General features: G+C 43.3%; 3 protein-coding genes across 15 annotated transcripts in view; all 3 read right to left on the bottom strand.

Moving 5' to 3' along the window:
• Positions 1-9919, bottom strand: part of Gpnmb (glycoprotein nmb) — a 29670-nt gene extending 19751 nt beyond the window's left edge. The window contains exons 1-3 of the mRNA XM_042273310.2: positions 9747-9919; positions 1645-1797; positions 879-1022 (exon numbers count right to left, since the gene is read on the bottom strand). Of these exons, the coding sequence (XP_042129244.2) occupies positions 879-1022; positions 1645-1797; positions 9747-9816 (367 nt within the window). The 5' untranslated portion in view covers positions 9817-9919. The remainder of the gene's footprint in view (positions 1-878; positions 1023-1644; positions 1798-9746) is intronic.
• Positions 9920-44302: 34383 nt separating this feature from the next.
• Nup42 (nucleoporin 42) lies at positions 44303-67829 on the bottom strand. Of its 4 annotated transcripts, none has more exons than XR_006070316.2 (8): positions 67583-67813; positions 65259-65481; positions 63499-63593; positions 57659-57735; positions 56923-57009; positions 53736-53820; positions 52174-52851; positions 44303-46231 (listed from the first exon to the last, which is right to left on the bottom strand). XR_006070316.2 is itself a non-coding variant. In XM_006995947.4 (7 exons), the coding sequence occupies exons 1-7, from the start codon at positions 67710-67712 to the stop codon at positions 52286-52288; spliced, it is 1263 nt and encodes a 420-aa protein (XP_006996009.3). In that variant the 5' UTR covers positions 67713-67829; the 3' UTR covers positions 51982-52285. The 4 variants fall into 4 exon arrangements, 2 of the variants coding, with proteins under 2 accessions (XP_006996009.3, XP_076422869.1); XR_013049823.1 differs by lacking the exon at positions 44303-46231 and adding an exon at positions 51266-51590; XM_006995947.4 differs by lacking the exon at positions 44303-46231 and having other exon boundaries at positions 51982-52851; positions 67583-67829.
• Positions 67830-70766: 2937 nt separating this feature from the next.
• Klhl7 (kelch like family member 7) lies at positions 70767-125733 on the bottom strand. 10 transcript variants are annotated; one of them, XM_076566750.1, is made up of 12 exons: positions 122530-123334; positions 118772-118840; positions 105443-105545; positions 104521-104614; positions 104181-104305; positions 96756-96931; positions 93039-93213; positions 91051-91193; positions 80342-80582; positions 77433-77634; positions 72854-72951; positions 70767-72075 (listed from the first exon to the last, which is right to left on the bottom strand). In XM_076566750.1, the coding sequence occupies exons 2-12, from the start codon at positions 118817-118819 to the stop codon at positions 71792-71794; spliced, it is 1689 nt and encodes a 562-aa protein (XP_076422865.1). In that variant the 5' UTR covers positions 118820-118840; positions 122530-123334; the 3' UTR covers positions 70767-71791. The 10 variants fall into 10 exon arrangements, with proteins under 10 accessions (XP_076422865.1, XP_076422861.1, XP_076422862.1 ...); XM_076566746.1 differs by having other exon boundaries at positions 123049-123334; XM_076566747.1 differs by having other exon boundaries at positions 122886-123278.
• Positions 125734-144179: the final 18446 nt, after the last annotated feature.

Genomic DNA, 144179 nt, shown 5'->3' with positions numbered 1-144179 from the left:
TTACAAAAGCCTTAAATGAGACAGTCAGCTCACAGCGCAGGAGCATCTTCACTGTTTGAACAATCTCAGTGGTTATCTGAGTTCTCGAGAGGGAACAATCCTCACGAGATAATTTTCCTTGATGCAGTTATGCTGTTTCAACGTGGGCAATGAACTTCTTTAAGAGTGAAACAAAACCAGAGCACGCACATTTAGCATCTGTACCAGCAGAACATCATTTGCTTAAAAAATATTAGTCAATAGAAATAAACCTGTTAAGTGGGGCCCTGGGTGGTGTTTTTTTTTTTGTTTTTGTTTTTTGTTTTTTTTTTTGGTCGAAATCAGGTAATAAAATAAGACTCTGAGCACAGACAAGGTGTTCTCTGTCCAGTGGACAGGAAGGACAAGCCGAGTGTGATAATGGAGGAAATATACATCTAGAGTTTTGAATGTGTGTGTAGTCCTGGGGATGGAACCCAGGGCCCTGCACTTTCCAGGCAGGTGTTAATTCTCTGAGTTCCTCCCATCTCGATGGTAGAGCCTAAAGGGGAGTATTTGAGAAGAGCTAGAACCAGTGAGGGCAAGAGGGACAAGACAGGAGAATTGGAGGTGGACACGATCAAAGTCCATGGTGTACATACAGGACAAATATTTTGTACAGTGAACACAGGCTAATTGAAAAGGAAGTGAAACACCCCACCACCACCACCACAAAAGCAGGTTCCAAGGGGCAGAGAGCCACCAGTTTGCTACGGAGGGTTGGCTAAGGTTGGCGTTGATGAAGTAACCAGACAGCCTGAGGAGGAGGTGGCAAGGGGGTGGTGACAGCGCCTACGAGCATTAGGATCACAGAGGAGCATCCTGGGTGGGGCTGCGGGGAGGAGAGCTCGTCTTCTTACCATTCCTGCAGTTCTTCTCATAGACGATGTTGCCGTTCGCATCTTCTTTCTGGCATCTGGGGAACACCAGGTTTACCACAAATGTGATATTGGAACCCACCAGAGCTGGTGAGTCACTGGTCAGGACCGCTTGCACACGACCCCCTAGGGCAACAGAGAAGGGAGCTCATTCCCCCAGAAGGCCTTCCCCCAGGTGTTTAAAACAAAGTAATATCTATTGGTAAGGACCATGTTGTCCATATGCCTTTTGACAGTGGGTTAAATTTATTTCCTGGACACTAACTTTAGCTTTCATAGTACAATATTATAGAAAAAAAATAAGTCAGAGTAGTTACAGGATTTTCTAATCATGGAAAAAAGTCACTGAAGGTGAGAACAAACGGGGCTGGAGAGATGGTTCCGTGGTTAGGAGTACTGGCTGTTTTTACAGAGGACCCTGGTCTAACCCCCGAACCCCCAGGGCAGCTCACAAGCATCTGTAACTCCAGTTCCAAGGGACCCGATGCCCTTTAATGGCTTCCTTGGGCACCAGGCACACATGTGGTGCCCAGATATACATACAGACAAAACACCAATACACACACACACACACACACACACACACACACACACACACTAGCAAAAAAAAAAAAGTCTGTGTTTTGGATTGAGGAGGCACATGTTAAAGATTGTAGATGTTCATCTTAAAACCAAATGACTATCACTCACAGAAGCCTGAGCCCTGGCGTCCAAGGCTGTGGCTTCGGGAGTGGGGTTTCCGACTTACCTTCCCAGGAGTTCTTCCACTTGCCATCTCCCCTCTTCCACACTGGGTACAAGTTCTCATTCCACTCATTTTCATCAGAAGACCAGCCACGTAATTGGCTGTGCACCCTCATGTGACCTGGATACTGCTCATGGCCCAGCACATCACGAAATCCTATGTTAGTGTTTGGAAAACAAAAGATTTTGTCTATTGCATCCATTTCTCTTTTAGCACTTCTATGAGAATGATCAACGAAGCTTTTCATTTTAGAACATTGGGAAGCCTGTGTATAGTACTGCCAATATATCAAGTAAATAAAGGTGCTTAAAAGGTGTCTGGCTGGGTGCAGTGGAACACACTAATCCTAGCACTCAGGCTGCAGAGGAAGGCAGACCTTTGGGAAGTTGAGGCTAGCCTGGTGTACACAGTGATTTCCAGGCCAGTCAGAACTACATAATGAAAGAAAAAGTGTCTGGTGAGATGTCTTAGTAGGTGAGGTCACTGGCCACCAAGACTGACAACCAGAGTTCTCTCGTGGTCGAAGCAGGGATTCCGAGGCTTGTCCACTGACCTCCACACAGGCCCCGCCCCAGCACAAATAAACAAGTAAATGTAAAAATAATAAGTCTGCTGACGCTGTTTTTAGAGAACTAAAGAAAAAATATTATTTGTTGAGATAGCATCTCATTACATGGTCCTGGATGTTCCGAAACTCACTCTGTAGACCAATCAGGCTTCAGTCTCACACAGATCCACCTGCCTCTGCTTCCTGGGTGGCTGGGATTAAAGGCATTGGGCACAAAGCCCAGCTTTTAAGAAAAAATTTTGAGAGCCAGTTTTTCTTAGCTTCACTTAGTTTCCCAATATATTCTCCAAATATTTAAATGTGGAAATAGTATTTAAAGGGAAACTTGGATGCCATTTTCTTCATGCAGATTTGCACCTTCCCCCAGTGTTTTTACCCTCTTTTACCATTTTGTCTAAAGGAATGCCAAGCTTGGAGATGCTCTCAGAATGCCAACAGACATATATATATGTCTTTACAGCACGGGAGAGTTCATAGTAAAACTCTATGTATACATCTTGGTGAATATTCCATGTAAATTTGTAGAGTGAGGCATTTGCATCATACCTATACCCAGGAAGCTGAGACAGGAGGATTGCCATGAACTCAAGGTTAGTTTGGGCTACAGAAAGAGATTTTGTCTCAAAAACAAACATCCCCCATTCAAAGCATATGCATTTTATAGTCTATATTTGCTAAATAGAGTGAATTTTTAAAAAATGTTATCTGGGTTAGGGTTGTACCTTATTTCTTTTTCCAGTTCTGTCTATTTTTAAATGTACCTTGAAGCTCAGTTGTTAGGTATACATGCATTTAGAATTATTACTTTCGTGATTGAATTGGCTATTTCCTTATTAGTAATTAACCCTCTGATTCTTGGAAATATTTCTTCCTCTGAAGACTACTTTGCTAGCGTTTATCTTTTTCCATTGTTTTACTTTTTCAAAAAAGATTGATTTATTTTTATTTTATGTGTGTAGGTGTTTTGCCTGCATATGTTTGTGATCCATGTTCATGGAGTGCCCATTTGATTCCAGAAGAGGTCATTGGAGCCCCTGGGACTGGAGCTACAGATGGTTGTGAGCTGCCATGTGGGTTTGGGGGAATTGAACTCAGGACTTCTGGAAGAGCAGTCAGTGCTCTTGACCTCTGAGCCATCTCTCCAGCCTCTATTCTTTTACTTCTAACCTGCACGTATTCTTATTTAATTCTTATTCTTATTTGAACCTACCATCTTGTTTTCTATCTATCCCATCTTTCTTTACTTTTTTTCTTATTTATTTATTTTGATTTTTTTCAACAGTCTTATGTGGTCCAGGTTGCCCTCATCTTACTATGCAGCCTAGGATAACCTTGAACTTCTGACCTTTGTGCCTCTATCTCTCAAGGGCTGAGACCATAGGCATGCACCAAGTCTACCTCTTCTTGTAGTATGGGAGATTATAACTGGATTCCATTTTATCTCCACCATTGAATATTAATTGTATCTCTTTTTTTTGAATGGTTTCTCTGAAATTTATTGTAATTCTTTGAAAAATTCTTTATAATCTTAAATTGATAGATTTTTGGTGGTTGTTGGTTTTTGTCTTGCCTGAAAACTTTGCTGGTCATGTGGTCTCTATGCATGTGGTCTATATTGTAGCAGATTGGTTGATTCTTACCCAGCAGCCATTGCCTGCCTACTCTCCTCTTTGAATCCCCTTGGTAATAGATCCTCATCTGTAGAAGATCATAATTCCAAAGGCTCATTTCCCCAGCTTTCCTTGCAGTTTGAGTTGGGGAAGATGATTATATCCTGGCTTAGGGAAGCTGAGAAGAAGTCTGCTAGAGTTTCTGGGATGTGTTCCTCCTTTACAGAAGACACATGAGAAATAGCCTCAGCCTTCTCTCTTCAGAACTGACTTCAGAGGTGTATAACTGGCATGATTCTTGGACATCACAGCCATGTTTAACCATGAAGATGCAGATATGAAGAAACAGCCAGCACATCGGTGGTGTCAGATTAGAATGCTGAAAGAAAGAACCACCGCCTAGATGACACTATTGAGTCGTTGCTCTGGTCCTGACTATCTTTGGTGGTTTGAATAAAAATGGCCACCATAGGCTCACGGGGAGTGGCACTATTAGGAGGTGTGGCCTTCTTGGAGGAAGTGTATCACTAGGAGTGGGCTTTGAAGTTTCAGAAGCCCAAGCCAGGCCCAGTGTCTCTTTTTTCCTGTTGTCTGCAGATCCAGATGCAGAACTCTTAGGGACCTCTCCAGCACCATGTCTGCCCACATGCTGCCATGCTTCCTGCCATGATGATAATGGACTAAACCTCTGAACTGTAAGCCAGTCCCAGTCAAATGCTTTCCTTTATAAGAATTGTTGTGGTCATGGTGTCTCTTCACAGCAATAAAACCCTAAGACACTACTTCTGGGCTGAATGTATGACATAATAAGAAACTTAACCTTTTATATTCCAGCCCAAAGCTTAACTGTGACCAAAGGCAGCCTCTAACCACACACTGTCTGCAACTGTTCTCTCATCAATTTATATGATCCTACATCTTGGCCATGAACTCTTGTGGACCAGAAACTGTCTTCATGTCTTAGATGCTGGAAGAAATCCCATGAGGTGTGGTATTTAGTAGATACTCAGAGAAACCATTTTGAAAGCATGCACGAATATTTTCTATTCAAGATATTACCTCTTACGTGGAGAGTAGAGTGATGGGACAGGATACTTAGAACTCTGGGCCCCTCACATTTAAGGCAAATGCTCACATGTTAGGGAAACTGGGCTACATCCCCTGCCCAGTTTATTTTTAGTGTGTGTGTGTGTGTGTGTGCGCGCGCGCGCGCGCGCGCGCGCGCGCAATTTCAAGTGCCTTATTCAGAAGTGCCGTCTTCCTCCTTTTGAGACGTGGTCTCTCATTGGTCTAGAGCTCACCAATTAGGATAGACTGGCTGGCCACAGCCCCATGGATCCGCCTGTCTCTGTCTTCTTTGTACTAACTGGTGGGTGTAGGTCCTGTTTTTGTGCATGCCCTGATTTTTTTTTGTAGGTGCTGCATATGAAGTTCCGGCTTGTGCCTTGAGGCAGGCAATGTACCCACTGAGGCATCCCTTAACCTCCTGTTCCTTTCACAAGAGAGAGGCAGAGGCAGTGGGAAGTAGCATTGAACTAGGAGTCATGGTGCATGGTCTGGGTCATAAATAGACTGTGTGACCTCAGCCTTCAAACCAGACAAACCCCAAATAAGTCTCAGGACCCTTCCCACCCGACCGTTCCCATTAAGTGAAGAATAGATCGTCTATCAACCAATGTTTACAACTGGAGGTTCACTTTGGAGTCATGTGGAAAGGATTAAGCTGCTTCCATTCAAACTCACTGTAGAGATGAAGACATCTAGGTCTAGAGCGATAGGATCCAGCAAGGTCATCTTCAATCCAGTGGGAAAGGAGAGCCAGCCACCCCTTTCACGCCCACAAGCCCTCTTTGCCCTCAGATTCTGAGGAAGTGTCTTTGCCCTCAGATTCTGAGGAAGTGTTTCCAGAGACGCAGTCAATCGACAGCTCAGGTTAGGGTGTGGCCCTGTGGCACAGTGCTTGGCAGGCATGCAAGGGCCCTGGCTTTGAACCTCAGCACCACCAGAAAACAAACAAACAAACAAACAACGCTGACAAAACACACAGAGTGGTCCTCCGCTTGTGCATTTCAGAAGTCAAAGAAAAACAGCCAGTGTGCTGGCGCATGCCTTTCAGGCGATCCCTGTGAGTTGGAGGGCAGCCTGGTCTACAGAGCGAGTTCCAGGACAGTCAGGCTACACAGAGAAATTGTCTCAAAAAAAGAAAAAAGAAAAGAAAAATACAGGGAACAGTGGAGGAACAGGGAAGCCAGGCGCAAGCCTGTCCGATCTGCCCTTCCAGAGCTCAGACCAGACATAGGTTCATTAGAGGAGCTGAAGAGACGATTCCTGGTTAAGGGTGCCCGCAGCACTTGGCCAGGACTGGAGCTCTGATCTTAGCAGCCATGTCAGGGAACTCACAGACGCTCCGGCTCCAGGAGCTCTGGCGCCCTCTAGTGGACACTGCAGGCACCACCCCCTCACAAGAAAATACACCCTTTTAAAGGTTTTTGTTTTGTTTTGGTTTTTTTGGTTTTTTTTTTTTTTTTTTTGGTTTTTCGAGACAGGGTTTCTCTGTGTAGCTTTGCGCCTTTCCTGGAACTCACTTGGTAGCCCAGGCTGGCCTCGAACTCACAGAGATCCGCCTGGCTCTGCCTCCCGAGTGCTGGGATTAAAGGCGTGCGCCACCACCGCCCGGCACCCTTTTAAAGGTTTTAACAAGAAAAATAACCCAATAGAGAAAAGACACATTTTAAAAAGCAGTAAGCAGAGATGAAAACATCAGGATTTAGAACTAGACAATAATTCTTAGATTAACACCCAAAGCATAATACATAAAAGAAAAAACTGATGTAAGAGCCCGTATTCAAGTTAGAAACCTCTGCTCCGTGACATCCTGTGGGAAGAAGCAGAGGAGAGCTACAGGCTAGGAGCACACCACACTTTTGCCACATTAAAAAGCAATTCAGTTTGAAAATGGGAAAAGACTCGAGAGCACACTACAGAGGATGTGTAGACATCAAACACTAGAGGGTCACTGATGAGTCACTACCTCACAAGTAAAAAGGAGTGCCCGTGCCTACCAAGTGACAGCAAGGACCTAGGAAAATTGAGTCACTACACACTGCTGGTGAGAACGTGAAAAGGTGAAGCCATCCTGCTAAATTCTAATAAAAGTCAACATGCAGTTAACCACTGTCTCACTTGTCTGTGTGTGTGTGTGTGTGTGTGTGTGTGTGTGTGTGTGTGTGTGTGTGTGTTGTCTTGAGACAGGGTCTCTCTATGTAGCTCTGGTTGTCCTAGAACTCACTCTGTAGACCAGGCTGGCCTCGAACTCACAGAGCTCCACCTGCCTCTGTCCCCCGAGTGTTGGGATTAAAGGCATGCACCACTATGCCTGGCATAACTTGTCTTAACTGTACTCTTTGGTATGAATCCCAGAAAAATGAAACTTGTAACCACACAAAAATCCACACGTGAGAATTCATACCATCTTTACTCAGAAAAGCACAAATGGAATAATTCTGATGCCCTTCAGCAGGTGAGGGGTTAAAATGGTCCGTCCTTACCATGGACTACTTACTACTCAGAAAGAAAAAGGAACAGCCTATTAGTACAGCAATGTCAATAAACCCCCAGGAAACTGTACTAAGGAGAAACCCCAGGCCAGCATCTAAAGTTACATACTGTACAAAATTCCATTGTGTGGCATTCTGGAAATAAGAGTAATAAGTAAGATTGTTTAAAGGACAGATTGCTAGTGGCCAGGAACTGGAGCTGGGCAGAGGAAGGTATTGGTTATAAAAGGTCATGGGACTGTTGGGGTGGCAATGGGCATGTCCTGTATTTTGACTGTCCTGCCTCCCCCATCCCCACCCCGTTAGGATCTTGGCTGTGTTACTTGATTGTGTTTTGTCTAATTTTGCCCTTGGGCAAACTGAGTAAAGGTTATATTGGGACTTGTCTGAATTATTTCTTTCAATTTCGCATGCGTGCACAATTGTCCTAAAATAATGAAGTTCAACTGAAAACCAGAGAAGCCCAAGAGCAGGCAAACTTTAGCCCCGGGGGTGGGGCAGGGGCAGAGTGAAAGTTAAGGAGTTCTGCTCTTCGCTCTGGCTCCCCGTACCTGGGCTGCACTTCTGACTCCTCATCCATCATACCAGAGTCAGGACTGCTAACTCCACAGGTATTGCTTTGTGTCTGGAATGTTTAGTCCAGACACAAGTATAAGCCCGAGAATGGCTGGGGCTTTGAGACATCGGCTGACAGCCCTATTACTCAATTTCTGGCTACTGTTTGGTTGGTTGGTTTTTTTTCAAGGCGGCGTTTCCCTATGTAGCTCAGGCGGTCTTTGAACTCACTATCTACACTAGACTGTCTCACGGAGGTCTACCTGCCTCTCCCGATTAAAGGCGTGAGCCATGCAGCCCGCACAGCCGCGGGTTTTAGTGAGAGGACTTGGACAACTAACAGCCATTTCCTATTCTTCCTATTCCTCCAGGCTCTTATCAGTCTGTCCGTGGGAGGCACGGTGCGGGGTGGGGGTGGGGGGCGGGGTGGGGCGCAGATGGGTCCGTAAGAACTGCCACTGAATGTGTGTTCTGGCCAAGCGCCTTTGCTAGCTGATCTCCCAAGACTCTAGAACCCACTTTTGCAAATGGGGAAAAAAAAAACCTTAGCGAACCTAACTTAGAGCCTAGCAGCTGGCACGAGCCAACTGTCCTACCCTAAACCCTGGCAGGAAGGACAGCGGGTGAGATGGCATGCTTCCCTTCCAGCTGCTCTCGGTGTGACCCAGGGTGAATTCCTGGCCCTCTCTGTGGCGGGGTTCCTTATCTGGGGAAACCGGACAACCACAACGTCAGATTCTCCTCGCTCTGTGAAGGCGTAACACCTAGACACAAAGTGGGACATTCCACCTGGGACTCTGTGTTTGAAGTCCAAACCCACAGTTTGAAATCCAAACCTCAGGGGACAGAGGTGGAGTCTCGGGCGGGCGGGGCGCCCCAAGTCTGTAGCATCTGGGGCTTTGAGCACTCAGGGCGGGGGTGTGGTGGGACTGGGCGGCTTCCCGGTTCCAGGTCAATCTCCTGGTGCAGGGTCCCCAGCGGTTCCACTCTGCCTGGCCTGGGATCCACCCCAGCCAGGACCACCTAAGAGAGGGACTGGCTTGCACTAAAGGAGGCAGGGAGATGAGGTGGCCCGCTCCTTTGGAACTGTCCCAAGCCAAGGTGGCGTTGGGGTACCCGGGTTAGCTGAGATTACCAGGCAGACGGCCACACTCAGGCTCAGGGAAGATGCCGGTCCTGGCCTGGCCCCTGGAAGGGAGGTGGAGTGGCTCTTCTTTCCCCCTTGCTCACTAGCTCTGCCGGGAACGGGACAGCCACACCCCGGCGGCGGGGACAAGTGGGCGTGCTGGGGCATTGCTCCACCCGCGCTGCACACCAAGGATGCTGGACCAGGACGCCCAACTCCAGAAGACGCCGCTGCCACTGACCGGGAATCAGCGTTGTTAGTAGGGCCCTTGTGGTAGAGCCCACCCAGGGTGGAGCCAGCTCGTCCCTCAGTATCCTCACTGGAGCCGCAGCGCGCCCTGCGTGCCCCCCTGTGTGCAGAGGTGGGGTGGGGTGGGGAGTTCTGCCAAGTTAGCCAGAGCCTCATCTAAGAGCTCCGCCCTGTGAGCAGGAAGCAGATGAGGGTGGTTTGGGACACTTGCTTTATTCTGGGGGTACAGGCTCTCCTCCCACTTCCAGCCACAATATGGCCAGGGTGGAAAAGGCTCCCAGTGGCTGCATGCCTTTTGCTCTACATGAACCCCAAGCAAAGAACGCAGTCCCAGCACTGGGAACAGATCCCGCTTCCTGCAGACCCCTAAACTCCTCTCGAGAGCCCGGGTCCATTGCTTGGACTAGCGAATGCAATCGCCCAGAGAGGATGAGACTCACGTTTGGCTGCCTGGAGCGGCAGTCCTGAAGCCAGCAGCAGAAATCCCAGGACCCCGAAGAGACTCTCCATGATGAGTCCGAGCGCCCGCAATCAGTCAGGGCTTCACTCTCACTCCCCAGTCCCATCCACCGGGAGTCACCGAGTCAGCCTCCTGTTTTATGAAATACCGGGCTTGGGAAAGATCATGTGATGTTTTAAGCAGTGTGGCTTGATCTCTCAAATTCCATCTCTTAAGAACTCGTGCTCATGACTCACTCGCCCCTGGCGTTTATTTATTGACTTCGGATGCACGGTATTTTCATTTTGTGATCCCACATTTGCTCTTCTCTTTTCTCTCCCTCCGCCCCCTTTCCTAGCTTAAAGGGAATTTCCTAACATCCTGTTCCGACCTTCTTCCTTGCTGGTGAACTGTCTTCGCTGATGCTCACACAGTGCATCTTTCCAGAATTTGGACAGCAGCATCTAGTTAGCATTCCCTCCCCGCCCAGGGCAGACAGATGCCAAGGTGTCATTCCAATCAGGTGCCATTGTGCTATACAGATATGGGTACAAACACTACATGCTGGGTCAGATATTATGAGCTCGGGATAGCCCACAGGCTTCAAGCCGTGGAGAAATGTAGCCCAAAGCCGTTTATGACATATCTACTTGACTCCATAGTATGACTGCTCAGAACAAACTTCGTATTTGGTAACTGCATTAAGTGTAGAAACAGCCTTGTCTGGAACATAAATTTCATACACTCAAGTCATTTCTGGTTATAGACACTTGGAAATGTGGCGATGTGAACCTCTCACTGGTGTGGTAGTCTCTAAGGTGTGTATCACTATGGCTGCTTTCTGGGCATGAGAAGTCCTGGTTATGGAACACACTGACTTATGGTCCATTGTAACACAGGGACTTGGAGCTAGTGTGTAGAAACACATGGATTGGAAATGAAGGGACGATTCTACATAGTCACAAGAAAGCAAAATCTCCAATACAGAGAAGCAAGTGAAAAATGGAAAAACTGGTTTTGTATAATGTAAATAATATATAGAGAGAGTTCTATTTGCTTTTTACAACACATAAAACTTTTCAATTAAAAACAAACACCAAGCATTGTGGTGAACTCCTTTAATCCCAGCACTCATGAGGCAGAGGTACCTGGACTTCTGTGAGTTCAAGGCCAGCCTGATCTATGTAGCAAGTTCTAGATCAGCTAAGGCTACACAGTGAGTCCCTGACTCAAAAACAAAAACAGAAGAAAGCAAGCTTTTGAGCTGGTGAGATGGTTTAGTAAGTAAAGGCAGCCACTGTCAATTGAAGACCCGAGTTCAATCCCTAGAACCTACAGGGCAGAGGACAGAAGTGACTTCCTTAGGTTGTCCTCTGATCTTCATATCAGAGCTGTGGCATGTGCCAATCTCTCTACCCCCAAATACATGTAAACAACAACAACAACAACCAACAACAACAAGTTTTCAACTTTTTGCAAGCATCTTATTACCACCTCAGGTGTTAATGCCTTTGTGGCTGACATAGTTTTGGCTTGCATTTTTTTTTTTTTTTTTTTTTTTTTGTGAGATGAGCGATCTGTCTTTAAGTAAACTGGAGTTGTCAAACTTTTCTGTAGCAAATCTTAGTTTTGTTTAGATAGCAGTAACAGTCGAATTATCTTTTACTTTTTGTCTTCACTGCTCTATCAGGAGAGGTGGCAGCCACTAGGGCAGGTATCCTCCTCCTCCTCCTCCTCCTCCACCTCCTCCTCTTCTCCTTTCCCTCCTCCACCTCCCCTCCTCCTCTATTCGTCCTTCCTTCTCCTTCCTCTTTATCTTTCTCCTCCTCTGGAGGTACGGGTTCAATTCCCAGCACCAACATGGTGGCTCACAAACATTTGTGAGCCCAGTTCAAGGGCTGTCCCGGCTTCTTCTGAGCTTCTCAGGCACCCAGCATGCTTGTGGTGCACAGACATTCATGAAGGTAAATCACTCATACATGTCACAATTTTAAAGGAGGTCTGTGATTCCAAAGAGCTGTAAATGGAAGAACCTGCTTTTGACAATCAGACAATGGCAACTCGAGGTACCCAAGGTCAGAGCTGTCGGGGAGAAGGATTATTCACATCTTGTTTATTCAAAGAAAATCATCCTGTAAAAAGTTAGGAATAATTCACTGAAAGAAAGGAGCAGCTGGACTCTGGAGTTACAATTACTCTGCCTAGAAATGGTGTTGAGGGAGGTGAGCTGTAGTCATCTTCAGAGAAATCGCCCCAAGAGTGTCTCAGTACCTTGAATGCCCACCCTCCTTCTGGTGGCCACTGTCTTGGCTTTCAGAGCTGTGCCTAGGATGTGATGCCTGAAGCAGCCACCCAAAGGGGCACACAGAGTGTCAGGCTGAAGCCGAGCCCAGGAGTCACTGCTGGACCCCAGTTCTGGCCTCTAACTTGTAAGATGGTCCTGTACTTCTGATCTTGCTTCCACCCCCTAAATGCCGAGCTAACAGGTGTGTGCTACCACACCTGTAGGCTCTGGGGAGCTGACCCAGGGCATTATGTGCTCTAGGCAAGCACCCCACCGCCTCCGCTTCATCCCCAATGCTCCCTCAATTAACATCCTTTAATTTTAGAAATTGTTCAGTTCAAACTGGAGTTTCTAAATGAGATTTAAAAAAAAAAAAACCCAACTAGTTAACATCTAGTCCACTAGCCCTTAAAAATGTTCTTTTTATGTATATGGGTGTTTTCACTACTTATATGTTTTTACACCACATGTGTGCCTGGTGCCTGTGGAGGCCGGAAGAGGGTGTCAGATTCCCTGGACCTGGAGTTACAAATGCTCGTAAGCCACCATGTGGCAAGTACTCTTAACTGCTGAATCATCTCTTTATCCCATAGACCCCTGACTCATAAATAGCTACTCTAGAGTTCCTGTGGTGGTATTGTATTCCCCAAATATTGTGTACCCTAATAAACTTATCTGGGGTCAGAGAACAGAAAAGCCACTAGATACTTAGCATAGGCAGTGGTAGCACACGCCTTTAATCCTAGCATTCCAGAGGCAGAAATCCATCTGTTCAAGGAAACAGCCAAGCATGGTGACTCATGCCTTTAATCCCAGAAAGCCAGCCTTTAATCCCAGGGAGTGATGGTAGAAAACAGAAAGGTATATAAGGTGTGAGGACCAGAAACTAGAAGCATTTGGCTGGTTAAGCATTTAGCAGACTAAGCTTTTAGGCTTTGAGCAGCAGTTCAGCTGAGAGCCATTGGGATGAGGACACAGAAGTTTCCAGTCTGAGGAAACAAGACCAGCTGAGAAGTTGACCAGGTGGGGTTAGCTGTGGCTTGTTCTGTCTCTCTGATCTTCTCTGATCAGTGTTCACTCCTTACTTGGATTTGTTTTAATTAATAAGACCTTCTAACAATTCATACTACAAGTTCCCTTTGACAAAATGCCAAAACTCAGAGGCTTAACACAACTAAAATTTATTAACTCACTGTCAGTGGGCAGCCACTTTTGATGTAAAGGTGTTCCCCACCTTTTGGTCTTTGCCATGTCACATAGTCATAGGTCCTGTGGGTTAGGAGTAGACATCTCTGGGGGCATTATCCTTCCTCACAGTTATCCAGAAGGTAGCTTGCAAAACAAAACAAAACAGAAAACAAAAACAAAACCATAAAGGTGGGTGATGGGAATGGTATTGGACAGTAACCCCCAAATCACATACCTGTTGAAACTTGTGGTAGAGTAGAAAGGTAAGAATAAACTCCAAATAAGGGATCAGCTCCAAGAGAGGGGCAGCCCACGTGACTGCCGGGTCCCAGTGTGGGCTTTTGCACGTGTTATGAGCAGAGTCACGGTTTTCGGATTTAAGCATTAGCAAATGACTCAGAGGCTTCTGCTGTGCCCAGTTCTTGGATCTGTCCATCTCAGTGGCTCTCTGCGTGAATGCCTAATTAAAGCCCTTGATTCTAAGGTTCACTGAGCTTCGAGTCTACTCTTCCCCCAACATATCTTTTCTGTATCTTCAGGAAGGAGGAGAAAAGGAACACACAGGTCACCACGTCCTTTCAAGAGGTTCCCTCCACTCCTAGCTTGCCTTCTATTATTACATTTTATGTAGTGTACATGTGTGTGTGTGTGTGTGTGTGTGTGTGTGTGTGTGTGCATCTGTGTGCCACAGTGCATGTGTGGAGGTTGATTCTTCTACCTTGTGAGTCCCAGGGACTGACTCAGGTTGTCAGGTTTGGTGGCAAGCATCTTTATCTGCTGGGCAATCTGGAACCTGTGTCTTTAGTTGAGACCATTATTCCATTTGTATCAATACCCACGCTAGACAAATCCACAGAAACAGAAGGAAGGTTGGTGATTGCCAGGGACTGTGGGGAGGAGGGAGACGGAGGGACCACGGGACGGCACCGTTGGGAATAGACAGAGGTGCTGGCTGCACCACATTGTGAATGTACGAGAAGCCACCGGCTTGCTCAGTTAGTCCCTTAATATCTTGTTCTGGGAGAAGGCCTCATGTAGCCCAGGGTAGTATTGAACATAGTATTCAGTCTATGTAGCTGGTAGATGAGGCTAGCCCTGAAATCTCCCCTTCTCCATTTCCCAAGTGTTAGGATTACAGGCTTGCCTTACCATGTCTGGGCTTGACTTGTTTACTTCAAAATGGGTAATTAAGGGGGCTGCAGAGATGGTTCGGTAGATGAGAGAGCTTGTAGACACAAGGACCTGAGTTCAAGCCAGAGCACCTACATAAGAAGCTGGGTGTGACCACACACCTATAACTTGAGAGCGGCGGCGGCGGCGGTGGTGGGGGTGGAGACAGATGGAGCCCCTTGCTAGCCAGCCAGTCTAGTCAAAATGGCCAACCCTAGGTTCAGTGAGAGACTTTGATTCAAGGGATTAAGGGAGTAATACAGTTGGACACTAGTATCCTCCTCTGGAGCAAGTGCATGTGCGCACACGCGCGCGCGCGCGCGCGCGCGCGCGCGCGCGCGCACACACACACACACACACACACACACACACACACATGCTTAAAATAGTTATTATTGTCGTGGGAATCTCACATTGGTAAAAATAATGGATTTTTATAGGCTGAAGAGACGTTTCAGTCAGTGAAGTACTTGCCTCATCAACATGAGGACCTGAGTTTGATCCGCAGACCTGTGTTAATAAGGCAGGGAGTGATGGCGTCTTGGAATCCTAGCATTGGGGAGTCAGAGACAGGACAACCAACCTACATAGCAAACCCCAGGTCAGTGAGAGACCCTGTCTCAAAACAGAGGTGGATGCCAGCTGAGGAATGGTATCCAAGAGGGTCCTCTGGCCTCCATGCATGTGTGCACGAACACATGCAACATGCACCCCCACACACATGCACATATGCACACACATGTACATCAAAGAGTGAACATGAATTATTACTTCAGTAACAGCCTGGACCAGCAAGGGTTTTGCTAAACCTGAGGGAACACAGGAGAGTCAGGCTCCTGGCCAGCGGGAAGCATCCATCAGCCAGGTGAAGAAGTGTGCCGGATGCTCTGACTGAACATGTGAGGGTTCGAGAGGAAGCATGGCGGGACGGGCTACAGGCCCATCTGCTTAACACAAATGAAGTGAAAGCCACAGAAATTAAAACTCCCCTAGCTACATTTTTAAAACGAAGCTGTTGGGGCTGGGGAGAGGGCTCAGCAGTAGGAGCACTGGCTGCTCTTCCAGAGGACCCGGGTTCAATTCCCAGCACCTGCAGGGCAGCTCACAGTTGTCTGTAACTCTAGTTCCAGGGGATCTGACACCCTTATACAGACATATGTGCAGGCAAAACATCAGTGCACATAAAAATAAATTGAAACAAACAAACGAACACAAAGCTGTTGCAATGGTTTCATTAATAAGATATTCTTTTAGTCCATGCAAAGCCTTTGCCAACCAGTGTGTGTTTTACAGCATGCATCAGTATAGACCTGCACACTGTGAGAATTCAAAAACCATGTGTTTCGGGGACCATTCTCTTGGACAGCAGTTCTGGAGGGACACAGGGGGCTTTCTGAGGTGTGGTGGCCTGAGATTCTCAGAGAAAGTTATGGGAAGCTGAGCCCAGAGGTGTGTTAAGGACAGAGGGAGTGCAGTTGAGTGTGGCCTGTGGAAAGAGTGTCCCCAATGGATGTTTTCCTGCACATCTGGCACTTTCCCCCTGCTCTGATTTCTCAGGAGTGGATATTTAAAAAGTGGTAACAGAGGCCAAGTTCCCATCACACATAATTGACTTAATGACCACTCCCACACTCGACCGACCGCCTGTCTCCAGCACTCTTCAAAGTGGAAATGAATCTTGCAAAACTCAGTTGTAAAGCTTTTGATCTTAACTAGTCATTAGTGTCTTGCTCAAGATAATGTTTCAGTGTCAGCTGGGAGGTAACAGTCTCTCAGGCAAGGGGCTTTGGGGGTGCAGAGCCCCTGCCTACAACTTTGTTCTGAAACAACCTCAAACACACACGAGAGTTACAAAGCTAACACAAGAACACATGTACCCTTTGCTCAGACTTACCAATTTTAATACTTCATCATATTTGCGTACCTAATTACACATACACACACACACACACACACACACACACACACACACACACACACACTTACACACTTTTTAATGAACTGTAAGTTGTAGACATTATTCTCCTTTGCCCTCATCTTCAGCTGGTGTTTCTGAGGTGGAGGATGTTCTTGATGTTAGCACAGTTCAATTGGCAAAATTGGGAATGTAACATCAATACAGTAATCTAATATTTCTAATCATCTTAATAACATACTGAGCAATTTTGCCCTACCCCTATCTCAGTCGAGATCATATCCAGGGTCACGGATCAGATTTAGTTAAGTCATGTTTATCCCTTGAATCTGGAATATTGACAGCGCAGTCCTCTGCTTCATGACGTCACCACTGGTAAGGACTAGCGTTTGCAGCGTGGCTCCTCACCTTGGAGTGGCCTGATGCTGTTATCAGGTACACTGGGGACAGGGACACCACATATGTGACTTTGGTCCCTTTGTGGTGCACTGCACATCTCAGTAGCCTTTGTATTGTTTTTGTTCAGTAAATTAAAGATGATGGGATTTATTTATTCATTTAACTCAGGGTCTCATGTATCTCACGCTGGTCTTGAACTCACTATGTAGCTAGTAGTGAAGTGTTTGCTCCCTTTGCCAGGTTTTATTCAGTGCTGGAGATCACACCCAGGGCTTCCTGTAAGCGAGGTACACACTCTGCCAACTGAAAAACTACACATGGTGCAGGGCAAGACACAGAACCTGGGACATTCCTGTTATTGTTGACTGATAAAATCTGGGAGACTAACTGTCAATAAGGAGGGACATTCTAATTCTTGTTCATACAATATATTCACGCGTTGTGACAATGAAAGCTAGCAAGCTTGTTCTGATTTCAGTAGATATAGGGGACTCTGAAAAATGTTTAAAGCGTGATTTTACAGGGGGATGCTTACAAAGTGCAATGAAACATACTTTAGTTCACTTAGAGAATAGCACACCCTTCCTTGTTATAGCAGGTCGGTTTCTAGAAAAGGCTACCACCTGGAAGTGTTCCACCCTACCCTCTGCTTTCCACACTTTTTAGTGCACTAGGTTGGGACAATAACTGACTTGTATACGTATTTACTTCCCTTTCTATAGTCTTGTGCACATGAAGATGACAAACCTTTAGAGCTAATGGGCGTTTCCCCAGCGATCCTTTACGGGATGGCAGCAGGATGGGAGTTCGCTCAAGGCTCTTTAGGTTTCGGCTGTATGTGGACACGGAGGTAAAGAAATCCGCTTGGCTGGAGTGTGCTCAGCTGGGTGGACTGAACCCAGGTGGGGCTCCAGAGCGAAGGCTTCAGGGCAGAGTGGGAACCTGGGGGTAGCATCACCTCTGCACCTCGGATCCTGCCAGAAATTGCCTGGAACCCATCCGTGCCGCCTCACTTCTCTGCCTCTCCACCCCTTCTCCACAGATGGAAAGTCCAGTCAGATCCCTGTGCGAGGCCACGGGTGTGCTAGTACATGTGAGCACGAGAGCATGAGAATGAGTGTGTGTGTGTGTGTGTGTGTGTGTGTGTGCATAGCTTCCTTTCCCCCTGACAGGTTCACCAACAGTCTAAGAAATGGCCTCTGGAGTGAATTCTGAGAGTGATCACAAACTTCCCGACTGAAGGAGACAGGACTGTCCACAGCAGAACCCCTGGCCTCCAGAGAGCCTCGTTGGTTCTCTCAGGCTGTTAACTCTCTCCGGGAACTACTAAGTGAGTGTGATCACCACTTCCACATGGCTTCGTTCTTAAAGGTAGAGGCACTGGTTCTTGGAGAGAAAAAACAAACAGAAAAACCCCTTTCACATCCCATAGCTCTAGAAGGGCTTCCTATGACAGCACTTATACTTAATGATGATGATGATGATTATTATTATTATTATTATTATTATTTTGGCTTTTTGAGACAGGGTTTCTCTGTGTAGCTTTGGAGCCTGTACTGGAACTCACTCTGCAGCCCTGGCTGGCCTTGAACTCACAGAGATCTACCTGGCTCTGCCTCCCAAGTGCTGGGATTAAAGGCATGCGCCACCACTTCCCAGCTCTTTTTAATGTTTAAAGGTTTGATCAGGGTCTACTATGATGCAAATAGGGTTTATAACAAAATAAGGGATTTATAAATTAAAAAAAAATACTCCAGTGTGAAAGGGAAGATTTTGAAAGCCAAGCAAAGGGTTTTAAGATTGCACTGAGGCCAGAATTAGCACAGAAGCCTGTGTAGCCTGCACAGTATTGGCTCAAAATCCACTTAACTTTTAGATTGAGACTCTTAGAAAAAGACACTGTAGTTGGCTGGTTGATACAGGGGTGGACTATGATCGGCACAGCACTGGACAGCTAGCACACATGCCTGCCTGCCTGGCTATTAACCCTTTGGTTTTAAACCTGTAAGATTCCTTCCTAAAATACTATGGTGTTTTCCAAGCCTGTTTTTATGCTCATAGCCAGACCATATCTTACGATGTCTGTAACTCAGATCCTTCTGCACAGTCAGCATGGACTTTGCTCGCTTGGCAGAAATCGGTCCCTTCATCATCAGCCAGGTGTGGTCGAAAACACAGATTTATGAGCTTTCTGGAGCTTATCTTCCTATTTGCTGTTCATTTTAAAATGCAGCCAGGCCATTGAACAAGATTTACATCCTATCCCCATGTGGATGGTAAGTGCTCCTCTGAAGGATTTAGATCCTTCCAGGAAGGTACAACTATTGAGGGTTCTCCTCCCACCCATCCTGGTGGAGCTCAGTGAGGGCTTGAGAGACAGAGTGCACAGTGATAACAGCACACTCTGTAAGAGGACAACTTCGGCCCACAGCCTGCTTCTGCCTCACACTGACACTGTGATATTGGGCAAGGTAGACACTTCTGGGCCTCACTTTTCTCGATGGGGAGATGGGGAGAACATGCATACATAGACACCAATATTGTGTTAGTTTGAATGTAATTGACCCCCATAATCTCATAGGGAGTGGCACTATTAGGAGGTGTGGCTTTGCTGGAGTGGGTGTGGCCTTGTTGGAGGAAGTGTGTCACTGTGGGCGTGGGCTTTGAGGTTTACTATGTTCAGGATACTGCCAAGAGTCTTAGTCAACTTCCTGCTGCCTGCCTATCAAGATGTAAGGACTCTCAAGTTTCAGTACCATGTCTGCCTGCACGCTGCCATGCTCCTCACCATGATGATAATGGACTGAACCTCTGAGACTGTAATCGAGTTCCCTCAATTAAATGTTTTCTTTGTAAGAGTTGCCATGGTCATGGTGTCTCTTCACAGCAACAAAAACCCTAACTAAGACAGAAATTGGTACCAGGGACTGGGATATTGTTGTGATAGGTCTGACCATGTGTTTGCTTGAAGGAATTTGGACTTTAGTGCCTTAGGTTTGGAAAGCAATGGAATGCTTTAAGCACTGCTGAATGGGCCATCCTAGTAAGAGCATTGAAGACAGTGGTGTTAAGAGTTATTTGAGGCTCTGGAGAGATAACTCAGAGGTTAAGAGCAGTGGCTTCTCTTCCAGAGGTCCTGAGTTCAATTCCCAGCAACTACATGGTGACTCACAACTGTCTAAAATGAGATCTGGTACCCTCTTCTGGCATGCAGATATACATGCAGACAGAACACTGTGTACACAATAAATAAATAAATCTTTAAAAAAAAAGTTATTTGAACTATGGGAGGCTCACTCAAGAGGTTTCAGATGAGAAGAATTTTAGTATGTTGCCTAGAGATCATTCCTGTGATATTTTGGTGAAGAAAGTGCCTTTTGCCCTTGCCTGAAGAGTCTGCCTGAAGCTAAAATGAAGAGATTTGGATTAATTCTGTTGGCAGAGGAAATCTCAAAACAGCCTAATATAGACTGTGTCATGTGGTTTTCAGTGGTAACTCTAATGAAGATTTATAATGAAAAGGAGCAAGCTGAGCAGGGTAAATTACAAAATGAAAATTTGAGGAGAAAAAGAGCATCAGGAAGTGGGACGGATTTAAGTCCTATGTTCAAGGAGATGAACAGATTAAGAAATGGAATAAAGGGAATCGTGACTTCAGGGCACCACCCAGCTAAATTTCTAACTTGTGGAAAGAAACTGAAGAAAAGCTTAGAGCCAGGTGTGGTGGGGCACACCTTTAATCCTAGCAGTGGGACGGCAGAGCCTAGCAGATCTCTGAGTTTGAGGCCAGCCTGGTTTACAGAGCGAGTTCCAGAACAGCCAAGCTTAGGCAGTGGAGGAACCCATCAAAAACAGAAAGTTGGTGAAGATGTAAGAGAACAAGGAGGCCATGTGCCAGCCCCAGTGAGCAGAAGAACTTGGCAGTTTCGGCCAAGTAGTTCTGGGTTTAGAGTTAAGGATAGAAGAAAGAAGAGCTACTAACAGGGAGTGGAACCAGCCCAAGAGAAAGAAGTCACAGTTGCAGTCACAAAGCTGAAGAGTGTTTCAACATCAGACATGGAGATGCAGAGTTTGCAGAGTGCCCAGCTGGTTTTCAGTCTTGCTCTGGTCCAGTGTTTCCTCACTCTGCTCCCTTCCCTGTGTTTTGGAATGGTAATGTGTATCTTGTGCCAGTGTATGTTGGAAGGATGTGATCTGCTTTTTGATTTTGATTTTTATAGGGGATTACAGTTAAGATATTGCATGAATCTCAGAAGAGACTTTGGACTTTTAAACATTGTTGAGACTGTGATAGACTATGGAGACTTTTGAAGTCGGACTATATGCATTTTCAATCATGATATTGTTACAAGCTTATGGGGGGCAGGGAGCCGAATGTGGTAGTTTGAATGTAATTGGCCCCCATAATCTCATAGGGAGTGGCACTATTAGGAGGTGTGGCTTTGCTAGAGTGGGTGTGGCCTTGTTGGAGGAAGTGTGTCACTGTGGGGGTGGGCCTCGAGGTTTGCTATGCTCAGGATACTGCCAAGTGTCTCAGTCAACTTCCTGCTGCCTGTCCATCAAGATGTAAGGACTCTCAGCTCCAGCACTGTGTCTGCCTGCACGCTGCCATGCTCCTCACCATGATGATAATGGACTGAACCTCTGAGACTGTAAGCAAGCCCCCTCAATGAAATGTTTCCCTTGAAAGGGTTGACATGGTCATGGTGTCTCTTCACAGCAATAAAAACCCTAACTAAGACAAATATGTTCTAGTGTTGTCCTGATAACTACATGAGTTCGACTGTGAAAAAAGAACATCCAGGCAGTCTTTAATCAGAAAGGCCACATTCTCAAATCTGCTACTATAAGCATTTTCAAAGCTATTCCTATTGGCCCTGTGGTTTTGTGTAGTGGATTTTGGAAACTGGCTCTTGATGAAGAGTTCAATACATGTGAACTGTGTAGCTGCCGAATTGGTGGGGCATATTTCCCTTCTTTACCATTTACCAGATATGAGATTTAGCACACTGCTCTCAGGCATGTCTCCAGCAATTGTTTTATTTGTTTGAAGAGAAGCCTTTGTGAATGGCCTGGTGGAATCAGCTGGAGAGAACACAGGCCTGGGACGGCATTGTGCTAACCACATCATGTGACTGTTTTTGTGCAGTTTACTCATACTTTTCTATAATAAATGTTATCTATGTCACTAGCAAAAAGTTTATCGTCTGACTGAAGCAGAGCATGCCCATTCCAATATCTGAATTTCTGGGAGAAGTTTGTATAAACTAAGAGTTAATGGCAGAAACCAACGCTTAAAGGTCAACAAATTGGACACATTTTGGTCACCCTTTCCTGATCAGGGAGCATGTGCAAAGCCAGGGCTATATATTTGACTGGTCAAGACAATTTGCCTTTTTGAAAACTAATGTTCTGTTTGCTCTCTGAATGAGCATCACTGCTCATGATGGCCCCCATTGCATCCAGGTTCATGTACAGGGGCGACTGTATGGGTTGAGTATTCACATCTGGTTCTGAAAAGTGGTGGAGGTGGGAGTGGGGTGTTGGGATGTCGTCCACCAAAGTCATGGGTAGAAGTGTACTTAGCTAGAGTCCCAGCAATACAAATTTTGAGGGGCGTATGAACCATATCAAATCAAAACTCTATCCTCATGAAGTAGGGATTCCGGGATTTCTAATGTTCGCCGTCACACTGCTTGCCTTGCTAGCCTGTATTTGAGTGTGCCTTCCTGGGCTCATCTGCCGAGCCTGGCCTCCACGGGTTCATACATAGGCCATGGAGCATGTGAGCGAGGAGCATCAAAGGAGCTGTGTGTTGGTGCATCTCGTGGGCTCTGACTCACCAGGGCCAGGGTCACATGCCCAGTTCTGGCTCTGGGACTCGCTGGAACCTGTGTGTTCACGCCCCAGCTTTTTCTTTTAGGTTCTCTGTGTACCTTGGCTATAAATCATTATGATACTTCAATTTGATTGCTTCTGTAATTCTGACGGTCCTGACAAGCCTATGTCTGTAGGAGCTTTGACCATGCAAGGCCCATGCGATGCTGTCCAACTCTGACCTTGCATCACCCGAGTCTGTCCATCTGGAGTCCAGACCATGGAACACGAGGAGTCACCAGCAAAGGCCAAGCAGGGTTAACAGAAGTCCACCCCCCCACCCCCCACCCCCCACCCCCCGAGCTGACTTGTGTGCTTCCGGGTTTGAAGTCACCTGAAATTATTTGGAAAAGTTGTTTTATTCTCTTTTAAAATGAAGTACTTATCTTAGGAAAAGCTGAATTAATCTGTAGATTCCTTCTATCTACAAGGCAATACAAATTGCTGGATTGTCTTTTTTTTTTTTTTAATTATTTGTTTTGTGTTTTTAAAGGCAAGATCTTGCTGTGTGCCTGGAACTTATTATGAGGTCCAGGCAGGACCTGAACTCATGGCAATCCACTTGCCTCAACCTCTTGGTATTGGACTTACACACCAGGTCCAGCTTGAGGTTGCTTTTTCTTTTTCTTTCTTTCTTTCTTTCTTTCTTTCTTTCTTTCTTTCTTTCTTTCTTTCTTTCTTTCTTTCTTTCTTTCTTTCCTTCTTTCTTTCTTTCTTTCTTTCTTTCCTTCCTTCCTTCCTTCCTTCCTTCCTTCCTTCTTTCCTTCTTTCTTTCTTTCTTTCTTTCTTTCTTTCTTTCTTTCTTTCTTTCTTTCTTTCTTTCTCTCTCTTTCTTCTCTCCTCTCCTCTCCTCTCCTCTCCTCTCCTCTTCTCTTCTCTCTCTCTCTCTCTCTCTCTCTCTCTCTCTCTCTCTCTCTCTCTCTCTCTCTCTTTCTTTGAGACAGGGTCTTGAGGGCTGGAGAGATGGCTCAATGGTTAAGAGCACTGACTGCTCTTCCATAGGTCCTGAGTTCAATTCACAACAACCACATGGTGACTCAACCATCAGGAATGAGATTTGGTGCCCTCTTCTGGTCTGTAGTTTACATGCAGACAGAACACTGGATACATAATAAATAAATCTTAAGAGAGAGAGGGAGAAGGAGAGGGAGAGGAAGAGAGAGAGAGTCTTACCCCATAGCGCAGCCTGGCCTTGAACTCATAGCAATCAATATGCCTTAGCTTTCTGAGTGTTAGGATTATAGGCATGAGGCCTGACTCAAAGGTTCTTTTCTAAGATGAAGACTTGGTCTGCATGCTGAGTTCCAGGTCAGCCAGGGCTAATGTGAGACTGCTTCAAATCAACAACAAAAACGTGGGGAGCCAATGAAGTTCTGAGTGAATGTGTATTGTTGACATGGGTACAGCCATGCCGAGGACCCCAGGGCCTCAGCCATGAGAGGAGCCTAACTCTGCCTGGGGGAGGCCCAGGTAGATGGGAAAGCCTTCCTCTGGGCTAAGTACAAATACTGAGGATGGATGGACCTTTAGCTAACACCAGTGTATGCAGAAACTATCAACCACAGCGTCCTCCACTTTTCTGAGAGTAGCCAACCCCTTCTCCTTGTTCTGGACATCACGTGCTGAATTTCCCGGTGTTCTCCATCAGAGTGGGTACAGCCCACCCAACCCCAGCTTTTCTGTATATGTGTCTGTAATTCCTTCTGTGTCCATCATTCTTCATTCCTGCACTGCTCCGATCAGGTGTCCAGGACCCAGCCCTGCAGGACATGACAAGCAGTCCACCATATGCCACTGTAAGTGTGTGAGCTGGTAAGCAGTCACCTATTATCAATTATCATGTACTGTATGCAACTGACGGTGCAGTTGGCATGTCCATGCCAGAATCAGAGTGACATGCTGCACTGTGATGTCATGAGAGCTATCGGATCATCTTGAGCTCCGTTATAATATGTTCTTAAATTATGCCTTGTACGTGCTAGCTCTACGACTTGGCTGTATCCTCAGCTCAGCTCCATCGTAACCTAACGGGGTTACCTTCTGTGTGTGTCCTTGACCCCAACGTCACTACGTAGCGTGTGCCTGCATACCATGTCAAGTTCTTTTCCCATGTTGCCGACAGCTTTCTGTCTTTGAAGGTACTCACAGGAGGGAATGATTGAAGGAGCTGTGGCCGCCATCTTGAAGCCATGAGGGCACAGGTAGTGCCAGGGTTGCAGTCAGTGGCAGAACACTTGCCTGGAATGCATGTGGCCCTGGGTTCAACCACCTGTACTGAAAAAAGAGAAGAAGAAAAAGAGGTAACGACTGTGGTGAGGGGGCTTGTCTGACATTACTGACTAAAATCAATGCGCAGACTTTCTTGTGAAAATTCAAAATTCTTGCCATAGGCATCCTATTTCTCGAGACCCCAAAATAGAAATAATATGAACAGCAGTGATAACATGAAAGAGAGGTAACTACGCTCCATGGACATGCAGTTGAGTTCAAAGGTTGCAGGGGACCTTCTTCCATACAATAGTGAAGTTGGTGAATACTTTGGCCTTGTGGACAGTGCGGCCTCCATCCTGGCCACCCCAGTGCACAGCCACCAGGAGCATGGACATGAGTCCAGGAGAACTGTATGTACAGACACTGAAGTTGTACTTTATGAAATGTTCCTGTGTCACTAAGTATTTTTAATTGTTTGGGGTTGCTCAATCAATTAATTAAGGAAAAGCTGTGCTAAAATATGCAGCAGGCTGGATTTAGCTCATGGCCATAGTCTGCTGACTTGTCCTGTGCAAAGGAGAAGCCTAGAAAACAAAACAAAACGAAACGAAACTCCCTCTCGCACACACAGGAAGGGGAGACTAGGGAACGGGCAGGTTTTAAAGTTTTTTCTCTCATTTGTGTCCTTCTGAAAGACGAGCCTGAGGCAATTGAAGAGGGCTGACCCGGAGAGGAGAGAGGCCTGGGAAACTGATTTGAATGGAAGGAACGTGAGTGGTGGAAGGTTTTCGCTTCTTAAGTTCCGCCTAAGAACTTCTTCCCAGGTCACTCAGTAGCTGAGGCTGGCCTTGAACCCCTGATTCCCTGCCTCCACTTCCAAAGTGCTGGGATGACAGGAAGGCAGGACTAAGCATGGCTCACAGTTTGGCCTTTAACTGACCTAGACTTCACTTTGTCTGTAGCGCTAGGTGGGTTTTTCATTTTATGAGCGGGCGTGTCCATTACCGGGGTCCGGGGGTAATGGGACCTAAGACTGCACACCACAGGGCTCCAGGCAGAAGGTAAAGGATAGATGTCCTCGGAAAAACCAGGCTGGAATTGAACCGGAAGAGTCTTCCATATTGGCTAACCAAAAGGAGCTATGCAGGTCCCTGGGGGAGAAAAGTCATCAAGGGTTTCCAGCTCTGCGCATCCGGTAAGACGGACCCGCTGGCGAAAGTGTTTGCGGGTTACCATGGCACCGCGGTTGAATTTGAGGTCCACCTCACAGGAGGGAATGTATCCTGATGCTGTAAACCTGACCGGGGAGGTCACAGGGCCTCGGGGAGCAGGTACTACTGATGTTTTGCTCAATGAATAGATAGGCAAGCACTCAGTACCGGGACTGGGGGTTTGAACCTCTGCTGTCTGCGTCCAGAACTTGCTTTTGAACCCTGCTGCCATGCAGAGGGTTTGGGGAGGTGGTAGCTGTACCTGCTGAAGCTATGGCACCGCCTGTACTTCACGCCATTTGTATTTCAAATAGGAACCAAAGTCCAGTCTTCTTGTTGTTAAATATTCAGTTCTACTGGGGGACAGTACAGGGGTTTGGGCCTTAAATTCTTGGATTCCAGTGTGGTCTCATGCAAGGCAAGGCTAGCTCCAACTCGAGACCTTAAGTCTTTTTAAGGGAAACTGTCCTTGCGGTTCAACCACACCAGTGGCTATTTTTAGTCAAAAGGAGGAGGCCGCGCCCCTTGCTGGCGGCACTGAATGAGCTGTGAGCGGTTCCACAAACAAACAGCGAGAGCAACAGGAACAGACCCCCAAACACAGTGACAGGGGTCCATTCGGACAAAGGAGCAGGCACAAGTTAGAGGTCCCCGCAACTTTTCATCTAATTACACAATTTGTAGTTCAGTCAGCGGAAACGAAGCTGGCATGTCTTTCCCAGTCTTGAAAAGACTTGCACCAAGCTGATCCAACGGCGCCAGAGAGCGGACCGAAAGGAAGAGGAAGGAGAATGAGACACGCCGGTGGACTGTTTCAAAAGCAAAGTTAAAGGTTTCCCCGTTCAGCCTCTCCAGTGTTAAACTGATCTTTCGGGCCAGCATTTTGGAGTCCGTTCAAGTTAAGGAGAAAGGGCCACATTCTTTATTAGCTAGTGGCAACAAGCACATTCTTAGTAGGTCTGATGCTGGCTGGAGACCACAGCAAGCATCGGAATCGTGAACAGGGCTGCACTCATTCAACTGATTGGTGCTGTTTACTGATGTTCAAAAAGAAAGACCCCATTGATCCAAGTTCTCAGCCCCCGCGTCCTTTCATCAAGTGTGTACCATTGGCATGGTACACAAGGCCTCAGAAAGGGAGGCCCTTTAAAAAGATCGTCAAGGAAGTGGACTTGGCTGTCAGGAACACACCGGAGCCTGTGAAAGGAACACTGGGTGTCTGTGGGGTCGGGCTGGGGCCCCAGCTGTCAGATGGGGCCTGGCTGAACACGTGGTGTGTGGCAGAAGAGCAGAGTTTCTGGGAAGGAATTCAGGGCTGACCGACATGGCAAAGGAGAGCTGAAATGGTGGCGAGCCAGCTGGGCCTGGCACCAGGAGGGTGCAGCAGGCACCTGAAAGGCATTCCTGCTCGAATGAGGGCCATTGTGCCACAACATATCACCCCCACAACCCCTGAGGCCTCAGCCAGACCTGCTGCTCTGTTAGCTCATGCCCATTGCTCAACACACAGACGGCTGTTCAAAGGCTTACTCCAACTTTTAAGAGATTATAAAACTATGCTTAACAGGCATGTATTTCAGAAAGATGGCTGCCAGAAGAGATACTTGTAGACAAGATGAAGCAACAATCAGGAAGCGGCACAGAGGAAGTGAAGGAGACAGGTTTAAAGACTTGAGTCCTCTCTTCCTGCCGTGGAACAATCCTTTTTCTACACTATGAATACATATTACTCCCCTTGGTTAATTAAAAGCTGACAGGCCGGTAGCTAGGCAGGAAGTTAGGTGGGAGAGCCAAATGGAGAATGATGGGAAAGAGGGTGGAGTCAGGAGAGATGCCAGCCAGCTGCTGGAGGAAGCAAGACATGCTAGAGGACAGGTAAAGCCATGAGCCACATGGCAATACATAGATTAATAGAAATGGATTAATTTAAATGTAAGAGCTAGTTAGGTACAAGCCTGAGCTATTGGCTAAGCATTTATAACTCATATGTAGCCTTTGAATCGGTTATTTGGGCCAGGAGGGACAGGAAACATCTGTCTATATCTTCCCAGCTGCTACTACACAGACACAGAGACACCTCACACACACACATGCACACACACAGACACACACTGATACACACACAATTTAATAATCACTACATCTTTTCTCTGCTTCTTCCCATTCAACTGATACTGCATGTCCTCACAGCGTGCCAGATGAGCTGATGATGGTGAAGAGTCAGAGAGAATGAGTGTGGCCATATTGGGCAATTTGTCACCAATGCTACTTTCAATTCTGACAGAGTAGACAGATGTTTTTTGGCATCAGTGACCCCTTGAATTGTAACTGGTATTACATTTCAATGAAGATATTCTAAAGAGACCCTTGCATCTCTCAATCTACCAGACTACTAAAATAGACTTCAGAAGAAAGGAGAACTTCCTTAAGAATCTCATGCTGGGAGGACAGGACACCAGCCAGCAGGTGTGTGTGTGTGTGTTGTGTGTGTGTGTGTGTGTGTGTGTGTGTGTGTGTGTGCGCGCGCGTGCGCGTGCGCGCGCACATGCGCGCACTTATCTTCCAGAAAGAGATTTCACACAGTTCTAACAACCTTACAGGATACGACTGAAGCCCAGACAATGGTGGGTGTGTGACCTCACTGTGACCATGACAGCTCGGCTGTGGACTTCTTAGACTTTCTAGTTAAACTTCAGTCTCACTTCAGGACCCAAGCTAGACTTGAGGGGCTCGCTGGATCTCTGTCCTGCTTCCCAATGGGGCCATATTGAATAAATGTCTGCATTATTTTTCTGCTTTCCACATTTACTTAGACTCTTTTTATTGGCTCATTGAAGATGGTTGGCTGGACCTGACTTGGGCACTGGTTGTGATAACACACTGACCTCTGTTTGAGTTCAGTCCACTGTGTCTGTTGTGGGTCTGACCTACTACCTGGAGAAAGCTGCTGATTATGATGACATGAAGAAGGTAGTGAGGCGGGCACCAGAGGACCCATAAAAGATCATCCCGGTCTTCACTGAGAACCAGACTGTCTCCCATGACTTCAGTAGTGACCTTGGGCTGCCAATGACCTCAACAACTACTTTGTCAAGCTCAGTTCCTGATATGACAGTGAATCTGGCTATAGAAGCAGGGTGGGGGTGGGGCAGCTCACGGTCCACAAGGGCCCAGGGAACAAGAAGCCCTGGACTATTCTGCCCAAAAAGAGATTAGAGGAAGACATGCCCTTGACTGCTGGAAGCTCCTTGCCCAACTCAGCCCAAACTAAAATATATATATATATATATATATATATATATATATATATATATATATATATATAATAATTTCTTCACTATTATTTAAAACAAACTCCTGATGCTTCTTGAATGCTTTAGTGTGAGTCACTAAGGAACACACTTATAACTCTAAATTGGACGTTAAAAGTTAATACTTAGTGTGTTTCATACTCAGCCCACAGATCACTATCATAATCTCCATGATTGTATTCATTAATCTTGTATAGCTGTCCCCGAAATACCTGATAGAAACAACTCAGCAGAGGAATGGCTTATTTTGCTCACAGCTCCAGAGATGTCAGCCCACAGGCCTTGGCCTCATTGATTTTGGGTGCATCACAGCTGGGGGGGGGGAGCATGTGGAGGAGGCTGTTGACTTCATGGCAGACAGGAAGCAAAGAAGTAGGTAGGGGCCAGATATAGACTTCAAAATAGCATCTCCCATGACCCCCTTCCTCCCAGGAAGGCCTCATCGGAGGTTTCCAGCATCTCCTAAGATAACACCATCAGTTGGAAACCAACCATTCACCATGTGAGCCCATGTTCAAACCATAACAGCGAGTGTGTGGTTAGCACAGCTTGAATTAACATAGGCTGTGGTAGGATGTCAGCTGGGTAGCATTTCTTTCTAGATCCCAGGCTTGTCTTCCAAGCTCATGTGGTTGTTAGCAGAACTCAGTTTCTGGCAGTCATGTGACAGGTTCCTCATTTCTTGGTGGCCAGCCACTTTGCAACTCCAGGCCTAGAGTATGCGTGCTGGACAGACCCTCTTCCCCATCTGCCTGTGAGAGCATTTTAATGAGGGTTTCCATCTCACCACTCCGTGTGACACCTCTTGTCAAGGCCACCATGACCTCACAGACCAGTCTCAGCTTTTGCATGTTTCATGTGACAGGTGATAACAATAGAGATGTGTTACCTATCATCTTACGGCAGTCTTGGAGGCCAGAAGTCTGAGACCATGGCTCTGGCACAGCCATGTTCCCAACTTCTTTCTCTTCCAGCTCCCAGTGGCTACTGGCATTCCTCAGTGTTTCTCGATCTGGAGCCCTCTGATCTCTGCCTTTGTCTTCACAGGGCCACCCTTCCTGTGTGTCTGTGGCCAAATTTCCATATTCTTATAACGAATGACCCCTGTTCTGCACGGAGAATGATCTATGATAGCTGTACTTTTGATTTCAAATGAGTGAGTTGTTAGGCATATAGCAAGCAAAAAGTACAAGAAGAAATAGTGAGCAACAGAGAGGGAATCACAGAATCAGGCCCTTAACTGAATAAGAAAAAGAAGTAAGAAGGAAAGGAAGGGGCAGGACATGTCTGTTCCTAGGAGAAGAAAGATTATTGTAGATATGTGGGAGAGCATGGCCAGAGACAGGGACCTCTGGGAGAGTCCAGAGTGGACAGGACCAGACTGAGCTGGGCCATGTGAGGTGGGGGGAGGGGAAGGGAGAGCAGAGAGCAGGGGAACCAAAGGTATGAAAGGGGCAGGTAACCAAAATGTCTGGGGTATATAGGGAAGGGCCTCTGGGGGAAGGGCAGCCCAGCCCCTGGGCTGGAGAACTCAGGGTAGAGGGCGGGTATTCCAGTCTACCTGGTAACAGGTAGGCACTGAGGGATGCTGGGAGAACCTGTGGCCAGGCCCACTTTGACACGTTAAATAGGCACCTCAGCCTGTGTCCCAGGTTTGAATTTTAACAACCACAACTGCAGGAACAGCTGGAGTGGCCTGACTGAGAGAATAAGCAAAAGCCAAGTGCCGAGTAGCAAGCAGCAGACGGAGGGCATCCTCAGGTCGGCATTGACATACATCGCAGAGAGGATGGTGGGGTGGGGTGGGATCCTACGGACACAGTCACAAAGCTGCTGGAGTTCTTGATGGAGAGAATTCAGGACAGAGCATCCTCCCTGGAAGAGTTCCTGTCTTCTCACCCTCACCACACGCTTTTATACCACGGCATGAAAAGTTACCTCCGCTGGACATGGTTCACCTTCTAGCTGTTCCAAGGGCATAGTGGTTTTGGGATGCCCTTAGCTGTCTACTGTTTCTCCTTTTCTCTTACAGAGCCAGGGGGTCAGCCTACACCAGGACAAGGAGTCTTGGGTGAACACTTGAAATACACATTTTAGAGTCTGAGACAAGAAGACTTTACTGGGTTTCAGAATCCATTCTGAATAAGCACAAATAGCACATGACAATTTACCAATATAATTTGTATTACAACCCCAGTTATTAGATTCAGAGGCCACACTAGTCCAACGTGACCTCTCTTCTTCTCCTTATTCTTCTTCCTTTTGAGATAAGGTCTTACTTTATAGCCCGAACTAGCCTGAAATTTTCTATGTGCCTGTAACTTGAGGCAATCCCACCTGAGCATCCTGAGTTCTGAGCTGACTCTTGACTCACTTACTTCTGTACGGACCACATTACCAAAAAAGCCAAAGCTGCAGACTTCTGGTAAGCACGCGTTTCTTGGGTCACCATCAAATCCAGTAGAGCTAGAGTCTTAATCACATTTATGTCTCAGTGACAAAATCCATATAAAAACAGGTTTTATTTTGGCTCATAGTTTAAAACGTTTTAGTTGCTGGTCATCTGGCTCCTTGCCTTAAGGTGTGTGGCAAAAACATCGTCGTGGAAGAACACAACAGACAAAGATTGCCCACCTCACAGAGACAGACAGACTGACTGACAGACTGACAGACAGACCATGGCAAGATAAATCCTTCAAAGATCAATTTACTCCTACCTGGCCCCCGATCCAAGTCTCCGCCACTTCTCAATAACGCCATCAAGTTATGATTCCACTGATGGAGAAAGAGATGATCTCTACATGACCAAATCTACAAGCTAGGGGGAAAGCCTTTTGAAGAATACTTGATATTCAAACTATTAATAACATCTGGTATCACCTAGAAAAGGCGATACCACCACACTTGCGTCTGCCAGTCTTGCTGGGCTTGGGAACACCAGCACAGCAGTGATGTTTCCCACCTCCCCGGACTCTACAACCTCTTTCCAAGCTACAGACACCAAACTCTACCCTCTCCTCTGGCTGACACGTGCTTCTCTCCCTCTCAGCCCAAGGGGTCACAGGGAAGAATCTCAGACTGGTCAAAAGTCCTTCCCAAGAATCAGCCACCGCCACAGACCAAACAGCATGTGTTTGAAACCAGTGACAAAGGGGCCCAAGTCTGCTTATGTGGGCTGCCGAGGCACCCTTCCCGGGGTGAGGGGCTGGGAAGCTCATGCTCCTTGGGTATTTTTGACAGAGGAGATGAGAAGGTGCTATTTACTCCCCCCCCCCCCAACAAATTATTTCAAAGGCCAGCATTTCCTAAGGGCCCCAGAAGCCCTGCAGCAAAAAGCAAACCCTGGACCTACTTGGGAGTTGTGGCATGCTTTGAGAGAGCATCTCTGGGACTCACTCCCTCTCCTTCCCTGACTCACGGCTCCTGCTCCTCTTGCTTCCCTGGGACTGTTCATCTTGATAAGACTAGAATGTGTAAGCTTTTGCCTCAAGCCCTTGCTAGACAGGATGCATCTCCTCAGGTAGTGTATCAGAATGTGTGTGGATGTACTGATATGAGAAAGCAAAAACCACCCTGTATCGGGCTACTTGAGAACGACTGCCCAGCTTAAAACAACCCTTTGGACTCCAAAGCAATACTGTTACCTGTGGGCCATTTGCCTACAGAAAAAGGAGGGTTCCTGAGCTATACAGACAAGCTTTCCCTTCCACAGAAAGCTTGTCTGGGTAGCTCAGGAACTGATCCTTGTTTCTCTCGCCAATTTCACTGAAGACTATTTTACATACAATAAATATGATATATGTTAAATCCATCTGAAGTACACAAGTGGATGCATTCTGATGATTGTATATACTCATCAAACTACAATCACAACAAAGAGTGCTTCCATCCTCTGAAAAATTCCCATGTCCCTTTGCAGGTCTCCTTCCCTGACACTGAGCCCCAGGACCACTGATCCCTTCCTGTCTTTAGATTAGTTTGCATCTATACAAATGATCTCAAGGCATGTGAACACAGCTGCATCTGTGCAAAGAACTCATAGTGTGTGAACATGCTTGTGCCTGGCTTCTTGCATCCATCCTCTTGTCGTGTGTATTACCAGTTTGTTCTTCCATGTTGAGGGCATCAATAGAATTTTTATTTGCATGCTGATCTCCCAACTTTGGCTATTATAGTTAAATCTGTAGCAAACATTTGCAGATAGCCTCTGAAGGGATATGCATGCTCTTTTTTTTTCTTTTTTTCTTAATACCCAGGAGTGGATGGGTTGGATCTTATATTAAGTGTACATGCCACTTTGGAAGGAAGCAGGAAATTGTTTTACAAAGCATTTGCATTTTGGAAAGCCATGCAGAGACTTCCAGTTACTTCCCATCTCTGTGGACACTCAGTTGTCAAGTTAAAATTTTAACCATTCTTATGGGTATAGGAATGATACAGCACTGTGGCTTTAAATTTCATTTCCTGATAGGCAAGTGATACTGGAATATTTTCCTGTTCTTACTGGGCATTTTTATATATCCTTTTGTGTCTGTTTAGAATATTTGGTCTTACACAGTTTATTGTGAGAAGTTAATAATGAGCTATGTTGAAAGTTTTCAACTAAAGTATTAGAATCCTTTATAGTTATGAATTATTAACAACAATGATTTTTTCCCTTGAGACAGTGTCTTATGTATCCCAGACTGATCTTGAACTCTGTGTAGCTGAGGATGACCTTGAACTTTGAATATTTCTGCCTTGATTGTTGGGATCGCAGTTGTATACCACCAACTCTGTATTTGGTGCTGAGGACTGAACTCAGAACTTCCTGCATGCTGGGCAGACCCTCTAAAACTGAGTTATACCCCAAGCCTTGGCCTATTTTAAAAACTGGGTTGTCTGGGGGCTCCTGAGATGGCTCTGAGGGTAAAGGTGCTTGCCTTGAAAGCCTGGAGACCTGACTTGATCCTGGAAGCCACGTACAGATGGAAGGGGAACCAGCTCTGAAAAACTGTCTCCAGCTCCTGGTTTGTGCCATGACATGGCACATGTGAGTGCTCACACAAGCATGCACACACCCACAAACATGCACACACACACAAACATGCACACACAAGCACAAACATGCACACACACACAAACATGCACACACAAGCACACACATACACACAAATTTAATCTTTTAAAAATTAGGTTATTTGGCCTTTTATTAATTTACAAGGGTATTTTATGTGTTGTGATTATTTTCTCTGACTTGACTTTTTATTTTTTAAAAAATATATTTCAAAGGATAAATATTAAAATGTTGATAAAGTAAAAAGTATCACTTTACCACACCAAAAAACAAAAAACAAAACAAAACAAAAAAACCCCATGCTTTCTGGCTATTACTTACTGTTCTACCTTGGAAATCTTTACCACCATCAAGTCAAAAGATTTTCACCTATATTTTCTCCTAGGAATTTTAACAGCAATTTTATCTTTCTATTTGGGTCTGTGCAGGTCTATGGTTCATTTAGAGGCAACTTCTAGGTAAGGTATAAGGAAATGATTAACTACTCTTTACATCTGGATGAACAATCCCATTATAACAAGTGTCTCAAACACAAAATGTCCCAAATGACAGTCATTCCAATTATCTGGACTTTAATAAGCTATATAATCCCTTGCTGAGTCCTATCCCATTTACCATTACCATTTCCAGAATGGTGTGTGCTACAGCATGGATGAGCTTTGAAACTATCGTGGCTACATATTCCATGACCCAACACACGTGAAGTGTCCAGAATACACAGAGCCACATAGACAGAAGTAGGGTCATGGCTGGGGAGGTTGGGCCGATTGCTAATAGTTGTAGGATTTCTCTTGAGGTTAACAATTGTATTCTAAAATTGATTATAGCAGTGGTTGCATAATTGTGAATGTAATTTTAAATAAACAAAATTGAACAAGTCAGTGATTATACTTTATAGAAATTCTATACCAATGAAACTATTACAAAATCCAGCCAGTTCTTAGTACCACACCCTCCTATCACTCAGAGGCCAGTGGAGGAGTCCAGCTTTCTTCAACATACTCTGTTAGGTTGTGGGGTCATGTGCCCCTTTTCCTGCAGGAAATTTCTGTGGGAATTCACCCTGAAAAACTCAAATAATCAAACTGTCTATCTCCAGTCCTCAGGAAGGACCACACTTGAAGGTCATTTCAGAGATCTGGCTTGTTTGTCATTATAACAATAAGAACTAGATATAACAATAAGATATAGATAGGACTGGAATAAAAAAGTAACTTGGGAAAAGACAACAGCATCTTGTTTGTTCAACACGCACGTCCTCTATAGAGAGCGGGCATTCTCTCGGTTTCCAACTCTGGGGTCAGCATGAGCAGGTAGAAACGGCTTTTTCCGCCTGGGTCCCCCAGACCCTTAGTTTTCATTTGTTGTTTTCATGACGTGTCAATTCTATCAAGGGTGAGAGCGTCTTTTGAAATGAGTGACTCGTGGGGCCCCACTCTTTGAAAGGATCAATGGTTGGCTTAATGTTTGGATGTACGCAGCTCAGAATCCTCGGGTTTTGAACAAGGGAGTTTCATTTTACATTGAACCTGACAAGTGAAGCAGCCAGTCCTGATCATGACTGCAGCTCAGCACCTTAAACCAAGGGGCTGTGGGCAGGAAGTACCTGTTTCCCTGACCCCTTGCTGCTGAGGAGGGCAGAGCAGCTGACTGGTTACACCTATGGTGGTGTGGCTAACAGAGAGATCCACCTGAATCCACCTGGAGTTAAGATAAACAGATGAGATGCATCCCTGATGGTCCGAATCTTAGTTTCCTACAGAGTGATTGCTGATGTACACTGTGGCCTGAAGTCTCCACCTCTGCTAGAGGAGATTGTATGATGCAGGTCGGGGAAGGCACTGCCACACCCCAGGGAAATCACTGAGGACTTCCTTGACGGTATTACAGGTCCAAGAGAAACCTCTCAGCCGGACATGGTGGCATATGCCTGTAATCACAGCACTTAGGGGGCTGGAGGATTGTGTGTTCAATCCTCCAAGGTGTGGGCTACACCTTGTCTCTGCCACCACCAGCAGCAAACAAAAAGCCTGTGCAGAACATGTTTTGGGTTCTCAGCCTCAGTTTCCTGTCATATTTCTTGTTTCTCCTTCCATCCTCTGCCCTAAATCCTCTAAATCTGTATCTTACTGTAATGCTTTTTTTTTTTTTTTTTTTTTTTTTTTTTTTTTTTTTTTTTTTTTTTTTTTTTTTTTAAGTAGAGTCTCGCTATGTAGCTCTGGCTTTCTTGGAACTTGCTCTGTAGACCAGGCTCTGTAGACCAGGCTGGCCTCAACTCACAGAGATCCACCTGCCTCTGAGATTAACACTGAGATTAAAGGTGTGTGCTGCTACACCCAACCATACTGCAGTTTTGTAAGTCATTGTACAGCCCTTTTAGAAAATAATCATGTTAATAAATTGTAATGACTGAATAAAGCCCTGCAAGACTGAGCACGGTCTTCTAATAAAACAGAAAGCTGGTTCAGAATCGACTCCCTTAATCAGTATTGCTGACATGAGAGTGGCGGGGAAACTCTGTGGAGTCCTGGGACTTCTTTGTGCACAAGGCTGGTGTGGCAACGCCTCCAGGCCAGACAGCCCTGTGATGCTGCGTCAGCTTCCCAGGGCTCTGCACGGGAAACACTGCCACGCTCTTCCCCTTCTCAAGAGCATCTCAAATCCAAATCAGTTCACTAGCCACGGGGCAGACGAATTCCAGTGACCTTTTCTGATACCCAAATGTGGCACTGTGAGGTTCTCAGGTAAGTTCCTCCTGTTGCCTCAGCCTGGCCTCAGCTCAGCAAGAAACGGAGCGCAGAAAGCCTGCCACTGAGTTACCTCGTTGTGCCACCGGCTCATGCTCTAACACGGAGCAGGAGAGAGGATGGGCGAGGAACAGGAGCGCGGAGCTTCCTGTGGATGAAGACACGGTGTCGAGGCAGCATGAGAGAGAGCAGAGCCTCTTCAAGTTCGGTTACCACTGTGTAGTTCCACCACATCTGAACAATTTACCATAGTTTCTTACTCAATATTTATCTTTGTATCTACTAGCCACACTTAAAAAAATCCATTTACTCATTTGTGTGTGTGTGTGTGTGTGTGTGTGTGTGTAGGTCAGAGGACAACTTTCGGGAGCCAGTTCATTCTTCCCACCAGGTGGGTCTTGGGGATCAAGCTCAGATTGTGGGGCTAGGCATCAGGGTCTTTACTTACTGAAGCATCCCATCAACCCCATTAGTTATATATATTTACATTTTTATTACTATTTTATGTATGTGGATGTTTTGCCTGATGTACATTTGTGTACCATGTATGTGCTCACTGCCCGAGGAGGCCAGAAAAGGGAATCAGATCCCTTGGGACTGGACTTATAGATGACTGTGAGCTGCCATGTGGGTGCTGAGACTTGAACCCAGGTCCTCTGAAAGAGCAGCCTGTGCCTTTAACTGCTGAGCCGTCTCTCCAGCCCCAACTAGCTATGCTTTAATTGCATCCTAAGCAACATTATCCATGAAGTCAGGAATTTGATACGCTAGCTGTGATTTTTCTAATCTAACATAAAATATCTCGTCTACTAGTATTAAAAACGGGTCCCCGAGGCTTCTGAGGTCTCCGCATGCATTGCTTGTGGTAGATGTGCTCACTCCAGACCACTGGGAAGAAGCGGGGCCCTCGATCTTCAGCACTTCCTAGAGAGCTCTTGGCTAGAGCAGGATTCCAAGAGCCGGAGAAACTGTTCTTTTCAAAAGTCTGTTATAGACCAAGACATAATTGAATGCCATGAGTGTTAAGTGACAAAACACATAAATCAAATCAGCAAACACGTATGTCAATTCCCTCTTCTTGACTAAGCAATGAGAGTGGGCCAGGCTGGCTTTTCTTCTGCTTCAAATATTAATGATTTACTTAGAAAATCCGCATTAAAGGTTTTTAAAAAAGATTTATTGTAAACTTGTGTGTGTGTGTGTGTGTGTGTGTGTGTGTGTGTGTGTGTGTGTGTGTGTGTTGGGGGGAATATGTGCACATGAGTGCAGGAGCCCTAGGAGATCAGAGGCATTGGATTGGAGCGAGAGTTACAGGTGGTTTGAGCCACTTGATAATATTTGTGCTGGGTTCTCTGCAGGAGGAGTGTGGGCTGAACCATTTCTCCAGGCTTGGCAATTTTCTTTTTCTTTTTTGTTCTTTCCTTCTCTCTCTCTCTCTCTCTCTCTCTCTCTCTCTCTCTCTCTCTTTCTCTCTCTTTTGGAGACAGTGTTTCTCTATGTATCTGCCCTGGCTGTCCTGGAACTCGGTTTGTAGACCAGGCTGGCCTCGAACTTACAGAGATCCACCTACCTCTGCCTCCCAAGTGATGGGACTAAAGATGCATGCATGGTTTTTAAGTTGGAGTTTTTCCTTTAGAGCGCCTCTCTTCTAAATGTCATGAGTAAATGGGAATCAGATCTCCATGCTGGGGTAAAGCACTAGTTTCAGGACATAACACGTGTATGCAGATTAGTGTTCCTACACACGGACACTAATCACAGACTTGGAACTTTGACACCATTTCCATTTCCCATGGTACCTCTCTTCAGCTAAAACAGCCTTCAAACACAAGTGTGTCTGAGAATGCCGGGCAGCGCAGGGCAGTGAGGCTCGCTAGAAACAAGAAACAATGCTGCTGGTTAAACTTCTTCCTTATTGACGAGGAGCTCTCGTTCAGTCAGTTTGCGCCGTGACAGTAAAAGAAGGTATTCAAAACAAAACCCAGTAAACGCGGCCCGAGGGAAACTGCCTTCCACATGGCCACGGAACTTCCCCTAGGAACCAGAAGAGCTGAAAGTACGGTGGGTGAGTGTGGCAGGGTGGGGTGGGGTGGGGGGCTTGGCCGGAAGAGAGAAGATGGAAGGGAACTTCTCTTGTAGGAAATGGAGCTAGGAATTGGACATGATGGCATTTAGCAGGGCACAACTGGGGATATGAAGGCAAGAGAGACAGACCGATTGGAGGGTCAGTGCCCTCCCCACCCCCCTGCTCCAATCCCTGCAACAAAACAAGCCTCTTAGCAGCAACTTAGCAGAGATGTGAAGTCCAGCCAAGGTTCAACTCGTGGGATGATGCTAAAGGTCAGAAATGAACTGGCCTAGAGAGTTTTGTAAGATGATGATGATGATGATGACGACGACGACGACGACGACGACGAAGAGGAGGATAAAAGAAGAAATCAGGTATATTAAGCAAGCAGAAAGGACACATGGCATTTTTCTAAGATATACTCTGGTAAATCAGCTAAGTAGGAAGCCATGGCTTCAGTGTGGCTACAGATCATAACGCAGGCACAGGGCACTACGGGACAATCAGGACCATTTATCATAAAGGCGAGGCACTAGGACAAAGCTGAGAAGCCAGGGTCTGGACTGGGGACTAGATCTTGGCTCTTTGGGGACAGACGTTAGAAGGTTACAAAAGCCCTCCCCCGCCCCCATCAAAAAAAGAGAGGCTAAATTACAAAAGGTTCATACGGTGAGATGGGACACTCTGCAGCCATTAAAAAGACCGAGGTAGATCATGAATTTTATTGGATTTAGTCAGGTCAGCAGAAAGGCACCGGCCTGTGCCGTGTGAGAGCTTCACTGGAGGGCTTCCTGCAAGGCCTGAGGTGGGGAAATGGTAAGGCAAGGCTATTCTAGCTTGGGTCATAGGTAGTCCTTAGGAAACAGCAAAGAAGAAAGAAAATCAGAAACTTCAAGTTTCCCTTCCTTCCTTTTTTCCTTTCTTTTTGCCATAGTATTTTCTGGAGGACTGAGAGCAGTGGCCCAAGCTTGAAGTTTCAGTGCTTTGGAAACTGAGGCAGGCGACCCTGAGTTCCAGATCAGCCTGCTGGTGAGACCTTGGCTCACAAAACAAAAACCCATGACCACCACCAACGACAAACTTTGTGAACTGTGGCGGTGGAACTGTGGCTGAAGCAGAATTGACTAGGAGAGGGGGACCCTACCTCAGGTGACCAAGATGAACTACAAGGCCAGTGGAGCTTTCGGAGAAAAGCAGAGCTTTGTGTTTTGATTTGGAGGACACATCAAGCTGCCTCATGTTAACACGGGATTACATCTGCAGAGCAAAAAAAAGTGAAGAGAAAGTCAGTCCAGATGCTGCAGCCTCTGGCTCTCTCCCCTTCTGCACAGTGGTCACAGGAACCCAAGAGTGTGACATGATAGTGGGTGGTATGACACAAAGTTCCTTAAAAATGCAAAAACCATAACTCAGCAGTCATGTGCTTGATGAGGCCGGTGAAGAAAGAACTGAATGTGTCTGAGTGTGTGGTCCAAGACATGCACTCTGAAATTCTGTTTATAAATTGCTACAAAAGCCCCCTACTATTAAAAAAAAAAGGGAGAGGTTAAATTATGCTGGGTTCATACAGTGGGATGGGATACTCTGCAGCTGTAGATTATTATATTATTATTATATTAATCATATTAATTATTATATTATATTATTATATTATTATTAATTATATTAATTATATTATATTAATTATATTATATTATATTATATTATATTATATTATATTATATTATATTATATTATATTATATTATATTATATTATATTATACTCCAGGTAGATCATTATGTTGGATTTAGTAAAGTCAGCAGAAAGGCACCAGCCTGTGCCGGGTGAGGGCTTCACTGAAGGGCTTCTTGCAAGGCCCGAGTGGAGACGTTGAGGGAAGCCTCTACAGACGCCATTCATTGGAAGAACCAGAGTGCTTCCTACAAGGTGGCAATGGCCTCTTTTTGACTGGCCCCACTTCCACTGAACCGTCTCCTGTCTTGGATGAGGTTTTTGTCTGCCCTCCCTCCAAGAATGAAGTGGGAAGCAATAAAAGGAAATCACGTGGGGGGTGTCTTTGGCCATGGGGGAATAACCATTTAAACAGGAAAGTAAGGACTCAGACTCTCTGTGGCAACTGGATGCCAACTGAGAGAGGTTGGTTGTGTCCCCAGCTGAGAGCAGCTCTTTGCAGAGCGAGCGTGCAGGTCACTGGCAAGGGGATGCGGGTCACTTCCAGTTAGATGGTTTCTGATTGTGCCGGTAGCTGCCCAGGAGCCTGGGTCCTCATGACAGCTAGCTCACCCTGCTCTTACCTATCTATTGCCTGGCCTCTCCCTTGCAACATACCCAAACTGAGAAGCTGTCCACACCCGAGACCCTGCCATGGTACCCCATTACCTGCCTACACAACAGAACCCCACACCTCATGTTGGGGCATGCCAACCTGCCATTGTCTGCTGATGCCACAGCAGCTCACTGGGCTACTCCTTGTGTGGGCAGGATGCCTTCTTACTAACCCAAACACGTCCTTTGCTCTTCTGTCTCCCATCTTGGCTCTCACCAGTGTCTGTGGAGAGAAAACCCCTCTGGTTTCTCTCTTGCTCAATGCTTGGTTCAAAGCTTACACATGTCCCAAGGTAGTTCTGCGCACCCCAGGCTCCAAATGAGCTGTCAGTTTCAAAGCATTCAAGATATTATTGCCATTGCTTTTGATCTTTAATAACATGCCTGTGATATCCTTCTAGATTCTCGCCGGAAAAGCACACTCTTGAAAGCAGGTAGGAGCTTTTGGTCTGCACTTTTGCTGAGGGCGAGCAGATGAAGAGGCTTCTAAGGCTTCCCTGGAGAAAGACACCATTTCTTCTGTCTCTTGTGCTCCAGGTCATTTTTTCCCCCCGAAACAGGGTTTCCCTGTGTAGCTTTGTGCCTTTCCTGGAACTCACTTGGTAGCCCAGGCTGGTCTCGAACTCAGGGAGATCCGCCTGGCTCTGCCTCCCGAGTGCTGGGATTAAAGGCTGGTCACAGTCACCCGACTTCTGAGAGTTTACTGGGGGGAAGAGGACACCTTCACAGCAGACCTGCAGACCAATGTTCACAGAGGGCTGGGGAGAGAGCTTGGTGGGGAGAAGTGTTTCCCTCGTAAGCACAAGGACTTTTAAGTTCAAGCTCCGTAACTCATGGAAAATGCCAGGTTTGCTGGAAGCCCAGTGCTGAGGAAGCAGTACCAGGAGGCTTCCTGAGGCTCTCTGGGCTCTCCAGCCTAACACTGAGCTTCAGGCCAATAAGAGACTTTGTGTTGCCAAAATCCTTCCCTTGGCAAACAATACTTACCTCTCTCCCAAGGTTCCAACACCACAGTTCATGGAGAAAGGGGAACCACTGTTTATTAGGCCTACTAACAGAGCAATGGGTGACTTCAGTCACCCTGGAAGGTCTGCTGGGTGCAGACAGACTACGGCTTCCTCGTGGCTGCATGAACGGAACCCCTTCCCCACCTCTAACATCTATCCCCTCCCAGAGAACCTGAGGCTACCTGCAATTAGGGAAGACTTGCACCCAACTGGTTGGGAGGAGTGGTTAGATACTCAGGTGAGGGTCCCATGACCCTCCCCACCAGGAGGAAAGGTCAAAGGTCAACAAGCCCAGCTGAAGCAATCTTTGGTGAGCAGGCTCAGCTGGACTTTGAAGATGGCTGTAGTTGGCCTTGGAGCACAGTCCTTTATTGGGGGACAATACCTTCTCTCAAAGGAGGTAGACAGGTTTACTGAGGACAACACTTGAGACGCTGGTCTCCACCCATACACCCAAGCACACGTGTGCACCTGCAACATCCATGAACATGCACTCTCCCTCACACACTCAAAAAAGAAGGAAGAGTGTGTCAGCAAATGAATGAATGAATGAATGGGTGAAACTGTACTATCCAAATATAGGAATACTACTCGGCATCACAAATGCAGACGGATGGTGCTTGTAATAGCGAGTATGAGTCCTGAGTGTACACTGAGGGAAAGAAGGCGGGCAGGAAAAGACGGCTTCTCCACAAGCAACAGATCAACAGCGTGAGGCAGGCCAGTTCTGCATGAACGCTGGGGGCTGCTGGCGAAGGGCACGAGCGAGCTTTGAGGTGAAGGCACCGTTCTCTTCCTTGTGTGTGGTGTTCACACCGGCCTGTGGAGTTGTCAGAGTGCACAGAGCCACCAGAAAGAGGTGTTTCATTGCATGTGGATTAAATACTGCAACATCAGCAATCCAAGAGAAGCCGCACTGTACACCAGCAGCGTGAATTCTCAGCATGTGATTAGGGCTAGGGCAGCATGTTCTCAGTTTGGCAAAGAAGCTGAAAATCACCAGACCAGGGCTGCGTATTTTTGTTCTTATGGTGCTAGCATTTGGGTTATTTCTTCTAATAAAGACATGTTTCTTTCCCCATCTTTAGATGCTGTCATATTTGTCTAGGTTGATTGCTATTGTCTGAATCCCACACAGTCTACGTGATTGATGGTTATTCCTTAAGATCAAGGACAAGCCACTTTCAATGGGAGCTCTCCTTTCAGCCAACAAATTAATTATCTCCATGGCCAGGACTTTTGCCAGGTTGTGGTCAGATATAGTGAGGATGGCCAGGAGGCTGACCATTGAGCATTCAGGGGAGGGGATAGGTCAGACATTATATAAATGCTCAAACATATCAATATCATGAATGTAAAAGATACACACATGTGTAGAGAAACTTGGACTGCACTTGGACTGCCTCTCTTGGTGTGTGCCCCCTCCCCCAAGGATGCTCTATGGTCACTCGGCTCTGGCCTCTCGACCACGTGGAGTTTCAAAGCAACTCCTAGCCACAGCCACAGCCAAATTCTAGGACTGACACCATCCTAGCAAATGTTCCAGCGGCATTTTCCAAAGTCACATCCTATAAAGCTGCAAGACCACTGGTCCCCAGCCCCAGCACTGAGATCCACGCCTAAGTGGGAAGCAGTCAGAGGGGGTCATAGTGAGGGCAAGGGGAGAGAAGAACCACCAGGAGGGCACTGAAGGGACCGGGGAGAACACAGGAGCTGCCGTGAAGAGGGGGTTCCTCCTCACTTTGTAAATTTGTAAGAGTCAGTGAGTGACCACACAGACTTCCACACTGATGTCTGTATCTGTTTATTAGAAAATGCTGAAACCCGGGGCTGGGGAGACAGCTTAGAGGCTGACAACTGGTTTCTCTTGCAGAGGATGGGCTCCCAGCACTCACATGGTGGCTCACAGCCATCCACAACTCTAGTACCAAGGGATCTGATTCCCTCTCCTGACTCCTGAGGCCATGAGGCATGCACAAGGTGCACATCCATACCTGCAGAAAGAACGCTCATACACATAAGATAAAAAATAAAAAAAATGCATAAACTTGGAAACAATCCACCGTCTATCCAAAAATGAGTAGCTAAATAAAATGGTAGTCAATCCATAAAAATGTACAACCAACGGAAAAAAACAGCAAGCCGTTAACAGAGGAACACAGGTGACCTTTAAAACAGCTACTCCAGGGGCTCTTCCGGAGGACCCATGTCCAATCCCCAATAATCACATGGCAGCTCATAACTATCTGCACCTCCAGTCCCCTGGATCTGATGCCTTCTGGTCTCCAACGGCACTGTACGCACCTATTGCATGGCCATACATACAGGCAAAACACCCCCCACAAAAAATAAAGGAATTTAAAAATGGGGTTTGAGTGATGGTGTGGCAGTTAAGAACACTTGTTGCCTTTCGGGGGGCTAGGATCAATTCCCAGTATTCATGTGGTGGCTCACAGCCATCTGTAACTCCAGTTCCAGGGGTCCCCGATGCCCTCCTCTGACCTCCATGGGCACCAAGCACACGTCACACATACATATGTGGTGCAAAATACATGTATGTACATGTGTGAGACACCTAAATACAGGTAGGTAAAACATACTCATAAAAAAGTTAAAAACACCAGTGACTCCACGTGAAGGCGTGAAAACCCTGATCGCTGTGTCCTGACGCCGGAGCTCTGGGAAAAGCAGCCCCATCTCTGTGTCCCAAGTGGCCAGCAGCTGCCCAGGCTGCAGAGGGGACTGTTGGCGGCAGGGCTCCTGTGGACACGCTGTGGGTGGAGCGGCACCGGCTCTGGTGGTGGTTCCACTGTGTTTAAGAGAAGAGTAGCCCCGAAAGAAGCAGAATGAGGGTACGCTCTGGACAATGAGGTCGGCACTGGTGTCTTCCTGGAAGGAGATTCTGCAGCCTGAGTGAGCACTCTGTGGAAGGCTTGGAAAGAGGGACGACTGCTGACAGGTATTAGCAGCATGTAAGTTTGGATCTGGGGATATTTCTCACACAGGAGACGGTGGGGCCGGGTGAGCACTGTGTTTGGAACAGGAGGTGGTGTCAAGACTGTGGGGGGAACTTTGTGTCAAGGGGGCTGCAGGTGGGCTAGGTTTGGAGGAAGCGGAGCCAGAGTTCAAGTCTCAGAGGTGATAAAGAGCAGGTATCGATGGCTGTGGTCTCTACCCTGGACAAAGAAGTACGCGAGGCCAGAGATAGCAGAATCATGCCGGTGGCCTTTCTCCCTATCCTGAGTTTTCCTCTCCCTGTGGCAGCTTATTTGGGTCTCAGCTTTGGATAGTTAGAAGCTCTGTGGCCACTGAGAAAGCTGGAGTTCTGGAAGTCAAGCCCTGCCGCCGTTCTCCCGACCACTGAGCCGCCTAAGGTGGTATTTCTCCCTGTAAAGTTCCCCTCCCTGGCCTGTCTTGTGAACTCCACCCCTGGGCCGGTGCCGGGCTTGTAGGTCCAGCAGTATCAGACACTGCGAAACTGCTCGCACAGCAGAGGCAACCTCAGGGTGTTGGCAATGCTGTTCCCAGTGCTCTTCCGACAGTGCTCTTCTCTAGCTCTGATGCGCTCAGGGCAGCATCCACGTAGGGCTGGCTACAGTGGTCCTCATCCGGTGCCGTGGTGAGGTGTCAGCTTCAGCAGCTTAAGGCAAGGCTGGCTGACTCACAGCTTCAGTTTTCAGGCTATCATGGTGGGGAGTGGTATGGCAGCTCACACCTTGGCAGCCAGCAGGGAGGGAGGGAGGGAGAGAAGGGGGAGAAGGGGGACAGAGGGGGAGAGAGAAAGAGAGACATAGAACACAAGCACCCTTTTTCCCTTTCTCCTCACACCCCACCCCTACCCCCACCTTAGTTTACTCTCTAAAAATGCCCTTCAGCACACCCAGAGGGGGGGCTCTCTCTCTCTCTCTCTCTCTCTCTCTCTCTCTCTCTCTCTCTCTCTCTTCTCCCTCCCCTTCTTTCTTCGTTTTTTGAGACAGGGTTTCTCTGGCTATCCTGGAACTCACTCTGTAGACCAGGCTGGCCTCGAACTCACAGAGATCTGCCTGCCTCTGCCTCCCGAGTACAGGGATTAACGGCGTGCGCCACCACCTCCAGGCTTCTAGGAGTCTTTTCAGCAACATTAACCATCATACTGGGGATTCCCTGAAAGAGTCTAAAAAGGAACCTGGTGGCATGCGTAGCAGCACACTCCTTTGAATCCAGCACACTTGGGAGACAGAGACAAACAGATCTCTGAGTCTGAGGCCAGCTTCTACATAATGAGTTCCAGGGCAGCGAGACTTTGTGTCAAAAAATAAACAATGAAAAATAAACAGAGCGGATCAGATGTCGGGAATCAAGCCCTACACTAGCTGCTTCCACCACAGCTGACTGGATACCCGAGAGAAACAATTTAAGGGGGCTGTTTGGCTCCTGGTTTCAGCTCATGGCAGAAAGCGCACCATAGACCAGAGCCATCCACACCATGGCAGTCAACAAGCTCAGGCCCTCCTCTACGGACTACTTCCTCCACCTAGGCCCTACTGCCTCAAGTTCCCACAACCTCCTACAACAGCATCACCATCCTGGACCTAGAATTCCAAGACAGGAGCCTGTGAGGACATTCCTGCTGAGCCCGTAACAAGCCCTCCACCCTTAGGGTTCTTTGCTGAATATTAATCACAGCAAAGCCATGGGCACCTGCTCTGCTCTAGTAAAGGCAGCTTGCTTTCTCAAGACCTATACTGTGGGGAAGCAGGGGCATTTACTGAGATGTACTAAAACTAGTCATCCACAATTTCCTACTCAGCATTTCCAGTTATTCTCACAATGGTGTAAGGACCCATGTTCTAGAATCTTGAGTATTGTCGACCCATAACTAGGGGTATGGCTAAATCAGTCAGCAATGGGCAACAGCCATATAAATCTGTATGTTACTAACATGAAACGTTCAAGATGTTTGCAAATAATAAGATACAAAATAGTATGACACCATTGCTCCCTGCCTGTCGCCACGCTCTCCGCCATACTGATAATGGATGAATCCTCTGAAACTGTAGGCCAGTCCCAATTAAATGCTTTCTTACTGAGCTGCTGTGGCCAAGGTGTCTCTTCACAGCAACAGAACAGTAACTAACAGTGCAGCAGACTGGTCCGGCTGCATTGTGGCACCTGCTTCAGCCTCAACACTTGGGAGGTTCAAGGATTGCAGGTTCAAAGCCAGCATGAGGCACAGTGAGATTTTATCTCAAAACAAAATGAAACGTTGAAGACAATGTTAGCCAGGAGGGTAGGGGACGTCCCTTTCCTGAGAGTTTCTGCCTGTCAGCCTCTCTATTAGGACCCAGTGTTATTTTCCTCAATAATGGAATTTGGAGCATCAATTTTTGTGCTGGACACCTGTATTAGTATGTTTCAAATTTAACCTTCCTACAACTGTGGGCACAGATGTTATTGCCTCTATGGATAAGACTTAGAAGATAGCTCACTCCATCTCACCCAGCTGGTATAAAGACAAAATAAAGATGGTTCCCCTCAAACCCAGTCTTCACAGGCACACTGTCCCTTTGCTTAGGTGCACTGCTGAGATGTGCAGCAGCTAAGTGGTCCAGCACTGGCCTCCACCCAGCATCACAACAAACACACGCTCACAGCTGGCCGTGAGAGGTCCCTGCCCCCATGACTCCACGGAGTTTTAGCACTCTCATGCTCTCTTTCAGTGTCTTTGTGTGGACAGGCAGGAGGACTCGGCCCTCATATGAGAGCAAGAAAAGAGGACGGAGCTTTGGGAGGGGAGTGAGGAGTTCCGTACCTCCTGAGAGCACTTCCTTCACCCTGCATCTCAGGCCACTGGGCTTCACTAATTACAGTGTCCTGCTGACGTGAACACTCCTAAGGTAAAACTGCAGAAGTGCATCCCAAAGGCAATGCATGTGCAGAAAACACTGACAAAAAAGAGGAAGTGCTCCTAACTCAGGAGCCACCACTGGGGTGGTGACAGGGAAGGTTCTAGGCCAGGCGTCAGATCCAGTCCAGCCTCTTGTTAGTTGACTGACCTCAGGTGGGCATTTAACATCTCCAGATCTTGGTATTTGCATTTAGAAAACTCAGATCATGGTTACAGCACCTAGATCATAGGCAAGATGAAATTAGCCCATATATGTAATAGGACACTGAAACTTGAGCCAGCATTAACTTCTAGTACCGCCATATATATATATATATATATATATATATATATATATATATATATATATATATATATGTGTGTGTGTGTATATGTGTGTATATATATGTATGTATGTGTGTGTGTGTATATATGTATATATATATCCCCTCTAAATTGGATCACACAGCACATGCTAGTTAATAGAAAACCAATTACTTTGTTCTTATAGGTCACTTGAAAAGGCTATATTCCAATACATGAACTACCACAATTAGCCACTGATGTTTTAAGCAGGACTGTCACTCTTGTGTGTAGTTAAATCACGTGCCTTTGAAAGTCAAGAGTTTACTCTGAGGCCAGGCTGCCCTGAACTACGACCTCAAGCTCAAGACAATCCTTTGCCTCCTGGGTGCCTTTTAAATTGGCATTTTTTTTCTTTCTGGTGGCCAGATGTCTTGTGTGCTGAGAACTACCGAGGAACATCCGCCCTTGTACAGCTCACCGGAGGCCCAGCTCACCCTCTCCTCGTCAGTTCTCCGTCACAGCTCATCTGCATTTCCACCACTTGCTCTGGCCTGGGGGAGGAAATCTGGACGCTGGGAAGGCAGTGGGTTGTTTGGGGGACTTTGGTTGCTCCGGTCCCTAGAACTGCTTCCCGCTGACAGATAACCACACGTGTGGCACCAGCCCTTGCTTGCGTCTCTCGAGGGATCAGTTAGGTCAGCTGCCTCTAGCCTGTCCATGACCCGAGTCTAGGAACGCTAAGTCTTCTGACTCCTGACACCAGTGCCCGTGCACAGGTATACAGTTTGGTTCTACTCTGTGGGCTTTGCTGCTTTTAGTTCTTGTTTTTTAAAGTAACTCATAGCATTTTTTTTTTGACAACTTTGTACTATTTGATAGTTTGGAGTCCCATTAAATGTACATATTTTTGGTGTGTGCAGGAGCACAGAAACAGACTGGCAATTAAAACAAACTCACAAGTCAAACATTTGAAGTAGCCCGAATGCAGCTTGAGAGGCTCGTTTCCTAAATTTGCCTGGGGGATCTCCTGGAATACTCAGTATATTCCCAATCCCAGGGAAAGGCCCCATGGTCTGCATATATTATCTGGGTATAACAGACCTAAAGTAACCCAGTGTTTTTCACGTTTGTGTATGTGCACGTTGTTTTCGTATGTGCAGGTGTGTATGCATGGGTATGCACATGCATGTGGAGACCAGAGGACCACCTCTGGTGCTGATCCTCAGGAGTCATCTACCTTGTTTTCTAGGTGGGGTAGCTTACTGGCCCGGAGTTCCAGGTAGGCTGGGTGGGAGGACAGGAGCGCCTCCCTAGCTCTAGCATTACAAACGAGCACGACTGACATACTTGAGACTAATGGGGTCCTCTGTGTGTATCCTTAGAGCCTTGAAGGCACTGAGTTACCTGGAACCTAAGGGAGCCAGTGGCCAATTGTTAGGTTCAGATGCACCCTCCCATTCCTATGCTGAAACTTTTTTTTTTTTTTAAAGATTTATTTAATTATTATGTATACAGTGTTCTGTCTGCATATACACCTGCAGGCCAGAAGAGGGCACCATGTGGTTGTGAGCCACCATGTGGTTGCTGGGAATTGAACTCAGGACCTCTGGAAGAACAGCCAGTGCTCTTAACCGCTGAGCCATCTCTCCAGCCCTCCTATGCTGAAACTTAATCGCCAATGTGACTGTACTAAGGTGGGCCCTTAGGTGACTAAGTCGTTAGGACAGACCCCGTATGGATGGGTTGGGAACCCTTACAGAAGGCCTTGAGAGAACAGGTTCACTCTTGTGTAAGGATACAGCCTTCATCATTTTGCTGTTTTTCCCTCTGCCACCTTGGAAGGACAGACCAGGTGCTCAGCAGACACGTAAATTATACTTTGGATTTCCAGTATATGGAACTCTGAGGTATAAATTTCTGTTTTTTATAAATATCCCAGGCAATAGGAATGACTAAGCATTCACCTATAGTGGGTCTCATTTGAGGCCCTAAGGTTCATGGGGCAGAATTCTTAGATTCTATTTTGCTGGAACACATAGATCAAAGGAGGAACAATTTATATTCTACTTACCAATTACCAAGGACAGTTCTAAACATCAAACATAAAAATAAATCCTGAGTATGGATTTGGTTTCACATACTAAGGTCCCTGAACAGTTAGATGGGAGTCACACTGTTTAAAGTGGACCAGAATTTGGATCCTCTGGGAACTGAATTCTTAGCCTGTATGCATGAATATTTGGAGTGCTCATCTTTCATTAGGTAAGACATTTACTTTTGTTTTTTGGTCTGAGATATGCATGTGTATGTTTATGCACAGATATGTGTGGTGGCCAAAGGTGTTGGGTGTCTTCCCTGTCATTCTCCACCCTTAGTTTTTTAAAGGATTTCTAGAAATCACTGATCCAGCTAGAAAGGTTGGTCAGCAAGTTCTGGGCATCCACCTGTCTCTGCCCTTCCAGTGTTGGGGTGACAGACTCATGCACTGCCATCCTTAATTCCTGGGTATCCAAACTCAGGTCCTCACACACATGCAGCAATTCCTTTACCCATTCAGCTCTCTCCTCAGCACCTTCCTTGTTCTTTTTTTTTTTTTTTTCTCCCACGTTAAAAAGCAGGAATTGGGACCAGAGAGATGGGTCAGAGGTTAGGAGCACTGACTGTTATTCCAGAGGACCAGGGTTCAACTCCTAGTACCTATATGGTGGCTCATAATCTGTAACTCCAGTTCCAGGGAATCTGACACCCTCCATGAGTATCAGGCATGCAAGTGGTACACAGACATACATGCAGGCAAAACACCCACACACATAATTTAAAAAAAGAGTTGGGGGATGTAGCTCAGTGACATGCACAAGACACTGTACCTGGGTTTGATCTCCAGCATCCACTCTCCGCATCCCTATTAAAGGGATGGGTAATAAATTGGAATAGAATGAGAAAATTATTCAGTACCCTGTATTTTTTCATTCCATTCATAATTATAGTACAAAAGATTTCCCTTGCTTATTAAGTTTTGGGCTGTACTTTATTTAGCTAGGTTTTCAAAAAATGTTAACCTTTAAATCCCTCAAATTATTAAAACCTTACATTGCTCATATATATATATATATATATATATGAGGAATAGAGTTTACTCTTGAATATGTGGCATGTTTTGCTGACTCAGAAAAGTATAATTCTGTAAGTTTCAATTTTACAAAGCCTGAATCATCATTTTAAATAATTCTCACAAATTCCTCCATTATGGAGCCTCGAAGAACTTACTTCAACAAATGCTCGGGAAAGGCAGGTTTAGAGGGGGTGTATTATTATGTAATTCAAGACAACCTTAAAAGCCATATTTCGGGATGGAGTGTGGCTTAGGTAGAACTTGCTGCATGTGTGAGGGTCCAGTGATCCCAAGCCCTACGAAAACATTTCTTGAAAAACCATTCATCTTTTCTTTGAGGGTTTCACAAAGACCTGGCTGATCTATGACTTACTCTGTGCAGTCCAAGCTGGCCCTGAATTTGTGGCATTTCTTCTCTCAGCCTCCCAAACTACCGGCATACGCCACACGCCTGGCTAAAGCCGTTCTGTATTGGACACCGCCCTTTATATAGTCAGGAGCTCCACGGGTGGTGGCTTCAGTGGGATTTTCCCCAGAGTAAATCTCTGGGACTGAAATTGTTCCAGCTCCTCTTTTGTCAGCTGATCCCTGGGGGTGAACAGTACATTATTTGTGGCAGAGACCGGGAGGGAGGCTGATAGGCTGCTACCTCCAAATGTGTCATTAGAAGGTTTGGCAAATAAAGTCTGAGACTGTGAGCCAGGGCTACCAAAACCAGCCACAGATCCGCCACTTCCAAAGGCAGGGGCCATTGCAGGGCCGAAAGGACTCACTGCTAAGGAAGATGGAAACCCTGAAAACCCAGGTGATCCAAAACCAGAAGTGTCAGGGCTCTTGAACGAAAATGAAGCAGCAGATGTGGCTTCAGGTTTCCCAAATCCAAAGGCTGGAGTGGAGGAAGCGACTGCAGAACCAGCAGAGGGCCCGGTCCCAAAGGCTGGGTGATTTCCAAACACAGGCGTGCTTCCTGAAGGGGCAGTGGCAAATCCAGAGCTTGTTTTAAAACTAAAGTTCTGAACATTGCTGCTGCTGCTGTTATCCACTGGAAAACCTACAAAAACAGATTACAGTCAGAAAAATGTAGCCACGTTCCTCCTTTGTCTTATTTCAGACTCGTGTAGATACTGAAGAGTTTAGGGGCAAATGAGAACAAGGTTAGAGCAAACCCTCTGAACCCCACGGCCCTGACAGTTCTGCTACCATGATTCACCTGCACCCATGAGCCCTTTCGGCTTGCCATGCTTTCCACCAGAGTTGCTACACGACAGCTGTGGGATGACAAAGTCCCCAAAGGCACAGGGGTAGACTCCTATCAGATTCCCGAGGCAGAGTCTTGTTAGGAAGGCCAGGCTGGCCCTGAACTTTGTTTTGTGAGACAGTGTTTTCTCTGTGTAGTCCTGGCTGTCTTGGAACTTGCTCTATAGACCAGGCTAGCCTCGAACTCACAGAGATCTACCTGCCTCTGCCTCTTGAGAGCTGGGAATAAAGATGGGTGCCACCAGCAACCACAGCCTTGAACTTTGATTTTTCACTTCAGCCTCTGAATGCTAGAATTATATATATATCATCATGTTCAGTTCCCTATGAAACTGAGAAAATATTCCTAAAAAGTTCTAGAGCTGGGCAGTGGTTTACATCTGTAATCCCAGTTCTCAGGGGGCAGAGACAGCCTGGTTTACATAGTGAGTGCCAGGCCAGGGCTACAGAGTGAGATCTTGTCTCAAAAACAGAAGTACTTCTTTCTACAAGCTGAGCCACAGTATAACCCCCTCTGACCTGCCTTTCCCAAGCATTTGTTGAAGTAAGTTCTTCAAGGCTCCATAATGGAGGAATTTGTGAGAATTATTTAAAATGGTGATTCAGGCTTTGTAAAGTTGAAACCTCTGAAATCCCACTTCTGTGAGTCACCAAAACATGCCACACTCCGTCTCTTACCTGATGACCCAAACGTCCCTGCTTGCTTGCTTCCAAATCCAAATGCAGGCGCTGCTTGACTGGCTCCATCCTTGACATCAGAGAGCTTTAAAAAATACAAATAATACAGCACCTGATGAATAGTTCTCATGTACTGTTTGTATACACGACATTTAAAAACGTATTACTCAAAAGTGCATTTAAATATCTAGCATACAAAATGCCCATAATGTGTTCATGAAAAGAAAAGGTTATAACACTCTACAGAATGCACAACCAACTAACATGAACTTATATAGAAAAATGTATAGAAGTGAGTCATTATTATCTCTGGCTGAGGAATGATTTTAATTTTGCACTTGTTAAATTTATAAAAACAATGCATATTACCTGTGGTAGTATTCTAATTGAACTGAAATGTGATTTTGATTGTATGTTAATAAATAAAGTTGCCCGGGGGTCAGAGCTATTAGAGCCATAGAAAGAGCATGGCGATGGTGGCACACGCCTTTAATCCCATAGATCTCTGTGTGTTCAGAGATACAGCCAGCATTGGAGACATATGCCTTTAAGACCTGGGGGGCTGTACATACAGACAGTGACGAGGCAGTCACGTGTTTGGGTTTACAACCAATGAGAAGGCAGAATGACTATGGAAACGACTGACACACGAGGAAATAGCTCTCTTTCGGGAAGCTGGGACACAGCAGGAGGAAGGGTGAGATTTTAGCTCTGAGCTCTGACTTCTTGGCTTTCTCTTTTACATTGTTTCTGTGTTTCTTATTTAATAAGACGGTTGGTTACATCTACAATTACCACCAGAAAAGCATTTTTAAAAATCAAGATACATTGTATCCATATGTAAAAATTTCAAGAATAAATAAAATTACATTTTAAAAAAGTGCACTTCAGTGTTTATAAAGTTAAACCTCCATCTGTGAGGCACTCTAGATAGAGGTCAAAAGGCTGTCAAGAGCATGCCCAGTCTACTCAAATGCTTCAACTCAAGTGAGGTCACATGTTATAAAAAGCTCACAACTAAAACCCAGTCGACTGTCCTATTCTGACGACAGATGCCCTTCAAAGAACCTTTCATTGACTCCTTCCCTCTAAGACTTTTTTTTTTTTTTTGGTTTTTCAAGACAGGGTTTCTCCATGTAGTTTTGGTGCCTGTCCTGGATCTCACTCTGTAGACCAGGCTGGCCTTGAACTCAGAGATCCCCCAAGTGCTGAGATTAAAGGTGTGCGCCACTGACGCCCAGCTAGACTTTTTTTTTTGACACAGGGTCTCACTACGTAGACCAGGCCCTGAGCTCATAGATATCCAGCTGTTTCTACCTAAGTGCTGGAATGAAAGCTGTATACTACCACACCTGGCTCCAAGACCCTCTTAGTCAAACTAAGGCAGTTGAGCTTCTTTCCCTTGGAAGCATCTTAGACTACCTTATCATGTTCACACAGAGCAGTGGTTCTCAATCTTCTTAATGCTGTGACCCTTTAATATATGCTGTGGTGACCCCCAACCATGGAATTATTTCTGTTGTTATACTGCACAACTGTACTTTTGCTACTGTTATGAACTGTAATGTAAATATCTGATCTACAGGATATCTGATATGCAACCTCTGTGAAAAGATCATTTGACTCCAAAGGGGTCATGACCCACAGGTTGAGAACCCCTGACATAGATGCTTCACTTTTGACACATTTTAATGAATCCTGACATAATTATAACCAGCACAATCAAAATTCAGAACATTACTATTAACCTTAGGAGCTCCCTATACTCTTCCCAGGCAGATAACAACCTTTCTCAACTTCTGGTCCTCCACAATTGTTTATCTGCTCATCACTACAGACAAGTTGTGTTCTCTTCCATAGTTTCATAAGACAGATTCATACAGGTTTTTTTGTTCTTCCCTTGCTTCTCTTTCTTGGAGTAATAGTCACCAACAGGTAAAGAGGTAAATGGCTAGACAAATTGAAGTCTATCCATACTCATGATAAAAGAATGAACTATGATGATGTGTGCTCAGCCAGGCTAAGATGGGTTGCCTCAGATCAGCAGCCGAGGGACCCTTCAACATTCATCCCAGAGGATCAAACAGTTCCTTAGACTCAGTTATTACTGTTCTATGAGCTCATCAATGGTGATGGGGTCACTTCTCAGCTGGAGTCAGAATACGTCTAAACAACCACACTAAATTCAAACGGCATTATACAACAGCAAGGCAACAGACACACATCTTTAAGTACTTGAAATGGTAATACTTCCCAGTTTTTAAAGTTAGTCCTACCCCCATTAAAAACCTTATGCTAAAAACAGTTTTTACTTTTACTGATTTACTTTGAGAAAGGCTTCTCTAAGCAGACCTAGCTGTCTTGGACTTCAGTGTGTACATCAGGCTGTCATCGAACTCCCAGAGAGCTGCCTGCCTCTGTCTCCCTAGTGCTGGAACTAAAAGAGTGTGCTACCATGTTTAACTAAAATTGTTTTTAAAAAAAATCTTGTCCCTACTTTTCTGAGAAACAAATAAGATCTAGGGCTTTAACTATAAATGATCACATGCAGAGTTAGTTCTCCAGAGATTTTACCTTTCAAAATGAAGCTCCTCCTGCAAGCACTAGGGGGGCTGGAGAGATGGCTCAGAGGTTAAGAGAACTGACTGCTCTTCAAGAGGACCTGGGTTTGATGCCCAGCACCTACATGACAGTTCTCAATGGTCTGTAACTCCAGTTCCCTCCAGTTCCAGGGGATCCTACACCCTCTTCTGACCTCCATGGGACCAGGCACATATGTAGTGCACAGACACACATGCAGGCAAAACATTCATATACATAAAATAATAAAAATTAAAAAATTAAAAAAGTAATAGAACCAGTGCACACCTCTAATCCCAGCACTTGAGGGAGGGGGAGGGGGATCTCTATGAGTCTGAGGCCAATCTGGTCTACACACTGAGATCCAGGCCAGCCAGATGAGACCCTGTCTCAAGAAATAAACAAAAGCAATACAAAGCTAGGCATGGTGGAGAATGTCTATAATCTCAGCAAGGAGGAGGCTGAGGCAGGTGATTCTGAGTTCAAGACCAGCCTGGGCTACATGGCAAGTTGCAGGATATCCTGGTCTAATTAGCGAGCTCTTGTCTCACAAAACAACACAAAAGCAATAGATGAGATACTTCTTTGAAGAAAATTCAACACTCACCAGAGTTCCTTTGGTTGACATATTTAGATTTTTCAGTTCATTTATCCTATTCCTCCATAGACTTACTAGCTGTTGAACAGAATTTAGCTGAAGAGAGAAGACAAAAAATAACTCAGTATTGAATACTTACCCCTGCTCCTGTTTGCCAGAGCTACCCCAGCTCTAGCTGCCTCTCTCTGTTCACTAACTCCCTGGCTCTCAGGGGTGATCACCTGGCAGTGCAGGAATGATGCTATCTGGACAGGAGGGGAGTGATGTGTGCTAGCATAGTTCTGGCTGTAGACAACAGAGATGATCATTTCCTCCAGATACCCAACTTATGCTCCTGACCCACCCATTCAGACCTTTCTTTTGAATGTCTGGTATTCAAAAGTGTTATATCTATTTAGCAGAACTGCTGTTTATGTCACTTTGTTTTTCTAGTAAAAATCATGGGACCCGCACCTAACAGAAGCAATAATATTTTTCAAAAGACAGATGGTTTGAGTTCTAGGACTGGTTGATGGGTAATTTATAATAAAAAAATAATATCCCTAATCGCTATAGTACATCATTATCAGTCTAGACAACTAAACAATTTCAAAGAGTCTAAAAATAAAAATAAAACAGGCATTGTTCTTCAAACAATTAACAGCCCTCACCAAATGTGCCCACACACAAGCCAGCCACTGCAAACACCAAAACAATAACTGATAGCCAAGTGCTACTGAGGTAGAGGAACAGGAAACAAACTTACATAGCTCTGTAAGTTATTGCTGGTTAAGAAGTTTTGGTATTCAAGCCTCAACTCTTCTGGTGAAATGTCTGTGAAACCTGAAGTGAGGAATCAGTTGGAATTTAAACAGTAGGTATTGCTGATTCTGGTAGTAGGGCTGCGTGCTAGACAAGAAAATGTGCTAATGCTGGTTATCAGAAAAACTTCAAGGTCATAGGAGAACAATTCAAAGCCCAGATACTAATGCTTAAATTATTAAATTAGAAGAAAATACAGCTATTTCATCTTTGAATGAAGAAGAATTCTGTAAATATAAAGGGTGAAAGGAAAATGGAAGATCTGACTACACATTCAAACTCTAGTCTAAAAAATGCTGTTAAGTCAATAATAAACAGATTTAAAAGGCAAACGATAAATCAGGAAGACCACAATTGCATACACAAGAGTTAACGTCTTTATTACTATTCATAAGTCAGTACAGAATATGGCAAAGACAGGAAGTACAAGCAGTTCGCTAGAACTTCAAAAGGCTAGTAAATAAAGAAAATTTACAAATGTAACTTAGTGATATAATGCTCTCCTTACAGACTGGCAAACATAAGAACAAATGATCATTACTGTTACTCTGTGTGTGGTATAAGATGCTGTTTTGAACATGCTATGGAATGTTCTGAGGCAAACTGTCCATAAGCCATGTTCACAGACTCTGACCTACAATTCTAGGATTTAACTTCAGATACCTATAGTTATGCATCTATGCAGACAAAGGACGCTACACAAAAGGATGCTTGTTCTCGTACTTTCATTGATAAATTAAATGTAGGATACCAGGGGTTAGGAAATAAAGCTCAGTGGTAGGATGTTTGCCTGGCATGAATGAGATCTTGGGGTCAGACTGAAAAAAAGCAAGCCCAAAGAAAACAAAACTAGATGATCACTTTATATAGATAGAGAGAAATATATGAATACATAAATGATGTGGAGTATGGATGTTTTGCCTGCATGAATACATGTGCACCACGTGTGTGCACAGTGTCAGGTCCTCTGGAACTGGAGTTATAGACAGTTGTGGGCCGCCATTTGGATGCTAGAAATTGATCCCAGGTCCTCTGGAAGATCAGATAGTGCTTTTTTTTTTTTTTTTTTTTTTTTGGTTTTTCGAGACAGGGTTTCTCTGTGTAGCTTTGCGCCTTCCTGGAACTCACTTGGTAGCCCAGGCTGGCCTCGAACTCACAAAGATCCGCCTGCCTCTGCCTCCCGAGTGCTGGGATTAAAGGCGTGCGCCACCACCGCCCGGCAGATAGTGCTCTTAATATGCATATATTTTAAAGGAAATACCAAAAAAAGTTTCCATTTCTCTATACTACTTAGCAATTTTTACTGTCCACAGCAATGACTGTACCTTTCAGCACTGAGAAGACTAAGAAAGGAAATGTTGCTATTTTCTACAGACTTCCTTGGAACCCCGCTACCATTTAGTTTACTCCAGTGGCACCGACAGTCCAGGGCAAAAAGCATTCAGGAATCATACTAGATTTGTTTTTCTGTACCTAAAATATCAAAATTTGATTCAAAACAGAACTCATATTTGACCAATTTTGTCTCCACTGCCAACAGCTCTAACTCATCATCAGCAATCACTTCCTAACTTGCCTCCCTGCCTCTCAACCTGCTCCTGGTCCCAATGGCTCATTTCCCCTCCTGTACCACTGAGTGAGCTTTTTAAAATCAGCCTACATCCTTCTGCTTAAGCGCTTCATATCTGTACACCCAATAGACTCATACCAGGTGGACCTTGGCTACTGCCCTGGCTTTATGCTATATTATTTCTGTTAGTTTCTTTCCTCAGTGATTTGGACTCATGGCTCTGACCTCAAGGCCTTTGCACTAGCTATCATAATTGCTAGGAATGGTTTCCCCAATCTTCTACAACAGATACCTTCTCTTTACTCAGGGCTTAGCTCTAACAGTGTTTCATAAGAATGAACAACAGCTCTCCTTCAAGGACACTGTCCGTCTCAATTACTCTGTATTCTTTCAAGGGGTGATCAACCAGAGTTTCTTATCTGAATCACAGAACACAGAAAATTACGTGAATAACTATTTTCTCAGGTTTTGGAAGGGTGCTGTCAACTTGACACTCTTGGAAAGAGCCTCAGTTGAGGATGGGCCTGTGAGCATGTCTGTGGGGCATTTTCTTAATTACTAATTGATTCATGAGGGCTGAGGGCCCAGCTCATATGGGTAATGCCATCCCTAGGCAGTTAGACCTGGGCTGTGTGAAAAAGTTAGCTGAGCAAGCCTGGGGAAGCAAGCCAGTGAACAGTGTTTCTCCGTGGTTTCTTCTACAAGCTCTACTTGCCTTTAGTTCCTGTCCTGGCTTCCCTCAATGATGGACTATTAACCTGTAAGCCAGACAAAAACCTTTCTTCTCCAAGTTGCTTTAGGGTCATGGTGTTTATCACAACAACAGAAAAGCAAACAAGGACATGGTACCAAAGAAATATTCTAGCTACAGAGGCAAAATTAGCTCTTCATAATGAACCATGCATATATCCACATACATTTATTTTCCAAAACAAAAAAATAAGATTAGTGAGATGAACAGCAAAAATCTGTCTACAGATCTCATTAACATTTGGCTTAACAAACTGCTAGATTTTCTAAAAAATATATTACTTTTAATTATGCGTATGTATGTGCATCTGTTCTGGAGTAGTGACGTGTAAGTGCAGATGTCTGTAGAAGTCAGAATGTGGCATTATTCTGTCCTGGAGCTAGTTACAGGACAGCTGTGAGCTGGCCAACAGAGGTGCTGGAAACTGAACTCACATGTTCTACGAGAGCGGTACACACTCTTAAATGCGGAATGGCATCTCGCCAGCCCCCACTACTGGATTCCTGCATGTGCTTCTGCATGTTTCTGCATTCACTCCAAGGCAGTGTGGTTGTTGCGCAAAAACTACATTCCACAGATATGTCACTGGAAAGAGAAGTCAATGGCCTTTCCAGATAAATGTGGATATTCTTCTTTGACAATGCACCAATACTGGAAAAGTGGAGTGCAAGGGTTTTGTGTTTTGTTTTTCGAGACAAGATTTCGCTATGTAGCTCTAGCTGTCTTAGAACTCACTATGTAGACCAGGCTGGCCTTGAACTCACAGAGACTTGCTTGCCTCTGTCTCTCAAAGAGTTGGGATTTTTTTTTTTTAAAACGTGTGTGCCACTATGCCCAGACAAATGGGAGTTTTTTTGTTTTTTTTTTTAAACTTCAAACATTTGAAAAGCATATCAGATGTATTTCAGAAACAACTTCATTAGAAAATTCCACATTGAGAAAAGATGTTTGGCTACAACAGAAACACACACATACACACATACATGCGCGCAGGTGCATCTACCCAGCAACATCATAGTATGGACTTGTCTGACTCCTCCTGCATACCTCACAGAGCTGTACTCTTTCATGATATACCATTGCTACTTGGTTAACATGAGATTTAAGGCTTCAACTGACACACCTGGATTCATTCAATAGGAAACAATGAAAGAATGGAGGAAAAAAACAGGCAAAAAATCAATTAAACTAGAAACTCTTCCTAAGTGGGAGGTTTTTAAAGGTCAGTTATAAAGCAAACTCAAAAGCTAATCGACCTTTTGTGTTGTTGTGTTATAATTCATTAGTTTATCTTGGACTCAGAATAGATTTCAGTCAGAATAATTCTGTAACATAACACTTCAGTCTTGAATATTAGTTAAGATGTCCTACAGAATTTCCATACATTGACACAGGGCATTCTAGAACACCTAAAGAAAAAAACAAATCAACCCTGAAATCCTCACATATTAATGTGTCCTATTCTAGAAGAGACTTTGAGTATCGAGAAGCTACTGTGTCTGTGTGACAGAAAGGTTTATCGTGACTAACTTTTCCTAGAAACTTTCAGTTTTATTATCAGCGATAACCCTGCCACCAGCCCACCACCCCTTGAGATGACACAGGTTTATCTCATTCACTGTTCAGAAAATACCTGCCAAGGCTAAGTCTGAATAACCACAGTTGTTATTCTGTCTAATAAAGTCTGCCTGTGGCCAAGTCACACGATAACCCAAGTGCTCTCCCTCAAAGTGAACATCATATGCCGGTACAGGGCAAAGCATGGTTTATATGTACCTCCCATTTGCCTGAGACAATATTTAAAATGCATATTCAATGGTTAAGAGGTTTCAAAAGTTAGTAATTTTTATTTCATTAGATAGGGATAATTTTGCCCCCTCTAAAGTTAGAATGACATTCCAGATTCTTCTTTACATGACTGTTATAGTCTACCAGCAGTTTGCTGCTTCTGCCTCAGCTGATGTTAAATCCATCAGTTTTATTCAACAACGCTTTTGTACTGATAGTACAAATTTCAACACTGAAGGTGGACATCAGTATCTTAGTATTATTCTGAAAACTTTTATAAACATATATAGTTCCTACAGACATGTCAGGGATAGGTTGCTAGATTTAGCTAACAAAAATCTGAGATGTCTAGGTAAACTGAAATTTCAGACATAAAATAACTATTTTATTAATTATGTCCCAGATATTACACAGGATGCACATATATTGAAAATATTCTTTGCTATCTGAAATTTAAATTTAACTGAATGTCCTATATAATTTAGCATGGTAACTCCACCTAGAGCTCTCTACAGTCTATGTTTTGAGAACCACAGCTGTAGGACATTAGGGTTCAGGTCCACCCCTGAACTAATTAAGATTTAATACTTGGCAATACGTAAGTGCTAATATTTAAGCCAACCTAGGGCTTCCTAGTTTATTCTTTTGTTTACAGAAATTATCACTACCTTAAGTGATCTATTTTCACTGTTTCTCATTTTCTTTCCTCCAGAACAGAAGCTTCCTGAGAGGAACCCTGCCTGCTCACCTTATGATGCGTCCCTGGCATGCACATCAGGGATCCCTGTCTTCTCACCTTATGATGTGTCCCTGGCATGCACATCAGGGATCCCTGCCTGCTCACCTTATGATGCGTCCCTGGCATGCACATCAGGGAGTAGGACAAATCAAACTCAGTAATTAATATTTAAATGAATAAGAAAGTAATTAGGCGAGAACGAGGTGAGGGGTGAGGTACAGTGGCATTCCTAGAATTCTCGGACACTAACTTCAAGGGCTCCGGCCTAAGCCATGTCTGTAGTTTCCTCAAGAGGATAAAGACTCAACGTCTCCCAGAGCAGGCTTGGAAAAACTCAGTAGCCCAAGTTTCAGAGAGGCCGTAGGGATCACATTCTAAAGGAACACCGCACCTGTAGTTCCTCATCTTCAAACAGGAGAGTCTTACAGGCTTTATGAAAAGTAAGTATTCTTGGAAGCGACCAAAGAATAATGGAACCAGGCCCCAAAGGCTGTAATGGCGGCAGCTTGTGACCCTGCTGGTTGCTGAGGTGGCTAGGAGCTTCTGTGGTTTTGATACAGCAGAGCTTCTTCCTCCATTGACAGAATTGGAATTGTGGTGGGTCCTGATTTTACTATTCTTTCTTGAAAATAACACAACTGAAAAGAACTACATTCTCCACTCTCAGTCTCTGATTGATGAAGTTCAGTTGGAATACTTTAAACAAAGACCAAATTCTAGCTATTCCTAAGTTTGGAATAAATACATTTAGCATGGTCTCAGTTTTAGAAAGAACTTTAGAATCTATTTTATATACACATACATATATAAGTACAGGCTGGGTCCATAGCCTAGTGGTAGGGCTTTGCCTAGCATGTATGAAGGCCTGGGTTCAATCCTCAGCACTGAACAAAAACCAACCAACCAACAATCCAACCAAACGTGTTCCCTAGTTACCTGAGATGTTAGGTTTCTTTTTCACTGGTGAGTAAACAGAAAACATCCACTGCCCCGATGATTCCCAAATCTCTACATCTTTAACAATTCCTTCCCTGGAAAAAAAGAGAAAGAAAATGAAAATAAATAAAAATGGAAGAGTAATGGATATTTTCATTTGCTTGTTAAAATTTGTTATTTATGAAGTTGAATATTAAAAATTAAAATTCTAGTAAATAAATATATACATTTACATATTTTTCATTCTATTTTCTACACCAGAAGCTCACGGAAATACAAATGACAACTTGAGTGTAGTGGACACAGCTGTGATTCCAACACCAGGATGGCTGAGGATTTTGAGGCCAGGTAGGTAAGACATCGAGTTTAAAGCCAATCTGGGCTGCACATCGAGAACTTGTTTCCAAAAACAGCAAACACCTTCTATTTTGTAGTTACAAATAATCTAGAATAATTAATAGTGTAGGCATTCTAATTAACAGAAAGACTAATCAATATATTTAAGAATTATCTAAATGCCGGGCGGTGGTGATGCACGCCTTTAGTCCCAGAACTTGGGAGGCAGAGCCAGGCGGATCTCTGAGAGTTCGAGGCCAGCCTGGTCTCCAAAGCGAGTTTCAGGAACGGCACAAAACTGCACAGAGAAACCCTGTCTCGAAAAACCAAAAAAAAAAAAAAAAAAGAATTATCTAAAATGCAATATTTTTTAAAAAACTAAATACAATACACAATATCAGAAATACAATATTTTTTAAAGAATTAAGTACCACAATTGTTAACTGGGAACAACAAAATGTACTACTATTAGTTATGGAGAAGCATTAAAATTTAAGAGTGGGTTATAGGACTTCAGAAATATTTTACTTAATTTTTTTACTTTGTAATACAGGAAACAGGTTCATGCACTTTAAAAATATGTTTTTAAAAATAATTCATTTATTTTTAATTTTATGTGCTTCAGTGTTTTGCCTGCCATGTATGTCTGTGTGAGGGTGTCAGATCCCCTGGAACTAGTCACAGACAGTTGTGAGCTGCCATGTGGGTGCTGGGAATTGAACCCAGGTTCTCTGGAAGAACAACCAATACTCTTAACCTGTGAGCCACCCACCTCTCCAGTCTCCAGGTCCATGCATTTAACAATTAATCCGAAACAAAGCTGCGGATAGAGTTGACTCTAGATTAAAGTTTCTTTCCATCTACCATGTGACCATTAGTAAACCAATAGGTATCACAGAGAATATGCTATTACACTTAGAATCACAATAAACAGAACTTTGCCTTCTTTACTCTCTCTCTCTCTCTCTCTCTCTCTTAATGCTTGCCCCATACACTTAAAAATTTAGGTTCAATCTTCATCATTTCAAAAACCAATAGCTGGGCACACACCTTTAATCCTAGCACTCTGGAGGCACAGATAATGAGATGTGAGTTCCAAGCCAGCCAAGGTGACGAAGGGAGACCCTGTCTTAAAATAAAACAACCCCTGCTCACCACCAAAAAACCCCATAGAAATCCACTGTTTATGGAACTTCAAATAGGGTAACTGAAGTAAAAGTTTTACAAAGAAAAATAAGCGTTCTTACCAGTAATCTTCAGGATCACAGTTGTTCTGACCTTGTAAGCAGGACCAGCCTTTGAAATGTGCTAATACAGTTTTGCTTACTCTGGTTTTCAGTATTATTCTTTTTCAAAGAAAACACTAAGTGCTTCTAGAAAAACCAAGCAATTGGGTGGTGACTTTCTACAAAACTTTAACTTACAGAAGTTTTTTTTCATCTTTCTGCTCATCAGAGACAGGTGATGCAAAAGGGTTTTGAGATGATCCAAAGCCTCTGCTGGTGGAAGCGCCAGAGTCAAAGGAGCCGAATACTGGTTTGTCTTGATCTCTGCTGCCACCCCATGGCGTAGACTTGGAGAAGCTGGATGGCTGGATGACATTGGAGTACCTCTGGCTGGTGGCATTCCATCCGCGCCTGTTGCTTCCTAAAATAATCCAGAAAAAGAATTGTAAAATTGGTAACTTTTTCAAATCTTGGAAATCTCCATTACATTTTATCTTATTATTTCTAGAAATTATACAAATGCTAATAAAGTGCTATTTTCTACTGTTTTTAAATGAGAATCTCTTTATGCTTTACAGCTTTTTACATGTTATAACAAATCACATGTCCTAATTGCACTGAAAAAAATGAGGCCAAGGCCAGGTGTGTTGGTGTATGACTTTAATCACAGCACTGTGGAGATGGGCAGATCTCTGTGAGTTCTAGACCAGCCAGGGCTACATAGTGAGGCCTTATCTCAAACAAAACAAAAACCCAAAAACCAAACCAACCAACCACCACCAACAACAAAAATGACATCAATGGGCTGGAGAGATGGCTCAGCAGTTAAGAGCACTGGCTGCTTTTCTGGAGGACCTGGACTCATTTCCCAGCACCCACATGGCAGCTCACAGCTGTACCTCAAGTTCCAGGGGATCCAACATTCTCACAGAGATATACATGTAGGCAAAATACCAATGCACATAAAATAAAAATTTTAAAAGATGAGATCAAGAGAATTAGAAGTCCATAGGAAAATAGAGATACATTGCTGAGTTCAGCTTTTATAAGCCTATTAACCTGCCTATGAACAGAAGATACAAGTCCCAAGCTTCTTTAGTGAAGAGCCTTTGTTTAGGATGCTCAAGGCCCCTGATTTGACCTAGCGCTGGGTGTATGTTTGGGAAAAGCTGTGTTTCCATTAATTTGCTTCTTCACAGACAATGGATGAAAGAGAACAATGAATACACTGGTCAATAAAAAGGACTAAACTTTACCATCTGTCCTTAACAGATATTTAAAGGCCATTTGTCTCAGTCTTCCCTCTGTGGTTGCAATACCTACATACTTACCTTTCATATGGAGGTTACAGAGCTCACTAATAGGTGGATAAAGTACAGGGCAGATTTCTAACACTTCATAAATATAAAAAAATGAGTCAATAGGACTTCTTTTTGGTTTTCATATTGTTTTTAATTTTATCACTTCGTAGTTGAGGCTAGGATGAAGGTAATTATCTTATGATTGATTTGGAAAATATATCATTTAACATATACTAAAAACCTAACGATAAGTGTACCCATATTCTGAACTACTTCATAAATCCAAAGAGAAATAGAAAATGGAAGAGACAGCTGAACCATGTTTCTTAAGTATAAATTAATGGCATTTTGTTTTGAAGTTCCAAATCTTTTGTGTGTGTGTGTGTGTGTGTGTGTGTGTGTGTGTGTGTGTGTGTAAAGGGAGGGGGGAATCACACAGCATAGAAATGAATTTCCTTTATGCTGCACTGGATGGCCCTAATTTTGGCCTTGAAACTCCAAAGCATTCTTTTTCTTTCTTTTCATCCTAAAGTTTTATTTGTATTTTTTCATCCAATTATTTATCTACTGAACGTTTACTTCCAAATTACTACACTTAAAGTAGGATTCCAGAGACGACACGACAAACATTACTCTCAGCAGTCCCTGGGAACACACCAGAATTTACCAGAATGTGAGTCCTAACTTTTGGAGTATTTCGCTAATCAACTGTAGATGGATGACACAATCTGTCTCCTCCATGCAACCATGGGGATTGGATAGGCTTAAAGACGAAAGAAAGAGAAGCAACCAGTGATGAACGTCAAAAACTAAGATCCAAAACTAAGAAAATAAAATATATTACTCTGACTTTTAAAACTTTGTGTTGTACGGGAGGTTTAATGCCTGGCCCCTGAATATTCTTTCCTCAAAACCTGTAAGGTTCTTAGCCCAGCGTCCCACCCTACTAACTAAAGCCCAAATTTTAAGAGCATGCGGTCAAGGACAAGGAAGGGAAAAGTAGGCAGTAAGTCTGGACAGACCCACGCGAATTCTCCCAACACTGCCATTCACCAACAAAGTGGTTTTGATAAAATATACGAATTTAAAAACGCAGTGTTTGGTACGAGCACCCAGGTCCAAAGCCCTGTCCCTGTCTGATCGGCCGAAACGACTACCCTAACTGGGGTGGGGTGAGCGTCCGCATCTGGGGACCCTGGCTCGCGGCTCCGGGAGCGTCACCTGAGGGCGGCGGCGGCTGCTGTGGTGGCGGCTGCCGGGCCACGCCCGCGCCCCGGGTGCCAGGGTGCTCGTTCCAGCAGCGGTCTCCGAAGCGGCACCGGCCCTGAAGGAAAAACTGGCAAATGGTCATCGTAGCGCCGTCCCAGCTACGCGGTCTTCAAGTCAGCAGGGACGGCCGGTTTTCAACCGAAGCCCCGTCGCCGACGTGACGTCATCCCCCCGCGCCCAGAGGTTCTGTGACCCGTCCCCCACGCGGTGAGAGGCGTGGGCTTTAGCCAATAGGATGTGAGGAGAGCCGACCTGCCAACTCACGTGTCAAGAGGTCCTGAGAAAGCGAGGTGTTGAAAAGGGCGTCGGGCGTTGGACCCGGGGACCGACCCGTATCTACAGGGTGCCTGATAAAGCAGATAAACACCAAGGCTCTGGTTGGGTGTAGTTTGCGAGGCTCAGTCCTTCGTTACATTTATTTAGCCAAAAAAAAAGTAAAAACGGGCTCATAAAAAGAACGACTCAGAGAAAGCCGGCTGTAACCAGAAAACGGACGCACTGCAGGCGAAAAGTAGAACAGCTCCTTGGTTGATACTGTCTTCCTGCACACTGAGAAATCCTGTTCGCAAAATTTCACGTAAATATTGCCTTTTGAAATTTTATCGAGAATAATGAAAATTGTCTGGACAGCTGACACAGAAGCAGCCCACTTTTTTTTTTTTTTTAGATGCACAGCTTCAAATAAGGGTTTTCTGAAAACATTCCATTTCTCCTCTTCTACTACTTCTTCTCTTCCTCCTCTTCTTCCTTTTCTTTCTTTCTTTCTTTCTTTCTTTTTTTTTTTTGAGATACAATCATACTATGTAGCCCTGGCTGGCCTTGAACCCACAGAGACCTACCTATCTGCTTCCCAAGTGCTAGGATCAAACACACCTGGCACATTCCATATATTAACTTTGCAAGCAAAATTCTAGTTAGTAAGTTTAACACTTGTGATGGTTAATATTGTCGAGCTGATTACATTTAGAATCACCATAGACACATATCTCTGCATTTTGAGGTGTTAGATTTAGAATCCCCATAGATACACACCTCAAGACATGTCTGTGAGGATGCTTCTAGGAAGGTTTAGCGGGAGAGAAGACACCCTGAGTGTGGGCTGCACCATTTATGGAGAGGGGTCACACATCGTATAAAAGGGCAAATTCGAGTTGAGCATCCATTGCTGCTCCCAGACTGCAATGCAATGTGACCAGCTGCCTCATGTTCTTGCTGAAATCCCTTCCAGGCTGCCATGGACTGTACCCTTAAAACTGTGAGCCAGAAGCAACCCACTTCCTGAGGTTGCTTTTGCCAGGTTTTGTCTCAGTAATAGGAAGAGTATGAGCACATTCTACACAGCTCTCTATGTAGTTATAACCCAGGCTGGTCTCAAAGTTAGTCATCCTCCTGCTTCAGCCTACCAAGGTGTGAGCTACCACACTCGCTTCAAACTACTTTTTAACACCCCCCCCCCACTAAATTAGTTTGTATGTTATAAAAAGGAGGAACACTAGGAAGATCAAAGTGAAATTTTAAAAAAATCTTTGGAGGAAACAAGGTATTCAAAAGGATCAACCAAGTGTTAAACGCTGCAGCCAGTGAAATGCCCTTTCATAGTCCCAGTTTACTGAGGTTTTGTGAGAACTGGTTTGGTGTCATATTGGATGAAGTAAATTGGATTTTCTTAAGTCTTTGGTATAGTTAAGACTCTCAGTACCAGAGCCCATCTGATGTGTTGGTACATCTCCTTAGTCTCAGCAGTTGGGAAGCAGAGGCAGGTGGATATCTTGTTTCCAGGCCAGCTGGGGATGGCTCCAAGGTTAAGAGCACTGGCTGCTATTCAGGAGGACCTGCGTTCAATTCCCAGTACCCACATGGTAGCTCACAACTGTCTATAGCTCCAGTTTCAGGGGATCTGACCCCCTCTTCTGACCTCTGTGGGCACTAGGCACACACATGGTATACATGTATACAGACAAAACATTCATACACATAAGTAAAAAAAGTAACAGAGCCCAACTGATTGCTGTATTTATAAAAGAACTATGTGAAGATACTTACACAAGAGAAAAAAATGGCCATGAGAAGTGCAAGGTAGAAGACTGTGCAATGCAGTTATAGGCTGACAAGGAAATGCCAGGGACGACTGGCAACCAGCAGCAGAGAGGAGAGGGTGTGGTGGTTTTGCCCAGTCCTCCAAAAGTCAGATTTGGAACACCTGGGCTCCTAAACAGTGAGAATACATTTGTTTTCAGCCATTAAGTATGTGGTAGTTTGTAGCAGTCTAGAAAGCTAACACATGGGAAACAGAGGGAGTGATTACTAGTACGTACAGGGTTTCTTTCGGAGGGGTAATGAAAACATTCTAAAACTCTGAGGACTGCACACTCTGAATATAGTAAAAGCCACTAAATGGTACAGTTTAAATGGATGAATTGTATGCCTATGTGTGGGAGCCCGTTCTGGGGTTCCTCGTGGCTTTACCCAGCAGGTCCGAATAGAGGATGATCAGGACCACGGGCCTGAGTGCAGGTGTCTGAGATGGCCTGCACTTGGCTGTGCTGGGGGAGGAGGTCTTTTTTTTTCTTTAGTCCCTGTTCGGGCGCCATTCTGTGGGGCATTTACCCACCACCCCCACAGCTTCCCAGAGTTTTCTTGAGTGCGATCAGCAGGAAATATTAGATAGAAGGATTTATAGCAGAGAATCTTGCGGAGATAAACAGATAGAAAATAAAGGATAGCCTCGAGAGGACCTGGAACCTATTCCAACGGGCCCTGTCTCTGGCCCAGGGTTTTTTATAGAGACGCCAAGGGGTGGAGCAAAAGACCTCCTCCCCCAGCACAGCCAAGTGCAGACCATCTCAGACACCTGCACTCAGGACCGTGGTCCTGATCATCCTCTATTCGGACCTGCTGGGTAAAGCCACGAGGAACCCCCCAGAACGGGCTCCCACACCTATGGATTACATCTCAATAGAGCTGTCTGTACATAAAAACTCAACAGATAAATCTCATATTTTTCAAGTTCATTTTTAATTTAAACATTTTAGTCTATTATAACCTCCATATAGAGAAAAATTAAAAATAGAAACACTTTCACAAATTTTAAAAACATTAATGAACACACTTAGAATGAATAAACAGAGCAAATCTATTTTAAGTTAAAAATATTTAATATCAGATAAAAACATTGATGATTGACAGTTTTACATGGCACATTTCATACACAGTCAAAGGGTAAAACACTGGGAAAAAAATTAATAAGTGGTTTGGTAATTTGTTGTCCACATAAAAGCAATAAACAGTGACATATATTTAATGCCAATTATAAAACTTTTAGAGAGATTAGGAGAAAGAAAAAACAGTATCTTTTAAAATCCACACAATACTGGGCTACAGTTTTCAATACTTTTCTAGTGATCTAGAATATCTTAAACAGCTTTTCTTCTGTTGCAGGTTAACCACGCTTATTCTGATTGGCTCTCACAGTAAGGACTGAGGGTACAGAGCACTTTTTACATTGCTGAGTAAAACCATATAAATTAATGATGCGTGCTAAGCTTAATATTTTACATGAAAATATGAAATAATTCATTTATTCCACTGAATATATTTCATGAATAATTGGGTATGGTGTTCAATCTCCAAATCTGTGAAGTTTTGTGAGAAAATATGTATGCCTTGAGCTGCTCTTGCTTACTTTAAAATGGAATAGTTTGGCACTAAATGAGATAAATGAAGACAAGCAAAATACATAATACTACAGTTACCTTCTCGGTAATTATAATCCATACTACCACTTAGTTCTCGACCAAACAAACAAACAGACCTAACTACACAGCACTTACACAATATGAAAATAGAGTCTAAAGCTAAGCTTGGGCCACTTCTCTGGTGAGCATGCCCCCCTCTGCCAGAATCAGTTATATATTTGAAATTCATATTTGAATTCATATTGAAATTCAAAACTTTTCAAGTTTTCTGGCTGGTAGGTTCTTGGTTATATGGCCAGCTAAAATATGGTCTTTGAATTAAGTAAGGAAATCCAAATAAAATAAACTTATTTTATTGGAATCTTACTTATCAAAATATCAGACCAGAACTTCATAACCAAACTACTGGAACAAAGCATGGGTGGCCAGATTTCTGTCTCGGATGAGTGCGGAGTCTACTCATCACTCAGGTCTCAAGGGTCTCCTCATTTGCTCCACAAGTATCAACAACACAAATCAGACAACTTGTGACTGGGAAAGCCCGGACTTTGGAATTGGCAATCCATTTGTCTGTCTCAGTATTATACTCCAGGATGTGTCCTAATCTACCTACACCTTGAAAACCTGCCAGCACATAGATGATCGAGCCAACTGCTGCACATTTCACTGTTACACCTCTCCACGGCATCGGTGACACCATCTTCCATTCATTTGATTTAATATCGTAATATTCCACATTGTCCAGACCACCTTCAAAAGAAAATAGGAGAATTCTATCAGTGATTCTTGGATCTCTTCATAGTTTTTTAACTTTTACATTTCATTGCAAAATAAAATTGTAAAACACATAGGATATAAGAGCTTTATAATCATTACCCACATATCCACTACCTAAATACTTATTCTTAAAAGAAATAGATAATTTTTCAGAATCATTTTTTTCCTACAAAGTTAAAGGTTAAAAAAACAAAAACAAAGACAAAAACATTTCCTATAAATGTTCTATCCTGGAAAAGAAAACAAAAAAGGACCAGCAGTTTACTTTCTCATTACTTTGATTATGACTTATTCCAAATGTTCTTCTATCTTTTAGCAATTTATGGAGAGGACCAAAGAAATTATTTCTTTGTTTTACTTAACACATAGATAAGCTAATAAAATGAAGTACCATCTTTAGATTTAGTTTTATTAGCATTACTTAAGAAAATGAAAAGGCCAAACAAAGCGTAAGGAGACTCTCATGCAGTGTTTAGAATGTTGAAAAGCTAGTAAATATTTTTTAAAAACATTCACATTCTTCAAGTGCTCAGTACTCCTTAGGCAGATGTGAAAGCATCCCTGTGGGCATAGAGAAAGGCACAAGCCTGTCTGAGGTAGTCACAATGACAGCCTGACATTTCATAACACATGCTGATGCTAAGACATAGTGCTCTGTATTGCAAATGATTCAATTTTACGAAACGCTCCCATAATTTAAGAAATTATTAGTAAACCCAGGGGAGTTGAAGTGTAAGTTAACATCATATACCTAAACCATTCTGGCCACCGACAGCAAATATCTTGTCCTTTACAAACACCAGTCCATGATTCTTCCTGGGCTCAATCATTGAACACAGTTCAGTCCATCTGTGGGGAAAGAAGTTTTAGTGTGCTTATTTACAAGAAATAAAGTGATTTTAATGGGACAGGCCTGTTATCCTAAACAAATGTTCATTGACTACCATGTTCCATACATATATACACCTGAGATGTCTGGAAGGCTAGAAAACACTCATGTGGTTTTGGATAATGTTTTTATAGGTGAGGTAAACTGGGGACTTTAAGCAGAAGGAAACAATTTATGTGTCTTTTAAAGAAATCCATTTCCCAATTTCCAATAATCTTTGAAATGGCAACAAGAGTAAAGAGGAAGAGTATAAATCTTCAATTATCTCCCTTTTTTCTTTGTGAGACAGGGCCTCTCTCTGTAGCCAGACAACGAGAACTCGCACGTAGGTAATGCTGGCTGTGAGTTTGTGATGCCCCTCCTGCCTCTGCCTCTCAGGGGCCAGGATCATAGGCCGGAGCTGCCATGCTCAGCTACATGTGCTTCTAAATTAGTTATTTCTGCTTAAGTAAAACAAAACCGCATAACAAACCTCATACAATGAATAAATCAGTATTTTGAGGGGTTTGAGATAGAGTTTTGCTATCTAGCCCTGGGTGACCTGAAACTTGCTCATGTAGCCCAGGCTGGACTTAAACTCTCAGTAATCTTCCTGTTCCAATTGCCCCCCAAATTCAGATTATAGGCTTGTGTGTTTATTAGTTACATGTCATTGTTGTTGTTATTTTACTATTTTATTTTAGAGACAAAGGCTCACTGTGCAGCTCAGGCTTGCCTCAAACTGAGATCTACCTACTTCATGCTCCCAGATTGCTGGATTATAGGTGTGTGTCATCACCATGTCTTCATATATAGATGTACAGTGAGAACTTTAGGTAGTCTGGTGCACACACACACAAACACACACAGTGAGCGCACATGCACGAGCACCATTTGCTGGTCCGAGTAACTTGCTACCACACAACCACTACTCAGTGAAACTGAGAACACCAATGTAGACACTGTTGAAGTATACTAACATGGTAGCATTATTTACACATAACTAACACAGACCACCGAGGTGGTGACTTCTGATAGTGGTTTCTTCTGTGTACACCTACATAGCCAACACTCGTGACTCTGAGGGTGCTAATGGTACATAGCTTGTGGTCTTTTAATGGCGAACACCACAAGACTTCAAACAACAGAAAACTTGGCATAAATACTTTTTAAGGTGGTTATTTTAAACTTTTAAAAAACTGGATTAATTTTATGACATATTCAAGGCCTATAATCAACTGAAATATTAACAATTTTTCTGTTGTCTTGTATTGATGTTTTTTGTTTTGCTTAAAAATGGTTTCTCAGCCATCAACCACTACGGAGGCCATAATAGTCCTGTTTTTCAAGAAACACACATACACATACGTGTGTGTGTGTGCTTACCCAGGTGAAATGACAAGCTTGCAGCTTGGAAACAGGAACAGTAAGTACAGCTCCTTCCTGGTCACTCCACACTGTAAGCTGTCACTGTGTATTATGAAAAATATTTGGGCTGGAAAATCCAGATAGTGTACATGTAAATAAAGTGTGCATTCCATTTTTCAGAGAGTGTAGAAGTGATGCAGATAGTGTACATGTAAAGTGTAGTGTACATGTAAAGTGTAGTGTATATGTAAAGTGTGCATTTTACTTTTCAGTTTCCAACCTGGAGCTTCAGTGTTTAGTTTTTCTTTTTAGGTTTATTATTTTATTATATCTGTGTGTTTTGCCTGCATGTATGTCTGTACACCACACTTGTGCCTAGTGTCCAAGGTCAGAAAAGGGTACTGGATCCCTTGGACCTTGAGACACAGATGGCTGTGAGCCACCATGGGGGAGAGGGGAGACTGGGGACTGAACCCGGATCCTCTGGAAGAGCACTTGGTGTTCCTAAACACTGAGCCATCTTTGTTCACTAAACAAACCCAGATAACATTTTATTTATGAAAGTTAAAGAATAATGAACAGAATGTTGAGAATACAAATTTAAAACACAAGTCCAATATAACAAAAGAGGTGCTAAATCTTCCAAGTTTTTACATATTCTCAAAACTGAATATTCAGTTAGTTTAAAAAAATACTGAGATTACAGATTTCCTTTTCTTTGTATTTATTTTTAAAACTTGTGTATGGGTAGGGCCTGTGTGCATATAAATGCAGAGGCCAGAGCTGTCTTCCTTTATAACTCTTTGCCTTATCTGTCTTGAAAGAGGGTCTCTCACTGGTCAGTCAGTCAATCAGCTCTTGGGATCAACCTGTGTGTAGTTTGAAAGAAAATGGTTCCCCAAAGGGAATGGCACTATTAGGAGGTGTGGCCTTGTGGAGTAGATGTGGTCTTGTCGGAGGAAGTGTGTCACTGTGGAGGTGGACTTTGAGGTCTCAATGTGCCCAAGATACCGTCCAGTGTCTCAGACCATTTCCTGTTACCTGCAAGATGTAGGACTCTCAGCTACTTCTTCAGCACCATGTCTGCCTTCATGCTCCCCGTCATGATGATAATGGACTGAACCTCTGAACTGTAAGCGAGCCACCCCAATTAAATGTTTTCCTTTATCAGAGTTGCCGTGGTCATGGTGTCTCTTGACAGCAATAGAAACCCTAACTAAGATAACCTGTCTCTGTAACCTCTACACTATTGGGTTACAGGTACAGGAAGCCACACCTGGTTTTTACCTGGATGCTGGGCCATCACCCCAGTCCCACAAATTCTTTCATTAATTGTTTCCCTCCTACTGTAAATAAGAGTATAGTGGCTTAGCACTGATCTTGCTTGAATAAAGACCTGAATAAAGATTTAGAAGTCTAGAATATATACAATTATGGGTTGCGTTTTGTGGTGGTTTGAATGAAAATGGTCCCCATAGGCCCATAGAGACTATTAGGCACTATTAGGAGGTACGGCCTTGTTGGAGGAAATATGTCACTGGCTTTGAGGTCTCAGATGCTCAAACCAAGCCCAGTATCATTCTCTCTTTCTGCTGTCTGTTGATCCAAACGTAGAACTCTCAGCTGCCTTTCCAGCACCATATCCACCTGCAGGCCGCCATGCTTCCTGTCATGATAATGGTCTAAACCTCTAAACTGTAAGCCAGCCCCAATTATATGTTTCTTTATAAGAGTTGACATGCTCATGGTATCTCTTCACAGCAATAGAAACACTAACTAAGACACATTTTATAATTTTTTTTCTTTTTCAGAGCTGAGGACCAAACTCAGAGCCTTGTGCTTTCTAGGCAAGTTCTCTATCACTGAGCTAAATCCCCAACCAAATGTTGTGTTTTGGAATTGAAAGCAATAGCACAAAAAGACCAGTTTCCAATTAGAGTGCCTTAACATATTTTGAGCACTGGATTTATAGGAGGTAAGGTAGTAGACTGTAAAGGGGGGAGGACACCCCCTTGACTGTGGTTTAGGACAAAGTGGAGTGGATACACAGCTCAAGTGGTGGATGAGAGGACAAGGACATGGGATCCCAGCATGGTCTGGAACAATTACAGGCTTGAAAAGCATCAGACTGCAATTCATTTGAGCCCAAGAGATTTCTTTAGTAAAAAATAAATTTCAAGACAAGTGGCTTTGGTGCTAGTTCTTGGTGATGAGTTGAACAAAAAATGAGAATAAAAAACTGCAACCTCCCTTTTATTTGGGAAAGTGGTATCATTTTTCTTTAAATCATTTAAAAATAAAAAGCACAAAAAGATCAATTACATTTTATAATGAAAAATTTCCCTTCTGTTTTTTTTGCCCCCCCAGACAAAGAGTCTTGTTATACCCCACTCTGGCCTCAAACTCATGGCCATTCTCCTGCCTCAGTCTTTTTAGTGCTAGACATATAGGTATGCACTACCACACCCAGCTCAGCATTTTGCCTTTCAAAGAAGTTATTTGCTTCCTATATGATTTAATGTTAGTTTTATTAAGAAATACTAATTCAGATGTATTTTGAGAGCTATGAACCCCAAGACATATCTAGGAGAATGCTTAATGCCAGGAATCAATTTGTAATATTGCTACCTAAGGACAAAATTATTTAATTCTAAGTTTTCTCTCCTTCTCCCCTACATGAGTCTGATGGACCAATCAGGTGTATCTCATTCATATTTACTGAACAAGCAGGTCCAGAAAGAGAGGGGCTCCCATGTACAACAAAGTCAAGGTATTTCCTAAGGCTATTCAAGGGTATGTATTTTTTTTTTTTTTTTTGGTTTTTCAAGAAAGAGTTTCTCTGTGAAGCTTTGGAGCCTGTCCTGGAGCTCGCTCTGTAGACCAGGTTGGTGTCAAACTCACAGAGATCCGCCTTCCTCTGCCTCCCAAGTGCTGGGATTAAAGGCGTGTGCTACCATGCCCAGCTTCAAGTATATATATATTCTTAAAACAAGAATTAAATTTCTGGTGGGTTCCTTCTACCTTTTGGCATCTTCATCCAGTGAGCTTATGGAATCTAGTAACACTGACAGACTCATTTAAAATCGATACATACGTTTCTGTAGCAGGGTCATATACTTCACAGGAACTAAGCACTCTCCCAGAAACATTGTTTCCTAAGCTTCCACCACACACATAGATGAGGCCATTAGCCTCCACCATGCCGTGGCTGCAGCGCTGAGTCAGCATGCTGGGCTTCGTGTGCCAACTTTCAGTTCTTGTATCATAGCACTCAAATAAATACAGAGCTGAGTTTCCTGTAAAAGAAAAGGACTCAGATTAAAAGGCTGAGGACTGTGAATGTGAGGCCAGCCCAGGGGATATAGTGGGACCCTGTTTCAACACTGTCCCTGGAAAAGAAAGGGTCCTACCACCATCTAGTCATACTCGGCTTGGTGTGGGGGGCTTGCAGTGAAATAACCATAGAGCTAAATGAAGACAGGGAAGAACTTAGGTTTATAGAGATCACTTTTCTACTTGCTAGAATAATTTAAGAAAACCTCGTGATATTGTATAGACCTTGGAAAACATTAAAACAAAAGGATCTGTTGGACAGATTTATTAATTAAATTTTAGGAAAAGAAATTGATTTCAAAAGAACAGAAGAACCATTATATAGTCTTCAAAGCCAGTTGTGCAGGATAAGAATTACTAAGTTTCAAATGTAAAGTTTTTTAAATTAATTTATTTTTATTTTTGTTCATTGGTGTTTTGCCTTAATGTATATCTGTGTGAGGGTGTTGGATCCCCTGAAACTAGAGTTATAGACAGGTGTGAGCAGCCATGTGGGTGCTGGGAATTGAACTCAGGTCTTCTGGAAGAGTAGCCAGTGCTCTTCACTGCTGAGCCATCTCTCCAGCCTTCAAATGTAAAGGTTTAAAATATAGCTACACTTCTTAAAATTTGAAGATCTGGCAAACTAAGGTAAATCTAAACCTTAAAATATAAAAATTACTACATGACAATATTCTAAGACTTACTTAGTATTCTATAATTGCTACTGACCTATTAACAAAACTATATGCAGATAAGTACTGAAGTCATCCTGGTCCCTACTTGAGTATAGCATCAAGGTATCAAGGTGTATTTCTATCTCATACACTAATTATGCATTTTAAGAGCAAAACATATATTCACTGTTTTATAACCTTTACATGCTATAGGAGCTCAGTAAGAATTTTATAAATAATCTCATTAAAGAATAAGTGCCTTTTGTCCTTTCTAATAAAAATAAAAAGGACCTTGGAATTTTATTTCTTTCCTTTTTGAGACAGGGTCCCACTATGTAACCTTGGATGTCCTGGACCTGATATGCAGGCCAGGCTGTCTCGAGTTTACAGAAATATGCCTGCCTCTGCCTCAGTGCTATGATTAAAGGTGTGAAGGAAGTAAAAACTTAGAACAAAAAGACAAAAAACAAAAAAAAAAAGTACAACAGATAAGATGCTAACCCAAAGTAAAATATTTTCTGAGCTAATACAAAGGTCATCAAAGAAAAATAAAGAGCCTTTTAAAATGTACACGTAGGGGCTGGAGAGATGGCTCGGTGGTTAAGAGCTCTGACTGCTTTTTCGGAGGTCCTGAGTTCAGTTCCCAGCAACCACATGGTGGCTCACAACCATCTGTAATGAGGTCTGGTGCCCTCTTCTGGCCTGCAAGGACACATGCAGGCAGAATAATGTATACATAAATAAATATATTTTAAAAAATGTACGCCTTAGGTTTACTTGTCTTTACTTAGAAGTCCACTATGTAAGTAATTACTTGAAAAGAGAAAAGCATAAAGAAAATCTATTATATCCTAGTCTATTAATCTATAAAATCTATTAATCCTAGGCTATACCTAGAATATTCACTTAGAAAAATACTGACCCTAAAAAATGATCAATTAGACAGGTATTTATACTTATATCCATACCTCACTCTGATCCATAAACACAAACATTTACAGCATGTCTTGGAGATGTAACTTAGTTGGTAGAGAACTGTCCTACTAAGCACAAAGTCCTAGGTTTGATACTCTGCACTGCATACCAGTGGTTATGGTGGCACAAGCTTGTCATCACAGCACTTGGGAGGTGGAGTTGGAAGATCAGAAGTTCAAGATCATCCTCAGCTATATAGTAAGTGGGAAGGTAGCCTGGGTACATGAGACCCAATCTCCAAACCAACCAACCAACCAAACAGCTCCTTACATTTTTTTTTTTTAAAGCAAATGAAAACAATTATTCTTGAGCTGAGGGTATAGTGGTTCATATATGTGATCCCAGCTGAGGCTGAGGCAGGCAGATGATGAGTTCAAGACCACCCGTGGCTATGAAGACTCTAACTCAAAAAGTAGAAAGGAGAAAAAAAGAGCATTCGTTCTTATGATACAAAGGAAACAAAGACAATACAGATTACAAGTAACATATTCTTACTGGATCAGTGATTAAGTCAAACTCTCAAACCTTCAAAAGAAATAACATTACCTATCCCCAAATAACTACTCTACAAGTAAAATTAAAATACTGTCAACTAGCATTTCATAATTAAAAGAGGGCAATTTATCTAGAAAGATGACATTATAATTTTTTGTTAGTTTTAATTATGTGTATGTGCGTCTGTGAATATGCATGCAGGTGCCTACAGAGACCAAAGGTATTGGATGCCCTTCAGAGCTGGAGTTACAGGTAGTTGTAAGCCAAACTGATGTGGCTACTGGGCATTGAACTCAGGTCCTCTGGAACAGCAGTTTGTGCCTTTAATTACTGCACCATCTCTCAAGCCCCAGAATGCTGGCACTCCTATCAATAATTTGAAGGATTAAGGTAAGCATATAAGGAAATAGGCTCTAAAATGTTAATAAACATGTATTTAAATTCAAAGTATCTGGACAAATCTTCCTAATTTTTGAAAAATACAAATGCCAAGATACTTGGATTAAAATACTTCTGTTAAATAAAAGTATCAACAGTGTCTTACCTACTTCGGAACCTCCAGATGTATAAATTTTGCCTTCTGCAGCACAGGCAGCAAGGCTGTCTCGAGGTGTTGGAGGGCCCAGTTTGGAATACCAGCTGTCCTTCACAACATTGTAGCAATCCATTCGCTTTATGGGGAAAAGCTGAGAACCACCCAAAATGTATACAACATTGTCCCAAAACACACATGCTGCATCTCTTCGTTTTTCAAAGGGGCAGCGAATGTCTGTCCAGCTGTAATCCTGAAACAAGACAGGACAGGAAGCTTTCAGAAACGGAAACTGGAAACGACAAAGCACAGATAAAGATAACACAAAGAGCAGGGGTGCGTTGACTTACTAGACTGCACATATACAATGTCTGCCTTGAGACTATCACCCAGCTTAAACTGAGTGCTTTCTTTAAAATGCTGATTAGCTAAGGCAGAGGGTAAGAGGAACGGACATAACTGGATGTTCCATGGCTTTGAAATAAACATATCTGGATAGATCATTACTACCCTGTCTCCTATTCCCTGTCATTGAAGTTTGAAGATTATAATGCTAAAATATGAAAAAAACATTGTTATTTTAAAAAAGCCCTTTATTTTTATTCTTTTAAAGTACGTGTATGTGTTTGTGTCTATACGTAGGTATGTGCATACCGAGTGCAGATTATTTAGACAATTATGTGCTTCAAGTAGCTGTTCTCTGCATGATTACAAGCACCAATCAGTTCCTTAGAGTCTGAGCACAGTGCCAATCTGCTTCCTATGTGCCTTCCTTTCTTCTTTCTTCCTTTTTCTGTCTTTCTTTCTTTTTTTCTTTTTTAAGACAGGGTTTCTCTGTGCAGTTATGACTGCCCTGGAATTTGATCTGTAGTCCAGGCTGGCCTCGAACTCAAAGAGATCTGGAAGTCTCTGCCTCCTGCGTGCTGGTATTAAAGACGTGCATGACCACCACCAGGCGAAAGATGCCTTTTTTGTTGTTGTTGTTGTTTTGTTTTTTGTATGTGCTTTTTTTTTTTAGTTTATTATTATTACTCTGGCTATAACAGAAGATAATCAACTTGAAATTTATTTAACTATTATGTATAAAACAAACTTACCCACCAACAAGTAGGTTTCAGATATGAGCAATAATTGTTGTATGAAAATTTAACTTACACTCAAGTTTCGTGATTTCAAGAAACAACAGTGATGCAACTGATGACATAAAGAGAGACAGAGACCGACAGCGGGAGAAGCCGACCCGGCCCTCAGTAAGAAGAGTATATCAGCCACTTCGGCAGACCCAGCAGAAGGGTAAACATGCACTCTAAGTTTCTATTCACATCAAAACTACTTTTCCCCCAAGACAAGGTTTCTCTGTGTAGCCCTGGCTGTCCTAGAACTCACTCTGTAGACCAGGCTGACCTCAAACTCACAGAGATCCACCTGTCTCTGCCTCCCGAGTGCTGGGATTAAAGGCGTGAGTTAAAGGCATGCGCCATCACCACCTGGCCAAAACTATGTTTTTAAAGTGAAGGGAGATTGAATGTGGCATCCTGAATAAAATTTTGGTATCATGTTTGAGTCTAGATTCTCAATTTCACTGTAATAAGTCTTACTGGAAGATGGCAACAGGTCCCAGTGTGTACTGTCCACATCTGCTTTTATTCAGCTGGCAGCTGCAACAGAAACTATAGGGCCCACAATACCCGAAGTGTCTACTGGTTGTCCCTGTAGCAGCTCTTTGCCTGGTCCAGGTAACTATCTCTAGTCAATACTCACTCCTTTCCTACCTAGTGTTAACTTACAGGATGTTTTATTTTTCCTTTTTAGCATATATTAAATGTAGAAAACAATGGGTTTCGTTGTGCTGTTTTCACGCATGCTTATGTTCTTAATTATATTTATGTCCTCATTACTCTGTCTTCTTTTTCCACATCCTTTGGGTCCTTCTTTTCTTCTAATTTTATTTCATTAAAAAAAGAAAAGTCGCCGGGCGGTGGTGGCGCACGCCTTTAATCCCAGCACTTGGGAGGCAGAGCCAGGCGGATCTCTGCGAGTTCGAGGCCAGCCTGGGCTACCAAGTGAGTCCCAGGAAAGGCGCAAAGCTACACAGAGAAACCCTGTCTCGAAAAACCAAAAAAAAAAAAAAAAAAAAAGAAAAGTCTATATATGAGAAAACACACAATACTTATCCAAGCCTGGTTTATCGTTTCTGTGTTGTGGCATCCAAAGATGCTTCTACCCACCTACCATGTATGTATGCATGGGGAATGTCCCCAAAGGTATAGCATATAGCATTTGTTTCTGCTGCTTTCCAAAATAGCTGAAAATGATCAGGATTAGGCACAATCCATACAATTCCCAATGTCACTGAGCAAAGAAAGCACTGTGTGTGAATGTTACTGCTGAGGTCCCTATAAGAATATCAAACTGATATTTTTATCTTGTTAGCATCTGCTGTGTCAGATGTTCATTAGATTAGAACATATCCTAAGAATAGAAGGCTGATCTCCTAGGCAAGAAAGTGCATTTGCAGGTACCTTTAACTCTTAGTGATAAACGTTGTTTTTTAAATAAGGAAAACAGAGCATTAATTACTCAGGTTTTTATCCTTAAATTAGGATCTTTGTCTCCCTGGGTTACTTGGTGGCACACCTATTGGCTGGCAAACACAACTACAAGACAAACAGAACGTCATTTTGAAGCTTTAGTCTTATCCAAGGACACAGAAAGCCTAGGGATAAATACTTTTACTTATTCATTAGAGAAAACTGTATACTGCAGAAGAAAAGTAATTACCACACATTCTATAGGGAGTAGTTCTTTAAAGGTAATCTAAATTATTCTCATATATTGTACAAATCCACTGAGCAGAAAAATACAACTTAATAAACTACATTAACTCAATCTCAGGTCTCACCATGACTCTTCACACAATTTACTGAAAGCTGTGTGGGAAATTTTCTGTAATTTATCTTTCTTTACCTTACTTTATCTTTCTATGATCTTCAATTAAATTTAGTATGAAAAGACTGGCCAACTTATTCTTTTAAATTATCTCCAACACCTGGTGTTCTTCAAATTAAAATTACCTGCCCAGGGACTAGGGGGATCGGCCTAGTGGTTAAGAGCACATACTTCTCTTGCAAAGGACCCAAGTTAGTTTCCCAGCACCAATGTTGGGTGGATCACAGCTGCTTATAACTTCAGCTCCAGGGGATCTGTGATGACTATTCTTGGTTGTCAAATGTGGCTGGCCACATTTGGAATTAACTAAAACCCAAGTGGCTAGACATACCTGTGAGAGGTTTTCCTTTTTGTTTAAGACAGGATTCTCTGTGCAACAGTCCTGGCACTCACTTTATAGACCAGGCTGGCCTCGAACTCACTGAGATCTGCCTGGCTCTGCCTCCCGAGTGCTGGGATTAAAGGCACGTACCACTACTATCCAGCTGAGGAATTTTTCTTAAATAATTTGAAGTGGGAAGACCCAAGTCTTTTGAGGCTGGAAGATCCACCTTTTATCTAGGCCACACCTTCTGCTGGCAGCCTGTATAACAGACATGGACCAAGGAAACTTGCTCTCTTTGTCTGCTTGCTCTTGCTGGCTACTTTGTTCCTTCACTGGTAGTAGGATTCTGGCATGTAGTGAAGACTAGCTGAGACATCCAGCCTCATGGACTGAACAATTACTGGATCCTTGTTGGACTAGCTGGACTACAGCTTGAAAGGCATTCTAATAAATCCCCCCTACACACATCCACACTCTTTCTCAGTTCTGTGCCTCTACAGCAGTGGTTTCCAACCTGTGGGTCGTGACTTCTTTGGGAGCTGAACAACCCTTTCACAGTGGTCTCCTAAGACCACCAGAAAACACAGACATTTACATTATAATTCATAACAGTAGCAAAATTACAGTTATGAAGTAGCAACAAAAATAATTTGAGTTGGGGGTCACCACAACATGAGGAACTGCTTATTAAAGGGTCGCAGCATTGGGAAGGTTGAGAACCACTGCTCTGGAGAACCCTGACTAACACAGATTTTGGTACCAGGAGTGGGGTAACCCTAATATAGTATCTGACACCCTCTTTTGACCTCTGTGGGGAACTAGACTCATGTGAACCCTTATGCCCACCCACACACATGCTCATACTCCTAATTAAAACTAAATCTTAACATGTGTCTACCTCACAAAATAAACAAAGACTCAAATTAATATAGCTAATTTTGTCAAGTCTTTAAGGCAGTGTTCCAATATCTTCCATGAACATAAAGGTAGTCAGTCTACTGAAAAGACTCAGGGAGAACATCTACTGTGAACAAGCCAAAGAGAACAATAGCTCATGACTGTGAGCTTCATACTGATAGCCGAGGAAGCCCACAGGTACCGTGATGATTCCTGTCACATTCCAGCAATGTCAGCTGCTGGGGCTCATAGCAAGAGTCCGGATCTATGTGGTCTTATGAAAGTCAGTTGTGGTGATACAGTGTACCCTAATAAAATTTGCCTGAAGATCAGATAACAGAACAAGCCACTAGATTAAATATAGAAGCCAGGCCGTGGTGGCACACACCTTTAATCCTAGCACTTGGGAGGCAGAGATCCATCTGGATCCCTGTGAGTTCAAAGCCATCCTGGATTACATGAGATTGACTCAGTCTAGGAGAGAAACAGAGGCAGGCAGTGGTGGCACACACCTTTAATCCCAGCACTTGAGAATTTAGCCTCTGCTGCTGTGGATATCATTCTATATAAATAAAACACTGATGGCCAGTGACCAGGCAGGAAGTAGGTGGCCAGGCAGGAAGTAGGTGGGACAAGGAGAGGGGAGAATTCTGGGAAGCGGAAGGCTGGGGGAGAGACACTGCAGCCACCGCCAGGACAAGCAGCATGTAGAGACTCTGGTAAGCCACCAGCCACGTGGCAAGGTATAGATTTATAGAAATGGGTTAATTTAAGATAAAAGAACAGTTAGCAAGAAGCCTGCCACGGCCATACAGTTTGTAAGTAATATAAGCGTCTGAGTGATTATTTTATAAGTGGATTGTGGGACTGCGGGGCTTGGGGAACCTGGAGAGAAGCCCTCCAGCAACACTCTGCTACTAGTATCTGGGAAGTACACACATCTTTAATCCCAGCACTAGGAAGGAAGTAATATGGCTGGGTGGAGAAAGGCATATAAGGCGTGGGGAGACAGGAATTAAAGCCTTTTTAGTTAGAGGCCCTTTTTGCTGGAGCCTTTCGGCTGAGAACTCAGAGCCATTCATTCGGTCAGAGGACTTGTGGACAGAGGATTCGTGGAGTTGGTGAGGTGAGACGTGGCAGTGGCTTGTTCCTTTGTCTCTCAGATCCTTCAGCATTTACCCCAATATCTGGTTCTGGGATTTTTATTAAAAGATATCTACTATTCCAGCAACAATCAGACTGTCTCTCATTTTGAGACACAGCTTCACTGTGTACCCTGGCTGGCCTGAAACTCAGAGCCCCACCAGCCTCTGCCTCTGCCTGCAGAGTGCTGGGATGAAAGGCCTGCACCACCATGCCCGGCTCAAAAGTCTTAGCTTTAAAAAGGCAATGCCACTGTCCTTGAAGGTCTATTCTTTAGCTTTTTATACATGTTCTTTCAAAATCATACACAATATATAACTGTCAAGATTCCACTCTCACCACAGGGTAGAACTGTCTCCTTGCCTTCTTCAAGAGAGAAGGTGGCTATCATACAGTGAGATAAAAGTAGTGTGATAATCTTTAGTAAATAGTATTTCTAATGAGAAAATGTGCTCTGGGTTGAAGATGAAATTTTTTAAAGGGGGTGGGGGTGAGTTCATATTTAGATGCGACCCCATAAAACCAAGCACTAAAATCCCTGTGAAATGTCACACAGTGTTGTATTTGTTCACTCTTCCTCATACACTTGAGCCCTTATAACAGAACAGACGCGAACCTCATACTTGGTCTGAGTGAGACTTTGGAATTCCAGCACCTGGGAAGTGGAGGCAGCAGGATCAAGGAGTTCAAGGTCAGTCTGGTCTACACAAGGTGCAGCGAGGGAAGGCTGGGATGGACCTCTGAATCCCACACGGCAGACGATTCATATGGTTTTCTACCTTCGTAACATATGAGCCCAGGTCCTCTGCTGGATTTACCATTTACTTGTTTGCCTGCCAGAGAATATGCTAGATCCCTTCTTCTCTATGGTAAGTCTCCCTTTCCTTCAGCACATGAAAGGGGTTAAATGAAGATCTTCACAGAGTTCTAAGCCTTCAGCCCATCCTTTCATTAGGAATCCAAATAAAAGGGTCAATTAAGTCAACTTTTATTTAGGTATCAGTATCATAACACATGGCCATGCTACAGTTGAGTACACACACACAAAGAACACTGAATACAATGAAACCTTTCAGCAATCACTAAGACTTGAAAGCTGAAAAGTAGGTACAAGATGGGACAAGGGAGACGCTTTTTACAATCTGTACTCTCAGTTTTTTGTCACCAAACAATACAAACATTTGCGTTCCGACACCAGTAATATCTACGGAATATCAAAGAGGCTTAGAGGGGAGCTGATAGATAATTAACAAGCACTGCTTAAAAATAGTCCTCTTAAAAAAATCGTTCTCTTTATTACTTCTTATTAAACGGTTTATTATTTGACTAATGATATAATGTTCACTTGGGGTATCCCAAATAAGTAATCAAAGTAATCACCTTATCTATTTAATATTAGAAATAATTAGGACTAATCAATTTAAATACTAAAATATTTTAACAATAACAACTGGTCAAAGTTTTTCAAGATGAGTTTTTACAACATAAAAGACAGGACCTAGCTCTCTTTTCTTTTTTCTTGGTGCGCTCTCTCTTTTTTTACAGAGAGGGTTTCTCTGTGTAGTTTTGGTGCCTGTCCTGGATTTCGCTCTGTAGCCCAGGCTGGCCTCAAACTCACAGAGATCCACCTGCCTCTGCTTCCCAAGTGATGGGATTAAAGGCGTGTGCCACTGATTCCTGGCTTGAGCTAGCTCTTTAAGAGACACCATAAATACTGTAAGTAGTTTCTAATAGTTCTCAGTTTCAGGAAGTAAGAAGTAACAGATGGGATGACAATTTTTAAATAAGTAGGTAATTCCTCCATTATTTGAATTTTCAACACTAGTAATCTATAAAAATTCTGGTTGAGTACAAAAGAAGGCATTGAGAATGGGCCATTTTAAAGAACAAAGCAAGGCATCAAGGGAGAATTCTGGAGTTCTCAGTACCAGGGCTTTGCAGAATATCCATTTTTTGTCAACTGTCCAATAAAAAAACAACACCAAGGAAAGTATTAGGTTCACAGGGTAAAGTGTCAGAGTTCTCCTCATTCGTCTCATTCTAGCAATGATGCGCCTTGCCTCCCTAATGAATTCAAGATTCTTCTGGCCCATCAAATACACCAGCATAGTCCTTTATTTATTTATGTTTTAAAATGTTTTCTACCAGATTTTGGTTTGAATATTATTTTTCTTTCTTTATTTTATTATTTTATTTATTTATTTATTTATTTATTTATTTATTTATTTATTTATTTATTTATTTATTTATTTATTTGAGACAGGGTTTCTTTGTGTAATAGTCTTTGCTGTACTGAACCTTGCTTTGTACTGAACCTTGCTTTGTAGACCAGGATGGCCTTGAACTCACTGAGCTCTGCCTCCCGCTGGGATTAAAGGTGTGTGCCATCACCACCTGGCTTGATTATTTTTTTACTGCCTAAATCAACACTACAGCTAGGCTTTAAGGGTACAACTATGATTATCACCTGAAAGCTGTAGTTTGTAAAAAGTATAATTAAATTGCTGGTTTTCAGTTTATACTTGGGAGGGCTATTATTTTTCCTTTCTTCATGCAAAGGCTCCTAAAAATTTTTAAAACAAATTATCACTTATATTTCAACAGGCTTACCCTCACCTGGTATGAAGCAGGTATGCAGATGTGATTAACCTTTTAAACACACTGAAGAAATTGTGTTTATTGGCTTGTACTACACATATACACGAATCTCAGAGCAGCCATCTGTCTTCTAATGTGAAAGAAGCCATGTGCAAGCCTGCATTTTGAGGTTGGAGGGATGGTCCAGAGTCATTTCTGGGTGACAGCATCCCAGCAGGGACTAACAAATACAGTGAATGTGATCCTGTCCTTGGGGAGGTGTTGTTGGTATCTGGCAGCAAAACACTCACTTTCTGGGTTATGACATTAAATGTTCTCAGGAGAAGCCCTGGAGGATTTCTCTACAAAACAGAGGAGGAACCAGCAATAATGATAACTCCAATTATCAATGAAGCAGGGCCAGGTATGGTCTTCTTAACTGGACCAGATTGATATAAGCTGTAAATCTGGCATATAGCTAACATGCTGGCTAAGGCTAGCTACCTATTAGAGGGAATTTCTTGTCAACTGCCAGAGAAAATGATATCATGATTTGACCTCCAGATTCTTTTGTCTCTAACTCCACACTATAATATAAGCTGCAGGGAACATGGACCAGCTCATCTTCACAAAGGTCTTCACAGACAATGTTGTTGATGCCCATGATGCTGAGCAGTTCTGGAGACCAAGACAGTAAAGAACCCTCCATTTCTTAGTAAAGACAGAAGATGAGCCAACTCATTTGGTTACTTTAATGGCCCTACTTGTCTATTGGCTCTAGGGGTCCAGAACAGAGGTTGGAAAACAATGGCCCAAAGGTCAAATCCAGTTCATAATTTTGTTTTTATAAATAAAACTCTATGGAATAAAACTATGCCCATTTGTGTTTATATACTGTTTATGGTTATTTATCTTCTATAGCAACATAACTGAGTAGCTGTGGCAAAGAAAATATGATCTGCAAAGGTGACAATATTTTCTCTGGTATTTTACAGAAGTCTGCCAACCCCCTGGTCTATAGTATGTTGGTATATGCAGGACAGATCAATGTCCTAGCTCCTCCTACACATTAGACAGGAGAGATCTGACTGTTCCTTTTAAACTCCAGAGAAGAAAGCCCTCTAATAAGTGGAACAAGCTATGGTAGTATGGCTCAGCAGCTCAGGCCACCCTGTGATTCTGGGGCAACAGATACTTCCTTTATATGGCTTCAGGAATGTCTCGATAAGATCATAGTGCACATCTGGGCTTATGGAGCAAATAAAGCAACTTTCTTTAAGTAGGAATCGGTCTTTTAAGCACATATAGCCTGGTTCACCAGTTTGTTCTAACAGAAGCAAATGTCTGACACAGGCTACCAACACATCATTAACCCACCCCCACTAGTTGTAATGGATCTAACCACAAAACTAAAATTATGTTGTATAGAAACACAAGACTGAATTTATGGAGGTTTTAAATGAGGACTGTAGGTCTTAAGTGCTTACAAGGCCAACACTTTAGTGACTGAGCTAGCTGTTCATTTTAGGTGTGGGGGGTACCAAAGATCACTTTTTAAAAAAAAAATCATTTTGGGGGCATTGTTAATGGTTTACTAAAATGAACACAAACAAACAGAAAGAATGCAAGACTGCTGACAATGATTGGCAGCCCCAAACAACTGCATACATAGTGCCTTGTGTACAAGACTGCATCTATGCCTTCCCACTCCAGCCAGCCTAATGCATGCCCAGTGAGTGTGTACTCACATGTGTACTCAATGAGTAGCACTCAATGACCACAGTGCTACTGAGAGGCTGCCAAAGCAGTAGTCACAGAAGTTACAGTTGCCCAAGGCCAATGTAGCTGGCCACTGCTGACACCTCAGCACCAGTGACAATTCTAAATCCTGATTTGTTACCACAATCTGAGGGAACCAGCATGTGGAAGGAGATAATGTTTGCTTTCCCAGGAATTGACACTTAATACAGATTTGAACTTGACATCCCTATGCTTTTATAAATAACTTGTAGATCAACCCTACATTATTACATGGATGTCTTGAAGGATCTACTTTACATAGAAAAAGGTATCAGACAAGTATCTTAATGCCAAGTAATAACCATCACCCGAAAAGGGGAGGGACTTACAAAAGAAAGGTATCATGTTGTGCTTGGATTCAGCATGGGTTATGGATACCTTACTGCAGATTCTGGGAGTCATCATTTAGGACTTTGGTATTTGCTCTGCTCCAGCAATGCATGCAATATCAGAAAAATATTGTATTTCTCCATACCCAAACACACAGGACTAAGACACAAGGAGAAATATGATTGGGCCATCTCAAGGATGTAACAAAACATCTACATATTTTTAAAACTTGTGTCCCTAGACCTATGACTCATAATCTGCTTCTCTAATTGGTATTAAATGTACTGGAAAATAGACTAAAAGTGTTGTTTCTAGATAGTTGGATAAAGGTATCTATCTTTTTTCTTTGTGAATACATTTTTCCAAATTGTCTAGAATGACAATGCATTATAATTACTACAGAAAGAAAACACATCTAGCCTAAGAAGCTGATTTTCACTGAAGATAATCATCGAATGAAAGCAAGGACATTAGAATCAGTGCATGGACTTGCTAACAAAGACTGAACTTTGTTTTTTCTGTAGTGGTTCTTTTTAAAGCACCCCAGAGCAGTTATAGAGGACATTTAAAATGTAATTCTCAATTTCCTTACCCTATAAAACAACAGGAACTAGGCAACCGATTACTACTTACCATGAGATATGTTAGTCTCTATATGTGCTCAGTTCCTTCAAAATAAAAATCAGAACAAATTAGTTACCTTTGGGTTAAAATATCTACAAGACTGTGGTTGGGAGCCTCCAAACAGAGCTATGCGGTAATCATGCTTCTTTCTTCTAGGCCGTGTGCCACCTGCGAGTTCTTCTCGATCCTCAGGAGACAGCAGATGGTACCTCATTCCACCTGCACAAAATACACGGTAACTCTTCATGTACTACTAAGTCAATGCTTTGAAAAGTAAGGTAGGTGCTAGAGAGATGGCTCAGTGGTTAGGAGCATTGACTGTTCTTCCAGAGGTCCTGAGTTCAATTTCCAGCAACCACATGGTGGCTCACAATGATCCATAGTAAGTTCTGGTGCCCTCTTCTGGTGTGCAGGCAAACACGCAGAGAGAACATTGTATAAATAATAAATCTTAAAAAAAAAAAAGGGGGGGACTACTTTTTTTTTAATCCCCCTGTAACTTAAAATTACTTTTCGATCCCTCTAGTGTTCTAGGAAAAAAGAAGACAGAGGCAGGATAAATGTCTAAGAATCCTCATCTTAATTAATTTACAATTCTCAGCAATCAATATTACTAAGACTATGTTACTCACTTACTACGTGCCAATGAACTAGGGTTACTCAAGAGTGGTTGTCAAAATAATAATCACTAAACTCCAGATCTCTTAAACCCAGTAATCTCAGTCTTCTTTTTCCTCATGAAATGTTTCACTATGTAACACAGGAAGCTGTCCTCTAAGTGGTAAGCCTCTTGCCTCAGTTCCTTAATGCAGATAACAAATGTGTGCCACTACCTGATATCAGTGCTCTGTTGTAACGGCATGTTAGAATCACACAGAAATCTCTATTTCTACCTGATTCCTACCACAGACCAATTACCATCTCTGCTGTGGGCACCAGGGAGTGGGTGCTAAAGGCCCCTCTTAATGTCATGCAAATGTGGTTCACACAGTAGCAGCTTCCTTAGAAATGCTGAACCCCACTACCTAAAAGCTACCACACCATCACCTTAGAAATGCTGAACCCCACTACCTAAAAGCTACCACACCATCACCTTAGAAATGCTGAACCCCACTACCTAAAAGCTACCACACCATCACCTTAGAAATGCTGAACCCCACTACCTAAAAGCTACCACACCATCACCTTAGAAATGCTGAACCCCACTACCTAAAAGCTACCACACCATCACCTTAGAAATGCTGAACCCCACTACCTAAAAGCTACCACACCATCACCTTAGAAATGCTGAACCCCACTACCTAAAAGCTACCACACCAATCCCTGTGCACTGGACAATCCCAAGTTGACTCAGATGCACATAAAACTTTGAGAAGAACTATCTTAGATCACATGCAATGAGGATTCAAAACTATTATGGATCTTCCTTAATTTGGCTGAGTCACATAATCAAAAACTGTTTAAGATGTCATTTTAAATTAGTGTGGGGAAAATGGATTGTCTATTAATGTTAGATAGTACAGGAAAAATTGTATTTCCTACCTCATATTTTCTTCTCAACAAAAATTGAAATTTGAAAAAAATCTCATAAATGTTGGAAAGGAAAAGTGGCAAACTAGGAAAATACCTACTACACAAAATAAAATTACAAAGCTATCCTCTCAGTAAGTTGAAGTCCAGCAACTTCACAAAAAAGTAGATACAGAACCTAGATATAGTTCACAAACAAAAACAAAAACAATTCTTCAGCATGTAAAGCATGCGTGACTAGTTACCACACTTCATTCAGATTTGCTTAATTAAATAAAAGGAAACACTATGAACAAAGTACATGAAAGCTATTGTGAACAAATTAGAAAAGGCCCAAGGGGGAAAAAAACCCTTCACTTTTTCACTATAAAATAATGGCTGAGGCTAATCCTTTTCAGGGGGCTGAGAACCCACACCAAGAAGACATCTTCAATGTTTTTTCTCTGGCTAGTGAGTCTGATCCACTGAATGGGTTTTTAGTCCATGGGAGATGGCCATGTGATCCATACATAAATGGGTATGAAGGCAACTTACTTATCACCATTTTAAGGCATTCCGGATTGTCTTGAATAAGTGGTTCAGCTTGTACGGTTTTACTTAGGAAATTCTTCGATATAAGAGGAAATCTGACTTTAGCCAGGATATCAACCATAAATGGCTGGCGATTAGGCTCATCATATTTCAGCCACCTCACTGCAGCATCATAAACCTAAAGGGGAAAACAGAACAGTAAAGTTCTGAGATGGCAGCAAAATTCCAAACATCTATTTTCACTCTGACACTGAAAAGGGGACAATTATTCTCAGGAGTTTGTCCAAATACTCATTGGCATTCCTCAACACCTGATTATACCTCCAACACTTCACTCATGTGTTAGTGAGCCTTTTAGGCAGTGTGTTTGCTATGACTAACTACGAATACACATAGTAATGGGAAGAATGTTAAAGTTGTGATTTAAAAAAAAAGATTTATGGGGTTGGAGAGATGGTTCGGCTGTTAAGAGCACATACTGCTCTTCTAGAGGGCCTGAGTTTGGTTCCTAGCACCCATGTCGGGCAAGTCACAATGGTCTCTAGCTCCAGCTCCAGCGGGTCCAATGCCTCTGGCTTTTAAGGGTACTTGTACACAAGTGCACATATCCACACACATATACATTAATTAAAAATAAAAAAAATAAAAATAATAAAATAAAATTCTGTAGAGGGACTTTATTTTTTCTTGTCTATGAATGTATGTGTCTCCGCATGTTGGTAGGTACTTGTAGAGGCCAGAAGAGGTTATCACATTCTATGCAGTTGGAGTTCTAGGCAGCTGTGACTAGGCAGTTGTGTTCTAGGCAGATGTGGTGCTGGGAACTGAACTCCATGGGCAGAGCAGCAAGTGCTGTTAACCACTGAGCCATCTCTTCAGTCCCAAAATTTATGATGTGTTTTTTAAAACAACAAACCACAGCTTCCTCTTCAGAAGCAGTCACATGATACCGAAAGAAGTCTATTAGTCAGTGATAGCTCCAATTATGCTCAGGACCAGGAACACAGGTTTCCCAAGAGGGCTTCCATTGCAGGAGATAAAAGAGTTATTTATTTTAACCTTGTATTTCTACACTGTGAACCAACAGACTTACCCGTTTCTAAAAAAATTTTTAAGATATACAATTCTATATTTAATAAAATATAGGATATTTATGAGAATTGCTTTAAAAATAATACTGTAGCATTCATTTAACTGCACTGAACAAGTTCAAGTTCATTAATATACTTTAACTTATAAATCATTAAATATCACCAACAACTTATTTCATATACATACTCATCTACTACACATATGTTTGAGTTAGTTAATAAATTATGGGAACTGGAATTTTAAAGACAGGCTTTTTATTTTACAACATGTTTAGAATGCTTTTTGGTCTTTTGCTAAGGTCAAGTGCATAACAGATTAGATTTAGTATTCTCTGTACCCAGTCACTACAGTATAAAGCATCTGTCATAACCAGTGAGTTAATATTCCTATATTAATACCATAATTTTTATATTTCTCTAGTGTTTATCTAGTATGATTTTCCTTCCCATTACTCCATTAAGGAGACCACATTATATTAAGTCAATAAATCACCTAAGGATTTTTTAGACAGACTGTGGGAACTTCTGACATTCCTTCTTTCTGAATTCTGTTCAGGTAAACTGTCCTCCGTTTCAGTTTGTTGGATGCTTGTGTATTATTAGCGTAGTATGCTTTTGGGGAGGGTGACCACAATGATTGTCTGAGGTTTCTGTTGCTTGATAAAACACCATGACCAGGGGTTGGAGAGATGGCTCAGAGGTTAAGAGCACTGACTGCTCTTCCAGAGGTCCTGAGTTCAATTCCCAGCAACCACATGGTGGCTCACAACCATCTGTAATGAGATCTGGTGCCCTCTTCTGGCCTCCAGGCATACATGCAGGCAGAATACTGTATACATAATGAATAAATAAATCTTAAAAAAAAAAAAGATGAAAGCAACTTGAGGAGGAAAGGATTTGTTTTAGCTTTATCTCTCAGGTCACACTCCATCACTAAGGGAAGTCAGGGTAGGAATTCAAAGCAGGAATCTGGAAGCCAGGGACTGAAGCAGAGGCCATGGGGAACTCTGCTTATTGGCTTGTTCCTCCTGGCTTGCTGGACTCTCCTGTATCAATCATTAATCAAGAAAATGTCCCACAGACTTGCCTACAGACCAGTCTTTTTTTTTTTTTTAAAGATTTTAAAAAATTATTTATTATGTATATGACTTTTTATCTGCATGTATAACTTTATGCCAGAAGAGGGCATCAGATCCTACTAGAGATGGTTGTGAGTCACCATGTGGTTGCTGGGAGTTGAACTCAAGAACTCTGGAAGAGCAAGCAGTGCTCTTAACCATTGAGCCATCTCTCCAGCCCCTGGACAGTCTCAAAAAGACATTTTCTCAAAATTTAAAATTCCCTCTTTCAGATGTGTCTAGGTTTGTGTCAAGTTGACAAAACCCAACCAAACCAGTGACAATTAGCTTTTTTATGACATCAAGTGAGCACGTACTCAATATGACATCACTGATGACCACCAGCTGGCAGTATCTGTCAGGTTTTCCAGTATAAAGTCATGTTTTCTTCACCTGCATACAAGCCAGTTAATTTTGATGAGAGAACTGATGTGAGTTTTTTCCTTAAAATAATTTTTATTTGTATTTTATGTGCACTGGTGTTTTGTCTGCATATATGTTTGTGGTGTTAAGGGTGTCAGATCCCCTGGAACAGGAGTTACAGACAGTTGTGAGCTGTCACGAGGGTGCTGGAAATCGAACCCAGGTCCTCTGGAAGAGCAGCCAGTGTGCTTAACCACTGAGCCACCTCTCTAGTCCTGAGAACTGAAATTTTTATCTTCCTTTTCTTTTCTTTCTTCTTTCTTTCTTTCTTTCTTTCTTTCTTTCTTTCTTTCTTTCTTTCTTTCTTTCTTTCTTTCTTTCTCTACATTTGTTAGAATGTAAGGTCACATTACATTCTAGCTGGTTTCAACATCTTGGGCTCAATTCATTCTTCTCCTTTAGCTTCCTAGGTAACTGAACTTTGGACACACTGTTGTGCCTGACATATAGAACTGTGAGTCTATTAAAGTCACACAACCTGCTCCTAACTACCTTTGTCGAATTTACATGCCTGACACTTAAACTGATGGTTCTAGAAAACGGAATGTAAATCAAGTCATGCTGGGCTAAAATCAAGGCCAGAAGGGCTACCTGGAGGCCCCATATGACAAATTATTTCTTGACCAATTCTAGTCTCTTATCAACCATATGTACTGTGGACCTCTTCCACCTCCAAAGCAGCAATGACTGGTCAAATCTTTTGTACACTGTACTCTCTTCCACAATTAAGGACCCTTATTATCACATAATTATAATTATAACCTACCCATCCTCTCATCCTCATCTTGGACACATGCTCTAAGTTCTCTACTACATGTAAGGTAACATAAGTTCAGGAAATCTTTTGGGGGAGGCATTGCTGTGTCTAACATGGTACCCAATAGTTTTATCTCTACCACGCAGTCTGTAGTTCAAATAGTCTTGACTTTTCCAATGAAAACGACTTTGTGATAATGTATTTATTATAAAGAACACATTTTCTCCTAATACAAGACTTTTTTGTTGTCATGTATTAAAACATCATGTAGAAGGAATTGATAAAGAATTTTCTACCAAGAACCACCTAGGAAGACAGTACTGTGAGCTACCTGATCCTCTGCTCTCACGGTCAGAGTGTCCTGGCTGAGAAGCTGAGTTACTCGCTTGACATCAAGTTGTAGAAATTCATCAGTTTTGTAAACTTCAGTAAAATGCTGATGAATAAAGTCATCTGCTGTTGCTTTCAGTTCAGGACAGTCCAGACACTCAGCAAGCACACTTATACCTAAACACAGAGAGAAAAGAAAAACAGAAGACACCGCTTTTAGAAAAAACATGTGTTACCCCGGAACTTGAGAAGATAATGCAGGAAAATCTCAAATTATAGGCTACTTTAGACTACAGAGTAATACCTTGATTTAAAAAAAAAAAAAGTGCTGTGTGTTTTAGGGGGGTGCAGGAGAGGAGACAAAGCCAGGCTTGAGGAAAATTTAAGTAGATCTCATGAATCTAGGTCTTGTTCCAATAATTTGTCTATTTTTGTGGCAATATGAGATTGTTTTATGCTTGACAATAAGACAGTATCAGTTTTTCCAAACTTCTCTTAAGCATTGTTAAACACTTCCTTTTACAAATAAACTTAAAACTAATTATCACATCTTACTTAAAAATGAGGTGATTTTTGTTAGGATTGCACTGAACTTTTGGATTGTTTTGGGGGGACAGCTGCAACATAGAGGAAGAGGTCCATGTAAGAACTAGACATCGGGCGAGGAGACGGTTCATCAGATAAAAGGACTTGCCACCAAGCCTGATATCCCTGGGACCCATGTGCAGGAAAGGAGTCAACTCCCACAAGTTGTCTCCTGATACTGGGCACATTAATCCACAATACATCCAACTGAAAAAACTACTTGACATTTCAATTTATTCCACTCTAAATTATTTATGACATTCAGCTTTTCTTACATCCTTTTCTTATACTTTACTGATAAAAATATGTATTATCCTCTCATAAGTTTTATATATTTTCCAAGGGCTGGAAAAATGGCTCAGTGGTTAAGAACACTGGCTGCCCTTCCAGAGGTCGTGAGTTCAATTCCCAGCACCCACATGGCAGCTCACAACTGTCTGTAATGGGGATCTGATGCCCTCTTCTGGTGTGCATGAAGGCAGGTCATTCATATAGATAAAATAAATATTAAAAAAATAAGTTTTGCTCCCGGGAAACGGGGTGCGGCCGGAAAGGGGGCCGCCCTCTCGCCCGTCACGTTGAACGCACGTTCGTGTGGAACCTGGCGCTAAACCATTCGTAGACGACCTGCTTCTGGGTCGGGGTTTCGTACGTAGCAGAGCAGCTCCCTCGCTGCGATCTATTGAAAGTCAGCCCTCGACACAAGGGTTTGAAAAAAAAAAATAAATAAGTTTTGCATATTTTCCATTTAGCCTTTTCCCAATTATTCTACTTTTGTTTTGGAGGGAATTTCTTATGTTCTCTATAAGGAGACAAAGTACTATCCACAGGCCAAATCTAGTCAGTCCTTAATTTGTTTGTGTGCCACCTTGCTAGGGTTACTGTTTTTATGTTTCATGTCAAATGCTTAAAAAAGGAGGAGGAGGAGGAGGAGGATAGAAGTAGTAGTGGGCAGAGGGTGGGGGGTAGGGGTGGAGGTGGGGTGGAGTGGGAGGCAGGGAAGAAGAGGTGGGGAAGACAAATGCTAACAAAGCCTCAAGTATTTACTATCTATTCCTTCACAGAAAGAGTACGGCAAACTCTCAGATTATTTTGGTGTTTGAATTCGCAAATAAATGCCTTTCTAAATATTAACTGAGTACCCCTCCCCCAGTTTCAATTCCATGTCACTTATTACCATGTTATGCACTGATTTCTGCTGTTGTTTTGTTTTTATAGCCCTTGGGGCTTGGAATTTGCCAGGCTGGTCTTAACTCACCAAGATCTGCCTGCCTCTGCCTCCCAAGCACCGGGATTAAAGGCGTGCACTACCATGTCTGGCCAATATAGCTTTGATGCTTTCATATTTATACCGTAACTCACCACTACCAACCAGATGCCAGGGTAGCTGGTATCTTTCATCTCTGAACACTTATGGCAAAAAGCATGCTACTTTTATATAGATTTGCTTACACCAGTGAGATGCTTAGATTTGGCCTGTGGTTTATTTGGCCTGTGGTTTATGATTTATGTTTTTACTGATTTGCAAATGAGGTCTCAATATGTCATCCAGATTTGCCTTAAACTCACAATCCTTTTGTCTCAGCCTCTTGAGTGCTAGAATTACAGGCACCATAACCAGTTAAAACTTTCATTTTCTTAAACATCACAAATAGATACTGAAAGCACAGAAGTGCCTTCATCACCTATTGTTATGTTTAGATTTTAGCTTGTTAGTAATCTGAGAATTCCAGACAGTGAAAGAGAAGGATGGAATTTTTGAATACATCCTCTATTACTAATAAACTGCAGAGGGTAGTTTTAGGTTTACATTAAAACTGAAAATAGAGTTCCCTTAAATTTCCTGTCATCACAAACATGAATTAATCTTCACCAGCATTGTCATTATTTTTTTAAAAAATAATTTTATGTGTGTGTTTTGCCTGCATATGTCTGTGCACTATGTGCATGCAGTGTCCACAAAAGCCAAAAGGGGGTGTTAGACCTTTGGAACTAAAGAGTGTTGTACTAAAATTTGCCTGAAGATCAGAAGACAGAGCCAGCCACTAGATTAAACATAGAGGTCAGGCAATGGTGGCACACACCTTTAATCTTAGCACTCGGGAAGCAGAGGCAGAGATCTGGATTTCTGTGAGTTCAAGGCCACACTGGGCTACACAAGATTAATCCAGTCTAAAAGAGAACCAGAGCTAGGCAGTGGTGGCACACACCTTTAATTTCAGCACTTGGGATCACACATCTTTAATTCCAACACTAGGAAGGTTGAGACAGGAAATGATATGGCCTGGCAGAGAAAGGAATATAAGGCCGGAGGAGACAGGAACTTGCTCTCTTTCATGCTGAGGAGTTGGTGAGGGAAGAGGTGGTAGCTGTGGCTTGCTCTGCTTCTCTGATCTTTTAGCTTTCGCCCTGATATCTGGCTCTTGGGTTTTTATTATAAGACCATTTAGGATTCGTGCAACAAGAGTTACAGACAGTTGTGAGCCTTCATGTGGGTGCTGGGAAACTGAATCTAGGTCTTTTGCAAGAGCAAAAAGTACCTTTAACCACTGAGCCATCTCTCCAGCCTCCATTATTATCATCTTCAATGGAGAGGGGAAGAATTCTTTAGAAAAAAATACATTCATTGCTGGATTTGAAATGTTTTTTGCACTAAAAACAATACTGGTTCTAAGTGAAGCTAAAGTCATGCACATCTGTATATGCACATCTGTATATGCACATATCCTTGTTCTTTGTTCAAAGTTGGCATTATGGGAATCCTATTTCTGGGAAGCTTCTACTCTTTTTTATTGATCTGAAATTTAAATAATAAAAATGAACCTCAATTTCTGTGTGTACTAGCACTAACTCATAAAGACAACACACCGGGACCTCCCCAGCCATCTGAGGTGACTGGTTTCAGCTCTCTGCTTCTGAAGACAGCTTGGTCTTGCCTTTTGCTTTCCTAGACACAGCACCACTCCTGATGCTGTTCTTTGAGCTTTCCTTCTTAACAGACTTTGAAAGGCTTTCTTACCTCTTTGAGCAGGATGCTTAAACCAAGAAAGATAAAAATAAATTTTTCTAAAAAATGCTTTGGTTATATTCCAAAGATTCTGATTTATTGTGTTATCACTTTTAATAGCCTATAATTTGTTTTTTAATACTTCTTTAAAATTTTCTTTTCAATTTCCAAGTGCTGAAGGAACAGGCCCTTCTAGAGCTAATTTCTTGCCGTACTGCACTGCTGTTGGGGGTTAGGCCCTACACTTCTCTCCTTTCAGGAGCTCTGGATTTTCCGTTGCTGGTCACCAGTACTTATAAACAGTCCTAGGGAATAAACTTGTACTCATTCTCTGATCACAGAATCTAGAATCTATCTAAACAAGTTTGTTACTCAAATTCTACTTCTTCTAAGCCCGACATTTGAGGTATGGGCAATTTCTGAGTTATGTATCATAGCCTCTCAAATTCCCTTTCTGTTTAAAACAACAAAAGTCATCTTATTTTTCTGGACATGGTAGGCCATGCCTTCCAGCCCTCAGGAGGCAGAGGCAGGTGAATTTCTAAAGTTTGAGACCAGCTCTGGTGTATACACTGAGTTCCCAGGCCAGCCCCTGTCTCACAAAACAAAACAGCTCATTTTGCCACCACTGAAAATTCTAACCAGGGTATTCTTAGTGATGAAGCTAGTACTCTCCTGATCCAATAGTCTCTCAAGAATTGGAGACTACGTCTTCAAACAGAAACCATTTTGTGGGACATTTCATACTCAATCATGATATGATAGAAATAGTAGTTTGTTCATTTTAGTAACCCATCACTTATCTCTAAAAACTTATACGTTGGATGTTAATTTTTGGGTGGTAAATTCATATAACAAAATCTACCACCAGTCACGTTTAGTATATTCATGTCATCCCATCATGATTATTATCTGGCTCCAGAGCATTTTCATCACCTCAAATCTAAGCTCTTGATTTTTAAAGATAAAAAATATCACTAGGATATATCTAAGGAATATCTTAGTTCATGAGTCAGTCTTTGTACTCAGCCTGAAATTGTCTTTAAAGTCCAAATGATTTTTCCTTTGCAGTTTGCTGACTTTTATGCTTCTTTTATCTGCTCCTGAAGCTCCTGCTTCATATTAGTTCCCTGTTTCTTCCTCTACGGGCTCTTTCATCTTTCGGTAATGGCTTCCTTTTATTTGTAGTATTGTAAAATGGATAGTTTCCCAACTGATCTTTAGTGTGAATTTTATGGGGCATCTACTTTACAATTTGATTACATGTCAAGATTGGAAAACCATGGGGCTTTTGCCCCTTCAAACATCTTTTCTGTATTTTTTTTTTCTTTCCTGAGACAGGGTTTCTCTGTATAGCCCTGGCTGTAGACCAGGCTGGCCTCAAACTCACAGAGATCCACCTGCCTCTGCCTCCCAAGTGCTAGGATTAAAGGAGTGCACCACCACTGCGTGGCTTTTTCTGTATTATTATTATTATTATTATTTTGGTTTTTCAAGACAGGATTTCTCTGTATAGCCATTACTGTCCTAGAACTCACTCTGTAGACCAAGGTGGCCTTGAGCTGACAGAGATCCACCTGCCTTTGCCTCCTAAGTGCTGGGATTCAAGGTGCATGCCGCCGCCACCACCCACCTTATCTATTTTTAATTTTCTTTCTATTTCTTGTCCCCAGGAGCTATTCATTTTGGCTGTTTAGTGTGATTTTTCTGTCTCTCAAACTACTAGGTTTCCTTGAACTTTGTATGATTTTGTTTTGTTTTGTTATTTTGAGACCAGGTCTCACTATAAAGCCCTGGCTAGCCTGGACTAGCTGTATACACCAAGCTGGTCCTGAACCTGCCTCTGCTCTCTCAGTATTGGGTTGTAGGTGTACACCATCATGTCTGGTTGTATTTTGCCCAATTTAACCAGTTACCATGGGTTCCCTCAGCACCTGTATAAGTTAAGAGTGGCAAGGTGTTTTTTGAGGCAAGGTTCTTCTGGAGATCTTGGGCAGGAGTTCTCTAACGGGCTGGCAGTGACAGTTATGTTCAGATCCACACAGAAAGGAGGCAGAAGTGGGTCCTCTCATCCTACCTGCACCAAGTTACTGAGGGACTGTGAATGGCTCAGAGCCACTGTCTGCCACTGTCCCCCTTTTTTGAGACAAGGTCTCATTCTGTAGACCAGGCTGGCCTTGAAATAGGGGCAATCCTCCCACTTCAGCTATCATGCCTAGTTGAAGTCACTGTCTTTGTCCCAGGCTTAGGCTCAGAATCAGGCTCCTTTCTAGGCCACTGGGGCATCCTTTCTCTCTTAGCTTTGTTAACCTCCCCCCCCCCCGCCCCGCCCTCCCCAAAAGAAGTAAAACGCTAGATAAATAGAGCTATTACCTATAGCCCAGAAGATGCCTGGTACATAGGTGGATAACAGGCAGTATTTATTTCCTAATATAGGGTCTGTCTTACCATGTTGACCTATGGCTAACAAAGAAATTCCATCAATATGTTTATTCCATAGCTACTTGTCCCACTCCATCAAATGCGGTTCCTTTTCTGGACACCAGACCAGTCTCATCTTTATCCCTTTGTCTGACCTTTATTCTTTTCTGCAATTATCCTGTTTGACAGCCTTCCAAGTTTTTTCCTCCCTAGGCTCACAGTGTGTGTGCTGGAAGGAGTACAAAGTGCCCTAGGGAGGAAAATTGGGACAGAAGAAGTCCGAGCATCCCCAGAAGCCCTCTGCCCAGCCTTCATTTCCTGTCCTCAGTATCCCTCCATCCTTCCTTAGAGTCAGAAATCTGAGTGTCGACTAGGTTCCAGGCCCCTCGATTTCCTTGATTCTACTTTTTCTCCATGTTGTCCTGGATCTCCTTCTCTTTTCCTAAAGCCTATGAATTACAGTATGGATAGGAAAATGTAACTACAAAGAGCTGAGTACTTGCTCGCTGCCAGTAAGGATCATCTCACCTTAATTTATGATTTCTGTTTCCTACTGCAAAACAAACTGGTCAATGAAGAGACAGCATGGTGTACTAAACAAGTATCAGCTTACTCAAACTCCATTTCCAGTTCACTCACAGAGTGACTATATGACTTCAGGGAAGTTAAAAATATGACCTCAGAGTTCTTAGCACATTATGAACCCTATAAGAAAAATGTTCATGTTTTTCATATAAAACTACCATGAATAAATAGCATCCTTGTTGTTTGTCTTTGATGAATGAAAGCCATTCATCAAAGTCATGTTACTACTGGATGTGGTGGTGCACAGCTTTGATCTCGGCACCCGGGAGACAGAAGCAGGTGGATCTCTCTGAGTTTAAGACCAGCCTGGTCTACAAAGCGAGTTCCAGGACAGTCAGAGCTGTTACACAGAGAAACCCTGTCTTGAAAAACAAAACAAAAGGACAAACAACCAACCATGTTACATTTTAGAAAATAGTGACACAGTATTTATTGAGCTTATTGCTACCCAGGCTAGTATGTGCTTCTTTATAAGTTCCTTTAAGATTTTATTACTAAAAATGTTTCAATGGGGGGGCTAGAGAGATGGCTCAGCAGGTAAGAGCACTGGCTGCTCTTCCAGAGGACGGGGTGGGGGGTGGGGTGGGGTGGGGTGGTCAATTCCCAACACTCACATGGCAGCTCATAACTGTCTGTAACTCCAGTTCCAGGGGACCCGACACCCTCATGCAGGCAAAACACCAATGTACATAAATAAAAAAAAAATGTTTCAATGGATGGTATCTTTAAGGTTAAATAAAGATTCTTACCAATATGGTTTTTTCTTTATTTAAATACACAATGAGGATTTTTTTGAAAAAAAGGATCCAGGAATCTGGTATTTCTTACCAAGACAATTTGAAGCATCAACTTGTTCCTTCAAAAAATCAACACACATTTTCTTCACTGGTTCAATCTGGTACTGATTTGCTGCATCTAACAGAGACTGGACATTGTTGCTATTCACAGAAATTCTGTAAGTTAGAGGGAATATTAATTTCACACAATTTTATTACTTGAATATTACTGTAGAATATACTCTCCTATGACATATGATCCCTCCAACTCCTCCATTACAGTTTTTTGTTCTAAGGAATCAGGAGCAAACCATTTTGTTACAACAGTGCTTCTCTGTGTGTGGCAGACCCCAAGTTTACTTCCCCAAACAGAACGACTCTTCTTAACTCACCTGGCAGTGTACGCAAATTCCACCAGCTGTTCAATGATATCAGGTTCAGCGTCTTTGAGTTCTACTTCAAAGGACTTGGATTCAAGCATGTTAGCTGCAAGGAGAGCAGAAAGCGGCGCCACCACAGGTTAACGAGGGACTGACCCGCTCCGGGTTCTGTGAAGACAGAAGGCCCTGGGCCAGAGATCTCTGGAGGGAAGCACATGCAAAGGAACCCTCCGTGTTAGTGGCACCCCTTGAATTCACCTAAGAGCTTCCTCAAGTGCAAAGAGAAAGACATCCTTCAGGGTCACTCTCCCGTTTCCCTCCAAATCCTCAGAGGTAGGGAGGACACCAAAGACAAACCTGAGGCAGATATATTATTTCACATGACTGAGATCACAGGACAAGAGACAGGTGTCATGAAGGACGCCTGTCATCTCAGCACTTGGCAGGCAGAGAGAGGAGATCACTCAAGGGTCCAGACCCGCCCTGGCTACATGGCAAGCTGCTGTCTCAACATCAATAAACAAGCCGCAGGAACCAATACTAAGCAGTGTGATCAGGCCTTGGTTTCAGGGTCTTTCCACTGCAGTGTGCCGCATTTCCTCCCCTTCTTCCCCCTTCCCCTCCAGCCCTTTCGAGGCACAAACTTGCGAGATATAATGCAAGAGATGCATCTATCTAGCCCAGGTGAAGAAAACAAACTCTGACATTCAGGCAGAAACTACCTTACCATCAAAGACCCTGACCCTCAGGGCTAAGGAAAGAACACTTACCCTTGGATCGGCATCACATCTGACCATTTTCATTCTCCTTACTGTTCTATAGTCTTAAGTTCTAAAGCACTTTAAAAACTAGAAAAGACATCTGGATTTAGACTCTACCCAGTTCACACAGAAAAGACTAACCCCAGACAACAGTTTCATCTGGAAATACCCACTTGTGAACATCAGGTTAAAGAAGTGACTCGCTGCAGCAAGGACCACACGGTGCGCGGGTATCTTCCTCTCCTGGACCATGAGGATCACGTCACACAATGTTCTCTAGTGAAAGAGAAAAGCACAGAGAAAGGAACTCACCGGCTTGGCTCAGCAACATTAAGTCTAACAAAGCAGGAACTGACCAAATGCTGTAATGCCTCTATCGATTTTCTCCTAAAATCCCTCTTTCCACACACACTTTAGAACATATTTAGCAAAGACTCACAGAGTTGCTGTCAGATAGTATCAAAATTGGGTACTATACCCTGAACAGCCAAGAGGAAAATCAATTAGTGTATCTGTCATTAAAGACAATTCCCCTGAGCTACGGGTGATGGCCTACAGCTGTTGAGAGGCTGAACCTAACAACTTTGAGGCCAGTCTGGGCTGCATAGGGGGATCCTATCTAGCTTTCACCCTCAAAAGAAAATAGTCTACCGATCCTTCAGGGAAGCCACAACTTTTTTCCTAGTATAAATTCTAAGGCCTTATTGTGAGCTTTTTTCAGGGGAGGAGGAGTAAATGATACGATGGCACACTCAAATCATATTCCTTAAACACTGTAGTCTATATTGACTTCACCAATGATTGTAAAATCCAGAGTATATGGCACATTAACCATAAAAGTAGCTGTCACAGTTCTGATGGAAACAGAAGGGATTCGGAACACAGAGTGGATGAACTGACTGCTCTGAAGTAATCTTTCCTTAGACAGCTCTTCTCCCAAGCACCCTGCTGGAAGAAGCTGGCGAGCAGCCATTTCTAATGCTAGGGTGCCAGAAGTGGTCCTAAAATAACTTCAGCTGCTGGAAAGAAAAAGGAATACTGAAAAAATGTCAAGGGTTGTCATCTTATAGATGACTTTGAAAGAAAAATATATTGGGGGAGCACCAAATAATACATTCACAATGAAGCTAAAGATAGTATATAGAGAGCGCACAGAAATGTGGTGCCTGACATTTGCAGCCAATGTCCTAACCACTGGGAGTGTGAGGCAAGCAACGCTTTCTGAGTTTTTGTTTTTGTTTTTTTAAGTTTTAAATTTTATGTGTATGGTGTTTACTTGCAAGTGTGTCTGTGTACCGCATGACACCTGAGAGGTTCAGATGAGGGTGTCAATTCCCCGGGACTGGGATGATTTTAAGATGCCATTTGGGTCCTGGAATTGAACCTGGGTCTTCTCCTGAGCCATCTTTCCAGCCCGATACTGAGTGGTTTTTAAATCTTGTCACAGATCTATAATAGTTTAGTAGCTTAGCAGATACAGTTTTTGCAAATTTTAAATATCTTACTAAATGACAAGTATTTTACTACTATAGCTTTGGAGGACTTGACATTTCCTACTATGTATTTAGTTTGCTAGTATTTTGTGTGTGTGTGTGTGTGTGTGTGTGTGTGTGTGCGCGCGCGCACATGCAGGCACGTGGGTCAATGCCTGTGCAGACAGAGGCCAGAGAAAGTTAACAGGTGTCTTTCTTCTTTCCACCTAAATTTTTGAGACAGTCTCTCAGTGAACCTAAAGCTTGCTGTTTTCATCAGCCTGGCTAACCAGTGAGCTCTCAGGACTGACTCTCTGCTGGGGTGACAGACACATCTGGCCATGCCTGGCTTTTCTGTGGGTGCTGGAAATTTGAAATCAGGGAAAATGGCAGAGGTGGTTCCACAGAGGGCATGGACTGTGGCGCTGTTGAGCAGGGAACAGCTGCCCAAGAAGAACATTATCTGCAGGATCACAATTCAGATTCATTTCTTGCAGAGCATAAACTATTAGGAAACACTGAAAATGTAACTAAGATGGCTAAGAGGACCACTTGGTACAGTTCATAGCCATCTTTTTATAGTGAGCATTTCAAAGATGCTGAAAGAGAGGCAAAGGGTCAGTGCAAACGGAAGCTGTGGAGCCTCATGACAAAACTCAAATTAAGTCTAAAGGGACCCTGGACAAGGCTCTACCAATAAATATATACAACATCTGCTCTAAAATGGAGATGAAATCAACTTTCTCAAAAGGGTGGTGCTGCTCACTGCTAGTTTATAGGGGCGCTACAGGATGGGGCTGGGTTTGATATTAATATTCAACAAGTTCAAAGAAGAAAAATGCCAAGCCTGTAAGTTTCCCAGATGGAACAAGAAAGACTATTAGAGGAAGGCATGAAGCACTGCTGACTACAGGGAGGGGAGAAAAGCTCAGATGGACCAAGACGGGATGGAATCATGGGGAGAGAGAAAGGGCAGCCGGATGCCAAAATCCCACCAAATGTAAACCTTTTTTGAAATGAAACTAGACACTGAGCAGTGCTTCATATTGTTGTAGACTATTATTTGAAGATGTGTTACATTTGTTTATCCTGTGGAACATTTGCTTGATGGTACAAAGATGTGTTGCATTTTTTTATGTTGCATTTGTTTAACACTGTAAAGCTGTGTTACTTTGCCTGTCTAAAACACCTGATGGTCTAATAAAGAGCTGAATGGCCAATAGTGAGGCAGGAGAAAGAATAGGTGGGGCTGGCAGGCAGAGAGGATATATAGAGGGAGAAATCTGGGAGGCAATAAAGAGAAAGAGCAAGAGAACAAGGAGAGGAAGACTTCAGGGGCCAGCCACCCAGCTACACAGCAAGACACGGAATAAGAAGGAAAGAAAAGGTGTACAGGAATAGAGAAAGATAAAAGCCCCAAGGCCAAAGATAGGATAATTTAAATTAAGAAAACCTGGCAAGAAATAAGCCAAGCTAAGGCCAGACATTTATAATTAAGAATAAGCCTCTGTGTGATTTATTTGAGAGCTGGGTGGTGGGCCCCCCTAAAGAGCAGAAACAACCAACAATATCGTATCTAATGACATCAGCAACAACAAAAACCTGGCCTCCAAACTAAAATTACAGATCTTGTTAGTGTTAGAAGGTGTGGCGTTTGAGGATGCTCACCATAGCTTATATACTTGAATGTTTGTTTCCCAGTTAGTGAGTGTTTAGGAAGGATTAGGAGGTGTGTCCTTGTTGGAGAAGGTGTGTCACTGGGGAGGGCTTTGAGGTTTCAAAAGCCCACCCCAGGCCCAGGCTCCCTCTTCTCTGCCCCTGACTGTGGAAGAGGGCCGTAAGCTCTCAGCTCCAGCTCCAGTGGCATGTCTGCCTGTCACCATGTTCCCTGACAGGACAATTATGGACTAACCCTCTGAAACTGCAAGCAAGCCCCTAATTACTGCTTTCTTTATAAGCTGCCTTGGTTATGATGTCTCATCACAGACACAGAAGAGTGGCTAAGACATAAGGGAAAGTTAAAACTGAAGGAGTTAAAACTTGTTTACTTGATCTCAAGTTCTGAGAAATATAATCCCCTATAAATCTCTTGAAATCTCAAGTGTTTTATTAGAATGTAGAATACTAAGAATTGTTTGGGTTTTTTGTTGTTGTTGTTTTGTTTTTTTCTTTCTACCTCGTATTGTAAACTAAAAGGCTTTTAAAAAAGTTTGACTTGGGGGCTAGAGATGTTTCAGTGGTTAAGAACACTTGCTGCTCCTACAGAGAACCCAAGTTCAGTTGCTAGTATTTAACTTTAGGATGCTCACAACCTCTTGTAACCCTTGTAAGCAAATAAACTTCCATTTTATAAAACGGAGTTTATGGTAGTGTTTTACCACGGCAGAAAGCAGACTAAAAATAGTGACTTAGACTAAATTCTCACTAATACAATTTCTGTAAGGCTTAGTTTATTCTTTCATAGTTATTCTAACATTTCATCTGGCCAATGCTATCCTCAGCTGTGATATGGGTTATGCTTGAAAAATAAATTGCTGCCTTAGTTACTGTTCTATCGCTGTGAAGAGACACTATGACCAAGGCAACTTACAGAAGAAAGCATTTATTGGGAGCTTGCCTACAGTTTCAGAGGATTACTCTTTTAGTTCTTTTTTAACATGACAGCAGACAGGAAGCGGGTGAGAGCTTACATCCTGATCCACAGGCAGACAGACAGACAGAGAGATGGGGCCTGGTGTGGGCTTTTAAACCTTCAAAGCCCACCCCCATTGACACACCTCCTCCAACAAGGTCACCCCCATTCTAACAAAGCCATACTTCTTAATCCTTTCCAAATACTTCCAGTAACTGGGGACCCCAGCATTCAAACATATGAGTCTATGGGGACCTCTTTCAAACATTACACTCCCTGGCCCCAACAGGCTTGTAGCCATATCATAATGCAAAATGCATTCAGTCAAACTTCAAAAATCCTCATAGTTTTTCAGTCTTAACACTGCTTAAAAGTCCAAAATCTCTTCTGAGCTTCAAGGCAATCTCTCAATTGTAACCCCCAGTAAAATAAAGCAGAGCACACACTTCCACTATACAATGGCACAGAATACACACCACAATTCCACAAGGAAAGAAAGGGGGCAAAGGAAGAAACACTGGATCAAAGCAAGATGGAAACCAGAAGGGCAAACTTCCAACCCTGTGTCTCTAGGTCTAAAGCCAAAAGGTTTAGTGGACGCCTTTTCCCTTCCAACTTTGCTGACTGTAGCACACTTCTCTCTTGGGGCTCGTTCCACATCCTGCCTCAGCTCTACTTAGCAGGTATCCCATGCCTCTGGCATCTTCAACAGCTTGCTAGGGGTCTCCACCATTGGGTTTCATCTTCAAGGCTTCATACAACAGCCTCTCTGGGTCTCCATGCAGGGGCTCTCCTGCCAGCTGACCAACCTCAGCAGCTGTCTTTAACTGCAGAGGAAGAAGGTTCCACAACCGTTTCCTGTATGGGCCTTGAAAATCCAGAACCAGGTGGCCAGAGCTGCTAAGTTCTGCTTGCTAGGGCCAGTACTTGGCCCCCTCCTTGACTCATATTTGCATAAGATTTAACTTGTTGATGGTTTCTAGGCTGAGGAAATCCCTCAGGCCTGTTCCAGCCACAGGTTGCAGGGTTAACTGGGGAGGGAGGGGCTCACTCTCAGGGTACCACTCCCTTTATTCCATTTTGAATCCAGTCTTTCTTTAAACTTCAAACCTGGAACACAAGACTTGGTTCCAATATTATACTTGCTGGTGCTCTTTTTTTCCTCAAATTGCTCATTTTGTATTTTTCTCGCCCAGTTTGCTCCTTTCATTTTAGATCTGAATAAGATTGATTACTAGTAACTATGTGACAGTCGATACTAATCTGCTTTGAAATGTCCTCTGCAATGATATTAATCCAAAACTCTTCAATTTGGCCTCTGGCAAATTTTAAGGACAATGACAAAAAACAGTCACAGTCTTTGCAAAAATATCACAAGAATGGTCTCCAGGCCATTTGCTAATATTCATCTCCCCCTGAAACCTCTTGGGCAGGGCCTGCATAGTCCACACTGCCTTCACGATTACTGTTGTCCATGCTCTTACTAAGATGGCCTATTAATCCCTACTTAAATCAGTTGATCATTTTTCTAGTCCAAAGTACCAGTGTTGCATATTCCTCCAAACAACAGCATGGTCAGGCCTGTCACAGCAATACACCACTCCTTGGTACCAACTTCTGTCTTAGTGTTCTGTGGCTGTGAAGAGACACCACGACCAAGGAAACTCATACAAGAAAATATTTAACTGGGGGCTTGCTACAGCTTCAGAGGGTTAGTCCATGATCATGGGGTGGGGGGAGCAGGCAGGCAGGGATTGTGCTGGAGAAGTAGCTGAGAGCTATCTTCTGATCCATAGATAGCATTATTGGGGGGGGGGGGGTGTCTGATGTTCCTTTGTTCATAAAGCCTGGAAAATCCAAACATTCAGGAAAGCTTTAGGGGCACCCCCTAAAGGTGACCCTTATCCCCATGGAACTACAGGCCTTAAAGGTATCTGTTACATTCTCAACTAATACAACTGAAGTAAAAAGAGGAAAGACTCCCTCAAGAGAGATTTACAGGTGGAACTCCACATGAGGACAGGCTCCTAAGAGAGGTGCACACACACACACACCCAAGGTGCAGAACGGTCAGGAGGAGCAGAGCTGTAGAAATTCAAGGCCACAACCTGCCTTGTACAACTGCTGGCTGCAAACGTGGGTGACTTCTCTCAAGAGGGAGGGAAGCTCTGTCACTAGAGAGAACTTGGAGATTCAGCCAGCGACACAAAGTTCAAAAACAACTACTAAGCCTCCAATATACAGGGTGAATAACAGACAGAGGAGGAAAGAAAGCCAGGGACCCTGGGGGCGGATCCCATCCATCTGGGACATTTCTAACATCTGCACAAGAAAAAAGAACGTATCATATACTAGAGCAGCAGTGTACACAGACAAAGTCTCTTCTTTAGGAGGTAAATGGTTTCCCTGGTGGCTTCTTGAGGGATAATCCTCCCAGCTGGGTTTAGTCTAACAATCTGAAGAGTTAGGGGTGGGTGTGCACAACCCATTAAAATCCAAAGCTGAGTTTTTCTTTCCTCATCTTTGAAAATTATCTGTTCTGAGGTGTGGTGGGGCAGCTTTTAATCCCAGAGACAGAGGCAGGCAGATCTCTAAGATGGAGGCCTCATTTTATTTTTTCTTCATATAGTTAAATAAAAAAAGAAAGAAAGAAAAGAAAAAGAAACTAAAAAAACCACCACCACCACCACCACTGCAAAACAAAACAAAAGCAAACAAACCAACAACAATAAAGCCACGAAACCCCAGAAGAGCTACTTTTAGCCAGGGGCTGAGCCTGCTGCTCTATTCCACAGGGTGAGACACAGCTGGAACTCAAGTGATGCTCCCGAGTGAGTAGCTTCTGGTGCTGGATGAAGAGTCCTTTACGGACCTTTTGATCCTCCACATATCTTGTGAATGACAAGAAAGCAAGGTGCTCCTAATCCCTCGGGGCAGCCCACCATTTCTCAGAATTGTGTTGCCAGAGTGACAGTACTTTTACAGAGCTAAAAGCTAGGTAGTAAAGATGCTAAACTAAACGTGACTACAATATTTACAGAAAAAGGCAAGTGCACAAAGAAACAGAATCTTGTGAGAATAAATAGTAAGAGGGCCTTGATGCAATCTAGGGCACTCGAGGAGCAAGTGGCATTTAAGGGAAGAAACATGAGAGCGAAAGGAGGTAAAGTGTGTTTCAGGTACTGTGGTATGTTAGTTAGGTTCTGAACACAGGGACCTTGTCTTACTCGGGTTTCTATGGGTGTGATGAAACACCATGACCAATAAGCAAGTTGGGGAGGAAAGGGTTTATTTGGCTTACATTTCCATATCATTGTTCATCATGGAAGGAAGTCGGGGCAGGAACTCAAACAGGGAAGGAACCTGGAGGCAGGAGCCGATGTAGAGGCCATGAAGGGATGCTGCTTACTGTCTTCTCAATCTGCTTTCTTTCTTCCCATCTGGCCCAGGGATGGAACCACCCACAGTGGACTGAGCCCTCCCCCATCGTTAATTAAGAAAATGCCCTACAGGTCCACCTACAACCCCATCTTATAGAAACATTTTCTTTTTTTTTTTTTTTTTTTTTTTTTTTTTTTTTTTTTTTTTTTTTGGTTTTTCGAGACAGGGTTTCTCTGTGTAGCTTTGCGCCTTTCCTGGAACTCGCTTTGGAGACCAGGCTGGCCTCGAACTCACAGAGATCCGCCTGGCTCTGCCTCCCGAGTGCTGGGATTAAAGGCGTGCGCCACCACCGCCCGGCTTAGAAACATTTTCTTAATTGAGGTCCCCACCTTCAGATGACTTTTGCTTGTGTAAAAGTGGACATAAAGCTATCAGCACATATCAAAAGTACAAAAGCTAAAAGAACAGGGATACATGACTGGAAAAGAAGGGTGAGACCAGACGAAAACAAGGCTTTGAGGCTAGCTAAAGGTAAATCTTCACTAGTCATTTATACGTGTCCAAAGAACCTTCAGAAGCACTGCTAACCACCATACAATCTACTTCACCCTTCAGCTTCACTTTCCTCCTCTTCCATTTAGCAGAAGATCTCACTGCTTCTTTTTCAGAAAAAAAAAAAAAGACTGGGCACCACCCCGATGCTTCTGATTCCAAACACAGCTATCTGCCAGTCCTTCACTCTTTCTCACTAGGAAGAAGAGTTGCCAGACCTTTGAGACTAACCACATTTACTTCGTTATCCTATCCAGAATTACCAATTCCTGATTCTCTCTCCTACAGTCAACTCTTATTTTTATTCGTATCGTTTCCTTTAGTTTAGTTTTTGTTTCATCACAAGAGGGTTTCAATGAGTTATGCAGCTCAGGCTAGCCCTTAATTTATGAGCATCCTGAATGTTGGGATCACAGGCATGAGCCACCATGTACAGTTTGCAATTTTTAAACAGATTGACTTCCCTCCCATTTAAACAAAGCTAAGCAACCTTCACTTGACTCTTGTAAATTCTTCAGGATTTCTCAACACCAGCTGTTTTAATTTTCTCATATCTTACTCACAACAGCTTACACTAATCTGATTCCCATCTGTCCCTCCATCAAAATAACTTCATCAAAATATTGAGTCACCAAACTTGTGTGGCTATATCCAATCTGCTTTAATCCTACTCATCTTCTGACTTTTCATTGGCTTTAAAATTCGAGGTCCTTCTTTTGAAATCCTGATTTTTCAAAATTCTTATTTTTCTCTTCTCTTCTGGACACTGCTTTTTCATGTTCTTAATGGCTCATTCCCTAACCTTCATCCTACATTCTTAAGTTGCCAAAGCATCAATGAAAAAGTTATCTTCTGTATCAGGTAACTGATATAAATTCACACTTCTAAGCTACAACCAACCATCAGCTAAAGGCAACTGATCATCCTATTGACAAACCAAATGGAACATACCTGAAGATACAAATTATAACCCTTGCTCCAATATTTTGACTCTCATCTAGTTATACATTCCAGAATGTTAAAAGTCAGACTTTGTATTGAACCCCTTAAGCTTCCAATCAACTACCAACAGCAACAAAACAACTAACATTTACTTAGATGTCTGGTCCTATTTTAAGTTATCTTAATTTGGTTATCATAACCACACATGGAAGTCATCACAACATCTAGGTTTTGTGGATTTTACCTTTTACCTCTTTTAAAAATACTACCTTGTCTTCATTGATAGTATTACTGCTGTGGCTAGCAGTTCAGTCCAAAGAATCATCAGAGCTCACTGGATACAACTTCCTATTCAGTCTAACAGTAACCACTCTGAGATCTCTTTTAATTCACATCTTTTAATGTCATTCACATAAAGAAAAAGATCGTAGGCCGGGTGGTAGTGGCGCACACCTTAATCCCAGCACGTGGGAGGCAGAGGCAGGTGGATCTCTGTGAGTTCCAGGTCAGCTGGTCTACAGGGTGACTTCCAGGATAGCCAAGGCTACACAGAGAAACCTAGTCTCAAAAAACCATAATAAATAAATCAACAAATGCAAAGCCTTTTCAAAAGAAAAGGAGGTGTGAAGAAAGAGCAAATTCTAACTGAGGAAGCAGCGCACAAGTCGTCCCCGGCCACTTCCTCCATTTCATCCTGCACCGTGTTCCCTCCTCCGGGTCTGTGTTCCGGTCAAACTGGACTTTAACCAATGCCTGCGCTTGCCGTTTTAAAGTAAAGCAGGTCTCCAGCATAAGCATGCTGTTTCTGGTCCAAGAGAGGTCCTCTCCTCTGCCTGGGAACACTCTTATGTTAGTTCTCTATTGTCATTGCTTAGAGAAACTTTCCTGATGGTCAATACACTCTATTATTATTATTATTATTATTATTATTATTATTCTCCTCTTCTTCCTCCTCCTCCTCCTCCTCCTTCTTCTTATTCTTATTCTTCTTCTTCATAATACCCCCACTGCTGCAGTTTTACATTTCTCTGTGTAGCTCTTCACTAAGGAATGTCTCCCTCCCCTAACTGGACTGTAAACTGCACAGGAAAAGGGCTGTCAGGCTTTGCTTACTAATGTATTCCTAGCAGTACTTCTGTACATAGTCGCAGGCTCTCAGGAAATAGCCATGGAGATGAACGAGTTAGCGAGTCACACTGCAACAGGACAACATGAACTGAGAGTAAAAAGGGCCGTGAACTCACTCCGCTTTGAGGTGCGACAATAAAAAGAGAGGTATCTAGAGGGGAATGTTAAAGCGGAGATGGGTAAATGTTTGCTGCATGGTTAAAAAATGAGAAGTTAAAACATGTTTAAATGCTGACAGCAAGAAACCAACAGAATAAGAGGAGTTAAAGACGTTGAACAAAGATGGACCACGAATCTAACTTTTCAGAAGTCAAAGCCTCAAATGTAAAACCGACCTTTGTGGTGGTATTGTGTTCCCCAAGATATTGTGCACCCCAATAAATTTATCTGGGGTCAGAGACAGAACAGCCACTAGATACAAAGGCTAGAAAATGGTGGCGCACACACCTTTGATCCTAGCACTCCAGAGGTAGAAATCCCTCTGGATCTCTGTGAGTTCAAGGCCACATTGGAAATGGCCAAGTACGGTGACATAAGGCTTTAATCCCAGAAAGCCAGCCTTTAATCCCAGCGAGTGGTGGTAGAAATCAGAAAGGTATATAAGGCGTGAGAACCAGAAACTAGAAGCATTTGGCTGGTTAAGCCTTTAGGTTTTGAGCAGCACAGTTCAGCTGATTAGCCATTCGGATATGAGGACACAGAGGCTTCCAGTCTGAGGAAACAAGATCAGCTGAGAAGTTGGCCAGGTGAGGTTAGCTGTGGCTTGTTCTGTCTCACTGACCATCCAGCATTTCACCCCAATAACTGGCCCCAGGTTTGATTTTATTAATAAGAACTGTTAAGATTCATGCTACAGACCTTACATGGTATTATGGCTTAGACAGCAAGTTTACCTCCAAAAGGTCCATGTATGCAAGGCCTGGTAAATGGCACCACTATTTTAGGAGATTAGCTAAAAATTTTAGAAATAAGGCCAAGGTAGAAGTAGGCCACTGGAGGCAGGTCCTCTTTTGGGGTAGGGAGTGGGGGATAATCTTGTCCTTGGTCCCTTGGTCTGTGTCCTGTCTATAATAAGGTGAAATGCCACAACCAGTCATGGACTGAACCCTATCAAGGCCAGATGACAAGTAAATCTTCCCCTTGTGAAGTTGCTCTGTTTAGGTGTTTAGTTACAGCTATGAAGACAACAAAACCAGCAACACCGAGCACTAGTACGAGGAGTGGAATAAATGCTTCACTAATCTGACCGTCTAGGGTCCAGAAACCTTTGGAACTAGTATATGAAAAATCCAGAAGAGATTGGAGATGTGGGCTAGAAGCCCTAGAATGTTATAATGCTTAATTTTCATAGACGCTCAAAGGGCAGCATGCCAATAGAAATGCAGAGGCTAGCCGGGAGGCAGTGGTGCACGCCTTTAATCCCAGCACTTGGGAGGCAGAGCCAGGCGGATCTCTGTGAGTTCGAGGCCAGCCTGGTCTACAGAGTGAATTCCAGGACAGGCTCCAAAGCTACACAGAGAAATCCTGTCTCCACACCCTCCCACCCCCACACCCCCACACCCCTGCAGGAAAAAAAAAATGCAGAGGCTAAGGATGAGAAAAAAGATTCTGTGTTACCACATGGCAAAGATGTTGTCTATATTTTGTTCATGCCCTGAATCCTTCTAGAAGCCTGAATTTAATCTAGCAGAGGAAGTTTCAAGGTAGCCCAGCATTCAGAATGTGGGACAGGCAGGCAGGTTACTTTAACCAGCTTTACAGTAAAAATGAAGCAGAAAGACTTGCAATTTGGTCAGAAAAGCCTGTATAAAGTTGAGGCCAAGGAGGCATGGTTTCTGCAAAGTTAGAGCTGTTAAGAGGCTTTACCCTCTCTGAGGAGTGGAGGGGAGAGGGGAGAGGAGAGCAGGAGAGCGGAGGGAGGAGAACTGCAGTTGGTATGTAAAATGAAAAAAAACTAAAATAAGGAAATAAGCAACTAAGGACTGCATCAGGACAACAGAAAAGATGCCTTGAGAGTTTAAGAACTGGCCAGACTCCAGCCATTTCAGGCTCCCAGGTATGAATATATTAAATTCATTTTAAAGACGTTCTCTTAAGAAAAGAGCACCTCCAAGACACCCTTCCCACAGGCTGCCTAGAAAGTTGTTTTCCCGAGATTCATTTCAATGTGCTCAATCACCCAGGGAGTCGTGGCAGCCATGGTCTACGGTGCCTGGTTACTGCTCCGGCTGGAGGCAGAACTAGTGCCGTTAGGATGCTGGCTTCACAGGCAAGATGCGACAGATCTGTGGAACCCATGAGGATACAGCCTGTGAGGACGAAGGTGCGAAGACTCAGGTTCAGTTCTCTCCTTGTCCCCCATGCTGCTTCTACCAGGCCTTTGTCCCTGCCCGAGCGTCACTTCGGCTCTGTTATTTATTAATCCCCACAGACAGACCCTCTCCCCACTCACTGTGCAAGCTGAACTCAGTCCCAGTACCAACCCTACCCACGGTGCTGGCAGTTAAGTCCCCCTGATTCTACCCACCCCCACCCATGGCACCTGCACCAGTACCTTCCCAGAGCAACTACTCACATGACCAAGGCTATCTAATTCTCACTTAGGCTTTGTATTTCTCTCACAGAACTCAACAAGAGGTTAACATAAGCTTTTAAAATGTTAACTGTTCTTGAATTCATTTCATAGGGGAAAAAAGAAAACTATAGTGATACTCAAGACATGCACCTCAAAATACTAAGAAACAAACGCTACTAACATCCATCTGTTCCTCACATAAAGAAAGTACAGCAACTACATATGAATAACAGTTATTATGATCCAGACTTGTAGAGTCTTCTCATTCTACCAGTTAATAAAATTAATCCAAACAAAAGGTTAGAGAAATCAATCAAGCAGCAATCTAATGAAATAAGGTGCCACTATCACTCAGTAGAAGAGCTAAAATAAACACCAACACCACCAAGCTGTCAGAAATATAAATGTGGTGCAATCATGTTGGAGGTTTGAGAGCTATGCATCAAAATCAAATATGTTATGCTCTCTATAACTCAGTCACTCCCTCCTTGGCATTTCCCAATACAAACACAGACATATAGACACCATAAGACAAAAATGTTCAAAGCAGTATTCTTTTTTAAAATGTTTTTACTTATTCTTGAGATTATACAATTCTTAAGTATACAACTGATGTTACTCTTCCCCCTAATTCCTCCCAGATCCTCCCTCCCTTTCTCCCTCCCTCCCCAGCTTCATGTTCTCTAAAAGTTTTAGAACAAACAAATTTTTTCTCTTTCTTGTTTTTTTTTTTGTAACAGGGCCTCACTTCATAGCCTTTGCCAGCCTAGGGTTTACTATTTAGACCAGGATGACCCAAAATTCATATAGATCTGCTTGCCTCTGTCTCGGGCTCCTGAGTGCTAGGATTAAAGACGTGGGCTGCCATGTTCCACCAGCAGCATTATTCCTAAAAACACCAAAGCAGAAATAACTCAGAGTGTATAATAACACACCAGAGAGATCATGATACATTGATAAAGAAATACCATATTCCAAAACAAATGAGCTAGTAGTAAATACTAAAACACAGACAAACCCACTAAGGTTAATTTTAAGAAACTGAGGCATGGTGCTGGGTGCTCGGTGAGGTACAGTGCTTACTCAGCATGTACAAGGACCCGAGTTTAACCCCCAGCAATGCAGATTTTAAAAAAAGGGAAACAAAATAAACCCAAGTATACATTATGTAATGTCTACTTATAAAAATTCAATAATTTTATACAAAATAATTTTTATTTATAAAAAAACTGGTAAGAAAATGGCAGTTATCATGGGGGAAAGTGATTGAGAAGGCACAAGAAACCTTTCTTTATACTGGTCACATTTCAGTTCTATTAATAGCAATCTATTCACTTTATAATTATCAAGTTTCAGATTTATAAATCTTACACTTTATCACAAAGTTTACTTTAAAAACAATGGGTAAGAAATGGCCAGATAAGGGAGGAAAAGGCAGGAAAACCTAAGACTGTTAGCTCTGCATAGTGCTACTGTGGTGATACATTGTGTACCCTAATCAACTTGCCTGAGGGTCAGAGGACAGAGCCAGCCACTAGATTAGACATAGAGGTCAGGTGTGGTGGCACACACCCTTAATCCCAGGAAGTAATATGGCAGGGCAGAGAAAGGCGTGAGGAAACTGGAACTCACTTTCTTTAGGCTGAGGATTTCATAGAGTTCCTCAGGCAAGTTTATTAAGGTACACAATATATCACCACATGCTACTTCTATGGTTTTTCTGTAGTAAAACTAATGTTAAAACTCACATACACTGGCAGTTAAAAATGGGACAAAGGCGGGGCCTTTCAGAAGTAACTAGATACTAAGGACTCCATCCTCATGAAAACAATGTGGTTCCTAGGAGTGACTTGGGGGCTAGAGAGCGGGCGGGCTCAGTAGTTAAGAGCACACACTGCTCTTGCAGAGGACTGGAGTTTGGTTCTTAGCTCACAAACGCCTGTAGCTTCAGGTCCGGGACCTCTGATGCCTCTGAAGGCACCTGCACTGGTGTGCACTATCTACAAGTACACCACTCTTCAAAGTCAATCTTTCACAAGAGGGTAACTTAACTCTAGGGATGGATGGTTATGAAGTATGCCTGCCACTCCTCAGTCTCAGTTGTTCTTTCATAGCATGCTTGTTTCTGTACAAAGCTGGTTCATTTGATTTTCAGGGGACAGTGTGTGCTCCCCATCTTGGACCTCCAGAATTGGAAACTAAGTAATCCTGTCTTCTTCCTAAACTACTACTCTTTGGGTATTTTGTTATAGCAACAAAATGGACTCATACAGCATTACATAAAAGAAATTACCTAAATTGTGCTACCTAAATCTACATAGAACAAATTAGTAGTCAAGTAGGAACTGGAATTGAGATATACTAATCTCAGAGTATGCCGAAATCCTTGAAAGAAGGTTTCTGGGTGAATGACAAGAGGGTCCTTGTCATTCAAGCACTCATAATCTTCATTTGCAATGTAATGAGATTTAAAAGGAAACAAAATATAACACAAACTTGAGATTTAACATTATTTACCAAAAACAGTAATACTTATAAAACTGGTCCTCAAGCAAATGTTCCTTTTCTGACTTCTGCTTCAGCCTATCCTCATCAACTGTCCTTGTCAGTCATTTTTAGTTAAATCTTTCTATGATAGATTTATAAATGAGCAATAAATAACCAACTATAAAATGAAAATATGTATCTTAAAAAAAACTGTGGTGGTCTGAATGAAAATGGCCCCGTAGTCCCATAGGGAGTGGCGCTATTAGGAGGTATGGCCTTGTTGGAGGAAGTGTCACTGGGATGGGCTTTCAGGTTTCAAGTGCTCAAGCCAGGCCCAGTGTCCCTCTCTCTTCCCGCTGTCTGTGGATCCAGATGTAGAACTCTCAGCTCCTTCTCCAGCACCATGTCTGCCTGTGTGGTGCCATGCTTCCTGCATGACTGTAATGGGCTAAACCTCTGAAACTGTAAATCAGCCCCAATTAAATATTTTTCTTTATAAGAGTTGCTGTGGTCATGGTGTCTCATCACAGCAATAAATCCCTAAGACAGAAGTTGGTACCAGGGGCTAGGGTATTGCTGTAATAGAGCTGACCATGCTTTTGTTTGGAGGAATGTGGACTTTGGGACTTGGGATTAGGAAAGCAGCTGAATGGTTTAAGTGGGGCTTAATGAGCCATACTGGTAGGAACATGGAAGACAGTGGTGCTGAGGGTGATTACAACTACGGAGGCCCAGTTCAAAAGGTTTCAGAGACCATTAGTATGTGGCCTAGAGACCACTGCGATATTTTGTAGAAGAATGTGGCTGCTTTCTGCCCTTGTCCAAAAAGTCTGCCTGAGGCTTACCTGAAAAGTCATTAACAGGTTTGGGAGAGATTTCAAAACAGCCTAGCATTGAGTGTGTTGTGTGGTTATTAGTGGCTAGTTTTATGCAGATTTATAATGAAAAGGAGGAAGCTGAGCAAGTTAAACTACAAAATGCACAGTTTGAGGAGAAAAGGGACACCAGGAATTGTAATGGTCCTTGTGCTTCAAGGAGATTAAAAGAAAAGCAAGGTCCTAAATAGAATAAAGAAGGTAGTGGTGAGCTCAGCGCAAAACTCCACCCAACCCGTGAAAAGGAATCAGACAAAAGTGAAAAGGAATTGGTGGTTTATACATTTAATCCCAGCACTCAGGAGGCAGATGCAGGCAGATCCCTGAGTTCAAGGCCAGCCTGGTCTACAGAGATAGTTCCAGGGCAGCCAAGCTTACACAAGTGAAGGAAACCATGGAAAACAGAAACCTGGTGAAAATGTATTTGAACAAGGGGACCATGTTCCAGCCCCAGCAAGTATTAGAACCTGGCATAGGACCCAAAATAAGACAAAGATACAGAAATCCATTAAGGTGATTAAAATGCTACACAGTCTATAATAGCTCAACAAAACTAAACAACAATGTAAATCAATACAAAATGATACTAGGCATCTTTTAAAAATGCAGGAATCCACCAAGTTGATAAAAATGCTAGAGGAGTCTGCAATACACCCAAGTCAACGATAAAGAAAAAGCAGGCTTTTTTGAGATTGGGTGCTCAATCAAGTATCCATATTACTCTTTGTATTCAGCAGCATAACCTTGATTTTTCAGTAATTCTAATTTAGTAACTGTATTTCTATATTTTAACAACAAAATAAACAGACGTCAGCAGTCTAAAGCTTGAACCAATTTTAAAACCAAAGAGCTAAACATACAGGCTCAAACAATCTTCTCAAGTTTAACATCTGATGCTGCAGCCTATCTATTTAAGGAATGAGGTAATGCTTTACAAAGCTGCGGTCCACGGACGACAAGGCTCGGGGGAGTGGGAGTAAAGAGAATGAGTTCAAACAAGTGTAAGCGCCACTGAGCTCGACTTAATCACCACTACAAGCACACATCAAAGACACCTGCAATCTCAGATCATCGATACTGTAAACCACAAGAAGGCTACAAGAAAAGAAGACGAATGTGAAGAGATACACGCTCAACAGCGGACTCAGCCGTTTGCAGCTATTTCAGCAAAGGCCAGGAATGAGCTACGCATTTGAGAACCTAGTATCTACCGCACCAGAGCACTGCGCCAGCTGGTGAACAAAGACAAGATTGCAGCGCCCAGCGTTGGCTTAAAGAAATCAGGAGTTGGTATCTTCCTAAATAGACCTTAAATTCTTCTGCTCTGCATACTCTCAGCAAAAGCGCCAGAAAGGCGAAGGAGGCTTTTCAGTCACTCAAGCTTACGTTGGGCTTTGTCCTCCTGAAAAACAGAATCGGAGTCAACAAACGGAAACATCCCTACAGCCTCCTTCCATGTGGGTTCCCTACCAAGTACAGCTCACGGAACCAAAAAGCAACCAGAAGCGGCGTTCCCATGCTTACCGGTCTATCAGAGGTCATAATCTAATGAATAAATAAAAATCTGCCCACCGTCTCCGCCGTTAAAACGTGCTTTTCATAAGCCACCTTTCGACGACGTGCCGCAGTTCCACGGATACGCCACATATCAAAGGCAGAACAAAGAGATACTCTAGGTAACAGCGGCGCCTAGGGCCCTTAGGACACGGTTATTTGCCGGGATCTGTTTTTTTACCCTAAATTAGCAGGGGTGGGAGGATTTTGTCGAGTAGTGCCACCTGGTTGACAACGGAGGCGGGGCGGGAAGCCTCCCTCTGCGGGCTTCGGGATCTTACCGCACCGTAACCGCCCGCACTCCGAATGCTCGGGGGCTTCACAGAGAACTGGAGCAGACCGGTTACACAACGGCCCCGGGAGGCCCACCGCCCGCCCGCCCGCCCGCCAGGAGTCCACGCAGAGTGGGCCTCGGAAGCCCCGTGGCAGAGCAGGCCTGCAGCCAAGGCGACAGGCCCGGCCGCCCCGCCCCGCCCGCGGCCCCGCGCAGCCCGCACCTGCTTTCTCATGTTGTTCATGACACCCATGAAACCCGCGAGCAGCTTGGCTTCTTCCCGAGCTGCAAGCTTCTTCTCGGTCTTCTTTTTGCTCTTCTCCACGCCAGAGGTGGCCATCCTCCTCTTGCCCTCCGCGGTTTCGCGACGAGGGTGTGCTCGCCAGACGCGTCGGCCGGGAGCACGGCGTTGGCGGCGGATCGCCGAGGACCGCCGGACCGCCGAAGGAGGACGGAGCTCCTCGGAGAATAGCCGACCAGGCGACGGCAGGTCCGCCACGGTTGCAAGTAAAGGGAACCCGGGAATAGCAAGCATGCGCACTGGGCGCCAGGATAAAGAGGGGAGGGGAGGGGCGAGACTGGAAGCGAAGACGCGGAGGGGGTGGCGAGGCCCGTGCGTCACAGCCACGCAAGGCTCCCAGCAACTGGCTGTGTCGTGCCGAGTGGTGGGTGTTGCCGCTTTTTCCTCTGGCCACTGAGTGGCGGTTGCATCGGCCTGATCCAAGGTCACATGGACCTTTCTTCTGCCAAAGGCGGAGTCTCCAGGTTTAGATGTCGTGATGATCTATTTTGGATGATTGTGTGATAGAACATGCTAAAAATGCCTGCCCATGGTGTAAGCTCCTCGAAAACAGTCAGCTCTTCACTGCAGCGTCGAGTGTGGCGTATTGTGGGCGCTCAGTAACTGCTAAATGATTAAAGAAATCATTTTGCAAGGCAAAAGCTCATTTATCCCGAGCACAAGAACTGCGCGTTTGGGATTCAGAAGCAAGAACACAGCCCTGTGCATGTCTCCTTAGCATGATATGCCTGCCTGTTTAGTAGGCTGTTTTACTCTCATTAAAACAGAAATCAGGCAGGACGGTGGTGGTGCATGCCCTTAATCACAGCACTTGGGATGCCAAGGCAGGTGGATCTCTGTGAGAAACCCTGTCTCTTAAAAAAAACAGAGATCAAGTGTCGGTTTCAGAAGGCTTCAATTAAGCTTCCTAGAACTCATGGAAACGTGTTTCATAACTAGAGTTTTTATTTTGCTGTTTAGGAATATACAGGATTGTCTGAAATTGCTATTTCTAATAATGGAAACATTCTACATAACCTCTCAGTTTTCTACCTAGATGTATAAGGGACTAGATGTAAGTGTTGGAACTCAGATGGAAAGGTATCCAGGCAGTAAGGAGCCAAGGAATACCACAGTCTCTGTAAGCGTGATAGTTTGCAGCTCTGCTCCAGGAAAAGGTTTCCCCAGTATAAATGTAACAACTCTGCTCCGGCAGGGGAGGGTGTCCCCAGAGGAATTGTTACACTTCTGTTCTGGAAAAGTGTCACAGCTCTGCTCAGTCCGGGAGACTGTAACAACTCTGCCCAGCTGGGGCAAAGTTTCCCCAGCTGAAGTGGTACATTTCTGCTGCAGTCTGGCTCCTGTGAAAAACTTTAACATCTGGGCTCCAGTCCGTGAAAACGGCACACCTGGCAAAAAAAAACCTCACTCAAGAGATTTATTGGGAAGGAAAAATCCAGGAGGGTGACTGACTCGAGGGTGAGAAGCAGCAGCACACTGGCCAGGGTACAGAGCTTATATACAAGGTTTGGGGGCAGTTTTCCAGGGTGACTTGGGACTGGTAGATGTTTGTAGTCTGAATCTGGGGCAAGCTCAGGTATTTGTGGGATTTCAAGTCCTGGTCCTAGGTTCAAGTCAGGGTCAGGGTATTTTTCCTCTGCCCAGGTCTCAGGTCTAGCCAGGGGCAGGGTGTTTTTTCCTTGGCCCCTTTCACCCTACACTAGACAGAGAAGTTTTATGTAAAATGAACTAGACTGTTCAGTCATGAACAGTAACTGCTTAAAAGAAAATTAAATAAATTATTCTAAGCTGTATAGGAGCAGCTATGGCCTAAAAACAGGGAGTCAACTTCTCCTGGATAACATGTTCCACTATAAAAGAGATTATATAAATCAACAAAGGAACGTTAAAAAAACCAAGGCATTTACCAAACGCACTGGTGGGAGCATCGGGTAGGTAGACTACAGCACAATGGGAAATCCCTTGTGTAGGTTTTAGACTTCCTTTTTTAAACAAGCTCTCTGCCACACACTTTGTGTGTAGGAGTGTTTGTTGGATTCTGTGTGCCATTTGAGTGCAGTGCCCATGACCATGGCTAGAAGAGAGCATCTGATCCTCTAGGATTGAAGTATGGGGGGCGGGGGAGCCTCTGCTTAGGTGCTGGGAATTGAATCCAAGTCCTCTAGAGGAGCAGCCAGTTCTCTTAAGCATTAAGCCATCTCTCCAGCCCCCTTTCACCATTCATTTTAAAGAATTTTTTTATTATTTAGAATAATTTTTAAATTTAAATATACTCATCCAACTTTAAGTTCTTTCTCAAAAAAAAAAAACACAAAACAAAACAGGAAATCCAATACTATAACAACAAAACCCCAAAACCAAGAAAGCAAAATAAAGCAATACCCAAAAAGAAATACAAATACCAACTGTAACCAAATAAAAGCACCACACACACAACTGCGGAGTCCACTGTATGTTGGTCAACTATTCCCGAACATGAGACCTGCACTGGAGTGACTGATATATCTAGTGTCACTCCGTTGGAAAAAAACAAACTTTGCCTCTCCCAGCAAGTATAAATGACATTCAGTTCTTAACCTTTACCCTACTCAATTTACCAATGCTCAATTTCCATTCTTTCATTCATTCATTTAAAAAAATTAACAAAATAAAATACAATAAGATAAAAAAGACCATCACATCCAAGTTGATCAGGACAAACCAACAGAAGGAAAGAGCCCATGATAAGGCACAAGAGTTGGAGACCCACTTGTTGGCACACTCAGGAATCCCATAAAAACTCTAAACTGGAAGCCATAATATGTACACCGAGAACCTAGTGCAGACTCAGGCAGGTCCTGGGCATGCTGCTTCAGTCAGTCTCTGAATTAGTATGAGCTTTGCTCAGATTGATTTAGAGGGCTTTGCTTTCTTGGTGTCCTCCATTCATTCTCTCTCTCTCTCTCTCTCTCTCTCTCTCTCTCTCTCTCTCTCTCTCTCCTTTTTTCCTACTTCCTCCTTTACAGAGTTCTCTGAGCAAATGAGGAAAGGGATTTCATTTAGGGCTGAGTGTTCCAAGCCTCACTCTCTACGTGGTGTCTGGCTGTGGGTCTCTTATTTGTTCCTATCTGCTGCAGGAGGAAGCTTCTCTGATGATGGCTGAACAAGGCACTGATCTATGAGTATAGCAGACTGTCATTAGGAGTCATTTCATCCCTACACTTTTTTCTTTCTTTTTTAAGACTAGCATTATTTGGTTGGTGACTCCCACAAGCTTTGTGCCACCATTGCCCTAGCATGTCTTGCAGGCAGGACACCATTGTAGATAAAGGGTTTGTGGCTGGTTTGGTGTTTATGTTTCTCTTTTGGTAGCATGCAGAGTGCCTTCCTGTACCAAAGACACTAGAACATAGGGATGAAGGCTTTATGTCGGCACCAGCTAGACATCTCCATGTTCAATGAGGTGTGTAGGTGTTGTCTTCAGCAATGGGACCTTGCCAGTCAGTTTGTGGAGAGCAGCCTACAGTCTTGGCAACAGCCTGGGTTGATTGGGGATTCCAATGGGGCCTCTTTCACCCACAAATCAATTAGATATAACCCAATCCTGGTCCTGAAAACTTAATTTGGTGACAAGAGATGACCAGCTGGAACTCTGTCTCCCCCACTATTTGGTGGTTTCTTTGAGATCACTTTTATGCATGTATATATTTTAGGAAGTTTCAGCTTTCTTAATCTTTGGAAGGTGGAAGTCAGAGGTCTGCTAAGCTTCCATTCTGAGAAGTGTATCTATCTACTAGTTATGAGAACGTTAGATCAGAAACAAACATTGAGGTAAATGGTGACTAAAGGACCTGAACAAGCCCAAGATGATTTTGCCCCCCTGTACATCATTCCATCTCTCCACATTCACATTATTCAAGTGAGCCAAGCAGTCAGCAGCATCTTTAATGTCGATGCTGCTTCTTCAAAGAAGTTTGGTGAGCACTATGAAGCATTATGCTTTCTCTGGATTAGTACAAACCATAGGGTAATAGAGAACACAGCATGTGAAGATATCTTCATATCTTCATACCACAAAGATGTGTGTTCCTGTCTACATGATTGTTAAATTCAGAGGTTCTGTGATAACTGTATATTTTAACTACTTGATAATTTGAGGATATAAGAGTGGGGTTTTACTAAGCTGTCTGCATGTGGGTGATAGTTGGTCTGTTTGTGGCCCCTAGCAGTGGGACCAAAATCTGTCCCTGGCACATGAGCTGGCTTTTTGAAACCCATTCCCTATGATGATCTAGATTCCTCGCTCAGCCTTGATGCAGCAGGGAGGAGCTTGGTCCTGACTCAATTTGGTATGTCATGCTTTGTTGAGGAGTGGATGGGGGTGGGGAGGGGTAAGAAAGGAGGAAGGGGGAAGAAATGGGATGAGAGGAGAGAAGTGAAACTGTGGTTAGTATGTAAAATAAAAAATTAATAAATAAAAGGGTGGGATTTTAGCAGTAGGAATTACTTAATAAAGTGAGATGAGAAAAAAAAATCATGTATTCTATTAGATGAAACAGAATGCTGGAGAATGAAAACCTAATTAATTCTAAGGCTTTGGAAACATCAAGGATCCATGATTCAAGGCAGAAGTAAAGGTGATATGATAGAGTGCTATTTCTAACAAGGCAGAAAGGAACAAGAAATAAAGCACACATGAATCCCTTCTCCCATCAAGGCCTGATTCTAAGAAGCTGCTCTTCTGTCTATTCTGTAAAAATCTACTTATGGGGCCAGCAAGATGTGTCAGTGGTTAGGGATGCTTACCACCAAGACAGATGATCTGAGTTTGATCTCTGAAACCTACTTGGTGGAAAAGAAACACACAGGCATGTACACTAATTGTAGCATCTATCTATCTATCTATCTGTCTGTCTATCTATTAAAAATCAACTGACATCAACATTGGAAACACCTAAAACCTTCTTTCCTAAAAGTGACACCTGAAAGGATGTTTGCCAAAAATACTGATCATAAAAAATTTTGATACAAGTTACTTTACTCAACACAGAAACTTTGATCTATGTCTCTTTTAGGTCCTCTGAATTTCAGCTCTGGCCGACCCAAGGTCAATAAGATGTTCACAGCCTGCAATCCAGTAGACTTTACTGAGTAGAGGCTTAGAAAACAACAAAAACAAAAATAAAACACTGGGCAATCAAGATGCTCACTTGTCAAGTACCCACATACCTTTAATAAATTTGTACAAAAGACTCTCTGTAAAGGGATTTAAGGTGATCATTATAGGTGACAGCCTGCCATCTCCTGACTTACCAGCTTGAAATAAGGCTCTTTTGACATTACTCTTCCTTTCAACTCATTGCATTTTAGCAGTTGATGTTGGAACAACTCTTTCACCTATTACAGACTTAAAACACAGAGGTTCATGGAGGGACTATAGATTTCAGAGTTCATATAGAACAAATATATAGCACAGACAGTGAGTGTTGTCTGCAACAAAATCAAGCATCCACAAATTTCTAGTTGTATAACACTGGAAAATTTAACTTTCCTCATGTCTTGGTCACCTTATCTGTTAACAGGTGGAACTTTGATATCAAACTGGCAAGAGGTTTTAAAAAATGCTTAGATTGGTATCAGCACAAAGTGCTCAGTATTACTTTGTGGAGTGACTATTAATTAGAATTATTTAAGCAATAATTTCTCCAAATATGTCCCCCAGAATTCTAATCTCATAAACCCTCCTTTTCCCCCATCCTTCTAGAGTTAACTCCCTGGGAACACACCTGCAGAACAGGTCCAGAAGGCTTTGCCCCTTCCTGCTTGTAGTTCTCACAGTAATAGTATAATGCAACATCTTGACACAGGAAAGTAATGTTTACAACACTCCTAGTTATGTCTTCATTGCTCCCAGAACAGGGTGTCCTACAGGGCTCGATCCCCATGAGCCCAGCAGTACTAGGGCATAAACCCTAGAGCAGGGTGTTTTCATGGTCTCTCCACCATAGTGGCATGAGGCAGGAACAGATGAGATGCCATCTGCTTTCCTGAGCCTTGGAAGAGCCATGGCTCCTAGGCTTCTGTTTTGGCTGCCTGTCTGTGAGTAATAAATCTGCTTTGTCTGACCTTTTGCATGAATATTCTGTCTCACGGGATTTATGCAAATGGCAGCCTTTGTATCAACTTCGGGAAGTATCCAAAAATAACTTTCTTGGACAAAATCCCACATAGTTTATATTTCAGGTTTGGAGATTGGTGGTACCTACTGCTTGAACCTGTTTGACTTTGCTGCTTCTTGAAATGTCAGCTCAGTTGGTATCCATTTTTCCATTAATTATCCACTCCTGTATCCACTTGTGGTGTGGATTGACAAAGCTGTACTTGATTCTTGCGGGCCTTGACCTCTACCAGCCTCAGCTGTTGGATCAAGGTTGTTCATCAAAGAAAGCCAACTGGCAAACTTAGGTATATGGCATCAAATTTTCTGTGGACTCTGGACAGAGGGATCTTGGTAATTCGCTGTTTTGCAGTTCGCCTAGGAATGGGACGAGGGGCTGGGCCACTCCTGTCTGGAGTTTGAATATGAAGAAGCACAGGCAGCAACCTGCAGAGAGAGACTGCAGGGAGGAGAACAGAGCAAAGCTGCAGCCCCAGGAGGAGTCAGAGGAGCCGCTAGGCAGTGGGTGGGATTCGCTGTGAAGTAACTAAGCTTAGAATCTACTTTAAAGGTGGTAGGCCTAGCAATGTGTTCACATGATCATTTGGTTCTGTAAAATTATTAAAAGATTTTAATTATCATAGTTTGAGCATTGTCTCATTCCACTGATTTCCTCTTTAACACACTTTTTACTTTCAGGGTGTGTTGAAGTGGCCATGGGTATTTTGGGCAACTAAGGACCAATAAAGTGGAGAATACATTTTATTGGTGCCTGGTGGTCTATTTACAGAGTCCACATAATTAGCTCTTTTCAGCCCTCCTAATGTAGGAATCTCATTGGGACTATCCTTGTGCCAATTGCCAACCTTGTCATGTATTCCAAAGATGTGGGTCTGGAGCTCTTACCACAGTGCCTTGCAGTACTCACTGGAGGAAACTTGCAACAAGTTTGGTTGGCTAAGCCAGAAGCTGTTGTGTGGCAAATTCTTCAAATCATGAATATGTAGAAACTACAAGCCAGAGATTTGGCACTCTAGAGTGGAGGAAATAAAGTTGTCCTGCTTATATTTTAAAACACAGCACATGAGTCATAAGGATGACCTCAACTTCCAGAATGGCTGATCAGGGCTTCTGCAAAATCCTCCCTCCACGATACCAACAAGAACACTGGAAAATTGCCAAAATTACTCTTTAGAATGCTAGAAATTAACTAAGGCTTATAGCCACCAGGGAGTATTTATTCAAGAAAAATGATTTAATTTCTGTAAGAACAATGAAATGTGATATTTAAATTTTGCCTGTTCCCAGATTGGAGGGAGCCTTAAAAACCAATGGCCCAACAGATATGGTAGCATTGCCACCACCCATTGAGAAGCCAGGGCAGGTTAAGAGCCCTGCTCCCCAGGCCCCACCAAAGCTAGATTCTGAAGAACATTCAGGATTAGACCTGCCTATTAGCTTGCCTAAAAATCTCCATTTCAGGGTTTGTCTTTAGTTGACCTGATTTCGAGCTTGCTTTACACAAATAACCCTGTCAGCAAGACATTTCATAAAAATAAGTGGCATTCTCTTTTGAACTGGTGGTTAGGTCTGTCTAGGAGACTCCCAAAACATACAGCCTATTGCTATTCTCCTTGGCTACCCCCCTGTCCCAGAGGTGAAAGGTAAGTCACTGTTGCTGAAGACACCAGGCACTACAGAAACAGGGCCCGGAGGCCCTTGACCTGGGACTAGCCTGAACGCCCCACCCCTGAGGACTGGCATTCATTGAACCAGAAGGCACCAGGCAAACTTCCAAAGGAGGCAGGAGAGCAACAGTCCCACCCAGCTATGACACCTCTGACCACATCGATGACCAGCATGGCACAACAGTCCTATGGGTACAGTCATGGCACACATACCTGGGGAGTAACCAACTGCTTTCTAATTGAACTTAGGACCTGCTCAACAGGAAGGATGCCTTGCCTGGTAATGGGAACCTAGCTAACTACTCCTCAGCACTAGCAAAACCATGGTTATTGGAGGAGAGTCTATAACCACTACTTACTAACTCAGCATGATACCTAACAATCTATAAACACTTGTTTATAGATTGTTATCGATAGATATGTGTAGTCTTAACCCTCATCAATGAAACTTCTCTCCATTTGTTAATGGAGACCACTACAGAAAACCACAACCATTCAATATGCAGAGTCGTGGAGCCCGGTCCTAACGGATGCATCTACAAAACACTCCTGTACCTAAGGCTCAGGGAACATTGTGGAAGAGGGGGTTGAAAAATTGTAAGAGCTAGAGAATCAGGGACTTTTCTGTGAGATGGAGTCTCCTAGTTAGAAGCTCTACCCATAAAATCTCAAAAACATGACTGCCCACATGTGAACTAAACAAGGATGATACCAGTGACCACACCAAAGTGGGCCTCAGCCTACACAAAGAACTACAGGCCACCTAGAAAGCTGGGTGTGGGAGAGGGGGTCTTCCCCAAGGAAGGGCATGCCAATTGTTTGTTCAATGTCCAATGGTCAGCCCTGAAAATGTATATACAAGTAATATTATATGGACTCAACCGGTTATAGTTAGGAATATATATGTATATACAAATACGTATTTGTTTACCATCAGAGAAAGAAAAAATAAAGCCATAGTAAGTGTCTTAATTAGGGTTTCTATTGCTAAGATGAAACACCAAAAAGCAAGTTGGGGAGGAAAGGGTGTATTTAGTTTATACTTCAGCATTGCTGTTCATCACTGAAGGAAGTCAGGATAGGAACTCAAACAGGGCAGGATCCCAGAGGTAGGAGCTGATGCAGAGGCCATGAAGGAGAGCCACTTACTGGCATGACTTGCTCAGTCTGCTTTCTTATATAACCCAGGACCAACAGCCCATGGATGGCACCATCCACCATGGGCTGGGCCCTCCCCCGTTGATCACTAAATGAGAAAATGCCTTACAGCTAGATCTCAAGGAGGCATTTCCTCAGCTGAGGCTTCTTCCTCTGATAACTCTAGCTTGTGTCAAATTGACACACAAAACCACCCAGAACGGTAAGCCTCCACTTCATACCCCTCAAATATTCCTATGTTTGAAAGACTGACCACATCAGGTGTTGGTGAAGTTGTGGAAGAGCTCAACTTCTATACTACAGTGGGGATGTGAAGCAAATGCCTACCTTGGAAAACAGTTGGCCATTGCTTAAAGTTGACTGTCGGCTTGCTATATGAACTGGCCATTCTTCTAGATTTACCCAAGGGAAATGAAGACATAGTCCTAATGAAGACTGGTATGAAGATCATCAAACTTCTTTTTAAAATAGCCTAAAGGGGCTGGAGAGATGGCTCACTCGTTAAGAGCACTGACTGCTCTTCCAGAGGACTTGGGTTCCACTCCCAGCCCCCATATGGCAGCTCGCAACTGTCTGTAACTCTAGTTTCAGGGGACCCGAAGCTTCCCATGGCAAAACACTAATGCACGTTTAAAAAAAAAAAAGAAAAAATAGGCTAAAATTGAAAGCAATTCAATGTCCCCCAGGTGAAGGGGTTAAGAAAAATCATACATCCATACAATGGAAGGCAGGTTGAGCATCTTAACCTGGAAATCTAAAACTCAAGCTGCTGTAATATCCAGAATTCTTTGAGCACTAACATGACACCAGAAGGTCTATATTAGGAGTGTCCAACTTTTTGGCTTCTTTGGACCACATTGGATGAAAAAGAATTGTCTTGAGCTACATATAAAATACCTTGAAACCTTGGTTTGCTTTTTTTTTTTTGGGGGGGGGGGTTGGTGTGTGTGTGTAAAGTTTTAAAATACTAAAATATTAAAATATTTAAAAGATGGTATAAAATTGTCTTCAAGCTATGCGTACAAGGTATACAAAATGTAAATTAACTTTGTTTTTTACACTTGGGTCCTACACCTAGCACACACACACACACACACACACACACACACACACACACACACACACACACACGAATATACACAGATATTCAGACTCTGAACCTACTTCAAGTCCCAAGCATTTCCGACAAGGGATACTCAACTTATACCATGAAGCATCAGAAAAGAATTAACTACTGACACTTATGGCAAGTGAGTGAAGATGGAAATCATGACAGGAATACAGACAAAAATAGCACCCATTCCATTGAAATAAGATTCTAGACAATGCAAACTCTTCTTCAACATTTGACAGAAAACAAATCAGTGCAGTCTTGGGACACAGGTTGTAGACAAGGACCGACAGGGAGGAAGGCTTACAACAGGAACACAAGGAAGGGTTCTGAGTGATGAACACTGATAGTTTTGTCAATTTATAGCAAAAATAACCAAATCATACATTTCAAGTATATGTAGTTTATTGTCTGCCCATTATACTTCAACTAAGTTATTAAAAATGAGGCCACGGTGACTTTTGCATATATGAGACTTAACATTCCATTATTTGGCCAACTTAGTACTTGTTTAAAAACATCTGAAGATTTAACTAACACAGTAAGCTGGTAACAAGCTTGGAGACGTTGTAGTTAACATTAAATTTTTTGGGTTTTTTTTCTTTTTTTGCTTGTTTTACTTATGTATTTATTTTACAACAGAGTTTTATTATGTAGCCCAGGCTCCCCTCAAATTTGAAATTCTCCTGCTTAACTTCTTAATTGATGGGTTCATATGTGATGCAATTAACATTTTAATAAAATTTTAATTTTATTTTGTGTGTATGTGTTTTGCCTGCATGCGTGTCTGTGTACTACTTGTGTACCCAGTGCCTACAAAGGCCAGAAGAGGGTGTTGTATACCCCGGAACTAGAATTATAGAAGTTTGTGAGAGATACATGTGAGTTCTAGGAATCAAACTCTGGTCCTCTACAAAAAAAAAAAAAAAAAAAAAAAAGCCAGTGCTCTTAACTACTGAGCCATCTCTCTGGCCCATGGTTAATTTTTCAAAAGGGTTTTATTGTTGTTTGTTTTTTAAATCTGTATTACCAGTGGAACAGTGGGCACAGAGAGACTATTAATATGAATAAGCAGAGAATGATTTTTTTGAGTATTACTTTAAAATCCTTAATGAAGGTGAACATCTTTCCATACTTTTGTTGGGTACTTGTGGTTTTCCTTTCTGTGGTGCCTGTTTGTCTTTGTCCATTTTCTTTTGGAACGTCTTCTTTCTTGGTTTGTACATATTCTTGTTGAGGCAGCTTTTAGCCAAATTGAGCGTGAGGTCATATGTATGCAAAATGTTCAGTAAATCACTGAAAATGCAGGATTGGGTCTCCAACGACAAGAAACCAGATGAACAAAAACAAATTAGTGAATCCAAGTTAAAGGAATGAGCAGGATCGGTGGAGGCAAAGAGGATTGAGTGACCTGGAAAAACATGTCCTCCTGTGACCCCAACCAGCTACACTTGCTTTTCCTATCCACTTCAGTGTATCAGGCATGCCTGCAGGAAGTCAGGGCTTTTCCAGTCAACACAAGAATTCCCCGGTTACTGATGCTTGTCCAAATGTCTGTCCTACTCTAGTATTTTTTTGCTCTTGGCAAACTCCGACTCATAGTGTGCCCTCTTAAGGCTACAGGATTCCACAGAGCTGCCTCCACACTGGAAATCTGGAATGTGCTGCTGCTGCAGTTGACCAAGATTCCTGGTATGCTGCCTTCTGAAACCCAAGCAGGCTGAAGACTGCCATGATCAGTCTTCTCTAATGACTTTCCATACAGTTGCCACTACTGCTGAAACTGAGCCTCAGGGTTGCTGTCAAATAGAGCAAGACAAATCGCTGTGGCCTGAGTGGGGACAGCTGCCCTATTTCCTGCCACTATAGATATTTAAGGATGCTAAGCCGGGCTCTGGTTATTCCTTATGTCCTCATGCTGTGTTCACATTCTCATATTTTTTAAATGTGATCTGCAAAAGAGGATATTTTTAAACTTTTCTCTTCCACAAGTTTGCTCCCCTCCCCCAATTCTATTAACTTAGGCTCCACAAAACCTGAACCCATCCTTGATTCTAGGCAAAACTTCATGAGAAGTATTTTGTTGGTGCTCTTGTTTCTCACTGTCATTTTAACTGTTAAGTGGCAGTGTGGCATAACAGAATCAAACTGGTCTGATTTCGTGCCCGCTTCTACCTCTTAGTATCTGTGCAATGTAAGACTTGTGTGCTTGCTAGGTTTATGCCAACTTGACACAAGCTAGAGTGATTTGGAAAGAAGGACTCTCAATTGAGAAAATATATCCACAAGATTGGCCTATAGGCAAGTCTGGAATGTGTTTTCTTAATTAGTGATTGATGTTGATGATCAAAATGCTGTGCCTTATGGGTCTTACTGTCTTGTTAATTGTGAAGATATGTACCTTACAGGCATTCCCTATTTCCCATATTTCCTACATATCTACTAACTCTCACCTCTAAACTAGACCTAACCAAACAGACCTTGAACTTGAAAGAAGAAGAAGCCAGAGTGGGCTTAGCTCTGAACTTAATTCAATAACTATGCACAATTTTTTCTCTTGTATATCTCAAATTTAAATATCTCAGAAAGAGGGAAAAGATTGTTTTGCTTTTCTTGTTTCTAAGGCTTCAGTGCAGGCAGGCAAACAAAACAAAACAAAAAACAAAAAAACCTGTAACATGAACCTTCACAGACATACAGTTCCCCCCTGACATTGAAAGTACAAGGGGTGAACATTCTTTCAAACTAGATACTGAACCATTATATCGGCGTTCCTATAATCCCAGCGCATAAACAGTGGAGACAGGAAGATCAGGAATTCAAGGTCATCCCTGGCTCCATAATGAGTTTGAGGTCAGTCGAGGCTACGTGAGACCCTGTCTCAAAAACAAAACCCAAAAGTCAAAGCAGCAGTGCTTAGACTATTCAGATACATCAGCTTATGGGGTCACACCCAGGGATGTAATAGCCTTTCCCCTCCAGTTAGCATACAAAAGTATATTTACTCTTCTGCCTTCATCTGATTCTTAAGCTGAAACAAAAACAGGGTAATTTAGTTACAACCTCATCCTCATCTGAAAAGATACAAGCTCTGTGTGTGTGTGTGTGTGTGTGTGTGTGTGTGTGTGTGTGTGTGTGTGTGTGTAAGAGAGAGAGAGAAAGGGGGTTGGTTAGGGGCAAGCATGCACAAGTTCTAATAAAAAAAAGACTCAGGAGTGAAAGGCTGTATCTCAGATATCCTCAAAAAATTAAAATCCAATGAAGCCGATACATTTCTTATAATTGCATAATTGGCCGATTGCCTGTGGGTCATACGCCAATTCACTTCAACCATAACTTGTGAAATTGAAATGCTATTTTAGTTTAAAAGGACAGCATGCTACGAACTGATTTGAGTCCAAGGCATTTTGTTCTGCTTCACATTTGCTAAATGAAAGTAAATGTTGACTCTCTTCTCCTGAGTACTTAAAATAGACAGAGTGTCTCACAGCCACCTTGATTTAAGCGTATAAATATTTATGCAAAACCTAGGTGGAGCAGAATGAGAAACTGAAAATATAATCTCTTCTCCTTATATAAATTATCAAATGGTTATTTTGCTTCATCATTTTATTAGCAGCTTAGAGAAAAGAGCGAGTGTCTACTGCCATACACTACCTAGCACAGGAGCCCCTAGAAAGTGGATTACACAGAATAGCTCAGTACCCGGGGAATTCTGAGTGTACAGGATCTACTAGCTCTCGGAGCCTTTCTGAAGTTGATGCCAGAAGTCCAGCAGGGAGAGTGCTCCAAGATTCAACTGAAGGGCATAGATTACTTCCTGAGGAAGACCGAATAGGAAATATTACTAGTTTCATTTTTCAGGTAAAGAAACAGGTTTTGAGAGATTAAGCTCTTTGCCTTAGGACACAGAAAGTGGCAGACAAGGTTGGGGTTATATCTCTGTTGGATCCCAACTCTGGCTTGGATCCCAGCACCATGTAGACTAGGTTTGAGAGAGCAAGACAAACTCCACTTTACAGAAAGACTCCATTTCAAACAGCACTTGGTCAGAAGCTAAACCTAGTTCCAGTAAAAACCTTAAAACAGCTCCAAGAGAAATCATAAACAGTCAGGGCCCTGGTCGAGGCGACCCCACCAGGGTGGGCTGGCCAATGAGTAACTTTGATAAACAACATCTGCTGGTCCCAGATGTCCTTGGACAACATCTGTGGGTTCCAAATGTCCTTCTGATAACCGTTGTTGTTGAAAATCCCTCTGTACCCCAACCGGTGAATTCAAAGATTACATACCCTCACCCAATCCTATGAAGCAAAGGCTTGTACCACCTTGCTTGCAGTTTTTCTCTTTAAAAACCCCTCACTCTGAGAGCTCAGGGCTGTCCTTCACCCACTGTGTCAGAGTGTTCGACACAGACCAAGTCCTGGCTTGTTATCAATGAACCCCTGTGTGTTTGCATTGGATATCGTGGGGTGGGGCTTGCGATGTGGGCACAACAGGTGTAGTGGTGTATGCCTGTATTTCCAGCATTTGGGGGGTGGTTAGTTATATACAGAGTCTGAGGTCAGCCTAGGTCAGAGACAGTCTTAGAGAGGCTGTGGTGGTGGGGAGGCATATTCATGTTCATTGCTGTTCTAATCACAATAAAGTAAATGGATTCAGCCTAGATGTCCATCAGCTGGTGAGTGGATAGTGAAAATGTGGTGCATATTCACAATGGAATTTTATTCAGCTGATAGGAAAACAAAATCCTGAATGATATAACTCAGTCCCCAAATACAAACACCATATATTCTCTGTCAGTTTTAGATTTGTTTGTTTAATTTGGAGTGTCTGTGGAGGTCAGCAGACTAAAAAGGGCCCATGAGAGGAGAGAGGAGCCTGAAGTGGGGAGACGGGATGGTAGAACTCAGGTAACAGGAAAGTAGAAGGGGGATATTGGGAGTGGAAAGATTTAAATGATGATGGGGAAGAGGGAGGGTAAATCAAAATTAGGGATGTATGAGAAAGTCTTATGGAAACAAACTTCTTTGTAAGCTAATTAAGAATTCTAAATAAGAAAGGCGTTTGAATGGAGGTGTCCTGCATGGGTAGAGAGTACTGTTCCCAGAAGCCATAAATTATTAAATGAAAATCTTAGTGCTGGGCATGGGATATTTCCCTATGAGACACCTAAACAATACAGGCTAATGGCATTGCTCTTAGCTGCCCATACACAGGATGCCCTATTGATGAAGACATTATACATTTGGCTGCGAGGCCTAGTGAAATCAAGCCTGCACTGACCTGGAAATGTCCCTTCTGTTGACTAGCTTTCATGGTTCTGGAAGGTGTTATTTAGGCCACCTGGGGAGGAAGGTTCAATGGTCATACTCATTAAAGAATCATGCATGCAACAACATGGACCTGCTAGGCAAGATCTACCCACTGGTAGATAGTCACGATAGCAACGTGACTGTTACTGGACAGTGAAGGTAAATAACCACTTTCTGGTTGGATTTGAAGTCTGCTATAAAAGAGGGAATTTGTGCCTGATACTATACTGTAAGCCCGTGTCTGGAGAGGTCATAAGTCCCACTGCTACTGTTGTATTGCTAAATGGACATGCTGTCAAAATGCTGTCTATATATTTATGTTTATATCTATAGATTAGTGCTACTCAATGTTGATCAGAAAACCTTCTTTTTGCAACAGGAAGCACTCAGTGGAGCAGTTCCCAATTTGTCAAAGTGCTAAGACTGTTGAGTACTCAGTACTAAATGGGACATTTCTATTAGCTCCTCCCCACAAAGGCTCAGGGACCATCACGGAAGAGGTAGAAACTAGAGGGTGGGGAGGAGTTGCTGTGAAACCTGCCTTCTGAGTGTGCTGTGATGGTGGCCCTCTGAACTCACAGCAGCTATAATTATCTGCACAAGACCTGTACAAGATTGGGCCTGTCAACCTTCTAGCATGGATCAGAGAGGAACGGATGAAGCCCCACCCCTCGCTGAGAAGCTATTGGAAGTTAATGGCTGCTGGGGGTGGGGAGGAGATCATCTTTCTTCAGTGGTGTAGACACTAGTACATGGTCTGTGCTTTAGTGTATAACTCCATACCCTGCTCATGCCAGCAACCCAAATCAACATTAAATGAGAAGAGCTATAGTGAAAGTGGGGGTGGGGGATGGGGGTGGGGACTTGGGAAGAAGAAATCCAGAGAGAGTGGGAGGGGGTTGAGGGGGCAAAGGTGATCAAAATACATTATATACATGAAACTGTGAAATTGCCAAAGAGTAACTTAGAAGCATTTCTTTTTCCAAAAGAACTTGGAGTGGAAGCTAGGCATGAGGGGGCATGCCTCTAATCTTAGTACCCAGGAAGCTGAGACGAGGTTGTGAATTCAAGGCTGGCTGGGGTACATAATGAGATCCTATCTCAAAAAAAAAAAAAAAAAAAGTTGTTTTTACAGTCACGGGGGGAAATATACACCATGCGATGTTTCAGTGTGTGTGTTGGCCGGGGTGGAGGGTGGGGGGTAGGGAGGTCAGCAGGCAAACTGAGCCCAGAAGCCCACACCCCTACCCTATTATACTGACCCTGAATATGGAAGTAGGCTTTTCCAAGTAGTGTCAAGTACCCATCTATGGTGTGAACCTGAGCAGGCCAGATCAGAGCCAGCCACCCTTGCCTACCTTCTCAAGTATTGAAAGCCCAAGTCTTGCAGCTACCCAGGCACTTCTTAGCTGCTTCCATGATGATTCCCACCCCCACCCCAATCCCCATAATAGAACTCGGAGGTCACTGAGTGCCAGAAAACCTGAAATTCCTTGAGTTCTCCTCTCCATCCATGCCCACGTCCGCTTAGCCCCGCTTGACTGCTCTGATATGGTTAAATGTCTTTGAAGAACTTCACCAAATGCTTTCTTCACCAGGCTCGTGCTAGGAAACTGACGGATCTGAGAACCACTCAAAGAGGCCGGATCTTCCTTGAGGAAAGCAAGACCCTGAGACAGTGGTTCTGGAACAGCTCCTCCCTGAGTCAGTGACATGGGAACCACATCTGAGTGACTTCACCGAGCCCCCTTCCCTCTTACCTGTGACCTGGATGATCGTGTGAAATCCCTCAAGAACTGAGAACCATGTAGCAAACGTGTCCCTGATCAGCCACGACAAACTATAAATCAGACAAGACACGCTGGGAGATGCCAATAAGGAGAGCTGAGCTGCCATGGTCCCCACAGGCACAGAGTGGCTTCTCTGGACACAAAAGCAGCACACAAAGGTGGGGCCATTCTTTCCTTTCTATAAACTGTGGTAATACATCTACTAAAGTTCTGTGGCTCCGGCCAGCAGCCCCTCTCAGATGGAAAGGCAGGACGGCGTGTGTTGTTAGCCATCTCCCCAGGCCAGTGTCTCCACTTTCCTGGCCAACAAGGCAGGCAAGAATGTGCAGATGGTTCTCATAACTCTGCTGTGGCTGAGCTCTGACTTGACCCACGCAATGGAGGGACTCAGCAAGTGTGTTGGACTTAGAGCTTCTGTCCATAGGAGGTATCTGTTAGAGTGACTGCTGGTTCCCAGAGCACCCCTCCAGCAGCCTGTATTCTTTTCTCACTGCTCTCACAAAACACTTGCCAAAGGCGACCTAAAGCAGGCTTTCTTTCAGGTCTCAGTTTGAGACCACAGTTCGTCATGGAGGCAGGACATGCGACAAAAGTGTGACTCAGCTGTGAAAACTTCCCAGCTGTCAAGAAACTGAGGGGATGAATACTGGTACTCAGTCTGATTTCTTTTTTGTCTTCAGTCTATGACCCAAGCCATGGGATAATGTCACCTATGTTTAGGGTGGGTCTTCCCTCTTCAAAGCCTTCCTAAAACCATACCTAGTGGTCTGTTTCCATGGAGATTTTAGATCCAGTCAACTTGGCAACCACACAGACTTCATTCTTCTCACTTTCATTCACCTCGCCTTTCCACCTCCTCTTCTCTGCCTAGAGGAATCCTGATTTTAAAGGGTTGAGAATCAACCACCCGAAGACAGCTTCTGCCACTCCATGCCCTGGCGTCTTTTGCGACTGGCAACGAGAGTTGTCTGCCGTACCAACTCTTCCCCCCACATTCTAAGAGAACAAGATTAAGCCTCTCAGTTTGCTTCTCAAGCCATGGTTGCAGGGAGCTGTAAATCCAGCTTGCGGTCATCTGTCCTTCTGCTAGCCAATTAGCTTAAAACAGTAAATGACGAAAGTACATTCTTCTGCCATTTCATTAATCAACTTTCTGGTCTCTGGCTCTTGCCCTCCACATTCCAGACAACTAAACCATCACCACCAGTCCCTGTAAACCATGAGTTGTGTTCAGCTTCTAGCAAATGATCTACATGGTAATAAAACTGCAGCAACTTTGGGGCGAATTTCTCCACTGTTCAGCATCACCTTATCAAATGCTTGAGGGTGACCTCTAGCTTTATAGCTACAGCACCATTTTTGGCCTTTATCAGTTGTCGACTGGTAGTCAACTATACTTTGGAAACCTAGTTGGGTAAACCATGACTTCCAGGTTTCACCATGCTCCCCCCCCCCACTCTCCTTCCAGAACTAATTTCTCTTTGGAAAGAAACTAGTATCTCACATACCACAACTGCTAAAACTGTACACAAAGTTGGAACAGGTGGGCTCCCAGAGTCTGATGGAGCATTCGATCTATGACTTTTAGGACCTGGAATGTGTGAAATCTATTTTGAGTGCTTGACCATACTTTTAGCTTGCCAGCTAACTGCATTCTGTTGTGTTCAGGCAGGCAGAATGACCATTCCCTCTTTAGACATCTTTGCAACCAGTGTGAGTCAGAACTGTTTGCTGATCCACAGTAAACACCAGAGTAAACAGCAGTCTTGGCATGGTCAAGGGGACTCTGTGTGCGGTCCTACCTCAGGATCTGGTACAGGTTTGCAGTAAATGGAATAAGCACATGAACTTCAATAAATTATAAAATTTTCTCACTGCTAGAGTTTTTCTAGCACTGGAATGTGACTGTGGATGCAAAATATAGTTATCACTTTTAAAAGAAAACAAGATAGTTTATTCTGAGCCAAACATAACTGATCATGACCCAAGAAAATGAATTTAGGCTACTCTGTATAACATAATCCACTACAGACGTGGTTGTATGACTTTTTTTGTTCACAGAACAAAATAAGTCATAACTCAAGGCATTTGATTAATGCATTGTTGGGGAGTGCTAGGCAGGTTAAAGCAAAGTGTAGAAAATCCAGCTAGAAGTTTTAGATGCTGCTTGATGACATTTTAAACTTTTGGATTGGTGGAAGCTATTGGTTTGGTTTGCAGAGAATATATTTCTAAGATTTTACCTGAGAGTCAAAAGGATGTCAGGTCAGACACTGGGTTGGGCAATGAATGGCCACCAAGGAAACTAAAAATAATCTAAGATACTTTGGATCTAGACTGTCAACATTCTCACTCTTCACAGTCCACTCAGTGTTTTGAAGGAACACATTCTTTCTCTAAATTTTGTCCGGTAAGGTGCCTCAAAAGAGATGGAGATTTAAATATGTTCCCAAAGCTAGCCCACCTGTAGTTTTTGAAGAAACAACTGCTCTCTCTTCAGAGATAGTATTAACTGACCAGAGCACATCACCGCTCTGTACTCACTTGACATTGATTGTTACGCTTTAGACAGGTGCACAGGAAGTTATTATCAACGCTGAAATAGAAAGTCCTTAGTAACGGGCACTTGAGTATTCCTGTGGCCAGTGGTGTCTGCCTGGACTGAGTGTTCCTAGGTGCTTTGTGTGTGTGCAAAGAATTGGAGACGCACACATAAATAGAGCAGCGAGGGATTTTATTCAAGACAAAGCAGAAGTTCAGAGCACATGGGCTATAAAGCCTTCAGCTACCTGAGCTAGAGTGTTCAAGAACACCTGTTTGGCTGGGCGGTGGTGGCGCACGCCTTTAATCCCAGCACTTGGGAGGCAGAGCCAGGAGGATCTCTGTGAGTTCGAGGCCAGCCTGGAATACCAAGTGAGTTCCAGGAAAGGCGCAAAGCTACACAGAGAAACCCTGTCTCGAAAAACAAAAAAAACAAAACAAAAAAAAAAAAAAAAAAAAGAACACCTGTTTGTTGCTAGGGGTTTCCCTTTGTGAATCCCGAGGAGTTGGGAGTGGAGCATGGGCAGTTTTCTGTTTGATTGATAGGCTTGGGTATATAATCCTTTGTTCACTGGGCATATCCTTTGCCATGATGCATCTGATTTTAACCTTATGCATACCCAAAATGCATAGGCATAAGATGGTAAATAGATGAATTTCTCTTGACATTCACTCAGAGGACACATTTTGCCTTACTGTGTATGTACCTCAAACCAGTCCAAGCTGGATTAACACACTGCCCCTAGTTCCTAGATATGTTCCAGAATGCATTTGGCTATAAATGAAGGGTTACTAAGGGGTTGCTAGGGAGCTCTGGATTGGAATGACCAGATTGCTTTGTTTAGAGAGGGATGTGCATGCAGCTCCAAGTAAATGCAGCTCCCAGGTGCAGCTTCCAGGTTGCTAGCTACAAATGAAGGGTTACTAAGGGGTTGCTAGGGAGCTCTGGGCTGGAATGACCAGATTGCTTTGTTTAGAGAGGGATGTGCATGGGGCTC

The sequence above is a fragment of the Peromyscus maniculatus genome, chromosome 3 (genome assembly GCF_049852395.1).
Source record: "Peromyscus maniculatus bairdii isolate BWxNUB_F1_BW_parent chromosome 3, HU_Pman_BW_mat_3.1, whole genome shotgun sequence".
NCBI lineage: Eukaryota > Metazoa > Chordata > Mammalia > Rodentia > Cricetidae > Peromyscus > Peromyscus maniculatus.
This window is presented reverse-complemented; position numbering and strand designations above follow the sequence as displayed.

Coding starts and splice junctions, on each gene's coding strand:
- Nup42 (XM_006995947.4), bottom strand. CDS start 67,712: ATGACCATTTGCCAGTTTTTCCTTCAGGGCCGGTGCCGCTTCGGAGAC. Junction 57,736..63,498: donor AAAGAAACCTAACATCTCAG/GTAACTAGGGAA, acceptor TCCTCACTTCAG/GTTTCACAGACATTTCACCA. Junction 57,010..57,658: donor GCAATAACTTACAGAGCTAT/GTAAGTTTGTTT, acceptor TTCTCTCTTCAG/CTAAATTCTGTTCAACAGCT.
- Klhl7 (XM_076566744.1), bottom strand. CDS start 123,676: ATGCTTGCTATTCCCGGGTTCCCTTTACTTGCAACCGTGGCGGACCTG. Junction 77,635..80,341: donor ATCTGGAGGTTCCGAAGTAG/GTAAGACACTGT, acceptor TTTCTTTTACAG/GAAACTCAGCTCTGTATTTA. Junction 72,076..72,853: donor CGGTGGCCAGAATGGTTTAG/GTATATGATGTT, acceptor TTTCTTTTGAAG/GTGGTCTGGACAATGTGGAA.